This window comes from Lactuca virosa, chromosome 5 (assembly GCF_052849685.1).
Source record: "Lactuca virosa cultivar CGN04683 chromosome 5, Lactuca_virosa_CGN04683_v6, whole genome shotgun sequence".
Taxonomy (NCBI): domain Eukaryota; kingdom Viridiplantae; phylum Streptophyta; class Magnoliopsida; order Asterales; family Asteraceae; genus Lactuca; species Lactuca virosa.
The window spans coordinates 319214003-319358181 of record NC_136430.1 but is presented as its reverse complement, the minus strand read 5'-3'; the positions used below and the strand labels follow the sequence as shown (position 1 = coordinate 319358181).

Sequence of the window (144179 nt, the reverse complement as noted above, 5' to 3'; positions counted from 1 at the left end):
AACGACCTTCGGACAAATAACACCAACTTAATTCCACATCCAAACAAGGAAAAGGAAATCAGATATTTCATTAGTCCTAATCCCTTCAAATCTTATTTATATATTTATCCATATATAAACATGATTTTGGAAATTATAATTTGAAATAGTTTATAAAACCTTTTTCAAAGAATTTAACAGTATTAAAAGAGTTCACATGACTTTAAAGATTTAACATGACTTTAAGTCATTTTGGAAGTATTTGGTAATCCTTAAAGCATAAGGAAATCCTTTGTGTGATTATTATCACATACAATTATTAACACAATTTAGACTGTGTTTAACTTGTATTCCCCCCCCCCTATAAAGCATTTAAAACCATTTAAAAAGGTATATTATAGGGGTATGAACTCACTTGATAAGTGGTGATTTGGGCAGCGTTTCGTTTCTATAGATGATCTTTCTCGAAGAAACCGCGAGTTTTTGATTAAAAACCGGGCTTTATGCGGGCAGCACTTCGACTGGAAAGAGGTCAGCTTCTCGAGAATTCTGGGGCTTCGGGGCTTGCTTCGGGTTTTTGATACGATATCGGGGCTTCGGGGGGTTATAAGGAAGTTTACGGAAGTGAAAGGGGTGAAAAAGGGTGAAATTTGGGTGAAATGGGTGAAAATCCGAGAAGTCTCACACCCTTTATATAGGGTTGTGAGGGTTCAGTCTGAAGAGAGGAGTGGCGAGGGGGAGGAGCGAAGCCAGAAGCAGCCACGCGTCAGAAGGAGAAGCGAAGCCAGAAGCAGTCTCGGATGCGCGTCGGATCAGGAGTGGACCGAACTTCAGTCCAATCAGGAGGTGCCATGAGGAACTTCGGTCCAATCAGCTGTAAACACGTGGAGGACACGGGGAAGCCTTGCATGCGAGGTGATGTGGCCGAAGGGTGTCCATGCGATTTTTCCCGGTTTTCAACATTTTTCGATTTTCGTGCCAAAAACTTGCGAAATTCATAACTTTCGCATACAAGCTCCGTTTTCGACGTTCTTTATATGTACGCGTAGGTAAAGTTATACTCTACGACTTTCGTTTAGACTTTGTTGGCTAATTTTGATTTATTTTTAATATTATTATTTTTAACAGACCGGGACAGGAAATCCGTTAAAAATTCATAACTTCTTCATCCGACGTCCGTTTTCGTCTATCTTTTTACCGTTGTACTACTTTTGACGAGATCTTTGATTCTCATTTAATTTGTGTCGGCTAAATATCAATCGATTTATATTTCGAATTTTTAGCTGTCTACTGCTAAACCGAAACTTAGAAAAATCATAACTTCCTCATACGAAGTCAGCTTTTTACGTTATTTTTATGAAAGTTCTCGGTTTAACATATTCTACAAGTTTCATTTAGATTGTTAAGGCTAAAAAGCCTTTTATCGAAAATTCACTTTTTACATTGAACAGTGTTTTGCCGGTTTTGTCGCGGATCTTCGATTGGTCATAACTTCTTCGTTATAACTCGGATTTCAGTGTTCTTTATATTTTTGGAAACCTTGTTACAATCTCTACCACTTTGTTCATCCCAATTACGATTATTGATCAATTTATTTTTGACCTAAATTTGACTGGTGTTACAACTCTGAACCCTTCTGATGCTGCCACTGCACCTTCACTAACTCTACCCTCTTGTTCCTCAGGTCCTTCGTCTTGCGATCTAGAATCGTCACGGGTCTCTCGATGTAGTTTAGGCTATCGTCAACCTGGATGTACTCCAGGGGTACCACTGCTGAATCATCCAATAAGCACTTCCGCAACTGAGAAACATGGAATGTGTTGTGAATCTGGCTAAGCTCTACTGGAAGATCTAACCAATAAGCAACCCGACCTATCCGGGCCAAAACCCTGAATGGACCAATGAACCTGGGTCCCAACTTGCCCCGCTTCCGAAACCTGATAACACCCTTCCAGGGTGACACTTTCAGGAGGACCATATCGCCCACCTGAAACTCCAAGTCCGAATGCCGCTTGTCGGCGTAACTCTTCTGCCGACTCTGAGCAGTCTGGAGCCTGCTCCAGACTTGCTGAATCTGCTCTGTGGTCTTGAGCACTACCTCCGTACTCCCCATGACTCTCTGTCCGACCTCACCCCAATAGATTGGGGTCCTACACTTCCTCCCGTAAAGCATCTCGAAGAGAGGCCGGTCTATATTGGAGTGATAGCTGTTGTTATATGAAAATGCCGCTAACGGAAGATACGTATCCCAACTGCCACCGAAATCTAACACACATGACCGAAGCATGTCCTTGAGAGTCTGAATGGTTCTCTCGCTCTGTTCGTCCGTCTGAGGGTGGGAAGTGGTGCTGAAATGGAGACGAGTACCCATCTCGTCGTGAAACCGCTTCCAAAATCTGGAAGTAAACCGGACATCTAGGTCTGACACCACTGAGACAGGCACTCCATGACGTGCCACTACCTCTCGCACATAAATCTCGGCCAACTTCTCGGCCGAGATACTCTCCTGGATCGGTATAAAATGAGCGCTCTTGGTCAACCGATCCACAATGACCCATATCGAATCTACCCCACGTGCGGTCCTGGGAAGCTTAGTAATGAAGTCCATAGTGATATCCTCCCATTTCCACACGGGAATGTCTAACGGCTGCATCTTGCCGTGGGGCCTCTGGTGCTCTGCCTTGACCTTCCTGCAGGTCAGACATCTCTCCACATACCAAGCTACGTCCCGCTTCATGCAGGGCCACCAGTAATCGGGTCGAAGATCTCTGTACATGTTCGTCGCCCCAGGGTGGATGGAGAACCAAGACTGTGGGCCTCATCCATCAACACCTGCCATACTCCGCCCCAGTACGGTACCCAGACCCTCCCATGCAGGGTTCACAGTCCTCGACTATCTTAATCAAACGAAGCTACCCAGCCCACAATCCTCTCGCACTTCTGGCGCTCCTCCTTTAGGCCCTCAACCTGCGCCTCCCTAATCTTCTCCAGCAATGGAGTAATCACTGTCATCCTCAGAAAGATATCTCGAATCGAAGTCGCTACCGCCTTGCAGCTCAGGGCGTTGGCCACTACATTGGCCTTGCCCGGGTGATAAAGGATCTCACAGTCGTAATCCTTTACCACGTCTAACCACCGACGCTGCCTCATGTTCAGATTCGGCTGATCCATGAGGTACCTCAAACTCTTGTGGTCCGTGTAGATAGTACACTGGACTCCGTAGAGGTAATGCCGCCAAATCTTGAGGGCGAACACCACCGCCCCCAGTTCCAAATCATGCGTCGGGTAGTTAGCCTCGTGAGACTTCAACTGTCTCGAGGCATAAGCTATCACATGCCCCTGCTGCATCAATACTGCTCCCGTACCTGTGATCGAAGCATCACAGTAGACTAAAAAGTCATCTACTCCCTCTGGCAGGGTGAGAATCGACTCCTCGCACAGTCGCTGCCCGAGCGTCTCAAAGGTTGTCTGCTGCTCAGGACCCCAACGAAACACCACCGACTTCTTGGTCAGTCGGGTAAGCGGAACTGCTATCTTGGAGAAATCCTGGATGAATATCCTATAGTACCCTGCCAATCCCAAGAAGCTCCGAATCTCGTATGGAGACCTCGGGACCTCCCACTGCATCACGGCCTCAATCTTGGCCGGATCTACTAATATACCCTTCTGGTTGACAAGGTGCCCCAGAAACTGCACCTCACGCAACCAGAACTCGCACTTGGATAAATTTGCGAAAAGTCTCTCCCTCCTCAAGGTCTCAAGCACCTCCCTCAGGTGTTCCTCGTGCTGCTCCTCAGTTTTGGAATAAAACAAGATATCATCAATGAATACTATCACAGACCGATCCAACATCGGTCTGCACACGCGGTTCATGAGATCCATGAATGCGGCTGGAGCATTGGCGAGCCCAAACGGCATCACCACAAACTCATAATGACCATAGCGGGTCCTAAAAGCGGTCTTCTGCACATCATCATCTCGGACCCGCATCTGGTGATATCTGGACCGTAGATCAATCTAGGAAAACCAAGATGCTCCCTAAAGCTGGTCGAACAAATCGTATATCCTCGGGAGTGGGTAACGGTTCTTCATCGTTACCTTATTCAGCTCCCGGTAATCAATGCACATACGGTCCGACCCGTCCTTCTTCTTCACAAACAGGATCGGGGCTCCCCATGGTGAACTGCTCGGCCTGATAAAACCCTTGTCTAGCAGCTCCTGCAGCTGCGTAGACAACTCCTACATCTCGGGAGGAGCCAATCGAAATGGTGCCTTGGCTATCGGAGCCGCACCAGGGACCAGGTCAATCCGGAACTCAACCTGTATCTCCGGAGGTATCCCAGGCAAATCCTCCGGGAATACGTCCGAATATTCTCGTACCACTGGTACATCATCGACTGTCATCTTACCCTTATCTCGGGTATCCATAACATACGCGACATATCCTGCACAACCCTGTTGAATGTGACGTCTCGCTCTCGCTGCAGAATAGAAAACTGGTCCGCGCTGTGGCCTCTCGCCCTGAATCACTAACTCTCCCCCACTGAGAGTGCGAACTCTAACCAACTGCTGCTCACAATCTATCACTGCCCCCATTGGGGCTCAACCAGTCTATACCCACTATAACCTTGTTCCCTCGCAGGGGAATATGAACCAAATCCACTGAGAACTGCTCATCAAATAGTCGCAAAGTACATCCTCTATGAACTCTTGTGACCCTAACGGTCCTGTCATCAGCTATCTCGACGTCGAGTGGACAATCCAGCTCCCCTGGATCTCTGCTAAATCGCTTGCTAAGCGCGAGAGACACAAATGATCGGGTAGCCCCCGAATCAAATAATACCATAGCTGAAATGTCGTTCACTAAGAACGACCCTATACAGAAACACATAATCATGAGAAACAAATAATATCAATATAGAGGTAAGAGAAAAATACATACTCATCACCATGTCAGGAGCTGCTCGTGTCTCCTCTGAAGTAAGCTGAAAAGCCCTACTCCGCGCTGTAGGCGCCTCAGCCCGACCCTGATGGCCATCTGTAATCCTCAAGGTGGCAGGAGAAGGTGTTGCCACCTTCCCTGCTGCTGCTAAGCTCAAGCACTTGGACCGCTTGTGTCCCCTCTGATTGCACTGAAAGCAAATCAGGTCTGATGCTGGTGTGGTGGTGGTAGTAGCTGTACAATCTCGACTCATGTGACCCGTTCGACCGCACTTGTAGCAACCCAAACTCCTTGCCTTGCACGCCCCCTCGTGCATCCTGCTGCACTTGCCACAACGATAGTGGCTCTGCTGGCTCCGAGATCTGTGATCTGATACCTTGGGCTTCTTGCCCGAACCTCCTGACTGAACCCCCTCTGGCTTCCTCTTCCTATCCATCTTTAAATCCAACTCTCTCTCTCTCTCTCTCTCTCTCTCTCTCTTTCTCTCTCTCTCTCTCTCTCTCTCACTCACTCTCGAGCCCTTGTTATCATATCTTCCAGCGTCTTACAGCTGGATCGGCTTACAAACTGGCGGATATCACTCCGCAACATCTCATGATATCGAGCCTTTTTCATCTCCTCGTCCGCCACATACTGCGGAACAAGAAGAGCCCACTCCCTAAACTTGGCGGTAATCTCCGCCATAGTCTTCGTAGTCTACTGGAGGTCCTGAAACTCCCTAGCAAGCTGCTGCACCTTAATAACAGGTGCGAACTCGGCTCTGAACCTAGTCGTGAAATCACTCCAGGTCATGGCATCCAATACAGTGTCATCTCCAATGGCTCTCCCGACCTCCTCCCACCAATCTCGTGCCCTGTCCTTTAGAAGACAGGATGCTAATCTGACCTTGTCACCCTCGGGACATTTGCTGGTACGAAACGCATTGGCGACATCTGCCAACCATCTGGTACTCGCAATGGGGTCGCGAGCCCCATGGTAGTCGGGAGCTCCACAAGCTTTGAACTCCCTGAAGGTCAATGTGCGCGTTCCCATCATGGCCGCTATCTCAGTACGGAACGCGCTCAGCTTCTCATCCAGAAGCTCTAAGATACCCTCCTTGACCGACCCAAAAATCATAGGAGTCTGGTCTAGTATGCTGTGTGTGACCTCCGAGGAGATAAAATCCCTGGTTTGCTCATCTAACTGCCCGGCTCCAGAGCCTGAGCCCGATCCCTCTCCTGCACCTGAGCTACCCACTACTGGTCTAGAGCGCAAAACCACCATTCTGAAACACATCATAACAAACATCAGAATACTAATATAACTGGAGGGATCACATATACTACAAGTTCCCTGGTCTTATCTCATCCTTCCTTGATTCGAGTACGGATCCTCTGCTTTCAGTAGTACGGGCCCATACTACCTTCCACATCTATCCGTACTCTCCTCAAGAACTGCCTCGACTCCACCAAGTCCCTTCTACTACTACTACTGCTAATCTCATACTAAACTCTTCCTAGGCTTGCCCTAGAGTAATCACCAACCCACTCTCCTCCATCAGCTGCATAAGAAGCCCTTGCTTTCTTTCCCTAACTAGCTCGCGAATACTATTACATGTTACTCAGACTAGATAATTCTTTGAATGAGAAATCCTACTCTACAATGGTTGGACTCATACAAGAGCTGCTAAATAGAGCTAGACTTAACCTTCTGAAATTATTTAGTCCTTGCAATATGAAACGTAACATATTCGTTTACTACTTAGTAAAAGATAACTAAGACTCCTAAAAGAAAAAAACAAGCAGCATTCGAGCATCGAGTACACATAATCAAGCATCTACTACTCTGGCTATCATACTGACTAATCTGTACTAACATGCAGTTCCCATAAAGCTGAACACATATAACAGGCACATAAGCCATCCTTCCTAGATCCTTAGTCCTAATCTAGCATGCTGTTCTAATCAAACTGATAATCATTGTTGGATAAGGTGTCTAAGTCCATAACTATTTCTGGTATGTACTTGAATCGACCCGGCATGGTCCATTTGGGTTGCATGGCACCATGCAATTGGATAAACTAAAATGAGAGAAATAACACTTATGGTTTATTAATATATTATAAGTTCTAATATATTAATAATATTATTTAATTAGTTTGATCAAGAATTAATTTAGAATTAATTAAGTGATCAAAAGATAACTAATTAAATATATGGGTAGATTATGTAAATCTTCCATATCTTATATAGTGGGCTAAGAGGCTCCATGGATTATCAAGTTGGGTTCCACCCATAGGATGCTCCATGGATGCTCCATGGGAGTTACAAACCCATGGGTCATGGAAATGAAGAGTCATGACACATTAGGGTTTACATGGTGTAACCCTAGATGTGTCAACACTATATAAGAAACCCATTCTCCACCAAAATAAGGTACACACTAAGAAACAAGAGGGCTAGAGCCGATTTTGCAAGTGTAAGATTCTCTCAAAGTTTACTCCTTTGCATTTGGTGTTGTGTGAAGCATTTGAGGCATCACACTTGGGGTGCTAGGCTCACAAGGTTTCAAGGATCATAATCAACAACAAGGTAAGTTATTCTATCTTTCATTCAAGTTAAAAATGTTCCCCATGTATGCTAGATAGGAATATAACCTTGGAATTCAACTTTGCATGATTATTAGACAAACATAGATCCAAGGTTATTAGGGTTGCATGTACACTTAGGAAGTGTTAGAATGCTCAAAACCCATCAGTGGTATCAGAGACTAGGTTTGTTTGTTGTTGTTTTTTTTTTTTTTGTGAAAACAGCTTGAAAAAAAAATCGTTTTTCTGTTTTCTGCTCGTATGAAAGTTTGCACATTTGTTGCTGGAAATGGACTAGAAACATTACCCTAAACTATTTTGATGTTTTAAAGCTTGTTTTAGATGGTGTAATGTTTATGCTAATCCATTTACAATGGCAATTATTAAAATTACAAGTTTTTTTAAGTGTAATTTTTGATTCTTGAAAGTGTTCATATTCATGTTCTTGAACTTATGAAGATTAGATGATCATAGGAATTGTTTGTAATCTTCATGGTAGTTTAATTCATGATCATAATGTGTTTTAATGGAGTCCATAACTTGTCCACAAGTTATGGAAAACCAAAAGTCTCACTTTTATTAAAGCCATTAAAAGAACACAAGAGTTATAAAAATGAAGAGTCTTCATTTTTATTACTCAATTAATTCATAAGTTATAAGAAATGAAAAGTTTTGGAAGTTTACAAAACTTGCCCTCAAGTTTTGGAACATGTAAAGTCTTGATTAAAACTTTAGTTCCAACCCTTAGAATTTTAAAAGTTAAAATTCAACCCTTATACTTTATAATATTATAAGTTACTAATATATATATGTATAACAACAAGTCGTCTTACCGCTAGTACGCCTCATTCACGAAGCCGGTCTATAAGGGGGGTATAAGGTTGTTGCCTATAAAATGGAAACTTAATGGGTGTCCACTCTCACCCACCGCTTCCTTGATCGGTGGAGGGTCGTTAGCCGAACGGGTAAGACAAGGACTTATAAATTCTCATTAAAAGTATGATGAATATTATAAAGTAACTAAATGCTTTTATTAAATTCCCAATCTTAGTTACTTTAGGAAAATGTGAATAAGGTGCTAATCCATGAAATTACACTTTACACTTTGTTTAAGTCGTTGGTGGAGTGTGTGTGGTTAACCGGCACACTAACTTGGACTTAACAAGGTAGGTAAAGGGTGACTTAAGGTTTACCATAGCATCGGTGGAACGTGTGTGGTTTACCGGCACATCGATTGAGTGATAAACCTTGAGGGTACCAAGTGATTTGCATGGTTACTTCACACCTCGTTTTGTGATCCTCGGTATCCCAGTCACAAAACTTGGAGGGCACACTCGAGATTGAAACATGCCTTTGAAAAGTTCATTGAATCTCAAAAGAATCTAGGAATTTCTAAGAACCAATTAAAAACCTAATATTTATATTTCGTTTTTCATGGTGGAAATTTGTGAATCGTCATTCACCTACCTTTCAAATATGTTATAGCTTGGATTACGGCATACCTCTTCTAAGTTATAATACATTGTGATTGGATCCTAGCCTTAATATTACATTTGGGTGTTTTATTAAGGACTCTCTTAATATCTAAACTAATCTTGTTCTCTTCTTTCAGATGTCTTCAAACAATGCTGCTTCTGGCTCTAATCCTAATGGCTCCTTTACCCTTATGAACTTGTGTGGGAAAGTCACTTTTGATGGATCCAACTTCACTGAATGGATCAGAAACATCAGGATGATTACCCGCTACGAGGACAAAGAATATGTCCTTGACAAGGAGCTTAAGGAGATTGATGAGACCACTACAACTCCCCAGGAGATTGCTGACTTCCGGGCACATGAAAGGGATGCTACAAAAGTGGCATGCATCATGTTGGCCACCATGACAGCGGAATTCCAAAAGTCCTATGAGGACTTCTACCCTTTTGAAATACACCAAGATCTGATGGAAATATACCATCAAAGTGCACGACAAGAGAGGTATGAAATCATATGCTCTATGATAACAACCATGATGAAGGACGGGGAATCCGTCACGAGCCACATGCAGAAAATGCAAAGGTATGTGGATCGGTTGCTGAAGCTTAATGTGAACTTCCCTGAGGAGCTTGCAATAGATATCATTTTGCACTCCTTACCATCGTGCTATGATCAATTCCGCATGACATATCACATGAATAAGGAAGAGGTCACACTCAGCAAACTTCAGGGACTCCTCAAGACCGCAGAAACAGGTCTTAAGGGTAAGTCGGTTGTTAACACTCCTACTCCAAACTCCGCCCCGGTTTTGGCAATCAGGAAAGGTAGAGGGAAGAAGAGAAAGAGCTCTACGAAGGGTACCAAGGCTAGGACCCTTGATGGCTCTTCTTCAAGTGGAACCAAGAAAGGTTTTGTCACTCCTTCTTCTGACCCTAAAGAGGCTGAATGCTTCTATTGCCATGAAAAGTCACATTGGAAGCGGAACTGCCCAAAGTACCAGCAAGATGTGAAGGATGGGAAAGTTAAACCCAACCATGCAGGTATTTACACTATCTTATCTAATAACTCACCCCATTCTAACTCTTGGGTCCTTGATACCGGTTGTGGTATTCATATATGTTCTGATTTGCAGGGACTAAGAAGAAGTGAGAATGTGGAGCATGGAAGAATAAACTTAATCATGGGGAATAGGAAAGCTTTACCTGTCACCAAGATTGGAGTTTATACTTTATCGCTAAGTAGTGGGTTTAGTTTAGATTTGAATAAATGTTGTTATTCGCCAGAAATAGCAAGAAATATTATTTCCTTTCATGCATTGTATAAACAAGGTTTCACCTTTTCATTTGATAATGAGGTTGGTTCGATTAATGCTTTCTTTAATAATGTTCTTTATTTTAAAGCATTACCTTGTGATGGTGTGTATGAAACTGTATCTGTGGTTGATAACTTAGGAAATAATGTATTGTGTATTGATTCTGTTAATGATAATAACTTGGATAAAGCATCATTATGGCATTGTCGTCTTGGACATATAAGCAAGAAACGCATAGGCCAACTCCAAAAGGATGGAGTATTGGAGTCATTTGACCTAAAGTCAGATGATAGTTGCGAATCATGCTTACTTGGAAAAATGACAAAGTCACCCTTCATAGGTTCTTGTGAGAGGGGTGAAGGTTTGTTGGATCTTATACACACGGATGTGTGTGGGTCCTTCAAACATGCCACAAGGGATGCTAATCGTTATTATTTGACTTTTACTGATGATTACAGTAGATATGGATATGTCTACTTAATCAAGCATAAGTCAGAGACTTTTGAGAGGTTTAAAGAGTTTAAACAGGAAGTCGAGAATCAATTGGGCAGGAACATTAAGATGCTTCGATCTGATCGAGGTGGTGAGTATCTTAGTTCAGAGCTCCTCGACTATCTTAGGGAATGTGGGATTGTCTCACAATTGACACCTCCCAAGACACCGCAGTTGAATGGTGTAGCTGAGAGGCGTAATCGAACCTTGTTGGATATGGTTCGTTCCATGATGAGTCGAGCTTCGCTACCAATCTCATTTTGGGGGTATGCCTTAGAGACTGCCGCCCATATCCTTAATCTAGTTCCCACAAAGAAAGGTGCCAAAACTCCTCATGAGATGTGGACTGGTAAAGTACCCAAACTATACCACATTAAGATTTGGGGTTGCGAGGCTTTCGTGAGACGCGAGACTCATGATAAGCTCGAACCTCGAAGTGAGAGGTGTATTTTCATCGGCTACCCACAGAAATCCTTTGGTTACCTCTTCTACAGACCTAGTGAGAATGTAGTCTTTGTAGCTAGGAGGGCTTTCTTTCGAGAGAGAGAGAGAGAGTTCATAAGCCAAGGAGACAGTGGGAGGCAAGTTGACCTTGAAGAAATTCAAGAGTCAAGTGGTGAAGGAACTTCAAACCCTAGCACTCAACTTGAGGAGGAAACTCCTGTTGAGCCAATTGACAAGTCTGTACCTCTGAGGCGTTCCACAAGGGTTAGGAATGCACCTGAGCATTACTATGGATTCCATATTACTGCGGAAGGTGATACACTTATCAGTGATGAGACACTGATAGGTCTGGATGAACCTAACAGTTACGCGGAAGCCATGGCAGGCCCTGAGTCGGCCAAGTGGAAAGAGGCAATGGACAGCGAGATACAGTCCATGTATGACAATCAAGTTTGGAACTTGGTTGAGAATGTACCAGGTCGTAAGACTATAGGGTGCAAATGGATCTTCAAGAAGAAGACCGACATGGATGGTAATGTACACACTTATAAGGCACGACTGGTTGCAAAGGGTTTCTCACAAACTCCGGGAGTTGATTATGATGAGACCTTTTCTCCAGTGGCCAAGATTAAGTCTATTAGGGTTCTATTAGCCATAGCTGCATTTCATGACTATGAAATATGGAAAATGGATGTCAAAACCGCTTTCCTTAATGGAAAGTTGGCTGAGGATGTTTACATGAGTCAGCCAGAGGGTTTTGTCAATACAGAGTACCCTAATAAAGTGTGTAAGCTTGAGAAATCCATTTATGGGTTAAAGAAAGCACCTCGCAGATGGAATCTTTGCTTTGATGAGAAAGTCAAAGAATTTGGCTTTTCTAGGAGTGAAGATGAATCTTGTGTATATGTCAAGGCTAGTGGGAGTATAGTTAGCTTTTTGGTATTGTATGTGGATGACATACTACTCATAGGAAATGACATCCCAACTCTGCAGGAAGTTAAGTCCTGGCTTGGGAAGTGTTTCTCTATGAAGGACCTAGGAGAAGCTGCCTATATTCTAGGGATAAGGATCTTGAGAGACCAGAGTAAAAGACTAATTGGACTTAGTCAGAGTACCTACTTGGATAAGGTGCTGAAGAGATTCGGCATGCAGGACTCCAAGAAAGGAGAGTTACCCATCCAGAGTAACGCCAGATTGAGTAAGACACAAAGCCCTAGTACTGAGGCTGAGATAGCAGAAATGAGTCGAATACCTTATGCTTCGGCTGTAGGATCGATCATGTATGCTATGACGTGTACTCGACCTGATGTAGCCTTTGCTTTGAGCATGGTTAGCAGGTATCAGGGGAACCCTGGCAAGGCACACTGGACTGCGGTAAAGAATATCCTCAAGTACCTACGGAGGACTAAGGACTGGGTCCTTACCCTCGGTGGGAGTGAAGACTTGAGAGTTGTAGGGTATAGTGATGCTAGCTTTCAGACTGATAGGGATAATTTCCGCTCTCAGTCAGGCTGGGTCTTTACGTTAAACGGAGGAGCAATTTCTTGGAAGAGTTCCAAGCAAGAGACAGTGGCTGATTCAACTTGCGAATCAGAGTATATAGCAGCTAGCGAGGCAGCAAAGTAGGCGATATAGCTGAAGAACTTCATTGGAGACCTTGGAGTTGTACCAACTATTAAAGAGCCAATGGAAATTTTCTGTGATAGTGAAAGTGCAGTTGCCTTAGCCAAGGAACCAAGGGATCACGGGAGATCCAGACACATCGATAGAAAATACCATTTCATCAGACATCGAATAGAAGAAGGACTCCTCGTGGCAAAGAGGGTATCATCGGATGAGAATCCAGCAGATCCCCTCACGAAGGGACTGACTCGGGTTAAGCATCTCCAGCATGCTCGGAGCATAGGGCTGAAGGATGATATTAGATTTAGTAGTTAGATAACCTTGAAATTTGTAAAGTGTAATTGACATTAGATGATGAATAAAAGGTGTTTTATTTATGAGTAAAGTGTTGCTATCTCTTGTCGATCGTTTACTATATTTCTTTTGCATGTTTTGACTTCCAGAATAATTATGTTTGGTATATCATATTATTCGAACCTCCACAGTCGGTCATATGTCGGAAGTAGGTATGAATCAAGACTGTCATGATTGGTTGCAGAGGTCTAAGTTGTTGGACATGGCTACAACACTCATGAGTGCTCATAAGTTCTAAGCATTGGACTCAACCCACGCTCACTGGAATCACTTCATGGAATTTATCTCGAGTGATCGTGAGACGGTAATATCATATAAGTCTTCAAACCTAGATATATGATTTGTTACTTATGAGTTGGTTATGCATTGATTGTACGAAAACGCATTGGTAACTCGATGTTATAAAACATGCTCTTGTGTATAATTCAATGAGTAGTAGAACAAACATATGAGTCGAAGTTTATCTGTTCCTTCTTGATTAGAAGCTGAGGGCCCCTCGATGATTTTGTTTTGACCTATGTACCGGGCCCGGTCAGAACTAAGTTGATGTGTTCAATTGAGTTCTATGTCAAACAAATCGGAAATCGGGAAACAAACTGCTGGACACAAAGTAAGACACTGTTCCATGTATTTGTCCGGCTGATATCTAGAACAGAGGATTATATGATCACTTATCTTAAATGGCGTATCATCATCTTCTCAGTTCCGAGAGACCTTGAAAGAGCTACGATTGTCGATCGGTTCCTGAACTATTGCAGTTATAGTTATTAGACTTATCCAAGTGGGAGACTGTTGGATAAGGTGTCTAAGTCCATAACTATTTCTGGTATGTACTTGACTCGACCCGGCATGGTCCATTTGGGTTGCATGGCACCATGCAATTGGATAAACTAAAATGAGAGAAATAACACTTATGGTTTATTAATATATTATAAGTTCTAATATATTAATAATATTATTTAATTAGTTTGATCAAGAATTAATTTAGAATTAATTAAGTGATCAAAAGATAACTAATTAAATATATGGGTAGATTATGTAAATCTTCCATATCTTATATAGTGGGCTAAGAGGCTCCATGGATTATCAAGTTGGGTTCCACCCATAGGATGCTCCATGGATGCTCCATGGGAGTTACAAACCCATGGGTCATGGAAATGAAGAGTCATGACACATTAGGGTTTACATGGTGTAACCCTAGATGTGTCAACACTATATAAGAAACCCATTCTCCACCAAAATAAGGTACACACTAAGAAACAAGAGGGCTAGAGCCGATTTTGCAAGTGTAAGATTCTCTCAAAGTTTACTCCTTTGCATTTGGTGTTGTGTGAAGCATTTGAGGCATCACACTTGGGGTGCTAGGCTCACAAGGTTTCAAGGATCATAATCAACAACAAGGTAAGTTATTCTATCTTTCATTCAAGTTAAAAATGTTCCCCATGTATGCTAGATAGGAATATAACCTTGGAATTCAACTTTGCATGATTATTAGACAAACATAGATCCAAGGTTATTAGGGTTGCATGTACACTTAGGAAGTGTTAGAATGCTCAAAACCCATCAATCATAACATAGCATAAACTTGCATGAGTAATTTGGGAGTACTTACTTGAGCTCGGTTGATTGCATGCACCACACCCTTTTCTCTTTTCAAAGTTCTCTTTCTATTTTAAATGATTTTCTTTTGAAAATTTCATACCACTTCCTTATTTTGAGTTTAGACACACTCGAAAGTGTGCCCGAATCCCTCAAACCAAGTCTCTGATACCAACTTGAAACATCCCAAAATACTAGCCGAAAATTTCGTTTTCAAAATCATTTAACAAACATAAATATCGTCGCCATAGTATAAAATCATAAAACATGTATATCAAAATCTCATAAAATCTGTCATCATATCACAAACTTATATAACATATCAGAGTAAACTCCCAGGCTAAGAAAACTATGGTGTGTGCCATGCCATCATCCCGATCCCTTTCCCTTGCTAGCTGAAGTACCTTAAACCAAAACTGAAACTGTAAGCACGAAGCTTAGTGAGCTCCCCCAAACTACCATAAACCATACAAATCACGTATAACAAATAACATAACTCTAGGACTACTCCCAACTGCATCGGGACGAATCCCGACATCGGCTTACCCGGCATCGAACTCCTGTCCGACATCGGGCTCACCCCGGTATCCGACCGCATCAGGCATCGGGCTCACCCCGGGATCGGGCTTGCCCCGGCATCGGGCTTACCCCGACACATACACAACATAACATATATCATAAACATATAATCTGCATCGGGATTGCCCCCGCATCGGACTGAAGCCTGGAACACATAATCATAACATATAAACTAGCATACATCGGGCTTGCCCCGGACATATAACTCATGGCATAATAATTAACATACATCAGGATTTCCCCGGCATCGGGCTTACCCCGGAACACATAACACATAAACATGCATGAATCAAAAACATATCAGGCATACATAACTACTTCTCGGGACCGCCCCGGCATCAGACCGAGGTCCGGAACATATAAAATGCATCGGACTCACCCCGACATACTCTACAACTTAAATGGACCGGAATTGTGGCCGTAGACCCGTTCCTACTGGGAGGGAACTCACCTCGTATGGATGACTGCGAAAAAACTGGGTGAGGGATCCCTATCTGCTGCTCTGGCGACTCTCCGGCTATAATTCCATAATAACACTTAATCAAAAATTGATAATCCTTCTTAGGGTAAAATAACCATTTTACCCCCTGGTCAAAGTCAACGACCTGACCAAAGTCAACCTTCTGAGTTGACTTACTCGCCGAGTCACCCTATGACTCGCCGAGTCCTCATGCTAACTGACATCGCGACTGGTTGAACTGACTCGTCGAGTCGTCCTTAGACTCGCCGAGTCCTAGCGTAATCAGGACAGGGACATATCGACTCTAACTCGCCGAGTCCCTTCGCAGAGTCGTCGAGTTCTTCAACTTTCATGTCTAAGTCCTGTTCCACCCACTGAGTCGCCACTCCACTCACTGGTCCTACTCCAAATCAGAAAAGCAGTTAGGGTTCACGACCCGACTCGCCGAGTCCGAGAACAACTCGTCTAGTCCTCCTTGTGACATATCCATTTAGTCGATTCTAATCCATTTCGATGCTTCGAATACATAGATATGGACTCCCAAGGCTAGCATTACACGTAAAGTTGCTAACTTTACGTTCATGCATGATGATATGGAGCTTAAACACCAAAACATAGCCATAATGAAGGTTAAATGCATAGAATGGGGACATGGTCAAATAAAGGTGACAACTTTGAGCTTCTGGAGCTCGTGAACGTCTAGATCTGAAGTCCTTACATCCCCAAATGCTCACTATTCGAAAATGGACATGGAAATGGCTCAAAAGTGGCAACAAACAAGCTTTCATGAAGATCTAAGTGAAAATAAGCCAATGTATAAGCTTTATACCTTCAAAGTTTCTGAAATGCACTAGAAGCTTCAGATCTACTGCCTCTTCTTGAATCACCAAGGGTTTCCTTCCTTCTCCTAATGGGAACGGGGCGTTACAGTTTGGCTTAGGAGTTTCTGTCTCTCAAGCAGAAGACAGAGTCAGTGACAGAGATTATGAGGATGTTCCATGAGAGGGCGTTGTTCTGCCCTGAGCATGTGTCTACTGAGCAGACATGTGTGATCCGGTATTTGAGCATCTTGAGGAGAGATATATGGGAGTTCGTGGCAAACTCGTCATATCGGACATTGGCTGAGCTGCAGACCAATGTCAGGAGGAGGGAGATTGAGCTAGCGTTTCAGGTTAGAGAGGAGGGAGAGTCTCAGGGTAGAGACAGGAGACCAGTGCAGTCGCAGCCGGCAACGAAGCGGGCTAAGCCCGCTAATTCGAGAGCTGGAGGCCAGAAGGGCAGCACTTGTGGCAAGTGCGGTAGGAGTCATGAGGGATCTTGTCGAGCAGGGATTTGCTACAAATGTGGAAAGGAGGGGCATATGGCGAAGGACTGCCCCAAAGGATTTGCGGTTTGCTTTCATTGCAACCAGACTGGCCACCGGAATGCCGAGTGTCCTCAGCTCACACAGGGATCAGCCCAGGCTTCTTCTCCTATTGCTTTGTGCGTTACTGATGGCCGGTCAGTGAAGGTCGAGGCTCCGACAGCTCGTGGGAGAGCATTCCAGCTAACTGCAGAGGAGGTCCGCGCCGCGCCTGATGTTGTTGCTGGTACGTATCCCCTTATTTATATTACTTTAAGATTTGTTTATTCTTATACTGTGTTGCCTATAGGTATTTTTCTTTTGAGTTCTGTGCCTGCCTTGGTGTTATTTGACTCAGGTGCGAGTCAATATTTCGTGTCCTTATCCTTTAATTGTCACATTAGTGTTAGACACGAGGTGTTAAGTCGACCACTGAGGGTTTCTATAGCCGATGAGCATGTTGTTTTTGCCGCTGATGTATTTCGAGGATGTGTATTAGAGATTTTCGGTGTTGAGTTCCCGATAGATCAGGTGCCGATAGCGATGGGTGATGTATGTGTCATAGTGGGCATGGATTGGTTGAGCTGGTTTGGAGCTGTGATTGACTGTGAGCGTCAGATGGTGACCATACGAGATCCTACTAGGGGAGTACTTACTGTGTATGGCGAGGGGACCAGATCTGGATCAGCTTTCTGCTCTGCCGCCAGGGCGAGGCAGAGTTTACAGCAGGGATGCATGGGTTATTTAGCATATGTGATGGATACGAGAGTTGCTACTGAGAGGATGAGTTTTATATCTGATGTTCTGGTTGTGTGTGAGTTCCCGGATGTTTTCCCCGAGGAATTGCTAGGTGTGCCTCCCGAGAGGCAGGTGGAGTTCCGGATCGATTTGATTTCGGGTGCGGCGCCTATTGCCAAGGAACCTTATCGCCTTGCGCCGCCCGAGATGCAGGAGTTATCCTCGTAGCTCCAGGAGCTGTCGGGGAAGGGTTTTATTAGACCGAGTAGCTCACCATGGGGAGCGCCGATCCTTTTTGTCAAGAAAAAGGATGGTTCACATCGGATGTGCATCGATTACCAAGAGAGTTGAACAAGCTGACGGTCAAGAACCGTTATCCACTACCGACGATCGACGATTTATTCGTTCAGTTGCAGGGGGCGTCTTGATTTTCCAAGATTGATTTGAGATATGGGTATCATTAGATGAGAGTTTGCGAGGAGGATATCCAGAAGACGGCCTTTAGGACTCGTTATGGGCACTACGAGTTTGTGTTGATGTCTTTCGGGCTCACCAACGCACCGGCAGCGTTCATGGACCTCATGAACCACGTGTGCAGGCCCATGTTGGACATGTCGGTGATCGTGTTCATTGACAACATTTTGGTGTACTCGAGGTCTATAGAACAACACGAGGAGCATCTTCGGGAGATTTTTGGAGTATTGAGGATGGAGAGGCTTTATGCCAAAAAATTCTACAAGTGTGATTTTTGGTGACGAGAGGTCCAGTTCTTGGGACACCTCGTTAACCAGAATGAGATTTTGGTCGACCCGACCAAGATAGAGGCAGTCATGCGATGGGAGGTGTCGAGATCCCCATCCGAGATTAGGATTTTTCTGGGCCTGGCAGGCTACTATCGGAGGTTTATCAGAGATTTATCAAAAAATGTCATTCCTCTCACCAGATTGACCAGGAAGGGTGTTACTTTTTTGGGGGGCCCGAGCAGCAGGCTTCATTCGAGACTCTTCGCCAGAGATTGTGCGAAGCTCCAGTGTTAGCCCTTCCTGAGGAAGTAGAGGACTTCGTAGTCTACTGTGATGCATCGATATCAGGGATAGGTGTCGTGTTGATGCAGAGGGGACACGTGATAGCATATGCGTCGAGGCAGCTGAAGCCAAACGAGACGAGATATCCCACCCATGATTTGGAGTTGGGGGCGGTGGTGTTCGCCCTCAAGATTTGGCGCCACTATCTTTATGGTGTTCAGTTTACTATATACACGGACCATAAGAGCCTGAAGTACCGTATGGATCAGCCCAACCTGAATATGAGACAGAGGAGGTGGTTGGTGTTGGATAAGGTGTCTAAGTCCGTAACTATATTTGGTATGTACTTGACCCGACCCGTCATGTTCCATTTGGGTTGCACTTCACCGAAAAAATTTATATGGATAATCTTTTGAGAATAATATAAGTTATGATTTATTAATATATTATAAGTTATAATATATTAATATGAAATCATATTATTTAATTAGTATTGATCAAGAATTAATTTAGAATTAATTTGGTGATCAAAAGGAACTAATTAAATATGGACTCTTATATATATATATATATATATATATATATATATATATATATATATATATATATATATAGAGAGAGAGAGAGAGAGAGAATAGGCCAAGTTCATTTAGGATGGGCTAAGCTTGCATGGATAGTCCATGGAGTTTTTAACCCATGGATCCTATGGAAATGAAAGGTCATGGGTATTCGGGTTTACATGAATGTAACCCTAATCCTCCATATTATATAAAGAGGTGTTTGGCACATGAAATGACACTAGTGTGTGAGTACAAATGGTGGGCCGATTTCTACTTGGTGCACATTATTCTCTCAAGTCTTCCAAGGTGTTTTGGTGATTTGTGATTCCACTTGAGGCATCCACATTATTGGTGCTAGGCTCTCAAGACTCCAACAATCAACTATAAGAGAAGGTATGTTATTCTACTAAAGTTTTATAATACAAGTACCCCATAACATGCTAGTTAGGTTGAGAACCTTGGAATTTAAATTTGCATGAATATTAGAGAAAACATAGATCCAAGGTTTCTAGGGTTGCATGTACACCATAGGAGTGTTAGAATGCTCAAACCCATCAGTGGTATCAGAGACTGGTTTTGTTTTCTTGATATTTGATGCAAACTGCTTGAAAAAGTCGATTTTTCTGCTCACTGAACAGTGAACTCGCCGAGTCCATGGGGGGACTCGACGAGTCCAAGTGTAAATGCATCCTACTCGTCGAGTAGGTTCTTGCACTCGACGAGTAGGAGCCCCTGTGTGCAGAAATTCGAGTTTTGCTGCTGGAAATGGACTTGAATCATTACCCTAAACTATTTTGGACTTGTAAAACCTGTTTTTGATGTGGTAATGATTATCCTAATCCATTTACAATGGTTATTATCAAATTTTCAAGTTTTATATGTGTTTATATGATTCTTGAAATTGTTGATATGAATGTTCATACTTATGAGTTTTAGTAGATCATAGGAATTATTTGCAAATTGTTTGTTAGTGTAATTCTTGATCTTAATGCCTATTAATGGAGTCCATAATTTGTCCTCAAGTTATGGATTACCAAAAGTCACTTCTTTAAATTGTCATTAAAGAGCCATAGGTTACATAAAATGAAGATTCTTCATTTTAATGGACAATTAAACTCATAAGTTATGAAGTTGAAGAGTCTTGAATAGTTTCAAAACTTGCCCTCAAGTCTTGGAATTTGTAAAGTCTCACACACACTTTAATTCCAAACCCTAGAGTTTTAAAAGTTAAAATTCAACCCTTATACTTTATAGTATTATAAGTTAATAATATATATATATATATATATATATATATATATATATATATATATATATATATATATATATATGTGTGTGTGTGTGTGTGTGTGTCTGTGTGTATGTGTGTGTGTGTATAAGATCAAGTCAGTCTTACCGTTAGTAGGCCTCATTCACAAAGTCGTTCTATAAGGGGGGTATAAGGTTGTTGCCTATAAAATGACAGCTTAATGGGTGTCCACTCTCACCCACCGCTTCCTTGACTGGTGGAGGGTCGTTAGCCGAACGGGTAGGGCAAGGACTATAATTCTCATTAAAAGTATATTGATACATATAAAGTAACTAAACTTTTTATAAATTCTCAATCTTAGTTACTTTAGGAAAATGTGAAATTGGTGCTATCCCATGAAATTACACTTTGTACCTTACCAAGTCGTTGGTGGAGCGTGTGTGGGTAACCGACACACTAACATGGACTAGTAAGAGTGGCAAAGGGTGACTTAATATTTATCATAGATCGGTGGAGCGCGTGTGGGTAACCGACACATCGATTAGGTGATAAAGATTAAGGGTACCAAGTTAATTTGCATGGTTATTCACACCTTCTTTGTGATCCTCGGCATCCCAGTCACAAACCTAAGAGGGCGCAATCGAGATTTAAACATGCCACTGAAAAGTTCAATGAATCTCAAAAGATCTAGGAGTTTCAATCCAATTAAAACCTAATAATTTATTTTGTTTTTCATGGTGGAAATTGGTGAATCATCATTCACCTACCTTCAGATATTTCATAGCTTGGATTACGGCATCCCTCTTCCAAGTTATGAAGTATTGTGTTGGGTCCTAGCCTTAATATTACATTTGGGTATCTTATTAAGGATTCTATATCTAATCTAAACTTATCTTTCTTCTTTTCAGATGTCTTCCAACAATGTTGCTTCTGGCTCAAACCCTACCGACTCCTTCTCTCTCATGAACATTTGTGGTAGAGTCATCTTTGATGGTTCGAACTTTAATGATTGGATCAGGAACATCATGATGGTCACACGTTATGAGGACAAGGAATATGTCCTCGACAAGGAGCTGAAGGATATTTGATGAGTCTACTGCTACTCCAGAGGAGATCGGTGACTTTAGGGCACATGAAAGAGATGCCACCAAGGTGGCATGTATCATGTTGGCCATAATGAAAGCTGAACTCCAGAAGTCCTATGAGTACTTTTACCCTTTTGAGATGTACATGGACCTGATGGACCGCTACCATCAAAGTGCTCGTCAAGAGAGGTATGAAATCATCTCTTCCATGATAACAACCCAAATGAATGATGGTGAACCCATCACGGGCCGCATGCAGAAAATGCAAAGGTATGTGGACCGTTTGCTCATGTTGAATGTGAACTTCCCCGAGGAGTTGGCTATTGATATCATACTACACTCCTTACCTTCTTGTTATGATCAATTCCGAATGACATATCACATGAACAAGGAGGAGGTCACACTTAGCAAATTTCAAGGGCTCTTGAAGACCGCTGAAACTGGTCTTAAGGGAAAATCGGTTGTTACAACTCCTACTCCTACCGCCGCCCCTGTTCTGGCAATCGGGCAAAATAGAGGGAAGAAGAGGAAAACCCCTTCGAAGGGTACCAAGGGAAAGTCTCTTGATGGATCCTCTTCAAGTGGAACCAAAGGTGGTTCTGTCACTCCTTCTTCCAACCCAAAGGAAGTTGAATGCTTCTATTGTCATGATAAGGGGCACTGGAAACGAAACTGCCCCAAGTACCTGCAAGATGTTAAGGATGGGAAGGTCAAACCTACCCATGCAGGTATTTACACTATATTGTCTAATAACTCACCACATAATACTTCTTGGGTCCTTGATACAGGTTGTGGTATTCATATATGTTCTGATTTGTAGGGCCTAAGAAGAAGTGAAGATGTGGAGCACGGAAAGATAAATTTGATCATGGGGAATAGGAAAGTTACACATGTCACCAAGATTGGAGTTTATTCTTTGTTGCTAAGTAGTGGGTGATTGTTAGATTTGAATAAGTGTTGTTACTCGTCTGAAATGGCGAGAAATATTATTTCTTTTCACGGTTTGTACAAACAAGGGTTTACTTTTTCATTTGATAATGAATGTGGTGGTATTAATGCTTTTTACAATAATGTTTTTATTTTAAAGCATTATATATGAAACTATGTCGGTTGTAGACAATTTAGAAAATAATGTGTTGTATATCGATTCTTCCACTAGTTGGGATAAGGCATCCTTGTGGCATTGTCGTCTTGGACATGTTAACAAGAAGCGCATAGGCCAACTCCATAAGGCTGGAGTCTTGGAGTCATTTGACTTAAAGTCAGATGATAGTTACGAGTCTTGTTTTCTTGGAAAAATGACAAAATCACCCTTCACTGGTACTTGTGCTAGGGGTGAAGGTTTGTTGGACCTCATACACACTGATGTGTGTGGACCCTTCCGAACCTCCACAAGGGATGCTAACCACTTCTATGTGACTTTCACTGATGATTACAGTAGATATGGTTATGTCTACTTAATCAAGCATAAGTTAGAAACCTTTGAAAAGTTCAAAGAGTTTAAACAGGAAGTGGAGAATCAGCTGGGCAGGAACATTAAGATGCTCCGATCCGATCGAGGAGGAGAATATCTTAGTACAGAGTTCCTTGACTATCTTAAGGAATGTGGAATTGTTTCACAATTGACACCTCCCAGAACACCACAGCTTAATGGTGTGGCTGAGAGGCGTAATCAAACCTTGTTAGACATGGTTCGTTGCATGATGAGTCAAGCTTCGTTACCAATCTCATTCTGGGGGTATGCCTTAGAGACTGCCACCCATATTCTTAATCTAGTCCCTACCAAGAAGGTTGCCAAAACACCTCACGAGATGTGGACTGGGAAAGTTCCTAATTTAGACCACATCAAGATTTGGGGTTGCGAGGCTTTCGTGAGACGTGAAACTCAGGACAAGCTCAAACCTCGTAGTGAGCGGTGTATTTTCATCGGCTACCCACAGAAATCCTTTGGTTACCTCTTCTACAGACCCAGTGAGAATGTGGTCTTTGTGGAAAGGAGAGGGGTCTTGAGAGAGAGAGAGAGAGAGAGAGAGAGAGAGAGAGAATTTATAAGCCAAGGAAACAGTGGGAGGCAAATTGACCTTGAAGAGCTTCAAGAGTCAAGTGGTGAAGGAACCTCAAACCCTAGCGATCAACCTGAGGAGGAAACTCCTGTTGAACCAACTGACGAGTCTGTACCTCTGAGGCGTTCCACTAGAGTTAGGAATGCACCTGAGCATTATTATGGTTTCCATATTACTACGGTAGGTGATACATTTATCAGTGATAGTACGCTGGTAAATTTGGATAAACCTAACAGCTATAGGGAAGCCATGGAAGGCCCCGAGTATGCTAAATGGAAAGAGACTATGGACAGCGAGATACAGTCCATGTATGGCAATCAAGTTTGGAACTTGGTTGACAATGTACCAGGCTGTAAGACAGTCGGGTGCAAATGGATCTTCAAGAAGAAGACCGACATGGATGGGAAGGTGCACACTTATAAGGCGCGACTGGTTGCGAAGGGTTTCACTCAAAATCAGGGAGTTGATTATGATGAAACCTTCTAACCAGTAGCAAAGATTAAGTCTATTAGGATTATGTTAGCCATTGCTGCATTTCATGATTATGAAATATGGCAAATGGATCTCAAAATCGCCTTCCTTAATGGAAAGTTCGCTGAGGATGTTTACATGAGTTAGCAAGAGGGTTTTGTCAGTGCAGAGTACCCTGATAGAGTGTGCAAGCTTGAGAAATCCAATTATGGATTGAAACAAGCATCTCGCAGCTGGAATCTTTGTTTTGATGAGAAAGTCAAAGAGTTTGGTTTTTCGAGAATCGAAGATGAGTCATGTGTATATGTCAGAGTTAGTGGGAGTATAGTTAGCTTTTTGGTACTGTATGTGGATGACATACTACTCATGGGAAATGACATCCCAACTTTTCAGGAGGTTAAGTCCTGGCTTGGGAAGTGTTTCACTATGAAGGACCTTGGAGAAGCTACCTATATCCTAGGGATAAGGATATTGAGAGAAAGGAGTAAGAGACTAATTGGACTTAGTCAAAGCACCTATGTGGACAAAGTGTTGAAAAGGTTCAACATGCATAATTCTAAGAAAGGTGACTTACCGATCCAGCATAAGGCCAAACTGAGCAAGGCTCAGAGCCCGAGTACAGAGGTTGAGATAGCCAAGATGAGTCGACTACCATATGCTTCCGCTGTTGGCTCGATCATGTATGCTATGACTTGTACCCGCCCTGATGTGGCCTTTGCTTTGAGCATGGTCAGCAGATATTAGCGGAATCCTGGTAAGGCTCACTGGACTGCGGTGAATAACATTCTCAAGTACATGCGGAGGATTAAGGACTGGGTCCTTACCCTTGGTGGGAGTGATGACTTGAGAGTAGTGGGGTATAGTGATGCTGGCTTCCAGACTGATAGGGATAATTTCTGCTCTCAGTCGGGTTGGGTCTTTACCGTAAATGGAGGAGCAATTACTTGGAAAAGTTTCAAGCAGGAAACAGTGGCTGATTCAACTTGCGAATCAGAGTACATAGCAGCAAGCGAGGCGGAAAAGGAGGCTATATGTCTAAAGAACTTCATTGGAGACCTTGGAGTTGTACCAGCTATTAAGGAGCCTATGGAGATTTTCTGTGATAACGAGGGTGCAGTTGCCTTAGCTAAGGAACCAAGGGATCACGGGAGATCCAGGCACATCGACAGAAAATAACATTTCATTAGACATCGGATAGAAGAAGGACTCCTCGTGGTGAAGAGGGTATCATCGGATGAGAACCCAACAGATCCCCTCACGAAGGGACTGTGTAGGGCTAAGCATTTGCAGCATGCGAGGAGCATCGAGCTGAAGGATGATATTAGTTTTACAGATTAGATAGTTTTTCTGAAACTTGTAAAATGTAAATTGACATTTGATGATTAAATAAAAGTTGTTGTTTATTTATAAGTAAAGTGTTGCTATCTTGTGTTAATTATTTACTATTGTTTCAATTTTGCATGTTTTGACTTCCAGAATAATTACTTTGTTCAAACTCTCCACAGTCAATCATATGTTGGAAGTAGATATGAATCAAGACTGTCATGAATTAGGTTTGTAGATGTCTAAGGTGCTAGACATAGCAAATGGTTGCTACAACATTCATGAGTGCTCATAAGTTCTGAGTATTGGATTCAACCCACGCTCACTTGTATCACTGCATGGAATTTATCTCGAGTGATCGTGAGACGTTAATATCATATAAGTCTTCAAACCTAGAGATATGAGTTGTTGCCTATGAGTTGGTTGTGCATTGTAACTTGATGTTATAAAACGTACCGTTGTGTATAATTTAACAAGTAGTAGAACAAGCATATGAGTCGAAGTTTATCTTTTCCTTTTAGTCCTTAGAGGATTAAAAGCGATATCTGGGCCCCTCGATGATTTTGTTTTGACCTATGTACCGGGCCCCGTCAGAACCAAATTGATGTGTTCAGTTTAGTTTTATGTCAAACAAATCGGAAATTGGAAAACAAACTACTGGACAATAAGTACAACATTATTCCATGTATTTGTCCGGCTGATATCCAGAATAGAGGATTATATGATCACTTATCCTAAATGCCACTTCATAGTTCAGCAGAGTTTTAAGAGCTACAATTGCTGGTCGGTTCCTGAAGTCATACTATAGTTATCAGACTTATCCAAGTGGGAGACTGTTGGATAAGGTGTCTAAGTCCGTAACTATATTTGGTATGTACTTGACCCGACCCGGCGTGGTCCATTTGGGTTGCACTTCACCAAAACAATTTATATGGATAATCTTTTGAGAATAATATAAGTTATGATTTATAAATATATTATAAGTTATAATATATTAATATGAAATCATATTATTTAATTAGTATTGATCAAGAATTAATTTATAATTAATTTGGTGATCAAAAGGAACTAATTAAATATGGACTCTATATATATATATATATATATATATATATATATATATATATATAGAATGGGACAAGTTCATTTAGGATGGGCTAAGCTTGCATGGATAGTCCATGGAGTTTTTAACCCATGGATCCTATGGAAATGAAAGGTCATGGGTATTAGGGTTTACATGAATGTAACCATAATCCTCCATACTATATAAAGAGGTCTTTGACACATGAAATGGCACTAGTGTGTGAGTACAAAGGGTAGGCCGATTTCTACTTGGTGCACATTATTCTCTCAAGTCTTCCAAGGTGTTTTGGTGATTTGTGATTCCACTTGAGGCATCCACATTATTGGTGCTAGGCTCTCAAGACTCCAAGAAATCAACTACAAGAGAAGGTATGTTATTCTACTAAAGTTTTATAATACAAGTACCCAATAACATGCTAGTTAGGTTGAGAACCTTGGAATTCAAATTTGCATGAATATTAGAGAAAACATAGTTCCAAGGTTTCTAGGGTTGCATGTACACCATAGGACTGTTAGAATGCTCAAAATCCATCAGTTGGATGTAGTGAAAGACTATGACTGTGAGATTTTGTATCACCCTGGCAAAGCTAATGTGGTAGTCGATGCCCTGAGTCGTAGAGCAGTGAGTACTCCGATCTGAGACATGTGCATGAGGATCACGATGATGACACCAGTTTTAGATACTATCCGAGAGGCCCAGGTGGTGGCCATGAGACCAGAAAACCATAAGAGATAGCAGGTGATCGGGCAGATTTCTGAGCTTGAGACGGATAGTTGGGGGCTTATGACCTTCCGTGGGCAGATATGGGTGCCATATACGGGTGGAGCTCGACGTATTTTGATGGAGGAGGCCCATAGGTCGAGATTCTCGATCCATCCGGGGGCCACGAAGATGTATCTGGACTTAAAAAGGGATTATTGGTGGCCCTTTATGAAAAGAGATGTGGCATGGGTAGTCGAGAGATGCTTGACCTGTCGTCAGGTCAAGGCGGAGCACCAGCGTCCTCATGACCAGTTGCAGCCTTTAGAGATTCCCCTGTGGAAGTGGGAACAGATTTCCATGGATTTTATCACCAAATTACCGAGGACCGCGTGAGGTGTCGATGCGATTTGGGTGATTGTAGATCGATTGACGAAGAGTGCTCACTTTCTGGCTATCAGTGAGAGCTCTTCCGTGGAGAAATTGGCCGAGATCTATGTTCGAGAGGTGGTGGCACGGCATAGGGTGCCAACATCGATAGTTTCAGATCGAGATGTGCGTTTCACTTCCATGTTCTGGAAGAAATTTCATGAGGATTTGGGTACCCGGTTACATTTCAGTACCGCATATCACCCACAGACAGACGGTCAGAGCGAGCAGACGATTCAGACGCTAGAGGACATGCTATGCGCATATGTTATGGACTTCGGTGGAAGTTAGGACACTTATTTGCCCTTGGATGAGTTTTCATACAACAACAGCCATCACTCCAGTATCGGTATGCCTCCCTTTGAGCTTTTATACGGGAGGAGGTACCAGACTCCCATCTGTTGGGGAGAGGTAGGGCATAGAGTGATGGGGAGCACTGAGATAGTGTTCCAGACAACATAGCAGATCCAGCAGGTCAGACAGAGGTTATTAACGGCCCAGAGTCGTCAGAAGAGTTATGCAGACCGACGACGTTCAGAGCTAGAGTTCTAGGTCGGGATTTTTTCCTCCTGAAGGTATCCCCGTGGAAAGGGGTGATCCGGTTCAGGAAGCGGGGCAAGCTGGGCCCTAGATACATCGGACCATTCAGAGTACCCGTACGAGTGGATAAGGTAGCTTACCGGCTAGAGCTACCTTCAGAGTTGAGCCAGATTCATAACACCTTCCATGTGTCCCGGCTGAGGAAGTGTGTAGCCGATAAGACGACAGTGGTCCCTTTAGAGGACATTCAGATTGACGATCGCCTGAACTACATTGAGAAGCTGATAGTGATCTTGGATAAGAAGGTGAATATCTTGAGGAATAAAGAGGTTCCTTTGGTTCAGGTTCAGTGGCAACATCGGAAGGGATCCGAGTGGACTTGGGAGCCAGAGTCCGAGATGCGAGAGCAGTACCCAGAGTTGTTTCCAGAGGATGACTTTGAGGGTGAAGTCTAATCCCAGTGGGGGAGAATTGTAACACCCCGAAATAAGGTATGTATCAATAACCCTTACTTTTTATTGAATTGTCAAAGCTAGCCCTTGATTGACAAAAGGTGGAAAATAAGTACGCGGAGCGTACGTCTGTGTACGCTCAACGTACTCATGTGCGTATTATGGACACGGAGGCCACCTAGTACGCTGGGCGTACTAGGCTCAGAGTGAAAACCCTAATTGTGTGGTGTGTCCCTATATAAGGAACATGATGGCCTCATTTCCAGCTACCATTTCCGGTCTTCAACTCCCCACAAAACCCTAATTTATGTTTTCTTAGCTTGAGTGGCCATTTGAAGCTTTTGAGTGATCTTTGTGGGATTCTTTGGTTGAAGAAGGAGCTTTGAAGAGAGTAGAGTTGGAGTCCAAGCTTTGGATCTGAGTTTCCTTGTGGTTGGTGCATCATTTGGAGGTATCAAGTTTTGATTTGTGCATATTGTGGTTCATTTTAGGGTTTATGTCCCAAAGCTTGAAGCTTTATGAGTTTGTTGAACTCCAGAGCATAATACATGTCCCTTTAAGTGTCTCTAGTTGAGTGGACTCATAAAAATGGGATCTTGGACGTCAAGATCTCCCCATGAATGATATATGAGAATTTTTGTGAGTAAAGAGTGAGAGTCTATGAGTTTTAGACTTGCTCAGCCATGCTAAGGCTTAAAGTCACAAACTTTATGGAGTATTAGCCTTTAGTGAGTCCAGATATGAGATTATAGTTATGGTCTTAATGGATTAAGACCAGGAGAGTGGGAAAAAGTAAGTATGGGACGTACGCTGAGCGTACTCCCAGATACGTGCAACGTAGCGTCGAAGTTTCTCGATGCATGCATGGTGAAGTAGTACGCCCAGCGTACGTGCTTGGTAAACTTTTGTTGACTTTTACGGTTTGGTCAAACTGTGGACTTTGGAGGTCATGGAAGGGTAAAATGTTCTTTTATCCTTCAGAGAACTAGTAGAGAGTTTAGCCTAACATCTTTGGGGGTTGTTTATTAATTAGAGTTAATTACGATATATGTTAGGCGGAGGCTAGACCGGTGGTTCGAGTACGAGACATACTTGCTTTACTTACGAGGTGAGTCTTCTCACTATACTTACCTGAATGATAATAAAGTGTGACCAGATGGTCTTATATGCCTATGCTGAGTTATATGGTATTATGCATTTGTCTTTGTGATTCATGATATGTATTATTCTGTGCTTTATTGGTTAGGACCGGAGGGTCCAACCCGAGTTGTGAGACCAGAGGATCCTCACTGAGACACATGGACCGGAGGGTTCTTATAGAGATATAGCCATGAGAGGCTAAGTATTTGCATGTGGTATTTTGGGGAACTCACTGAGCTTCATGCTTACAGTGTTGTGTGATATGTGTTTCAGGTACTTCTTAGGATCGCGGGAAGGCGCCGACTTGATTGTACACATGAGTTGGGTTTATGTTTTTGAGGATTCTGGGATATTATCAAACAATTGTTTACTTGTGTTTTGATAACTTATACATTGTGGTTTTTGAGAAATGTGATTTGGGGTTTTATGTGATTTTAAAAATGAAAATTTTGTTTTGAAAATTTCGAGCGTTACATGAAGCTTATAGACATAATGAGGATTGGAAGGATCCTTAAAGCTAGGAGGTTGATGTATATATACCTCCTCTGTTAAGAAACCATGGAGAAAAGCATTATTGACATATGTTTTCCTTAGATGCCAATCACGTGAGGCAGAAAGAGAAAGAACCAGGCGTATTGTAGCGGGCTTGACAACAGGACTAAATGTGTCCTGGTAATCGATGCCATACTATTGTGTGAAACCTCGAGCAACCAAACGAGCTTTATACTTGTCAATGGAACCATCTGGATTTTGTTTCAGCTTAAACACCCATTTACACCCAACAATATTGACATTCTTGGGTCAGGGAACAAGAGTCCAAGTTCGATTTTTCTTTAGGGCATCGAATTCAGAATTCATTGTTGTTAACCAAGCAGGATATATCATATCCATACGATAAGAGGTAGGGGTAGTAGCTGCAAATGCCCGTTTGGTGGGATCATAACGAACAGTACCATCCGTAAATTTTCGTGGAAACGTCTTACTAGCTTGTCCCCGCGTACGAACACCAACAGGAGAATCATCTAGAGCAGCCATGAGAATCGGAGATATGGCTTCAGTTGGTGTTTGGACTGCTGGCGGTGGCGAGGATGTATCTAGATCTGAAGGAGGTGAGCTGAGTGTCGACGGCACTGTTGGTGATGGATGTGACATGGACTGATCGGACAATGAAGGTGACACTGGTACATCTGTCAAGGAGCGTTGCGACGGAGGGAGACTGGGCAGTAAGTAGGATGCATGTGGTGGTAGTGTATTGAATGGAGGTGGTGTAACTATAGCTACATCACAATCATTAGCTAACAAAAGAGATAAGTCATAATTTCGCATATGATCATTTATAATTGCCGGTTCTATTTAAGGAAAAGAAACGGGATCAGACACTTGAGATGTGACAACAAAATTTTTAGTGGATGAAAAGGGAAAACCCAGCTCATCAAAAATGACATCACATGATTTATAAATTCGACCAGTTGTCCTATCCAAGCACTTGTAACCTTTATGAATGGAGCTGTACCCTAAGAAAACACACATGGTAGATCGAAAACTAAGCTTACGAGTATTATATTTCCGTAAACTTGGCCAACATGCACAACCAAATACACGAAGAAAAGAGTAATCAGGAGTAAGTTTTAAAAGACGTGTAATAGGTGTAGCATTACTAATAGTGGGAGTAGGCATTCGATTTATTAAATAACAAGCCGTCAAGAAAGCTTCATCCCTAAATCGAAGAGGAAGAGACGAGTGTGCCAAAAGGGCTAGGCCTGTTTCGGCTGTATGTCGATGTTTTCGTTCGGCCACTCCGTTTTGTTGAGATGTATGAGGACAGGAAACCGATGAGCTATACCTACTTTTTGAAAATATCGGTGTAGTTTGTGATACTCACCACCCCAATCGGATTGAACACTATGAATTTTTGTGTTTAAGAGGCGTTCAACATGATTTTGGAAATTATAAAAAACTTGTTCAACATCAGACTTGTGTTTGATAAGATAGATCCAAGTGTATCGACTGTAGTCATCCAAAAAACTAATATAATATTTAAAACCTCCACTGGACACTTGAGCAGGTCCCCAAACATCAGTATGAACAAGCTCAAGTGGAAAAGTAGTGACACGAACTAAATTATAATAAGGAAGTTGATGACTCTTAGCACATTGACATGCATCACAGACAACTGTCTCATTATGAAAAGAATGACCTAGCTTATTGGAATTTAAAATTGTCTTGACAACTGTTGTAGTGGGATGACCGAAATGCTGATGCCATTGAGAAGTGGAGACCTTGACACTTGACAGACCATGACGCTGCGGATGATTTCTAGAACGACTGATAGGAATAGGATAGATACCTCATTTTCTTCTACTGAGTAGAAGGATTTTCTTCATGGCAATGTCCTAAACAAAGAAAACATTAGTGTAAATTTCAATAAACACATGATTATCAGAAACAAGTCTTTGAGCAGACAAGAGATGCTTGTTAATATGAGGAACATGTAAAATATTTTTGAGAGCAAGAGGTCTGCTTAAACCGGGAATTATTGAATGACCAATATGTGAAATAGACAAACCTGCACCATTTTCTACTTGGACTTGATCTTTTCCTTGGTAGCGTTCTTGGATGGTGAGACGATCAATATCACTAGTCAAGTGATTAGTTGCTCCGCAATCTAGATACCAACTTGGGTCTGGATTGTGTCTTCCTGTTGTCACATTGTTTCCACTATGATAATCTTCGGACTGATTGGCAGCGTGGTCCTCCACTGTTTCGACCACGGTTATGGCCTCTTCCACGGCTACCTCCTCCTCGATAACTGCCTCGCTGATTGAAGTTATTGTAGCTGTGATGATGTGTATTGTTGTTGATGCTTGATTCTTGATGAGAAACATTGTTTGCGGAAGACGTGAATTCAACTGTGTTTCCTATGGCAGCTTTAGCCTCGTGCGCTATTAAGTTGGAATAAAACTCAGGAAGTGTTACCTTTCGTTCATTGATCAGGACAGTAATGGCAGTAAACAAATCACCATGCCATGGTCCTAATCCTGCCAGCATATACCCAATTACTTCTTCATCGTTCATCGGTTGTCCAATATTTGCCATTGTATCAGCAAATCCGGTCATTTTCTGGTAGTACTCAGCAGCAGTCATGTCCCTTTTTCTTGTTGTTGAGAGCTGAGTGCGAATTTGGATTGAATTTCCGCGATGCTCGACAAAGAACATTGTGTGAAGCGATGTCCACAATTGTTGAGTGGTGCTGGTGCACCGAATAAGTTGGGGGAGAACTTCCTCAGTCATGGAGAACAAGAGACCTTTGATCACAGTCTGGTCCTGAATGACCCATGTTTGATAATAGAGGTTAGGCGATTCTTTTTGGGGTTCTGTTGATTCTCTTCCTGCAGCACTGGGTTCTGCGACCACTGTTTTTGGAGGCGTCGGGGTAGTGCCATCAAGATGGCCAAACAGTTGCACACCTCATAGGATAGGAATCACTTGTGCCTTCCACAGCAAGAAGTTGGTGCGAGACAACTTGCAAGATATGGCGGTAACGATGGTTGATGATTTCACAGATGCAGACATGATGGAGAAATTGGAGAAATACTCTTTGGAAGGAGACCAAAAAGATCCGGAGATTGAGGTAGGGTTTCGGTGCAGAGAGATCGGATGGATCTAGCTCTGATACCAACTTAAATTGTATATTTGGCGTAATTTACCCAGAGGGTTCGGTATCATTATATAATAAGTATTTACAACTAAAGATCCTAATTTTATGGATCTGATAATACAACAATACTTATTTTGTATTTGAACTAAACTAATTATCGTTTCTTATCTTTACAGGGATGGTGTTCACTATAGTGGTTCGTGGCCACATCAACATGAAGGTGTTCGTGATGACCATTACAGATGGTCTTCTAAAAAATCACAAAAATTGCTAAAATGAAGTATACATTTAAACAAAATCATCAATTGTAAAATAGGTGTTTTTCTTTTTCAGAGCTTTTTCATTTTAAGAAAACTATCAAAATCTTTTTTCTTATAGTGGAAGTTTCTTCATCAAAAGCTTATTCGTTGAACTTTTTCAACCATTGTGATGGAACCCATATATATTCAACCAATTATAACTTTCAAACTTGTATAAAAAACAATGTAACAATATAAATAAGTTTGATATGTCATATATGTAAAAACTCTTTTTGGTGTGGGCATAGTTAAATTTTTTGATTGGTGATGTAGCAAGATATGACATCATAAAAACTTTGTGAAAATACTCTTTTATTATAGACACTCTTATATTGCAAAATCATGAGCCACGGTGAAATTAAATTTTTAGCTATCATTTTATCAGTTTTTATTATCAATTTTTGTAAGTGTACTACAAATTTGCTACAAAAGTCGTAATGTTTAATTTTATAAAAAAATAGAAGTTTTGTTAAAGTAATCACTCAAAATTATTTTATCCAACGATATATTATTTACTTATATTGCCGGTTGTGGGAGACAATAAATAACGTAAAACAATACCAGACATCAAATGCGATAAATTATGGTTTGGATTTGTTATCAAATATAAATTTGTCGGGATGGTTTTTTTTTAGCGAGGAAGTTATGTTTAGTAGAGAGTAACACACACACGCGCATATATATATATATATATATATATATATATATATATATATATATATATATATATATATATATCATAGTTCTAAATAACGTAAGGCGTGACTTGGCGGCAATGTCAAGCCTCAAGCTTTTCCGAGCCTTGGTGAGCCACGTCGTTTGTAAGCCGTGACTTAAGGTGGCAATTTTGTATATAATTAATATGTTTATATGTATTTTCAACTATTATTCTATTTTATACACATATATTAGTTAAGGCGGCATTTTGGCAAAGCTTGGCGGCATACACAAGCCTTGGAGTCATGGCGCGCCATGGCGGAGCCATTGCGAGCTTTTTAGAACCTTGATATATATATATATATATATATATATATATATATATATATATATATATATATATATATATATATAGAAGTTCATTTGAGACCAATGTATTTTTGTGAGACAAGATGACCAATTTTGTTCCATTGATCAATTTTGATCATGTGGTCCAGAAAAGGGCTGATTAAGGAAGGTAATTAATTACAAAAACGTGATTAAGGAAAGTGATTAATTGTGAAGGGAAGGATTAGTGTATTTCTAATTTGGAAAAATATGCCCCAACTTACACCCTCCTTAATATTGACAACGTAACATAGAATGATGCTCTCCCTCCTCAATCATAATTGCGTAAGTAGAAGCTGAAATTGAAAGTAAATCTCTAATATTTTTTCATTGTTTGATCAGAGAATGACATCGATTATGAAGTTTAGAAGATGGAATTCAATTTTTTTAGACAATTTGGTTCATTAATCAGTTGTGATTTCAACAATCGGTCAGTAAGTTTTTGTTTTTTCATATATTTACAATTAATCAACAATCGTTTTTAAAATTGTTTCAATCACAAATCGCAAAATACAGAAGGATCAATAAGGATAGATTTTTTACAATTCATCATCAAAATGGAACAATTTCTCTATTACAGAAGGACTATATGCAGGGATTTAATTTCGTCAATTTGATCATCAATTTTCCTATTACAAGAGGTTTGTAAGTAAGGATTTTTTATTTTCACTTCATCAATTTTGCTATTACAGAAATCAATTTTAGTAATTTTTCATCATCTCCAATTGATCATTAATTTAGATCGATATTAAACAGTTTCAAGGTTTGAATTTTACTTTGAGAAAAGTGAATTCAACAACTCATCGTCAGTAGCAATTGATGTGTCATCTGTTTGATAAGGGAAGAATTATATTAAGTAATTATCTGATACACCAACTATTTGATAAAATGCCTAAGAGAAGAATCATAACTTAAGATATAATACCTTTAAACTCTAGACATATGCCTAATTAATTGCTATTTGGTAGCAATTTATGGCTCTGAAGTGTGAACTTTACATATATATGTTGAAGATAAGCACGATAAAGAGCATTGTCACATAATGTCAAGTGATCATGCACCTTCACTAACCTTGAAATGCAAGTAGTTACTTATAAAAATTTTATTTTCCTTTGGTTTGCATCTAAATGATCAAATCATATTTCGGTTGATATAAATGTTATTTTTTTTCATCATATTAAGACAAGTACACCAAATGGTGCATGTTTCAAAGATTGGTGTGAGCATGACAGGGAAATCTCAGACCATGTTCATGCTTAAGCTTGCAACATATTTCCTCATTGTTTTTTTTATTTTGTTTATCTTATTTAATGGTTTATGTTAGTCACTATCCTTCTTGTCAATAGCATGTGAAGTAAAAGATGCATTTCGACCAATTTAGCATGAATCAGAAGAGGTACTTGGCCCTATTTCATCACACTGTTACTACATCACATAGTATATAGTATATTATTTTGATTTGAATAACTTGAAAGCATTACTAATACGTCCTTACATGTTCATAAAATTCCTTTTAGAATATAATTTGGTAAATAGTTATACAATAATAAATATTAACATAATACTTTTTGTAGGTCAAATTAGTGATGATGTTGAAGAACCTCACTTTAGCAATGAACTCATTTTAGCTAATGGTTATTTAGTTTGGATTCCAAATATTCTATATGAAGAGATATATAGTTATTTAATTTGGATTCTGGATATTCTAGATAATACAATGGTCTAAATAGATACAATTCTAGAATATTAATCATACTCTAATTTTTTTAGTTCACAAAAATTGTAATTTATAAGAATACAAGCTCTTAGCATTATGTGTTTCACGGTTAATTTCAAAAGAATGCAAATTATTATGATCAAAACATAATTCAACATATGGTTATTACTTTACATAGTATATTATTCTGATTATAATAATTGAAAACCATTACCTATATGTCATTCCATATTTCTCCTATTTATAATATTGTGTTTAGAATATAATTTGTAAATCATTATACGATGATAATATTAGTTGGGTATTTATTTTTGCAGCTCAAAATAATGGTGTTGAAGAAAAATCTTATTCAAACACTGAATTCACTTCAACTAATGGTTCTTTTGTTTGGATTCCGAATATTCTAGTTTTTTTTTGTTGAAATAATCAACTAGTTTGATTAAATATATGTTATATATTGTGTTGTTACATGTCTAACTTTGTCATATTACACATCTAATATTATTATGTTAGTGTTTAATATTCTAAAATTATTTGTAATATTTTGCTATAATTGTGTAATATACTGAAATTATGTATTGAGGGTACTATAGTTTTGTACAAACAGTTCTTTATAACCGAAATGTTATGGATATACTTTTGTAAATCATAATCCATGTTAAGTTTTAATCACTTTGTAAAAATGTCTTATTTTTATTCAAGTTTGTTTTTTGTTGTTGAAATAATTAACTACTGTTATGATACTAAGTTTTTTTTGGTAATATTATAATTTTAATTTTAAGAGAAGTATTCTATAAACGCTATTTTTACATGTATAATACCCTGTAACACTAATGTTTGTCAATGACAAGATTTGTAAGTTAGAATTTTATTCTATTATTCTATATTCATAATAAATAACATTGTTATACATCACTACTAATGAATATAATTCAAATATGCCAAAGTATTTTACTAGAACATTAGTCTATTAGAATAATTTACATATAACTTTTTGGTTTCCTATATATTATTTTATATATTCTTGTAATACTATAAACTGTAAATTCAAAATATTACATAATGATATTTAGAATAACATCATACACTCTACTATAAACCAATGAGTATTAAAAAAACCTAAATTTAATTACACATCACTATATTAGAATATTCTATTTATAACTTAGAAAATAATAGACCATTGTTCTATTGAAATATTCTACATATAGATTATAAAAACATACAACATATAACATTATTCTAATAGAATAAAATATACTACATATAGATTATGAAACCACACAACATATAACATACATTATTCTATTAGAATATTCTATATGTACATATTGTTTTCATGTAATAAATCAACTTATCCAATCGAAAACCTACAACATTATTCGAAAACATACAACATATAACATTATTGTATTAGAATATTCTACATATACACAATATTTTCATGTAAATAAATTAAGTTATTTAAAAAAACATAGAATATTATTTTATTATATTATCAACATCATACATCATAAACTGCAACATTCTAATGATTTTAAACATCATACACTCTACTTATATAATTTAGATTGACTTATGACGTAAATTCTAAACAACAAAGAAACATCAATTTATGATAACAAACAACACATAACATTATTCTATTATAGTATTATACATATACTTACTATAACAGAAAACATAAATTATTATTCTAATAGAATATTATACGTACAATCTTTAATTTTAAACTCATCTAATATGTGAAAGATATTACTATCATTACATGACATAAACTATAACATTACATGTATTATTCTTTAACATATAACTATTTTCCAACCATAATATTGTTTTATTAAACTTTCACCAATCTTCAAACCTTCAAACCATAACTATTGTTTACCAAACATTCAACCATACATATTGTTCAAATATAGAAAATATAGCCAACATTCAAAGAGAATAATACTCCTAATAATGATTCAACTCTCGCAGATATTTTATCAAGTCGATCAACAATCCTCATTCCATTGCTTCCTTTCTTGCACCATGTTAAGATGCTTTGCTCAATCATATTTTGCAAACTGCATAGATTGTTCAATTAGTGCATATGTAGGTTAGCATTTAGTTTGCCTGCATCATGAAAAGTAAAATCAATGTAATCAAATATTTATCAGAACAAAAAATCCAGAATATACAAACTACATTCAATTGATAACATACATAAAAAATTTGTAACATTATAAGAATAATTAACAATAGACTTTTATCCTAAATTTCTTAGCACAAAAGTAATAACTTAAAAAGTCTAATGAGATCATAAACAACTAGTGTGTATATTAGAACATTTTTGTTGATTTTGAGTTTTCATAATAACTCAAAATCTATAATCATGACAATTTTGAGTTACTTATAGAGTTAACATCTAGATGCAAATATGCTAATGATTTCACATATTCTACATAAATCAAGGTTTAAATGACAGGTTGTATAATATATATTCCATTACATCATGACTTTTAGAGATAAGTTTACAGTAAAATATCTCAATTAGAATACATCGTGGAAGATACACAACGATTTTGACTAAAAACTATATTGTAATCAGAAATAGAGTATTAAAGAATATTCCATAGATGAATACATTAACACAAAATCATACAGAAAGATAAATTCGACGATTACAACACATTAACTCAAAATCACATGCTAAGATAAAATCGTGAAGAGATTATAGTATTATATGTTACCTATAATAACCCTAGATGCAAAATTTGAATTCAATTGTGTTAAGAATAAGCCATTTGCTGGAATAACAACCTTCATTTTCTTTAATTTAAGAATGGTTGATGATCCGAAACTTGATCTGATTTCCGAATCATAATCACAAGCTTGAAAACCCAAATGAGAAGGAATAAGAAATTATGTTAAATCAGAATGCCTAAAATATTTATGTATTAAACCTTATTTTAATGTATGTGTACTACATTATCTAATTAATCAAAAGAATAACAGTAGAACTCAAATTTAACTAATCATATTACTTAGAATATTACATACTTTAAATCAAAATATGACATATAATTTCAGAATATATGGCACTGCTTCATTATTTTGACTAAAACTATACTATAATCAGAACACATAGTTTTATAGAATATTTCATAGGTGGATACATTAAATCAAAATCATTCAGAGAGATAAATTTGACGATTATAACACATTAACTCAAAATCACATGCTAAGATAAAAGAACGAAGAGATAACTCTAGATGTAGAATCTGAATCCAATTATGTAGAATAAGCCATTTGCTAGAATAATAAGCTTCAGTTCTCTTATTTAGGAATGGTTGATGACCCGAAATTTGATATGGTTTCAGAATCAGAATCACAAAGTTGAAAATCCAAATGACAAGGAATAAGAAATTGTGTCAAATCATAATGCCTAGATATTTATGTATTAAACATTATTTCAATGTATGTGTGCTGCATTATCTAATTAATCAACAAAATAACATTAGAACTCAAAACTAATCATAGTACTTAGAATATTCCATATTTTAAATAAGAATATGACACATAAATTTAGAATATATGGCATTGCTTCGTCATTAACCAAGTACTATTACAATACTTCATAAAAAGGTTCAAAACAAAGTTGTTTCCAATAAAACAAGAATGTAAAAGATCAGATATTACACATCATTTAACAAAACGCATACACGCAAATTGTTTCCAACATAATCATAATGTTTAAAGTGTAATGTGACACATAATTTCAGAATACTTCACATTATCTTATAGTGAAAGGTTTAAAGAAAGTAGTTTCTAATAAAAGAACGTCAAAATCTAAAAAGGAAGCAAGATCTGACTCATCAAATCATAATATGTATAATATCAAGTTATCTAGCACAAAATTACTTAACTTTCACCAGACCATCAAACTAATTAAACAAAATAACACCTAAAATCAAATTAAATTTAAAATACATGCATTCTGACTATGATTATGTTGAACCATCGAAAATCAATGATGAATGTGTGATTTCTAGTGTTTTTCACTGCTAAAACTCGAATAAAAGGCTATGTTTTTTCACCAGATCCTCTAATTAATCAATCAAAATAACACCTAAAATCAAATTATATTTTAAAATACCTGCAATCTGAATATGATTCAGTTGAACCATCGATAATTTATGATGAATGTGCGATTTCTAATGTTTTTCGCAGCTAAAACTCGAATAAGATGCTAAGGTTTTCTGAGTACCGATCCATTCGTTTTCTTGACGGTGAGTGTGATTATTAGGGGATTTTGTTGAAAAACTATGGAATAACGATTGATGAATGATTTTGATCGAGAAGAATTTGAAAGGGGAAAAGGATATTAGCGAACTCAAAGAAATTGGGGAGAAGAATGAAGTGAACGGTGAAGTGATCAGATCCAATCTATTTAGTGAAAAGTATAACTCCACCCCTCTGTGTATTTCAATTAAGCATGGACTTCAAGATAATTTCAATTTTGCCACTGGCTCCCATCAGATTTTCTGTTTTAATCTCAACCCTCTTTTTTTTCTTAATCAATGGTCATCAATTGGTCCACTTGTCTCACAAAATTATCTTGTATCACATGAACTCAACCATATATATATATATATATATATATATATATATATATATATATATATATATATATATATATATATGGAAAAGTTCAATAGAGAACCATTATTAATCAAGGAACCAATGAACCAATCCAAAGCGTCGGAATTTAAAGCGATCAACGGCAAAAGGAAGAGTTGTAAATTTTTATAATGGTCGCACATGTACCGGATTATAACAAAACTCACTTCCTTTTTTTCATTTAAAATTTTTTTTAGGCCAAGTTGTTTATCGAAAAAAAAAACCGAATATACCGTTGTTCACGATTTTTCGTCCTCTTTCCATAGAGATCCATGATGATATATAAAAAACGAACTTTTTTTTTCGAAAAAAACTCACTTAATTTTCTTAGTTTTTTCAATATTTAAGTTTATTTTTATCAAAAAAAAACTAATTATACCAAAAATATTAATTTTTTGTACTCTATTAATAAACATCAACACCGACTAAAAAAAAAAAAAAAACCTCGAACAGTACAAATTCACACTGTGAATCTAAACTGTAAATATTTCAATTTTTAACATTCACAATATGAAAAATCTCGAACAGTTCAGATTCACATTGTGCATCTGAATTACTATTATACACACTGTGAATCTGAGAAAGTTCAAAAAAAAAACCTCGATCAGTATAGATTCACACTGTGAATCTAAACTGTAAATATTTCAAATTTTAACATTCACAATGTGAAAAAGCTCCGATCAGTTCAGATTCACACTGTGAATCTGACTTCTTATTATGCACACTGTGAATCTAAGGAGGTTCATAATGTGAATCTGAATAGGTTTACAATATGAATCTGAACAGGTTCACAATATGAATCTAAACTATGAATCTATGTTTAAAAAGTACAAAAAATATGAATTTTGATATATTTATTAATTTTTTTTTCTATAAAAAAATAGACCTTAAATTTTTTTATCAAAGAAAATGAAGTGAGTTTTTTTCGAAAAAAAAAAAGTTCGTTTTTTATATATTATCATGGATCTCTATGGAAAGAGAACGAAAAATCGTGAACAACGGTATATTCGGTTTTTTTTTTCGATAAAAAACATGGCCTAAAAAAAATTTTAAACGAAAAAAAGTGGTGGATTTTTTTGTAAATGGTGGATTTTTTTTGTATAATCCGGTGTGTGTGCGTTCAATGTAAAAGTGTACATCTATTTCCTTGGCCGTTGATCGTTATGATTTCCAACGCTCACGATTGGTTCATTGGTTAATTATGATATCTATTTAACCTCATCATATCATATATATATATATATATATATATATATATATATATATATATATATATATATATATCCAAACGTCCCGTTGTAAATTAAATTATCGAGTTAACTAACAAGAATGATGTCAAACACTTCATAATTATTGTTTGTGATAATCCATTGTAGACATAAGAAAATCTACAATGAATAAATAAAAATAAGTTATGTTACTTAAAATCGTTAGGTTAGAATATCAAATATATATATATATATATATATATATATATATATATACTAGGTTACAACCCGTGGAAACCACGAGTAAAAAATTTATAAAACATTTGTAATTATTATTAAGAAATTTTTGTTTTAGGTATTTTCTCCATTAATAGTTGGTGAAGCTACTTAAAATAACATTATGAAGGCTTAATAGACGTTGTTATTGACTGTTTTAGTTGACTTTGGTGAGGGTAGGAAAAACCAAAAAAATTAAATATGATGACCAATATAGAAAAATTATAGCAAAAGAAGAAAATGACAGACGTAGAAAGTGCAAGGGTGAAAAACGCGGGCTTTGCCCCGGACCATCTATTCTAACTAGAAGGGTATTTTAGTCAATTAATAAATGTGGGCCAATCAATTTTACTTATTTTAAGTAAGTGATTATTACATATTATTGAATTAAATATAATTCAAAAATATCATCTATTCTAACTAGAAGGGTATTTTAGTCAATTAATATAGATTTAATAAAGGAAATTTGCATATTCTAAGGAAATTGCATATTTTAAGGGAAAATAGATTCTATTAAGTTTAAAAATCTGATTGTATGGATGATAATTCTCCTAATTCGTAACATTCTGACGGAATATGTTTATCAATATATTGAAAAATAACAAATATGATTGAACCATACAATAATACACATTCTGACATAATATATATTTTGATTTAATGAACTTCTTAAAGAATAACAAAATTTTGGATACAAATTAAAAAAAAAATTCATTACATTCTTAGAAAAGAAAAAAATTTATATATTATTCTATGAGAATGTTACACTTATTAATAACAAAGAAATACAATATATAAATCATTCTACCAGAATATACTATTACATATATATTTTTTTCATTATATTGTATATTATTCTACTGGAATAATCCATTCTTTTTGGAAGATTGGTGGTCATTGTTCATCTTCATCCCATACAATGTTCATCTTCAAGATTCTATTCAGAATCAGAATTCAAGATTCCATTCCGGTAGAATGTTGTAAGTTTCATATGTACCCTGTTTTGCTTTGATATCTCTCGTTTCTTTCCCAGCCAAGAAAACAAGAACATTCTTGTTCTTGATTTCATGTGTACTTGCAAACGAGAAATACAACCACTCATTGTTATTGCTTAATCTTCTTTCCATGGCAATTTCAAGCAATAATCCTAGGGTTAAATGATCGACCTAACAGTATATCTACACCTCATCCCTCACCATCATCTAACAGTGATGTATCGATTAAGTCATGTATCATAAACTCCATCTGCATAGTGTCACACCCCCGGACCAGAACGGTGGAAACGTCCGGAGGCGGGCGACTTCATTGCGCAGTATCATAACAATTGCATATAAATGAAACATAGCAAATCCAAACATCATACATCAATATAACAAGCTTACATTGTTTTACATCATGTTTATGTTCTTAAACTTTACACAAAAGAGACATCAGTAAGCAAATCCAAAATATAACAAAATAATCTTAAGTCCGCGATCCATAACCTGCTTATTGGTTTCCTGAGAATACAAGTCGTTTGAAAAGCGTCAACATAAAATATGTTTGTGAGTTCATAAGCATTTTTGTATAAAACTTTGATGATAATTTAGAAATCCAGAAAATCCAATATTTTCTTATCAAAATAGTTGTATGTCTTGTTTCAACTCGAGTATAGTTGCATGTGTGTCTTAGTTAGTTGTTTTCGAAATCGTATATAATTGTTTCCTCCAGAAAATCCTATATTTTCTGATGTATAAAATAGTAGCTTTGAAAACCATAACACTTGTGTAGAAAAGTTTCATTTGAACAAACCAAAACATAGTTGTTTGTAAACCAAAAGTGAAATATGTATAAATACATTTCTGATATATTCTAGTGAGTCGTTATAACCATACTAATATGACGGAGTGCCCATTATGACGTTCTTCAGGCGTCGGTTTCTTTTAAGACATTTTTCACCCTAGACTGGCCGGTCTAGCTGTAGCGAACAACGAAGGTGCGGAGTGTCAACCCCGTATAGATCTATACACAAATTCTCGTTCCCCCTCCAGGAGACTCTGGTTATAACTCTTACAGGACTTTAGGCGTACACTATTTATATAAATATATGTACTGTGAAGATTTGTCTGACTAGAATACTAACAGATTTTTGAACAATCGTGAAATCCATTATTTACTAATTAAATAATAGTAGTTGTACTCGTTGACTAGATATTTCGTTTCGTTTCGCTTCGTTTTGTTGCGTTCCGTTTGTTGAAAATAATCCGCTTTGCATATTTATCAATCGACCCAATATTAGAGAAGTCGGCAAAAAGGCTCTTCCCTTTAATATTTACTAAGTGAGACCCTGACAGTGTATCCTTTTCGATTGCAGTTGGTGCATTGGAAGTCCTTGCATGCCCCCATAGTGGTGATAGTTACACTTGTCACACTTGGGATTGGATCCCGCCTATGGCTTTATTGGCGCGGTTGTGGTTGAGGCTGGGGCGGTTGGGGCTGGTGCTGCTGGAGCGGTAGAAGAATGGACCGCTACTGTATGTGGTTTCTTGGATGGCCCTGAATTCTGTCGTCCTTTTTCGCTTGTTCCCCCAGTTCTTCTTGCTCCCTCCTTCTTGTTTGCTCTCTCCCTCGGTTTTTTTGGTGCTTTTCTTATCACTGTGATCATAAAGTTTCTTGGTCGGGCGCTTAGCACTGTCGTAGGTCTCGGGTTTTGAGGAAATCACGTTGCCCTGAATGGGAGGCGTCAACCCCCACATGAATCTCTCGACCTTCTTTACTTCGGATGTAATCATACCAGGACACAGAAGGGATAGTTCGTTAAACCTTGAGATGTACGCGTCAATGTCCGAGTTCTGCACCGTAAGGTTTCATAGTTATTGCTCAAGCTTTTGTACCTCCCCTCGGGGGGCAGTACTCGGCAATTAACATTTCTTTGAGTTCTTCCCAGGACAGAGCGTTTGCAACGGGAAGTGTCATGGCCTCGATATGACTGTTCCACCATGACAGTGTCTGGTCGATGAAAGTGCAGGCCGCGAATTTGACTTTACTCCCTTCCGGACATTCACATACCTCGAACACCGACTCTACCTTCTCGATCCATCGTTTCAAAGCTATGACTCCTCCAGTCCCGTTGAAAGTTCGGGGTCTTGCATTGGAAAAATCCTTGTAGGTACAGGCCTTTACGGGCCCTTGATTCATCCTGTGGTGGGAGCTTCCTGTCCTTTGGCCTTGTCCACCACCATTATTTTCGGCTTGGATGTGGGATAGAGTTGTTGTCAGTACGGCTGAGACTGCCGCTTGGAAGGCCGCAGAGTTCATTTCCAGCGGGGGCGGCGGTGGTGGTGTGTTGTTTTTCCTACGGGTTGATCTCCTCGGCATCTTTCTGTCATGGATCAAAAGGACAATGACTATCCAAAGTATTTTATTTCACGACTTTATAGAATAGTATCAATGATTTGGTTGTATACAAGCAAGTGTGTGCATAAAATTAACATGTAACAATAGAAATAGCGCACATCACAGATAACACACCATAAGGAAACATATATATCCATTTTTCATTGATGTTAATTTCCTGAGTACATGAAAATTTTGCCTTTATAAGGCATACAATTACATGAAGTGCAATAAAATCTAACAGAGTAACGACCCCATGAGTAGTGTAATCACTTACTCATGCCGTCGGTGGTACATAGAGAAATGCACAAAGGAAAACTGATACGACAACAAATAAACAGATACTAGTCGCAACGAGTAGGCCCTGGTGGTGCTGACAATGAGGTAGACGCGCCCTGGAGTTCGGCTAACCTACGCTTGGTGATCCATACACGTTCCTCCAGCGCGGTGTGTCTCTCTTGGTATTCTCTGACCTCAGCTCGTGTAGTGGCAAGATCTTCTATGAGCTGTTCCATTGGGTAGAAGTCCCGCTCTAGGTCTCGCGTGCGAGCATTTGTAACCTGCATAGCCGCCAACATCTGCATTACCCGGTCGGTGGTCACTTGAGCCTCGTCACCGATGTCCCTAATACGTCTAACCATGACAGGGAGTGCGCGATCCGCTGGTCCTCCATGCTGGAGGTTGTAGTAACCTCGGTTCATCCCAAATGGCGGTTGCTGACCCTGGCGTCGGCCCCATCTATCAATATCCTCCGCCCAAGGAGGTGTAGGGACATTGTAGCCAATCTTATGCGGTGGTACTCTTGCCATGTAGGGAGGGTTGATAACTTCAGACTCTACGTCCGATTCCTCATCCTCCTCAACCTCTTCCTCGTCATCTTCCTCAACTTCTTCATCGATGTCCTCTTCTTCAAACTCTATCGGTTCTTCGGGATCCTCCATGGGTTCCTCGGGGTCTTCTTCTGGGTCTTCCTCAATCCAACCCCCATTCCCCTGATTGGGAAAGTAAGGGTCTCCAGGGAGGTGAAAGTCTGCCATGTCGTCTGTGCAAGAATATATAAGTACGAGAAAATAGATAGAATGCGAAAATACTCCTATAGTATTTTAATTATTTTAGGTTTGTTCCTTAAAACTTTTGGGTAACCAGTTGGGAAGCTTTAGACTTGTTGCAACACCACTACCACTCCTGAACACATGTTGGTCATATCTCAGATAAATATTGTTGATCAAGCTATATTTATCCCAGATATGATTACATAACTGCCCAGGTTTGACTGTAGTGTTCAACCTTTAAAATATCTTGTTTTGTTCTTGTTATGATACGGTCCTAGCAAGTATGTATACTTTTAGTCAGAGTGTTTTAGTCTCATTGTATTTATAGTTGTATATCTTGTATGGCTAGATATACTAGTTCACTATAAACAATGCTCCGATACCAATCTGTCACACCCCCGGACCAGAACGGCGGAAATGTCCGGAGGCGGGTGACTTCATTGCGCAGTATCATAACAATTGCATATAAATGAAACATAGCAAATCCAAACATCATACATCAATATAACAAGCTTACATTGTTTTACATCATGTTTAAGCTCTTAAATTTTACACAAAAGAGACATCAGTAAGCAAATCCAAAATATAGCAAAATAATCTTGAGAGCGCGATCCACAACCTGCTTATTGGTTTCCTGAGAATACAAGTTGTTTGAAAAGAGTCAACATAAAATATGTTGGTGATTTCATAAACATTTTTGTATAAAACTTTGATGATAGTTTAGAAATCCATAAAATCAAATATTTTCTTATCAAAATAGTTGTATGTCTTGTTTCAACTCCAGTATAGTTGCATGTGTGTCTTAGTTAGTCATTTTCGAAATCGTATATAATTGTTTCCTCCAGAAAATCCTATATTTTCTGATGTATAAAATAGTAGCTTTGAAAACCATAACACTTGTGTAGAAAAGTTTCATTTGAACAAACTAAAACATAGTTGTTTGTAAACCAAAAGTGAAATCTGTATAAATACATTTTTGATATATTGTAGTGAGTCGTTATAACCATACTAATATGACGGAGTGCCCGTTATGACGTTCTTCAGGCGTCGGTTTCTTTTAAGACATTTGTCACCCTAGACTGGTCGGTCTAGCTGTAGCGAACAGCGAAGGTGCGGGGTGTCAACCCCGTATAGATCTATACACAAATTCTTGTTCCCCCTCCAGGAGACTCTGTTATAACTCTTACAGGACTTTAGGCGTACACTATTTATATAAATATATGCACTGTGAAGATTTTTCTGACTAGAATACTAACAGATTTTTGAATAATTGTGAAATCCATTATTTACTAATTAAATAATAGTAGTTGTACTCGTTGACTAGATATTTCGTTTCGTTTCGCTTCGTTTTGTTACGTTTCGTTTGTTGAAAATAATCCGCTTTGCATATTTATCAATCGACCCAATATTAGAGAAGTCGGAAAAAAGGCTCTTCCTTTTAATATTTACTAAGTGAGACCCCATTTTTCGGAAGGTGTCAAGTTATGATTTGTGTAAACTAGGACTTGTGTGAAGTTATGACAACAGCTTTATGACATGCAAGTTTTTCTGTCATAAAGGCTCTATTTGTAAATTTTCTTGGTGAAATTATTTATTTCAAATATTCATAAATAATCTCTAATAGTTTGCAAAAAGTCACTAATATGACAATAAGTTCCAATTTTTCAAAAGAATTATAGAAACAGTGTCCACATTGATATATTTCAACAACTTTTATATCTAGACAAGAAGCCATAGATAAAGGGGGTATGCTGGACATACTCAAAAATTGGGAGGCTCCTTTTGTAAATAGAATATCCTTTATGTGGTGGTTAAAATATACTCCCAACTTCATGAGGTTTGTAAAATCTCACGTGCATGAAAAGTCATTTTGAAATAATATTATTTTAATGCACCCATTTATCATACAAATACATGCAATTATTCAAGAATTTAGAACAAGAGTTTACTTGCACTCTACCCCCAAAACAATAAAAACTTAGAAAAAAGTGGGGTATGAAGCTCACCTTGGTTTAGTTGTTGGGTGATTTGAAGAGATGTAAGGAGTTTCCAAGTTCCAACACTTGGAAGTTTCTTTGAACTTAGAAATATCCTAAGAATAATTTTTGTGTAAATATAATGAAGCCTTAGGAATATTGTGAAGAATCACTAGCCAAAGAAGATGAACACTTACAAAAATTTAGGAATTTTTCTTGAAGGGATGAAACTTGGAGCTTGAAGGACTTGAGAGCACTCTTAGGAGTTTGCTGGAGATGAAAATGAGAAGTGGGGAAATGGGAGAAGAGGAGTTCACGTATTCTAAGTGGAGGGATAAGGAGTGACTTGACATTTGCTTGGAAGACTGGTGGATAACCTTATTATCTATGGGTAATATGGGTTTTACTAAGATTTGCATGGGAAAATGGAGGATTTGCATCACATCACAAAGTCAAACCTCCTTATCTACTTAGAATCCCTTTAAAATCTTGGGTATTATTTTATATAAATATGTTTAAAATAATCAATTTTGGCATAAAATAGGGGTTTAAGGGGTTTAAGATATGAAAATTACGAGTTTGGAGGAATTTCCGACGTCAAAATGCCTTAAAATGAAGAAAAAGTCTGAAATGGACAAAAATCCAGAGTGGAGTCCGGAGCCTGCGAGGGTCCGAAGCCAAGTCCAAAGTTCCGGAGTCAATCTCAAGGATCCGAAGTCAACAGACGAGTTCCGAAGTGTTTTCTCGGATTCCGAAGACCATGTGAAGTCCGGAGTGAAGCCAGTAGTCCGGACCGAGGTGCGAAGCCGGCCAGGAGGTTTTGAAGCAAAACAGGTCTTCCGGTGCGAGGTTCCGAAGCAAACATGGGCATTCTGGATTCCATCAGAAGCTCCGAAGTAGGGAGAGGGTTCCGGACCAAGAGGGTCCTTTTGGGTTTTCTCCTCCAGTTTTGAGCTGTTTTCGACTGAGGAAGGTACATAGAGAGATTTGGGAGAGATTCCACATACTTGGAGAGATTTGGGAGAGATTACATATTCTTGGAGAGATTTGGGAGAGATTTCACATACTTTGAGAGATTTCATATTCTTGGAGAGATTTGGGAGAGATTTCATATCCTTGGAGAGATTTGGGAGAGATTTCACATACTTGGAGAGATTTCATATTCTTGGAGAGATTTGGGAGAGATTTCACATACTTGGAGAGATTTGGGAGAGATTTCACATACTTGGAGAGATTTGGGAGAGAGATAGATACAGTGGGAGAGATTGAGAGAGACCTTGCCGGGGGCCTTTATTAATGTTTTTCTTCGTAGTGCAAGGTCCTTAGACTTAGTTACATTCTAATTTGAGTGTTATACACCCCCGAAGGGCACGTAATAGTGTTTTATAGAGTTGTTACTTCCCTCAATCTGATTAGGGTTTAGAATTTTGAACATTTGAAACTTTCAAGTGTTACTTTGCATTAAGATTTAGAATCATACATTAGTAAACATAAAGTAATCCCTAACATATTAGCACTAGTTGAGTTGATCAGTTGACCCGTTGACCTTGACTTGACTTTGACTTGACTAGAAGTTTGCCGGTTGTCACACATAGCTCACTAGAGGTCCATCTTCAATTGATCAAAGTTTTGTTTGGCAGGAAAATTATAAATCAAGATATACCTCTGAATACAAATAGTAACGCTGAAACATATTACAACATTTAGTATACCTTTTACATAACCAATCTCCCCTTTTCAATTCAACCTGATCCCGATTGTCTCCTGATAAGTAATGGAGAAATTTGAAAACGATATTATTATTCAAGAGGTGAAGAAGTTTCGCAGAGGATTATTGTCAAACAGGTGGTGTGCTTCAGCTCAGAAGCATCGTAAATTAGAAACCCAATGAAGAACAATGTTATATACCTCACGAGATCAGGCCGATCACGGGCAAAGTTAAGACAAACATATTTCTGGGTGATGATTTTAGGGTTTGACATAGATGCTTAAGCATTTTACCCTGATTCAGAAGGTCGTGATTCAATCCAGAACAATCGGCCGTGAGAGTCGACGACTATGCCTCCGAGACACTCACTGCCACCACAGCAAGGTGGCAGGTAATCGACGATGGCAGCATGGCCGGCGGCCATGGCAGTCGGCGGTGATGGTGATTTGAAGACGAGGACCAAACAAAAAAAAGAGGAGAATGAATGAGGAGAACCATTACATTGGAACCGCAACTACAAGCCAAACACGTCTAGATTGACCTCTCTTTCTCTAGATTAGTACAGTTCCTCGATCACAGCTTCACCTTTCGTCCCTTCCCCCTCGTTGTTCTATGTTGAAGTCGCACCCACCAAAACCGGTTGCAATTTAAAAGTCGACGTCTACGGTAGGGTTTTAAATTAATTTTCCTAAATTAAAGGAAATAATAATTTAATTATTAAATTACCAAAATTAATTAATAGGTAAGATTACAATTTTACCCCTATCTAGGTTTTTGAAATGATTGGCTCACAATTATGCATACAATCACAATAATTAGTTATAATGCCTGAACCTATCTCTTTCTCTCTCTCTCTCTCTCTCTATATATATATATATATATATATATATATATATATATATATATATATATATATTCGGAAATGCATAACTAGATAACCAAATGGTTATTATAGTTTATTCTTATATATCTTTAAATTTTCAAGAGTGCACTCGTAAGGTGTAACCAACATTTGTTATGATTTGCATGATTGAAAATAAAGAACTTCACATCTTATGTATATGATTTTTTCTTCAATGTCACAGTTAAGTAGTATCTATGTATTTTAATTACTGTTATTATGGTATTAATTAATTCCTAATAATATTGTTTTGAAAACCACCTATAATTATAGATTTTGTTAAAAGTGACACTAGTAGTCAGACATATAACATCTACAAATGGATATTGCATCGTCAGATCAATAAACAGAGATATAAACTCTAGGGGTGTGCGCGGTGCGGTTTGTTGCATAAATATAAATACAAGACACAAACAAATAGGCCTTTAGCTTAGGCTAACCATGTTTGGTTTTCCTTTGGACCAAATTTAATGAGTCTCACCATGGATATTAAATTTGTGTCTAAACCATTATAGTAATAATCGTGAATGTTCATATATATATATATATATATATATATATATATATATATATATATATATATATATATATATATATATATATATATATATACTACCAAATCACAAAGGCCTTATGAATAGTAAAGTTTCTATTGTTCAAAATTTTACCATAAAATTTTCATGAGTTTGCCACTTTTGGTCCCTCTTCCAAATAGAAACAACAAACGAGAAGAAACACCAAAATATGTAAACATGAAAAAAAAATCGGACTGCCACGAACTGCGGATCGCCTTTTAGTTTTAGATAAAACCCTCTTTTTAATCTTAAAGCATTGTTAATGGTAGATTTTTATATAGCATGTTTACTATTTAAAATGTTTTTTAGTAAGATTTTTATTATCGAAGAATAAGTTTAGATTAACCATTAGAGATGATATTACTTTTACATATATTTATACAATATGTTTCTATAATTTATTATTTACATAATTTTTTTTCATAATTTGTTTTTACAACTTAATTTTTTTATTTCATGTCATTGAGTTACAAAAGTGCAGTTGTAAAAATAAATTGTAAAACAAGTAAAAAATAAGGTTGTAAAATCGTATTGTGAAATAACTGAAGTCGTAAAAATGAATTGTGAAAAAATATATAAAACAAAGTAAAAAAACGAAGCTGTAAACATGAATTTTTAGAAAGAAAAAATATAAAATAAAGTTGTAAAAATTGTGATATATATATATATATATATATATATATATATATATATATATATATATATATATATATATATATACTAGTTTATAACCCGTGGGAACCACAATTATAAAATTAATTAAAATTTTATAATAAAAATTTATAATTATTAATCAATTATTTTAAATAAGTCATTTTAAATAAATTATTAATTAAGAGATATATCAAAATTTTAAAGTTATTATAATTTCAAATTTAACATATAATTAAAAAATGTAAATTTGAATTTTGAAATAAGTTGCCTAATGTATCTACATGACACATGGCATAATATTAATGATGAGTTGTATTAGAGTGACACTTGGCAAAGAGAGATTAAAACTATTAATTTATTAGAATAGAGAAGATATATATATATATATATATATATATATATATATATAGAGAGAGAGAGAGAGAGAGAGACAGACAGACAGAGGGAGAGAGAGGGAGAAAAAAAGTAGGTTCAAGTATTCTAACGAAATATTGTATGGATGCAAGATTGATTGTGAGCCAATCAAAATTTCAAAAAAAAAATTAAATAAATAAATAATGATAAATTAGTAATATTACAACTATATTAATTAATATCCCAAATTAACTTATGATAACCCTTTATTTCAGGGATCAGTTTCTTATTAACCTTATTAAAATCCGCCTCCAAAACCAACGCCCGGTGAACTAAAATCGACCTCTTTCTTCCTTTACGACAATGGCGGTGGCTCAATTTGTTCATGGAAATCCCCAAAAATGACCTAATTCAACAATCATCTACTGTTAGCGTCTACTCAGTCAATTGACTCTGCTATTGAATATGCCGCGTCTTCTTCCTCGACTAAGAAATTTGCCGCCAATTGCGACAGATATCGTCCGAGAATTCGCCGGAGATTGCCTGATTCTTTGTTTACTCGGTCTGCATTGTCATTTAACAACTCTTTAGTTGGTCCTTCAAGTTCGATCTTAGTATTGCCTTGCCCTAGAAATTGGTTTTCTAACCCAAGTGATTCTTCCAATCGTGGTAATCTACTTCACTTTGTAAATTATTTTTGAATTAGCTATGTTGTAATGTATCTGTCAACAAGCGTATATTGTTTCTCGCATTACCACAAGGAACCAAGGAAATTGTTAACAGAGAAATTCAAGCTTTTGGGCACTGTTGCCACTCTAATCGGGAATAGAAATGATGAAATGATTCAGGAATTAGGATTAAGATAACGGATCTCTATAATTCAACTAATTTCATGGATTTGAAGTATCACTAACTTATAAGCGTCTTCTTTGTCATTCCTTTTTCAGATAACATAAAGACGAGGTATCCTGCAATGGGTTTTAAAGGTCATATTGTGTACAGTAGAACATTCCCAGGGGTGGAAAAAGTTGCAGATGAGCTCTTAAAGTTTGTTGAACTCAATAAAAAAGATGAAGGTCGTGCTATTATTGGATTTGACGTTGAACAGAGACCATCTTTCAAGAAAGGTTCCTATAATCATATCATAACTCAATATCCTTCTTATAACTTTTCGCATATTTTTAATTTTTTGAATCATGAAGGTGTAAAACAAGGGAAGGATGCAGTTCTACAGATATGTGCAGATGATGCAAGTTGTCATGTAATGCATATTATTCATTCTGGATTCCCTGAAAGTTTAAAGTCTCTTCTTAGGGATTCTAAATTTGTGAATGTATGTTAATGTTGTAACTTGTAAACCCGAATTGTTGAATCTAATCAGATTTTTATGAACAGGTGTGAGTGGGAATTGTTGGTGATGCTCATAAGGTTTTCAATGATCATAATGTGAGGGTAATTCTCCCAGAATTGAATCTTGAATTCAATTATGTCGTAATGGAATATCGAATTCCGATTCTATCGGAATGGAATCTCGATATTTCCTCTATGATTTGTGATTTTTGGTTATGAGTTTTGGTGCAATTCACAAGTCTGCAGATTTGTACAAAGGACTTTAGTTTTTTCTTTTTCATTTGGTAATGAATTATTCTTTTAGAATGGATTGAAGAAGGAATCAAGGATTGATCATACAAGAGAAAAACTAAGAATTGAGTTCAATAACAAGTTACATTGAAGAAGATTAAGTGTAAACAAGTCGATTATTTGGACCATTGAAGAAGATTAAGTGTATTTATTCAATAATTGTATATTTGAGAATGCTATTCTTAATAATTTTATTCATTTTGATGACATTCTGTTAGAATATGTATAATTATATTAAAATGTATCATTCTGTAAGAATATTTATGAATTTGTATTTAAGTTCGGATGTGTATGAATATATTAGGATGTTTTTTTATGCAATTTCAGGTTCAAGGATTTTATTATTTTTTATTAATATTCTAATAGAATAACATTTAACACAACAATATCATAGAACATCATTCTAATAGAATAACATTATGACATAATTAGAATTGAATTAATTAAAAAAATCAGAATTTAAAATAAGATAATCAAATATCCCTTAAAATCCGAAAATTTTCCTTTTTAAATTTGTGTTTCCTAATTTGAAAGTAATGGAAATGAACTAAAATGATTGGTCAATAATCATTCCTTACATCCACACAATAATTAGTTAGAATACAATAACCTAAGCATATATATATATATATATATATATATATATATATATATATATATATATATATATATATATATATATATAAATAACAAAATAATTAATGAAGCTGCAAAAACTAATAATAAAATATAAAGGATATATTAGTAAAAAAAAAAAAAAAACCTTTAAAATGTGGTCTCTTGTAATAAGAACCAAATTAACTCACAAAATCAAATGTAATGTTCTTTTAAATCTTAAATAAAATTTATTTACTAAATGAACATTGCTTAATATTAACATTAACCATATTTTTATTTATTTAAATATTAATGATAATGTTTTTTTATCGGAAATATAAATATTTTTAAAATATGATAAATTACATGAAGGAGATTTATAAATATTTAATATAGATAAATATGTATTAGTAGGAACCCAAAACACATTCCGGAGAGAAATCATAAGAATGAACTCTATGTTTTAAAAACAATGGTTTACCCCAAATCAAAAAATCTATCAGGATGATCTTGCGAAGAACTACTACGAAACTCATAATAATCATTTCCCCACACATATCTAATAGAAAACACATTTAGACGTTATAAGGTTGTCTACTCAATAAAAAGAAAGTTAATAGAATTCCCATCACATAACTTTCTCACCCAAGTTCTCTCCAACTTGCCTGAGTCCTTTGATATTCAAAGATAAAAAAAAATGCATTGACATCCATTAGCTTCAATGTTTCATAATAACTTAGTAAATGTTGGACTCATACCCTTGTATAGAGTACCATGCATGCCGCTTGCGAATGTATTATTGCAATTTATTATTACAATAAACGCATGGCATGAATCAACTCATAAAACAACTTTGCACAACATAATTTTTTTTCATAGGTAAGCATTCCATAAATATTTCGGTTATTTAAGCTTCATAATTTTAGTTTTTTAAAATTTATATATTAATTCATATGATAAGATACGTTGCTTACTAACCAGATCTTCCAGCAATATTAAAATCATATCATTACGTTTTCCGAAACTAGTATACATTTTCCTTAAAAAAAGAATGCTCAAATTCAAAACAATAATGTTAAAGTAACTTATAATTTATGTATTGAAAATTGTACATATTAGCTACAACCACATTTGGTAGTAATTATGCTTCCTTTTGAGGCCTCTTCAAATTTCCTCATTTTGACTTCATTAAGAACCTTTGAAGTCCACTCACGAAAATAAGTAGAGTTGTATCCAATTCTACCATTCTTATAGATGGACATACAACGTCGATCATCATCAGGATAGGGACAATGTTTGCCATCTGTGTCCCGCCATGACCCTTCATATTTCATCCCGGACCAACTAGCTATCCATTTGTAGACAAATTGACCGACACCGGCTAATTTGAGCCAACCCTTTGGGTAAAACTCCATGACACTACTGTTTCTATCCATTAAGAAGATATTAGTCAGCTGTGCACCATGTGGAGAAACTAATATGTCCGTTAATCCCATCAATTTTACCTGTATTATTCGTTCAGAATCAAAGGTTGGATATTTTGTACATATTTTTATTAAATATCTAGAGATAATTATAAAATAACCATTTGACTTTGAGAATCTAATACAGTTATCCAAATTTTCTATTTCTAAAATCTAAACATACATATTTCAGATTTGAATTTATGGTTACTTTATTTCGATTAATACGAAAATGTGAGATCGTTTACGCTAAGTTAAAAATCATTTTGTCAATTTCGTATTTATCCCGATATTTATGAGTAATAAATACAAGTTAAAGTGCTTCTTGATAGTTGATACAGTTATCTATGACATGTGTTGACATTTGTAACAGTTTAGAATAAAGAATTGGGGTTTTTCTTAAAACGAGATAGTTCAGTGGATGAAGATTGCCGGGTTGGGTCCGTGCTTCATTAACGAACCCCTTTTGAAGTAAGCTAAATTTTTTTAAATTAAAATAACGACTGGTAAATTGTATTATTCCTTCAAATACAATCAAAGGTACATTTAGAATATTTATTTTACATTACTAATTATATATTTGAATTATTAGATTTTTTTGAACGATGAAAATATATTAAGACAAATCTAGTAAGGCGGTAAAGAAACGTAGAGTTACATAATAATACAAGAATAAGAAAGTGAAGAGCACCAAACATACCAATTTAACAGTTAAATTTGAATCTATATTTAATTCAATTATAAAAACTTAGATGAAAAGAAAAAGCCAACATATATGCGCTGGATAATCTTTTGCCGTTCAAAAACAGATAAGTAAAAATATCTAATAATCGCGAACTAGCTTACATATTACAGTATCTTTTCTTATATATCATTTTGAACTTTTACCCAACTACGTTTTTCCTAAAATATTATAACAAAGATGTATTAACTTTTGTTAAAGAATGAGAATATGTAATCTTTTTTATAACAATTAACAAATCATAATATTAATCAAAGTTATTTATTTATTATTTAAACTTTTAACTAGACAAATAGCAATTATTTTTAACGCCTAACACATGCACACTTATTATCTACTCGGATACTCTTAAAACTACTCGTTTTGTTCACAACTGGACATGAACGTCCCTTAACCATTTGAGGAGTGAGTGACATCTTTCTACCACACATGATATCGTTAATCTACAAGCCATCTGGTATAAATAATAACCTTATATTAAAATACAACATGGATGGTATAATACAATATATAAAGACTTATCTAAAGATAAATTTCCAAATATAACAAAAATACACATCCTAGTTACCAAAAAAGAGGGTTTGCAAAAATTACCCATGAGTCTGCAAAGATCCTCTGCAGACTCGACTTTCGTACTGCATATTCGGGCTAACAATCCACAGTACTCAGCACTTTCTGTAATATGCTCTTGTATGCTCTCTGTGGACTAATGGTATCTTCGGCGATAAATTTTGATAAATCGTTTATTTTATCCAGAAAAACTTTTTTGTTTATGGAATGGAGATTTGTGTAGGTTGCGATGAAAATAGATTTGTGTTTGGATTTACTGTTTTCATTTTTTATTAGATATGATAGATAAAAATGTAAAACTACAATATTTATCTATCTATTGATTTGTTAATTTTTCAATAAATATAAAACCACAACATAAGTATAAGTAAATTACATAAATAGTCCATATGATTTGGTTAGAATTACATGTTGATCTAGCATTTGAAAAGTTGATAGATCATATCTATATGGTTTCAAGAAAATTTATGGTTTTAGTTCTTGATCTATTTAAAAATAAACTACTTTAACCATTTTTTTTTTTTCTTTTTGTTACTTATTAATTTTAATTTTGATAGAAACCTATGAGATGCTCACACATCCAACTCCGACATGGTTTCAAGAAAAGTTATGGTTGGATCTATCTAAAAATAAACTATTTTAACCTTTGTTTTATATATTTTTGTTACTTATTAATTTTGATAGAAACTTATGAAATGCTCACACATCCAACTCCAATGTTGTGTATGTGTTAAAATAGTTGCTTTTTTTTTTACTTTACATTCACACTAGTGCCATAATCCATATCACCTCCCAATGTTATAATAATCGGTATTTTAGTTGAACCGGTCAGATGAATGATTTTTGGTTCGATCATCGGTTCAGTCGGTTTAACCGCCTGTGTATATCTGAAAGTGGTGTATGTTGGCATTCAATTTATGTACATTAAAGACAACCTATTCAATTTTCTTTGGAAATGACTGTTCTTTTAATCCGTTAAGTGAAACCCAACTATTAAGTGTAAGGCTAATAAAAATGTTCAAAATGTTTATTATCGGTTCTATCACACCGGTTCAAATCGGTATTTAAAAAAATCGTCTGGTTTGATCCGATCTAGAAATTGACATAAAATCAGTCGTTGTTGAACCAATCTCGTCCCTGATTTTCGGTCCGACCGGTTCAACCGACCGGATCGAACCAGTTTTTAAAACATCGGCACCTCCTCTCTCCACCTATTTCCTCTCACCGACAGCCTAAATCCAATAGCTCTTTATGGAAATTGGATGAGAATTGGATAGGATGAGGTGGGCCATTTTTTTGTTTATAGAATTTAAAAGACAAAACTGCAAATTTAGTCCCTGTGGTATTCAAAAAACTTTGGATGGGGTCCAAAAACTTTCCCACTTGCATGGAAGGTCCAAAATCAAAACATTTCCTTGATTTTGGTCCAAAAAATCTTGAAAAGACGATTATGCCCTTTTCATTTTCTTTTTTGTATTTTTTTTATATTTTCTTTAATAATTTATTAATCAAAAATTAAAAATGAAAGAATTGGGCCCACCCCCACCTCTCTCTCTCTCTCTCTCTCTCTCTCTCTCTCTCTCTCTCTCTCTCTCTCTCTCTCTCTCTCTCTCTCTCTCTCCAGATCTTTTATGAATGGATGAATGAAAGGGCTGTTGATTTCTGAAGATAATCATTATTTTGAATAAACTTCTCGATTTAAGCATATACTGAAGAGGTTTAAAGTTAGGTCTTCGATTTTAACAGAGGGAGAAAGGGATGAAAGGGTGTTCGTCTTCACCAAAAGGATCTCCAGATCCTCAGTCGAAACATGATGCCGCTGACCTTCTTGTTTTTGTTTATGCTTCAAGTTGTCGATAAAGGTTTTCGTTCAAGATCTGGATTAAGAATCAATCGCTGGAAACACTAGCAATCAACCACCGCAGCCATTCCGACGAACGCTAGGTTTCAAACGATGATGTCGTCGGATCTATCTCTAACCCTAATCAAAATCCGTCTCCACAACCGAGATCTGAAGACGAAACGAGATCTAAAGGCAAAATATCGATTTCTAGAGTGTATGTGTCTGTTCGTGTTTGAAGGCAAAAATCGATTTCTTTCCCCTGAATTCTGGCATTTGTCTATTAGCTATGAGATGAACATAAGATCTTCATCTTCATATTTCCCCTGATTTCTTCATCTTCATCTAGTTCCCAAATATTCATCTTGTTCAGCCTTGTCTGTATGTGTATGAATAAGGAAGATAGAGAAAAAGAAAAGAGAGAGAGAAAGTGAGAGAGTGTATGAATCTGGTTCAAACATTCATCAGATGGTAGTGATGATATTCCATTTTTCTGAAAATCAGAATGATGAAGATGGGTTTTGTGGAGAGAGAGAGAGAGAGAGAGAGAGAGAGAGAGAGAGAGAGAATGGGGATGGTGGGTAGGGTGGGGGATAATTTTTTTCTTTTTTCTTTATTTTTTAATTAGAATACTATTACAATAATTATAAAAAATACAAAAAAGAAAATAAAAGGGCATAATCGTCTTTTCAAATTTTTTTGGACCAAAATCACGGAAATATTTTGATTTTGGACCTTCAATGCAAGTGGAAAAGTTTTTGGACCCCATCCAAAGTTTTTTGAATACCACAGGGACTAAATTTGCAGTTTTGTCAATTTAAAATCATAAACTAAGTGAAAAAAAGATATTAAAAATGGAAGACTAGTTTTTATATTAAGAATTTATATATATATATATTTTGAACCATAAGGATGCTCTTTATCATTTTCTTTATAGGTTGGATCAAGTATATGGTACTATCAAATCATATGGGCCATTTATGATATATTTATATAGTATTAGTTATATTCGTTAGGAATTATAAATTAATTGTTAATGTGTAAATGGATTATAAAAATGTTGTTATTTCAATGATATGAGCAATAATTACCAAAGCTGATGGACGATAATTACAAAAAATAATGTGATATAACTAAAATATTAAGCTATGTAGTGTGGTGCTTACGCACCATGCGATATGCTAACGTTGAGTGTTATAACTTGTGAATATCATCCCTACCTTGTATTATGCATGAGTGGTCTTATGGATTGTGGAGCGACTTACATCTTCCCTCTTTAATTGTTTTATATTTTCTGTTTATATAATTATTATTTTTAAATTAAATAATTAAGAGTGTTTTGGATGATAGAGTATTAGAATCATGTAGAAAGGTATTTGGCTATGTGGTCATCTCTGCCCTATGACTTTGTGGCTATCCATAAGTACTTTTATGTTATTTCCTAACCTTGGTGAGGATTATGTAGATATGTGTTTAGCTATGTGGCTATCTCCTAACAATCCTATCATGCACTATGTACAACCTTATATTCATTACACTAAGGCCATCCCCAATGGGGATTTAATTGTGAATTTAATGGGGAAAAAGGGAGTTTAATACATAAACTCACCATTGTGGGTGGAGTTCAATGAAGTGGGGTTTAATCCCCACTGAACGCCGGTATGCAATTTTTTTTTAACCATTTCACCCAAGGTTGTCAAGATCGGGATCCTACCTATGATCGTTTTTGGGTTTGCAAGATCGGGATCGAGATCCTAAGATCCCACAAAATAGAATATAATTTTAATTTATAATATTTAATCATGAAAAATGTTTCAAACATTTAATTTTTCGTTCAAAAGTTATAAAAACTTCAAAATATTAGTCATAAGTCACAATAAAAAATGATAAATTGTTGATTGGTAAAGGGTAAAAGACATAAAATGGTAAAAAAAATTTCATTTGCAAAAAAAAAAAAAAAAAAAAAAAAAAAAAATCAAGGGAAGGTAGGATCGGATCGGATCTCGATCCTACGATCCTACATACGATCTTACGATCCTACCTGCGATCCTACACCAAATACAACCCTTTTACGATCCGGATCGTTTTTCATACCTAGGATCGTACGATCCTACGATCAGGATCGCGATTTTGACAACCATGATTTCACCAATAAAACTTTGTATTTAAATAATTACATGTATATACACAATGTATATGTCATTATTTTCTTATTTATAATATTTGTAATTTACTTTATGTTATATTGAATAATTTAAATCATCAAGGTAATTTATATTATAATATTCTAAACAAAAAAATATTTCAATCTTAAAAATATTTTAAAACAATAACATATACAACAATCATTAATTAATAATTTACAATTTGTAACTTTTAATTTCTAATTAATGTAGTATTATAGTTTTACAATATTGTTTATAAAAAGATATAATTAAATGTTGATGTGGAAATTCATTAAAATCTTAAGAGTTTAATGAAGTGTAGAGTTTAATGGATAAAATGATATAGTTAGTGGAATGCTGATGTCCCGATCCATTAAACTCTTAAGAGTTCAATGCACCGGAGATGGCTTAAGCTATAATGTTATATAATGCTGACATGTCATATATTTTTGCCAACGTATCTTTTGTTTTAAAATTTCGAATTGTATTTCTCGCCAACATAAAAATTCACATGTAATCGATAATCAATTTTTTGAAGGTTAAAATAGACATTTTATACTAACCTGTTCACAGATGGTAAGATTACTGGAATACGCCACCCTGAAACGGCAGTTCTCCACCTTCTCACACTCCCTTTCAAAAATCTCCACCACCGCCGTCTCATTTCTGAATGATCTCGGCCCCGTTCTCATCAATAACGTCAACCCAATGTCGCCGTCGGTACGATCCACTTCAGCACCACACATCATCCTCGCCTTGCATCGAATCAGATCATAAACCTCCATCCTCCTCTCCCTCGACATCCCTCCTTCGTTATGCCTCATCACCACCGCCTCCTCATAACAAAACGTCGATTGCTCATGGCCGCCGTCATCGAACTTCTCAATGTTCATTGCCCCACCGAACGTCGCCTCCATAAGCGTATTCAACCACGGGCTCATTCCAGTTCGAACCTCACCCCAGTGGTATAAAATCCACCGATTGGGCAGTGCGCACTGGTTTTTTAAATGCCACGCAACGAACGGGAAAAGGGATGATAATCCGTGCCAGATGTTACTGAAATCGTAGTGGTTGTAGGATACGAACGTCCGGCCGGTGACGAGGGTGGCGTTTTTGGGTAGGAATCCAGGGTACGCTAGTGCATAGTAGTTCCATGATCCGTCGTGATTGTCGTGACCCTTGATGCAGAGAATCCGGCCATCGGATGACTTTGAAGGGAATTGTTGGTATTGAACTTCACCTTCTTCATGTGTGTCGTAGAGGGAGCTCATGAACCATGTGTGGCCCACGAGAGCAGCGTTCGCAAACCGGAGGTCTTTCAATGGAAGGAAAGTAATGGATTCTCGAAGCTTATCGCCCATGGATTCGAGATCTGGAGCGCATGATGAAGGAGAATCGTCGTTGGTTGTCAGTTTTTCTTGCCAGTTATGGAGGAAGGAGAGGGAATTAGGTGAAGATGGTAATGGAGTTTGGAGGATTTGAATGTGGAAGACGACAAAAAGGGTAACGCAGATTGAGCAAAGGTAGACGGAGAGTTTTGGAGAGAAGAAAGATGAGCGGCTGGTGACGACGGCGGTGGCGCGTGGTGACTGTTTGTGGTGGTATGGCATTTCTAAATTTGGGGTGGTGGAATTTTGGTGAGGAGAGGACACTGCGGTCATTGTATGGAGATTGAGTATGAGTTTGCTATTAGAATTTAAGGCAATTGAAAAATATTAATAAAATAATTTCATTCACAATGGATTGCAAAAGAAGTGTATTTGTATATAAAGAAGAGAAATAGAAGTGTTTTAATGCTATCAACTTGTTAAAAAAATCATTTTTATATTTATAATTTATAGTTAAAAAATGTTTTGAAATATTATTTATTTTTTTAATTTTTTTAATAATCGTGCTCATTGTGGTTTTTGAGTAGTTTTTGACCAACAAGTTGTTGGGTTTTCAGGCATGAAAGCATGATACAAGAAATAAAAATATAACAAAATGTGGGAAAAGGTACAATTCCATTACCATATCAAGCCACCCTCATAATTTCCACACCTTTACCGCTTTACGTATGATGATTCGAATGGTTAACTAATATATGTTGAATTCTATAGATATATTTAAATTAATACTAGTATATTATAATGCATTTTTTTATGCCGTTCAAAAATAAAAATAAAAATAAAAAGTTTTTAATTTTAAATCAAAACAAAAATCTAGTGTTAAAATAAAATTAGTTATAACATTGTTTGAGATACAAAAGTACAGTTCGAAACAGAGACGATGAAGATACCTTCGGAATTTGATTTATTGAATATATAATATATTACATGTAAAAAGTATATCATATATTGCAAAGATTTTTCACTCTTATATGGATATATTGAAAATAAAATCCAAAATATGTACATGCATTAATTATAAGTGAGGGTTGTAAATTACTTGTGAAGGGTTGGCATAACGTATGCAAGAACTCTCGCAATTTTAGGATTCTTTTTTAAGTTGAAGCAAGCTAATTAAAAAAGGATCCAAATCTCTATAAATTAAATATTCTTTTTTGTTCGTTAAGAGTATACGGCGTGGGTCACAACGAGAAACGAATTGGCTGAGTTGTTGGCACACGAAAACGGCGTCACGACGCGGGGAACACCGCCCCCCAACTCGTTGAAGCTCGTTATGTTGCATCTTGTGGTAACGAGGACAAGATAAAACAAGAAAGATGATTGGCTATCTCCTTCATCAACCAATCAAATAATTTTCTCTATTTTCTTACTCTACCTCTTAACATGATATAACATGTGGAACACCATTTCCCCCTTGGTGTTATGGATGAGGTGGCACCAATTTGGTGTTACATTCAGTTGCCCACACCCAATGTTCTAATAACTCTTTTAGTTGACTAAATATATAATAAAAGAACAGGTTGTATAAGTAAAATATAAAAGATGGTAACTAATTATGTATTTTTAAATACGATGCATATAGGATCCGAAATACAGTCCTCATCGACTCATGGTTGATCTTCGGGGATGAATATGATATGGGAAAGAAATAAAGGAAATACTTGTTAATTTTTTGGAAAGAAAATATGGACTATGTAGTGTAAATATATGTGGAGCCATAAGATTGTCTCTTCAAAAGAGCTATTGTGAAGAGAAGGAGAACTTCAACATATATAGCCACTTATAAGACCGTGTTGCAACGATGTGAGATACACTAACATTTCCTTTTAGAGCCGGAGGCTCAATGAGGATAGATAGGGATGTGTTGAACCATGGGCCACGTGGGGTGCAGGACACAGACTCTGATACCATGTAAATATATGTGGAGCCCAAAATTGTCTCTCCAAAAGAGTCATTGTGGAGAGAAGGGAACTCAAACATATATAGTCACTTATAAGACCATGTTGCACGATGTGGGATACACTAACACTCCCTTTAGAGCCGGAGGCTCAATGAAGATAAATAGGGATGTGCTGAACCACGGGGGTTGTAACATCCCCATTTTCACGGCCAGAAAAGACCGATTTTGTTTATGCTTTGTTTAAAAATCAGAGTAACATTTTAAATAAAAGTGTTGCGGAATTTGTTCCCAAAAAAAACATGATAAATGTGTTATGAAAGCATTTCCGAAGAAATGTATTTTTATTCCTTTTAAAACCTTGGGATGTCATTGTCAATACAGAAACATAACCATAAACAGAACTTACATTCATTTACACTAGTGATCTACATCTCTTTTAAATCTCTTAGTGTAAAGTGGCTTCATATCGACACCTGTGATACAAATAAGCCTGAGTGGGTCAGGTTGGGAAACCTGGTGAGTACATAGGATTTTCAACCCACAATAATATAATTATTATGTTTAAACATCAAACAATCAGTCCAATTACCCATCCCCATTATATTCCTTACTCTTAAGAATCTACCCTAAGAGTCATCTATCTTGCATTCGTTTATTCCGAAGTCCCTTGCTTCCAGGGTTATAAGACATGCACTAAGTCCATAGCTGCCAATGCTCATTCGTAAAGCACTAAATCCATAGCTGCTAAAATTCATTCATCGGGTACTAAATCCATAGCTACCAGTGTTCATCTAATAGGTACTAAGTCCATAGCTACCCATGTTTATCTATCAGGTACTAAGTCCATATCTACCAACGTTTATCTATCAGGTACTAAGTCCATAGCTACCAACGTTTATCTAACAGGTACTAAGTCCATAGCTACCAACGTTTATTCAATAGGCACTAAGTCCATAGATACCGATGTTATTTGTTAGGCACTAAGTCTATAGCTGCCAATGTTCACTCATATCATCTTTCACCTCTCATCGTTCATCTACCCATGTTTTCCCCAACATATTCGTAGATATAAAATACATATACAGTTTAAATTATTTAAAACATGTATAAAATCGTTCATCCAGCATAGATAACAAGAATACAGATAATATGCACACATAGCACGTAATTTATATAAAATACTTCATATCTATGTGTAAGATGAAAGTAACTATGCACTCACTTGATAAGGTGGTGACTCGGTACTCGGACAGCGCTTCGTTTACTTTAAAATAATTTCCTTCGACGATACCTAGTATTATTACCACTAGATTTTAGTCTAATATTTACCGTGACTAATTATTAGTCTTATTATTATTATATAAGCGTTTAAACAATATTTTCCAACCACTATGTACAGACAGGGGCCAGACATAAAACACCGGAGAGCAGGATCATTTTGGCATATAGCACTTTTGAAATCCAACAACTCAGGCGGCCCTTCAAACCGGATTCCCCGTACCACGAGTGGTTAAAAAGATATTATAACGACACTTATATAACCCATAATAATAGCTCAAATAATTATTGTAAGGTCCTAATAACATTACTATATTTAAATAAAAGCTATATTAAAAATTAGGTAGACGTATCTTACCTACGAGGGGGTTTGGCTAGAAGCTGTGCTATGCAGGGGCAGAACTTCCGAGCCGAAAGCTCTTCTTCTCGGAGTCGTCGAGCGCTCCGGGGCTTTCTTCTAGCGCTAGGGGAGTTTTGTTTTGGATGCCACATCGATCTTGGTTTTCTAAACCGAGTAACTCCCGTTGTAGCTTTTATCATAGCCAGACTCAATTTGCTATAGCCACTAGGTTCGGAATAACATTCATCTTCTTAGTCATTACCGCAACAATGATAACGATGAATGTGAACAAAACAAATTCAATTACTAGTGCTTTGGTAACCTTTTGACTTTTCCTAATCCAAGTGTGATACCTGTGCTTCCGGTAGTATAGGCCTCTACTACCTTTCACATCTACTCATACTCATCCCAAGTATTGTCTCATAGTTCACCAAGTCACCACACAAGAAAATCATATAACAACTCAATACATCGAGTATGTACAATAACCAAGGATTATATTACTTCTTGAAAATGATTACATGATTTATTTATACTATATGTGTATTACATCAGGCCACATAAGCTAATACTACTCATTCATCTCATTCTTTCAAGTACTCCTGACAAGCAGCACCGAATTCTTGCCCTCTTTTTTCTTCATCAAGTATCATGTGGTACGCTCTTGCCTTTGCCTTTGGTGGCACATTCGGCCTTGTTGATTTGTTTTTCTTTGGACAATTCTTCGAGATATACCCATTACCTACACATTTGTAACACTTCTTGTCATCGAATATACAATCTCTGGAATAGTGACCAAATCTTCTGCATTTGTAGTAGGTCACCTCCCCATCGTATCTCCCAAAGTGCTTCTTCTTGCACTTATAAAACCACCTTGGTTCAAAATTTCCCCTAGATTTTTTTTCGTTTGGGCCAGTCTTTGAAAATCTACTCTTCTTGTTGAAATTTAGGATTCCTTCACTCTTCCACTTTTTGTTAACTTCAGTCTTGTCGGCGTCTCTTGCTTTGATCATGCTTTCCACAGACCTTACAGCCCAGACTTCTTCTTCGAAAATAGAAGCCTACTTAACAGGAATAGTGTACTCCCATGGTAGTCCCTTAGAGTACATATCCATTTTTGTAAGCTCGTTGGGCACAAGGTGCAAGGCGAAGTACATTTTGTATGTGAAAGCATTGGTGTATTCCTCAACTGACACGATGCCCTTCTTTAGTGTCAGAAGTTGGTTCTCCAGCTCTAGCATGTTTTGGGCTAAGCAGTACTTGCGCTTGAAGTGAACTAAGAATTATATCCATGTCAGGTTTAGTGGATCGTTAGGGCTTAAAATCTTTCCTAACATATTACACTAGCGAACAACCCCGCCTCTGAATTTTCGCACCGCGTAAGTGGTCTGTAACTTGCCTTTGCAACCACAAGTTATGAAAGCCAACTCCATCTCAGAAATCCAATCCATAACTTCGATCAGACCTTCCTTTCCACTAAAATTCGATGGTTTGCAAGTCGTAAATTCCTTGTAATTGCATACATTCCTTTCAATCTACATTTCAGGGTCATTCCTCTTAACCACTTGGGGTTCCATACGACTCACTGCCCTACTAGGAGTCATCACCTATCATTTTCTGGTATATTTCCATCGTTAAAGACATCTCCTAATATTCGTCACCTGTCATCACAATTTATATTTTCATTGCTAATGTATTTTCCTAGTGTTCATCGCCTAATCATCGCATTGAATATACGGTTCTTACATCACCTGAAATTGTAATTCGTTGGTAGAGTGCATCGTATGAATACACGGTTCCTACATCGCCTAAACTTGTAATTCGTTGGTAGAGTACATCGCATGAATACACGGTTCTTACATCGCTTGAACTCGTAAATTCATCACTTACAGGTTGTAAACATGTCGGTGTTCCACTGGACTATTTAGATTAGTGTGTGGTTGTCATCTATACTCTGGTAGATGACTACATCGCAATTATCGCAAGTAAGGGTCAGGGCATCTCCTAATCATTTTCCATTTCTCATCTCCCATCTCTCATCACCTATCACTACCATATATATACATATATATATATATATATATATATATATATATATATATATATATATATATGAAAATACTTGTATAATAAATCGAGTAAAATCATATCATATGAGTTCATCAACACATATTGCAAATAATAGGCTCACATAGGATTTAATTATCTGAATACTTCATATCTATGTGTAAGATGAAAGTAACTATGCACTTACTTGTTAAAGTGGATGATTGAAAAGTAGGGCAGCGATTCACTTCGGTACTTGGATTTTACTTGTGATGCGATCTTGGTTCATATTACTAAGTCTTAGTTTTATAAGTTTGGCGACTAATGATAGTCTAGATTCCTCAAGAATCCCAATTTCTACATCAAGATCTATCAAGTAAGGAAAAACTAGGTATGATCATATCAGATGTAGGGTCCGTTTGGTATACATAGTATACTGTTTGGAAATCCTACTTTAAACACCTGACTAAATCCAGCCTAGACATCATCCCCGTAAGTAGATCAATCAATATAATGACGTTGGAATCACCGATAAATCATAATTATAGGCTCATAATAACGACTATGACTACAATTAAAATTAACACTTGAATAAAATAAGTGTAGCTTAAATTACAAAGTATTCTGATGAAAACCAGGGATTATGTGGGCAGAACTCTGATCCGGGAGCTTCTATTCGCCATCTATCTAACACCGCAAGGCTTGGCTAAAGGGGTCGAGAACTTCTAGAGTAAAAGGGTGTAAAGATACGAGAGGAAATCCAAAGGTTTACGGGTGAGGGATGTGAAGAATGAGGCTGAAATCGAAGGAAGATATTAGTCAAAATCTGAGTGCACGCTGCGCATACGGTCGGATGTGAACACGTGTCGTTCTCTGCGTGGTGCCATGTGTCACATTTTTGGTGGAGTGTCAGTGCGCTCTACGCAAGCTGTTTGTGCGCGCGGGCACACGGGAAGAATTTGTTTTTTTTTTAGAAATTTTATATCTTCTTCATACGAACTCCGTTTTCGAAGGGTTTTATATCCACACGTAGTTATCGATGTGATTTACAACTTTCATTTAGACTCCGTCTGCTAAATTTGACTTTATTTTTATTGTTTTTTTATTAACATGCTTATACTCCATTATTGACTGTCTTTATATCAACAAATAAGTAATGACGATATCTTCAACTCTCATTTAGATTTTTTCGTAACAATGACCAATTTCAGTTTCGGTTTCTGAGTCGTATAGTGCTACGCTGAAATGTTAGAAAAATCATAACTTCATCTCACGAAGTCAGATTTAGGAATTTTTTATATAGACGGAATCCTTGTCACATATACTATAACGTTGGTTAAGATTATTTATCCTAAATAATCTTCGATCAGAAAGTCAATTTTAACACTTGTAATATTCAATTTGACTAGACAGAATCTGTGGGTGTTACAAGAGCAGCTGAGGACCAAGAGGGTGAGATATCGGGCTTATTGGGATCGACCAATGAGGCAAAGGGATCGGAAGAGAGCGACTCGTGAGGAGTCTGCTCTACAAGAGTCAAGTCGTCAAGAGGGTTTTCGGGTATAGAAGTATCCGACATGGAGGAGGTTTTATCGAGGTTGGGAGATGTTAGAAGTGCATGCTCGATAAACGAGTAGGAAGGAGAGTTGTTGGGGGCCATGGACCCAAAAGGAAACACAGTCTCGTCAAAAATCACGTGTCTAGAAATGATAATTTGTTTTTTATGAAGGTTTAGACATTGATATCCTTTATGGTTTGAGGTATATCCAAGAAAAATACAGGGAGTAGAACGCGGGAAAATTTTATGGGGAGTGACGGTATGAGGAAAACAAAGGCAACCGAAAACACACAAATTATCATAAGTGGGAGTTTTGGTGTATAACTTTTGAAATGGAGTGTCATTTTTTATGTTGGTGGTTGGAAGGATATTTAGGAGATGTTCAGCCATTAAAAGGGCTTCAACCCAATATTCAAGAGGAAGACGAGCTTGAAGAAGAAGGGTACGAACAATATTGTTGATGGTGCGTAAGATGCGTTCAGATTTACCCTTTTTTTAGGATATGTGAGGACAAGAAAAACACATGTGAATGCCATTTGTATCACAAAGTTGTTGGAATTGTTTGTTATGATATTCACCACCATTGTCGCATTATATGGTTTTAATGTCGATGTGAAATTGGTTAAGAACAATGGCACGAAAATGGACAAATTTAAAGAAGACCTCATCTTTGACCCGTAAAGGGTACACCCATAGGTAATGCGAATAATCATAAAAAAATATGACATAATATTTTATCCCACTAATACTAGTGACCGGGGAAGTCCAAACATCAGAATGAACAAGCTCAAAAGGAGAAAAAGTAATGGAATTAGATAAAGTAAAAGGTAATTTGACATGTTTGCCCATTTGAAAAGATTCACACAAGTTTGACAATTTATTATTGGAACATGAAATAAAATGACTATCAATTAATTTATTAGTAGAAAGTATACATGCGTTTGAATGAAGGTGTGAGGTGGCCACATTATCCATATACCATCCCGTGTTGCCCGGATCCGAAAAGGACATTGTATTGAACATTTAGGGCAAAGTACTGGGCTAATCAAACCCAAATTGTTGTTGTTGGGCTGTGTTGGGTTGGGGTTATCGCATTAGGTGGCCCAAAAAATAATGGGCTTGATTGGTAGCACTTTTGACACCGGGTGAAGCATGTTAGGCCGATGAATTTGGACTGGGCAAAAGACCACGATAGTGGTGTTGGGACGTCACAACAGTAGGATCGAGGTGGTACCACCCATACGCCTGACCAGGTGAGTTTTGCAGGGGACCGGTAAGTTGGTTGTCCACTGTCGGAGCAAAGATCATCGGAACAGCCTCCTCTGCCCTGATTCCGGCCACCACTATTGTTGCCACGTGAAGAATTTCCCCCATGAGAGGAGTATTGGAACGTGTCATCTGTTGCTAACACGTGAGGAGAAGAAGAATGATCAGTGTGAGAAGTCATATAGTTCTTGTTGTGATCATGCATGAGTTCTTGTTCTTCCACAGCAAGCATAAAGCGAGCCTTCATGAATGATGGAAACGACTCAGTGTGACAGGTGGTAATGGCGATGTACGAGAACTTGGAGGACAAGCCACTGAGTAGATGAGACAGCAAGTTTCGATCAGTTACCGAGGCTCCAAGGTTCTCAAGTTAATCATCAATCTTCTTGATACGAGCACATTACGTGGAAACCGAAGAATCCCCCATGGTGATGTTGCGAAGTTCAGTCTCCAATTGATGTGCTCGGGATTCTTTGTTGTCACGAAACAATGTTTCCAGGCTATTTCAAAGACCATAGTATGCCACCTTTTTCTTTAATACCATTTCTAGAAGAGATGTGGAAAGGGTGCTATAAATCCATGACTTGACAATGGAGTCATGGCGAGTCCATTAAGAAGAAGATGAAGCTTTTCCATTAGGAGGTTTGAGATGTTGATCGTGACCAAACCCAATACAGTGGGTTTCGAATAGTTCTTGCCATATATCATAGTTCATTTGATCAAGATCCAAGACCAAAGGAACATCAAGCTTAATGTTAATGGAAGAGGAAGGTTTTTTAGTGGGTATTTGATCATCAGTGCCCATCGAGAAAGAGAAGAAGAATCGGAAAAAGACAAGATGACGATGAGAAAAGGTAGCAGGACGACAAGGTAGGGTTAGGATACCTAGTCTTCTGATACCATGCTTATTGGATATTTTCTCATGAACCATACTTTCATTCAGTCAAATATAAATAATACACAAGAGTAATAACGGACGACTACATGGCCGAATACATGATGGGCTATGCTAAAGAATATAGACCACACTAAATGACTAAAACTAATACAACATAATAATACAAATATACATAGTCTAACACTACTCACTATATTTGATAGTGACGAGTTTGTAATGAACGTTCAATAGTTGAGAGAGTCGTGCTACCCAACCCTAGTACGTTCAATGTAGTACGTTGTTTGAGTGTTTGAGTGATATTTCTTTTGAACATCATGCCACTCCAGGTTTAAAATTATCAGATTCGGATTTGGGGTAACTTCATTTTAAAATACCTTCATAGAGTGGGTGTTGTCGTGGTATTATTTGTAAGGCAATCTTTTGGTTCAATAGTATGTTAATGTGACGATCTACAAATCAAGTTTTCTCAGGACTGATAAATTAAAAAGAAATATCAATTTAATTTAAAATTAGCATGGGCCTGGGTGTCATGACTTATCTAGTTATTATATTATAGGGTGGGATATACTTCTCTCCCGATGCCATGATTGATTGTCAAAAGCCGACATAAATATTGGATTTGGATCCTACTAAATCAAAACTAAACTCGTATTAAAAAAAAAATCCAAAATAAGCAAAGGACGAACTAAAATAGGTTTTCGATTACGAGTTTGAACCGGGAAAGAGCTGCAAATATATTTCCACCGGCACAATTGGAGAAAACGGTTGACTTTTGTATTGAAGTAAATGTTGACTTTGACTACAAAATTGGATAAAAATAATTTCAGAAGTGGGATTTGAACCCACGCTCTCTTTCGAAGACCAGAACTTGAGTCTGGCGCCTTAGACCACTCGGCCATCCTGACGTTTTTGTTTGTTTCCCTGATACATATCAAATATACTTTACTTGATACATATGAGATGTTGGAAACCACAATTAACTGCTACAAAAATAATAGAAAACTTAAATAGCAAAAGTTATTCAAATACAAAAAAATGTAACTTGATAACGTCGTGAAATCTTTGAATAATAATATAAGCTTCGTAGCAAAGAAATGTGAAAATACTCAAATTTAGAGGGAACCAGAAAACTTAATCATAGTCTTTGGATCAAATTTATCTAACAAACGCAATTTGCTGGAGACAATTATTTTTTAAACAACTGTAACTGTCCAATCTCGGCTATTGATTATTTTCAACTAATTAAGTTTATTAATTCACTAAAAAATTGAGTTCTCTAATCATATTTTTATTATTTATATACTGAACACTTGTAACAATATTTTTATCAATAGAACTTCCTTTTACATGCGGCCGTGCATCTAAAAGTCACGAACAATGAAAATACAAGTTCTTTGGTATAAACTTATCTTATTTTTTTGAACGACTTAATTTTTATATATAGAAAACTCACACTAGCAAGAAGCTAGGGAAAAAAAAAAAAACAATTACAAAAACAAAGAGCTAGTTGGGTTTTTTAACCAAGAAATGCAAAATCATATTTGTTTTTATAACCAAACCACAAGAACAAGAATTGTTTAGGGTTTAGGGTTGAGATCCCATTTTTTTTAAAGTGGATTAGGATTGACGTTACTGTCAATACGACAAAATTATAATTTTATCTCACAAAAAGGCTCAACAAGATTGGAAATATGTTTGTTCTTGATCTCTTATATATACAAAAACATGAATATCTTTCTTATCTTTAAAATCCAAAATATATGTACAAATCTTTGTCGGTGTTTTGTGGGCATCGAAGTAGGCCCCACGTTCTAATTAAACAATACTTATAATTTTTATCCCGCATAAAAACGTGAACTGTCTAGCCATCATAAAGGGTTTTGCTAACGATCTTTCATCTTTATAAAAAGATGTGAATACTCTCCTTGATAGTTGATCTTACAATCAAGAACAACCATCGAAAGTTAATCTAGTCCTGTCCAATTCTTTCCCCCAACCAAACGCCATGAGTATGTATGCATACCAAAAAACAAAATACAAAATTTATGCAATAAAAACAATAGCATAAATACAAATCAGGGTGTGTTGCAACATCGACCACTCACTAACATTGACATCACATGGGACACACATACACTTATTAATTCTTCATACACGAACCTGGTCCAAACAAGTTTTCCTGTATAGTTTGTTGCTTTGTTGCATTTCCACATACTCCTTGTACTTCATCGGAACAAATGTTGCTGGACACCTTTCTTCATCCACCAACTCGTAAGCCGGCCTCACTGCTGTATCTGGCGACGGCCCATGTGCTACAGCCACTGATATCCTTGTGAAAGCATTATTTACAACCGCACGATGCTCCACACTTTTGTACCTCCCATTACTAAAAATCTACACACCCAAAAAAACATTATCAACAGATACTTAGGCACGTTTGTTACAAAAGACATGACATAAATAGGTTTTGTTGTGTTTGGGTGCACAAACTTCAATAAAAATAGCATTTTTTTGGCCCTGCCAAAAAATGGGATGTTCTCTTACTCTCAATATGTCAAATCTGATATAAAAGATGTGAATACCTTCATTATTTTCATAATTGAAAATAATCCTAGAAAAATCGTGGAGTCCAGTCTTGTCACATGTAATAAAAAATACTTAGGTACCTCAAGGTGATCTGCAGTATTGACTAGAAACGAGCCGGGAAGAGTATTGTTCACATTGACCCATTGACCATTGTGCTTAATTTGAAGTCCGCCTATGCCATTTTCTATGAGGAATGTAAGGAGGCCGTGATCCGAATGAGGTGGCAACCCTATTGCAAGATCGGGTTGTGGGCAAGGGGGGTAAAGATTGACAATACATATCTGTAAACTCGATTCCAGTTTCAAAGCTTTTTCTATGCAAGAGTGGTCGAGTCCTAGACTCATTGATATCCCACTAAGTAACCCTCTTGCTACTTCTCTAGTTCTTTTTGTGTACTCGAATAGAACATCACTGCAACACAAGAATCATATCAAAGTTATTACATTTAACCTCAAAAGGTAATGGCGTAATGCCAAAACCATGTTTCTTTTTCCCCTGTTTGGATAAAATATTTTCTATACAAATGATTTACAAAAATTATTTAAGAAGATGACGACACAATTGAAAAAAATGAATGGAAAGAATAGACCGAGTCAAAATTTTAAATAAATGATGCCGTCTAAAACATGATATATATCTCTTTTTTTCTGAATGAACCGTGTGAATGGAATTTGATTTATTTTCACGATTGTATTTTGTTGACCAAATTAACACACTCACGATAAGATGAGTTGGAAACGAATTTGATTAACACCCTTCAATAACAATAGAATACTGAAACCTTTTGACAAGAAACAAATATATAGTTTTAGCATGAAGGGATATCAATGGAACTTAAAAGAATGAAACTGGTTACCTGAACCCCAGGGGCTTGTTCGGTGAGTGAAACTCCGGGTGTACAATAAGCTTGAGAAAATCTCTCCAGCAAAAAAACTTTTCCTTCTTAGTATTGAAGCTTGTTCCATATCTGATTGGATCACGAACATCCTTTTCCTCAAAATCTTTCTTTTCTTCATCTGTCAGTTCAAAAAATTCATCCGATTTTTCTATAACCATGTTCATCAAAGTCTCGGGAACGCCATGATTAATCACCTAAACAATTTAAAACCATCAAAAAGAGCTTAAGAACAATCTGCAGCCATATTTTAAGCGACTGAGTTCAAGATAGATAGCAAGAACCTGAAAAAATCCCCATTCAGTGCAGGCTTTATCAAGGTCTTGGATAACTTGACACCGTAGGGTAGGATCAGGGGACGTGAGCAATGAAAAATCAATGACAGGGATCGAATCTTGAGGATCTGAAGCAGGGTACTCGTTAGAGTTTGTGGAGTAGGCGTAGATAGAAGGGATGGACTTGAGATCAGAAGATTCGGTTAATCTTTTAACGGAGTTCATCTTCAAATGCTCAACATATATAAGTTATACACACTGTAAACCGGCATATATATTTATACACACAGAAAATACATACAATAATATCATAAGACCAATCAATGAAGCATGCATGCATGAACATTGGTTGCCACATGTGATGGTCGTCTTCATATCGGCCCACACTAAATATCTACCGGACTATCCCTGCTAGCTGTCTAACCGTCTGCCCATATTGACTACCTTTTTAGCGGTACAAATTATGTTGGTGATTTTATATCATCAATATTATTTAAGTATAATAGGATTAAATTTGTTGACCAAAAGTGATCTTGTTGAATATTGAACAAGTTAGGATGGTGTAGGAGTGCACACTTGTTCAAGTTTTTCAAGATTCAAAGTACATTGTTATTTAGGGGCGAAGCCCCTAAACGAACGGGGGGTCCCCTGGCTATATTAAAAAATGCATCAAAAATCCAATTTTAGAAAGTTGACCCTTTTTTCCCTGAGATCCGTTTAATGACAGGTTTGGTAGTTTTATGACAGTTTGTAACTGTCTATTGACAGTTTTCAGACAGGAATCATATATCCGTTTTTGGTCATTTTTCTGGTACATCTTGAAGAACATTTTCACATACATTCTCAGATTTCATTCTCTGAATTTCATCCAATTGAGTGTTCGATCTGTACCATCGAAATATTTCAATTTAATAGTGAATCACGACTTTCAGAGAATCCAAGCAATCTATTCATTCCCTAATTTCTAACAAATTACAAAATAACTACCTTTTTTGACATTAGTGCACGAAGGATCATTTTCGCAAGTGGTCAAATTGCAAGATCCTACATAGTTGCAAAATATGCTTTTCAGAGAAAAATGCGAAGATTTTTATTAGGTTTTGCAATTTTGGAGACGAGAAACACCCGTAAGTCAACAAGGTGGGATTTCATAGTTAATTCACCAAACTCATATTCCATTACATCTTTTATTTGAAATATACTAGTCATTTTTTAAAAATGTGTGTTAACTCATCCAATAAAAACAGGCAAAGGTAAAAGAGTAGCAAGGTCCTATAGGCATGCGGTCCTACAGTGGGGCAGCTGCCCCTACAACAACAAAAAAATAATAATTAAAATATAGGTTTTTTTCAAAAAAAATATTATATTTTAACCCTTCAAAATTATATATTTTGCCTCTTCAAAATATTTGACCCCCATGAAAAGTTATATAAAAAATAAAAAAAGAATAAAATAACAATATGAATTATTCGAAAATTCAAGATGACTATAAAGGCTTATAAGAACCCTTTATAAGGGTGGTGCTAAATTTGGCGGGTACGGTCAAATTTAGAAAACTGAATTGACAATTAATTCTAAAAATTAACCTTCTAAATAAGAAAGGGAATTTCAGAAAATTAAAGAAAACGGATATCATGTCATTAACACAAAATAAAATAACAATATGAATTATTCGAAAATTAAGGAAACATATATTTTGTCATGAAAACAGAATATATCATGTTTTAAGATTGCCCCTTTTGGCCCCGTTTGTCTTTCTCCCACTAAACGCTTCTGCCAGATCATCTATGTGCTCCGCATCATTCCCCCTCACTTGAGAGGAACTCGGGCTCGAGTTCTTGGGATAGATAGGTTCCTCTTGTGGGTAATACTTGTAAATATCGGAGAAGTTGAAAATTTTAGAGATGGACATTGAATTTGGAAGATCGACAACGTAGGCGTTATCATTAATCTTCTGTAAAACTTTGTAGGGACCATACTTTCATTGGCCCAACTTACTATAAGTGCCCACCAGGAAGCGCTCTTTTCGAAGGTATACCATCACCTCATCTCCCACCTCAAATAACTTGGGATGCCAACGTTTGTCAGCAGCTACTTTGTACTTAGCATTAGATTGAGCAATCTTCTCTCTCACCTCTTCATGAGTCTTCTACATGTCTTATATAATTTTATTAGTTTTATCGTCATTTTTCCCTGGCAGCTTAACCAAATCCATCACCTGTCATTAGGGATGAAAGTGGGTCCAAACCCGGACCGTTGGACCCGGACCCAGAAAACCCGAAACCCGGAATTGACGGATTATAAGACCCGATAACCGGACCGGTATACGGGAACCGGTTCCGGTTCGGTTCCGGGTATCGGAGCGGGTAAAGTGGGTATGGAACCGGTTGGAACCGGAATTTGAACATTGGAACCGGAATAAGAAAACTTCCAAAAATACCCCTGCTCGTATTTGCAGTTTCTGCAACGTTACATTATTACTTCTTAAAAATCGTTCAGAATCTTGATTGAGTATTGAATATGTATAAACTTGTAATTTGTTAATATGCAAAATCAAAGTAAAACAAGAAACATAAATATTGGGCATCTTTAATAAGATTCACGATGGTGGATACGAGAAGAGTAATTCTAAAGGAATTGCTGTTTGTTTCTTGGCTTCAATAGTATATTATATTCCAAGGCCTCAAATTAAGAATAATTCATAATAATCTCTTTGTTCTTTAAAGTTAAAATAAAAGGTATCATAAGTTCCAAAAATACCCCTGCTGGGATCTGTTTCTCTGAGAAAGCTAAATTCTATTTGATGCTTTTATTTGCTTTTATTTCCATTTTTAAAAACATCTTTAAACCAACTAACCAAGCAATGATCTTGATACTCCAGGTCTCCACCCACAACAACCAGTTTGAAACTACAACTTGTAATGGGTAATCACAGCTGGGCAAAAGAACAAGCCATGACCAATATGCAAATTTCACCAAGTGGATTCTCTGCCTTTCAGGGTAATAACGAGACCATATGATCAACTCTGTTCCACCTACAAACTTCCACAACCAGATATAAATTGCTTTCACAACAATTAGCATGTAACTGACTTAGACATAAAGAAACCCAACAATAGGTTGTAAGTGTAAACCTCACATAGACCAAACGTGTAGCTTATGGCCTTGTATCACTTGCACACACAATTATGGAATACAAACAACCAACTCCAAATTTATTCCATACCAAGAAATCCATCTGTATAACATTAGTGGTAACACATACACACACGAAAAGAATTGAGTCCACACCAAGACCCAATCCCATTCCAATGAGACATGAAATAATAAAAACCAGAGATCTCTATTGCTAAAAATTCCCATATGCGCGCAGCCAAACCCCAGGGAGAAATCAAACACACACCGGAGCAGTAGAGAAATTCAACACCTAGGTAGCCAACAAGATTTTCATGATGAATAAACTTAATTTTGAAAAGACAATTCATCTTAATGGATTTATGGACTGGAGCTTAAAACTCCAGCGTCTGGTATTTAATTCGGGTTCGGTTCTTTTTTTCGAATCCGGTTCTCAAACCCGTTGGACCCATACTCGGAATACCCGGAACCCGGACAAGGCCAATTTTTAGAACCGGGAACCAGACCGTTTAAGAATTTTCCGGTTATACCGGTTCCGGTTCCCGTGCGATTCCGATTTCGGTCCGGTTTTCCGGTTCTATAGCTCATCCCTACCTATCATGGGGGTGTTTTGTAGACCGCAACAGATGGTGACAACCCAGTCAAGCTAAGAATAGCACTGTTGTAAGCAAATTTGGCTTGTGCTAAGGCTACATCCCACATCTTAATTTCTTTTATGCCCACATAAACATCGAATCATGTTGCCCAAAGTACGGTTGACAACTTTAGTCTGCCCATCAGAATGTGGGTGGGCAGTACTACTAAAGTTTAGTTTTGTTCCGAAACACCCTGTGTAGACAGACAACCTCCTGAAAGAAGAGTTTGGCCACATAGACAGCATCAGATGTCTTCTTAGAGGGTATGAAATGGGCCATCTTTGAGAATCGGTCTACAACCACGAACATTGAATCTACCCCTCTTTGGGTTCGAGGAAGGCCTAAAATAAAGTCCATAGAAATATCCTCCCATGGTCTAGAAGGAATTGGTAGGGGCATATAAAGGCCTGTGTTTTGAGCCTTTCCTTTTCCTTCTTGGCAAGCCATACACCATTGGACAAAGCTTCCCATATCTCGTTTCAATTATGGCAAAAAATTACCTCTCTTCCACTGCAACAATTATCTTATATCTTCCAATATGTCCTCCTGCATGTAAGTCTTTGATTACTTTGTCTCTGAGGGAAGTTCTAGGAAGACACAAACGATTCCATTTGAATAAATATATCCTTCTAGAATAAGAAGGTCGCCCCTGTGTTGCTTTGTGTCGATTTCCTCCCATATCGCTTTAAAAATGTCATCAGTTTCATACAACTCCTTTAGTGTTTCAAACCCAACTACTTTGTTGCTGATGGTGACAAGAAGGGTTGTTCTTCTACTAAGCGCATCTGCTACTCTGTTGGAAGCTTCAGATTTGTGCTTGATGACGTAATTGAATTTTTCAAGAAAGCTTGCCCACCTTGCATGGACCTTGTTCAAGTGCTTTTAAGTCTAGAAGTATTTGAGAGCTTGATAATCTGAATAAACCACAAACTGTCGTTGGATCAAGTAGTGTTCCGAACGCCGCATGGCTTGAACTACAACATACAATTCTTCTTCATAGGTGGACCATTTATTACGCGCTTCATTGAGTTTCTCGCTATGGTAGGCAACACGTTTGCCTTCTTGGGATACCACTGCTCCAATACCAATTCCACAAGCATCCCATTCAAGTTCAAGAACTTTGTCAAAGTCAGGCAATGAGAACTTCTCCTTGATGAGCTTGAAGCTTCAATCTGCTTCATCCGTCCACTTAAATTGTCCCTTCCTTATACAGTTTGTGATTGGGGCCACAATGCCACTAAAGTTCCTGACAAATCTCCTGTAAAAGGTGGCCAAACCATGATAAATTTGGACCTTTGTGATGGTCTTTGGGGAGAGCCAATAACGAATAGCTTTGACTTTATCGTCATCCACATGAATGCCTTTAGAACTTACAATATAGCCAAGAAAAAGAAGTATGTCAGTTAAAAACATACACTTTTTCAAGTTGGCATACAAATCATTATCTTGTAAGGTGCTGAATATGGTACGCAGATGCTCCATGTGTTCCTTCTCCTTGTGGCTATAAATAAGGATGTCATCAAAATAGACAACCATAAATTTTCCCATGAAGGGTCACAATACTTGGGTCATCAGTCGCACGAAAGTGGTCGGAGCATTTGACAAGCTGAAAGGCATTACCAATCATTCATACAAACCATCCTTAGTTTTAAAGACTGTCTTCCATTCGTCCCCATGCCTGATCCGAATTTGGTGATACCTACTTCTCAAGTCTATTTTGGAGAATATCCTGGCACCTGAAAGTTGGTATAGAAGATCATCTAGACGGGGTATGGGAAAACGATACATGATAGTAATTTTATTGATTGCACGACTATCCATACACATTATCTAACTTCCATCCTTCTTTGGGGTTAGGAGGGCAGTTACTGCACAAGGACTGATGCTTTCTTAGATATGCCCCTTGCTCAAGAGCTCATTTACCTCCTCTCATGAAATTTCAAATTCTTTAGGGCTCATCCAATAGTGAGGTAGGTTTGGAAGACTGGCACCAGGTACTAGATCGATTTGGTGTTGGATGTTTCACAGTGGTGGCAACCTATCATGGGTGTCTTCTATAAGAAGTATGGAAAACATCATTGTGACACCCTAAAATTTAATGATTTTAAAAGCTATGGTTGTTATAAATTTCACGACATTTAATCATGAATCACAAAATATGGTTTAACAAAAACCCTTATTATATAAACAAATTCAAAACGTTTGGGGTGACAATTTTACATTTCAACAACTATATTAAAAGTTATTAAATGTTTTGTCTCACTTCGATGACTTACAAAGTCACTTATAGTTCCTGCTCTTGAACCTGAGACACATGGATATTTAGGGGTTGTTTCATAGTTGTTAACTAAGTTACAACTAAATAGGTTAGAAGTTGAATTAGTTAGAGGTTTGGACCGGGTTAGAAGCAAAACATAGCACCAAACATGTGGACTGAGGACTGAATCCAAGGGAGGGGCTGATTAGAAGCAAAATGAAGAACAAACTGGTTCAGTGTAACATTTCAAATTCCAAAATAATTTTTTTTCATTTTTTTTTAAAGATAGAATAAACAACCATTTTTATAAAGTTACATTCAAGTCAAACCATGTTCATAAACCATAATTTAAAATAAGATTTATAAGGAAAACAATGTGGAATCTCGAATCATAAAATCGTTGATGTGTGTGTGTACAATCTCACCTTAGCAATCCGATAAGTACCTGAAAAACCTTTGAATCCATAATTATAAACCAAACCTTAGTGAGTTCCCCAAAATACCCCATATAACAATACACATACAATGCATGCACACATGAGCCTACAATCTTACCGGACTACCTCACAAGGCGTACAATAAACCTGGACCCCTCTCTTGAGCCTACAACATATAGTTGGACCGCTCCCTTGGGCCTACAGTTTGACTGGATCGCCTCGTAAGGCCTACAATACACCTGGACCGCCTAGGTATCTTGGCCTACATCACGTAGAAGGACTCATTGGAGAAGAGTTGTGTTGCTTAAAGCTTGTGTATCCTAGATTATTTTTCCTTGATCTATCTTCTAAAGGTAAAAACTCTCAAACTTGATGATTCATTTGTTAGATCTTGCTTGTGAGTGGGTTTTTGTGCTTTTTGGTCCCATGAGTTGATTCTTGAGAGTATATGCTACTCCAGAAGTTTTGGGTTGCTTATTTTGATGTTTTAAAGGTCCCTTGTTCATAAAGTTTGTATCTTGATGGTTGTGGACCAACCATGCATGGTTTGTTGATCTCTTGGTCAAGCTAGTAGAATTGATTTAGGTTTTGGGTTTCTTGGAGCCATGCAAAGGCATCAAGTTGATGACTTTTTTATTAAGACACCCATTAGAACTAGATCTGAGCCTTGGGTGTAAAGTCTTAAAGTATTAAGCACTTTTAAGAAAGTCCTTGGTCATTTTGTTATGTTAAGAAGCTTAGGTTTGGTGTTGGGCTCTATTAAGTCATTCTAGGTCATAAAGTTAGGAACTTTATGACCCTAGACATTAATTACGCTTGAACTTGAGGATTTGGTCTTTTTCTCTTAAAGGAATAAGACCTAAAAATGGAGTTAAGGTTAGAGCACCATACGCCGAGCGTATTGAGGTGGTATGCAGGGCGTACGTACCAAGGTGCCTTAATGGGCCTTTTTGGGTCTTGGAACTTTTGGGGTTTTGAGCATGAATTGTTGGGTCAGATGTGGGAAGGGTAAAATAGTCTTTTACCCATTGATATGATAGAGTATGAATTGGACTTTGGACTATCGAAATTTCCTTAATTATTGATTAGGGATAATTTGGATATGTTCAGTGTGAAGAGCCCAGAAGCAACACCGAGTGTGATTTGTTATCTACAGACTGAGGTGAGTTTCCTTCTCTATACACGTGGGTCGAAGGCACCAATACCGGCCCACTAGGTTATGTTTGTAGGATGATAATTGTTTTTGTGATAATTTCCTGTTATGCATGTATATGCTTGTTGTCTCTATGACTCTTACTGTTATGATTATATGCAAGCTGTAGGGGTGAAATAGATTCGATACCGGTTGAAAGAGACCTAAGGGGTTGAAACATACCAACTACCAGTTGAAAGAGACTGAAGGGGTTGAAATATACCCAGTACCGGTTGAAAGAGACCGAAGGGGTTGAAATAGACCCAATACCGGTTGAAAGAGACGAAGGGGGCGAAATAGACCCATTTATGTTTTTACTGTTATGTATGTATGGTATGGGGTATTTTGGGGAAGCTTACTAAGCTTTGTACTTACAGTTTTCAGTTTATGTTGTAGGTACTTCTAGCTCAAAAGGGAAGGGCCCGACTTGATCGCACCGCAACCGCCCATGTTTTCCGCATTATGTGATTTTGGGATTTTTTTACTCTGATGTTATTTCACTATGATATACTTTCGGTTGTTTTGACATGTTTATTGGATGTTTTGAAAAGAATTAAAAAAAAATATTTTGTCTGAGATTTTGGGATGTTACGCGTTGGTATCAGAGCCTTGGTTTGAAGGATTCGGGCATACTGTCGGGTGTCTGAACTCAAACCGAGGATTTTGTAGATTTTTCATAAAAAGAAACTTTTTATTAAGGGATTTTAATAAAAAAAGGGGTGCGATGCGTGCAATCAGCCGAACTCAAGTAAGTAATTCCCAAAATACCCATACATGTTTTATGTTTGATGTTCAATATGAGTATATAAGAATTTCATGCAAGATTAGGCTAAGGATCTGCTCAGAATTCCATGATAAGCTACTAGGAGACATGCCTTTATATGTCTGTTGAATGAGCCTTTGGAACTGCATGCTAGTATGTATTCAGATGTTGGATAGAATGGCCTGATTAGGTTATGCTCTGTTTTGGATAACTCGATGTTAGAATGTTGCTTGCTTTGTGTTTTCAGAGACCTCCATTAATATCAGCTAACTATTAAGTGAATACGTTAGGTTAAATGTTGCAGGGATTAGATAATTTTAGAAGGTTAGGTTTAACTTTATTATGCAACTCTTGTTTGAGTCCAATCGTTATACTTTGAGACCTTGCAGTCGAAGAATTTTCTATTGTCTGTGGAATGCAATTGTATTCGTAAGCTAGTTAGAAGGTATTATAGGGAGTCTCTTCTGCAACTGATGGCGGAGAGGGGTATGAAGGGAATCATGGGAAAGCCTAGGAGGAATGTTGCAATGTGCTGGGTGTGAGCATTTTCGGAAGAGAAATCCTAGAAGGAGAATCTAGGAAGGTTAGTAGTGTGTCCTCGGTTGAGGGCGGGTATTCGTGATTGGATCGGATGGATGTGGACAGGAGTAGTTACTTAGAGGATCCGAGATGGTTCTTGGGGAAAGTATGGATAGGTGTGGAAGGTAGTATTGGGCCCGTACTACTTAAAGCACAGGATCCGTACTCGACTCGAGGATAATTTAGGGGATTCTAAGGAACCGGTTAAGGGACGATGGCATGATTCGGCACCATGATTTGTTGTAGTGTGTTTTTGTCTTTATCGGTTTCACGGTTATGGTCGTTCATGCTAAGGATGGTCTGGTGATTGTTTGGGCTTTAGTGGCCATGTTAGTTTGGGTTTGAATGATGCAGACCTAGGTGAGTCAGTTGATTATGAGGTCTTGAGGTCCTTGCTTGTGGAGGTGTCATTTGAGTCACGGGACTCAAGAAGGAAGCGATTATGATGATATGTTCGAGTAGTGCAACCAGGGGCTAAGTGATTGGCAGACGGATTGGGATGCCACTATCATCGATAGGGGTTATGTACTTCTAGCTTTCTGCGTTTAAAGGAAATAGAGAGTAGACATGTGATTTTCAAAGTTGGGATGTAGTCCCGACATGAGTCTAGAAGATTGTGGTTTTCTTTGTCGACAGGTATGACAGTGTAGGAATGCATAAAAGGATTTTTTTGGTATGGTTGCCTTGAGATGGGATCAGGGGTCTGCTTTCTTTGAATTTAGTTAGGTCAGGTACTAGTTCATTATTTCAGGTGATCAAAGGAAGTGAATCAGGAGCGACAACTTTTGTTGTCTCTGGTGTATCCTAACTAAGAGAATGATGCTTCTCATATTTATGAGTAATGCTGCGAATAATGATTTGTTGGGGAATTATTGGCGAGGTGTGTGGTAGTCCATTTTTTATATATAAAGAGTCGGAGCTATGAATAGACCTTCATAATTATTGCTTGGGCATCTGCAGGGGATTCTTGATGTTGAAAGCGGTTATGATTGGGAGGTTTCCGAGGTCTCCATATGAGTTTCGGGATATCTTTGAGTTGCTTGGTCTTCATCTGGAGGAGCATCTTGCGTTGTTTTATACATTCCGAGAGTCATGGAGGGTATGTATTTGGTTGAGTAGGTTTGAGTATTGATTTTTTGCAACGTCAGTTGGTGGTAGTTCGAACCCTAAGTGGGGGAGAACTAAGTATTTTGCTTGGAGGATCATCGATCTATTAGAGTACATGGTATCAAAAGGATGGAGGCGTAGGGATCTATGGTATGTAGATGAGAGGCTTTGGTTCAGGATTTGGTCAATACATGGGTGCAGAGCAAGTTGCTATCAGATGTGTGTGTCCAGGAATGCAAGAGTCGTCTTCACGACCAGAAGCTGTGGACAAGGAGCTCGTTTTAGACATTGGATTCCTTTTGGGAACTCCGATGATTATGTCATGAGGCGTTTGGGTCGCTCAGGTTGAGTATCGGTTGTTGAGGGATTTGTCAACTCGTTGCATAAATTGCTATCCATAATCTAGGTTGGGCAGTTATTGATCGGTGAATCAGTCTTAGAGTTTCGTATGTTTAGTTTCGCATGGATTTTGTTCAGTGGTGTATTGGGTCATTGGATTAATTGTCAATGCATTCTCGATCGTTGGTCATTTCGGTCATTGTCAATAGCGGAAGTTCTTCGAAAGTTTCGAGTTGTATCAGTTGGAGTTCAATGGATGCGTCAATCTATCATCAAGTTATGTATGTTTTATATTTTTGGTTTCTGATTATGTTACCCTTAATTGTTGGTTGGGGAAGTATTATTCATAGCAGCCTCGAGTTTGGCAGATGTCTTTGGTTAGTGGAAGTTTGGATGTTGGAGCAGCATTGTATAGTTTTCCATGTATGACTTTGATCTACGTAGAATCTAATTTTGGCATGTTGTGTCGGTAGGATTGATTCAACTAAAGTTTTGGCAGCATTTACAGATCACCTTGGAAGTCTTCTCGAGCTTGTTATGTATTGGTGGAATCTGTTCAGTTTCAATCAAGGTGTGGGATCTGGTTCCGTTCGTTCATGAGGATGTTTCTGATAACGGATGAGGATCTCCATTTCATTAGATCTAATGGCACTTCATCCTTTGGGTAAGGTTGTGAGGAAGAAGGAATGCAGTAGATCTAGGGATGGTTTTGTGTTCCCCTTTGAGGATGTATATTGTGGTATCTCATCAAATATGGTTATGAGGAGGTGTTTATGGACTGAGTAAGATAGCATGAGAACATCTGGTCCGAATTCATTGGTACGGTTCTAAATTGGTTAGTAGCCCTTGAGTTGGAGCAAGAGTAGAACCGCCTATCTCATTCCTTGGTTGTGTGCGACCATGTTTTCGTCTGACTTTGCATTGGTAGAAGCCTGTGTTGTTCAAGGAATTGTATGTTATAGAAGGGTTTGGCTCGTAATGTGTTTAGATAGTGATTGAGAGGGGTGTTGATTGGGTTCCTGCAAGTTGGTGGGTTGATGGTTAAGTACCTTTAGGCCCCTATGGTGCTGGTCGTGATTCTTCTGGTCAATGGTGGAATTATGACAAGATCGGCTTAGTACCGTGAGCTTATCATTCTAGTGGTTAGATGGTGTCACGATGTGTCATGAACTAGGGGTTGTATGACTCACATTGGTGGAACCCGATAGTCATTTCATTGAGACTCTTGGGTCTCGAATCGTTAGCTTTATTGGCATGGTTGGGTGTTAGTGTATTTTTTAGATTTGGGAGACTCAATGACCAACTGTTTTGGATCATGTGTGCCGCAAGAGTTTGTTGGGAATATTAGTGGTGAATTGGAAGTATCTTGTTGGATGGTTGTATTATAAAACCCATTTATTGGTGGGTTGTTTATTAGGAATTTGGATACCAATGTTGGGTATTGGTTCTGAACTTCGGGTCATGAAGTTTAAGGTAAAAGTCTCGAATGATTTATCAGGTGGATGTATACCTGAGCTGATGCGGAATTTGGATGCAACGTGAGATTCTTGGATTGACCATCATTATGCTCGTGGGGGCAGTGGGTTGGTGATGACTTGTTAGGAATTCAAGTGTATATTTAAGGTTTTGGGGACAATTTCCAGACTTTGGGTTGGTTGAAATTCATGATCGATATATTCTAAGTATTCCTTCTGCATGGTTGAGTGGTGTTCCTAGTCAGGAATTAGGGGCGGGTACGTCAAATGAATGAACAACAGTCTTATGGAATAATTTATGGGGTTTTAAATTAATGGGTTTCAAGCTTCAAGAAGTTTCCCGCTTTGAGTGGCTGACGTTGTGATTTGAGGTCTTCCAGTTGGGAAGAGTAAGGTAGTTGTTTCAGTTCTCAAGAAGAGCAATTGGGTTTCTTTCATTGGATGAGGGCAGAGTGTTAAGGTTCATTTTTTCATAGGGATAAGTGTTTTATGCTACAATGGGGTTTGGACGACAGGATTAGAGGACGTTCGTCTGATTGGGATGAATATTCAGTCTTAAACATAATTCAGGAAGTGCTGGTAAGATCGATTAGGATGGCAGAGGATGTAGTAAGGTATGATTTAGATGATGAACATCTAATTTAAGTGGAGGAGAGTTGTAACACTCTGTTTTAATTCGTTTCTTAATTCGGGGTCGTGACCCGAAGATTAGTTTTTATAAGGCTTCGGTCTTGGGCAAAGAGAGGTTTAGACCCATTTGGATGTGGGTAATGTAGATTTTGTGATCCAAGAGTTCAGTTTTTGATTTGGAGCACAAGGGTATATTGGTAAAGTAATGGTTCAAACCTTTTAATGAATTTAAGGATTTTAGTTCGATGTTTTTTAAGTCAAAAGTAAATAGATAGGGTTGTAGATCTTCTCAACACTTTTCCGTGGATATAAGGATCGTCGAAAACGGAGTTGGAACGAAGAAGTTAAGCCCATTTGAAGTTATGAGGATTTTGGGCTAAGTCGGGAACGCTGGGTGTACAAGGAATGTACGTTGGGCGTTCATGACTGGTTGATTGCGAAGGTTCCTTCAGGAACGTTGGGCGTTCCATATGAACGTTGAGCGTTCGCGACCTATACTTAAACCCTAATTTTGGGTCTTGGACCCTATTTAGGGCCTTAACTTATTTCCAAACCTCCTTACCTTCACCCTCCACCCTCTTATGTTGTTTCCTCAAAACCCTAGCCTCATATGAAAGATTATTGAGCTTTTGAGTGATTTTGGTGGGTTTTTGGTGCATTTGGAAGAAAAAAAAAACTCATTGGAGAAGAGTTGGATTGCTTAGATGTAACATCCCAAAAATTCAGAGAAAATTTTCATTTTTAAATTCATTCCAATCTTACGGTAATCATGTCAAAACAATCGAGAGTATATCATAGTAAAATATTATCAGAGTACAAAATCCCAAAATCACATGATGTGGAAAAACATAGGTGGATGTGGTGCGATCAGGTCGGGTCCTTCCCCTTCGAGCTGGAAGTACCTAAAACATAAACTGAAAACCCATTACTACAAAAATACCCTTTAATGACACACATTGCGTGTCGTAAAACGCACAGATGACATGCAAATGCGTGTCAAGGAAGGCCATGTCATAAAGAAAGACGACACGCTTTTGCGCGTCGTAAATTTATGACGCACGTTTACAACGCGCAATGCGTGTCAAGGAAGGCCCTGTCATAAAGAAAGACGAAACATATTTACGTGTCGTAAACTTACGATGCGTATTTACGACTCACATTGCGTATCATTAAAGCCCCTATCATAAATGAAGATGACACATATTTGTGTGTCATAAATTTCAACAACCATTTACAATACGCATTTACGACACACATTTAAGAATAATAAGAAAACAATTCATTTCATACGATAAATGTATTAACATTTAAACTGAATCACATTCAATAATCTCATTATACAAAATGTATACAAATAATCTCTCTAAATTTGACCAGAAAGAATAATCAATAACTAATGGAACATTAGAAGGGATTAAGATACATGAATCAACTTTCACCAAATCAAGAAGCACCATCACATCATCCTCCAACATGATCAGTGTGAAAACATGACCTAGATTGTCAACCATCATGAAAAAAACCCACAAGTTATGAGAAAAAATGAAAAAAAAAACTGATACTTACCAAGTGTTGTCTTCTGTATTGATATTAAACCGCTTAATGATACCAATTGATCTAAAAAAACACATAAATCTTTAAAAAACACATTTTACAGACAAGGAGGGTATACCCGTATTTTTAGGCCAATTAATTGAATTTATATATCACATGGCCAAAATTGAAAAGGAAAATCATGTTTGCCTCATTTATGTTTTTGTACTTCATAATGAGTACAGAATATTAATCTTGAGAATAGTAACATTAATTCACTTCATTTCTTAAGAGTATAGAAGCAAACTCCTCTCATACTTAAGAATAATGTTTGGCCTCATTTATGTTTTTGTACTTCATAAGATTAAGTTCTTAATGTGAAAAGTGAAACTTACATAATTAAGATCAAAGTATGCAAAAAAGTAGAGGGTAAGTAAAAGGGTTAATCTCAAAAAAGTGAAGAAATTTTTCAACACATTTATCTCCCCTTAGTATTTTTCATAGTATTATTATCTTTTTTTTCCACTTAGATTTCATAAGAATTATGATTTTTTTTTTAATTTTCTTATATATAAAAACACAAAAGATAATAACATTATATGAATTTCTATAAAAGGCACAGAAAAACTGAAAACATTAGATTAGTAATCTATTTACCTATCTTACAAAATGCCACAAAAAATATTGAACTATTAATTAACTTTTACTTTATGGACTCTAAATCCAAGGTTTTTCCAACACAAAAAGTGAAAATTCAACAAAGGAAAAAGTACTACAGTTTTGTAAATTTTCATCTAGCCTCTGTACATTCGTGTTCAGACATAATCTAATAATCAAACTCCACATTCCATAACAAAGCAATAACCATATTATCTTCTCGGTAGTTTGGAGTTTAAAGTTCTAGATAAACAAAAAGTCCTAGTTTACTTTGTATCCCTCATTTGGAAAAGGAAAACCAAGAAGACAAGAATCATATATATAAGGTAACTAAGCTTTTGACTTACTAATAAAAGGCTAGAAACCAAGAAGAAAACAAGGAGGACCACTTGAGGGATGAACAACTTCTAGTTGAGGCGATGAGGTTGTGACAACGTGACTGTGAACAAGTAAAAGAAGACAACTCTCAAATTTTTGTTATAATTTTGGCCATCTACAATCAACCATAAATCCATGTTTTTACTTTATATTTTTCCTTATCTATCTTTTCAGAATTGGGTTGTTTTTTTTATATTGTTTTTTAATTTAATCTCAAACAAAAGGTGTCTGAGCCCATAAACAAAGGGTGTCCATCTCAAAACTATTATACAATTTATATATCTTTTTTCAGAGTAAAGGGTATCCATTGACACCCTTTGAATGCATATGAATTCGCCTTTGGTTACAACATTTTATAAATTTTCTGCAAAAGTTTTTCATTATTTAAATGAAATTGGTTTATTACCTTGTAGGCAGTGTATACACTACATTGTATCTTTATGGGCTTTCAAGAGTAACTGCAATATCACCTGATTTGTATAATGACTTTCCTGAGAGCGTGTAGAACAACTATGGGGATTGAAGTTAAAAAAAATTATGATTTTCAATACATAAATAAGCTTAAGGGGATTAAAGTTAAACACATTATGAGAGCATGTAAAAAGTCACCTCTTTGACAGTTTTGTCCTTCTGTTATAAACAAGCAAGGATCGACTTCATCCCACAAGGACCTGTTCTTTCTTCCTTTTTTATTCTCCCACAAAATCTTCTACCAATATGCTCACGGATGTCTTCAATCTTGTACAAATCCAATCAAAATCAACGTTAAATTGAAAATACTAACCAATTTCTCTATCGATTAAGAAAAAACAAGTGATTATTCACTTGAAATTGGTGCATACCCAAATCACAATAAAGATTAAAATGAAAAACCATGTTTAGAGAGAGAGAAAGGGCAATCTTCAAGAAAAAGAAGTGTATTACTGTGTAAAAAGGAAATCTTCAAGTAAATATCATATTCTTACCATGATATGGTCACGATGACATAGACGTCAAATGAAAAGAGGAAAACCAACAGAAACACCAACCATCTTCTTCATTAAGGGACCCCTTTTCCTCATACATGAGATTTCCCACATGGTCCTCGGAACCACCGTCATTGCACAATCAAAGTATGAACGGTGGGTAAACAAGAGTGCAGAATCGTCATGCCTATAGATTGAGAAAAGAGGGTTCACTGTAATCCGGGAAGGATTTATGGTTGTAAGGAAGTATTATAATAAGGAGGAGAGAGTGGTGGAGAGAGAGTGGATTCTGGAAACCTAATCACTTTCAACCTACACATAAAAAAAACCAGTGATTATTTCATGGATTCTTTATCTTCTTCAAAGGATGTTAGAGAGAGGAAAAAGATACGTGTGTGAGAACGAAATGGACGAGGAGAGAGAAGCGGTGGTGGGTCTGGGTTGTCATCTTCAATTTGTGAAACGGTTCCATGTGTTGTTTCATCAGACACAACAGTGTTGATGTCGATGTCATCAGATGCACTCCGGACTCTTAGAGCTGATGGGGTTCGATGCTGGTGGTGGCAGCTTAGGGCTTGCAAAGAGAAAGAGAGAGAGTGCAGAGGTAGAGGAAGACGGGATGCTTCAAAAGGATTGACAGCCTCACAATTCTATTAGGGTTTTTTGGTAGAGGATTTTAGAAGGAGAAGAAGGAGATGCGATCAGGCGGGGTGTTTAATTTTTTGGGATTTCATTTCCCCCCAAAGGCTATTAAAAAAAATAGAGAACGCGCCTTCCCAAAAAAAATATAAAACGAAACCTTTACACGACACACTTTATGATAGGTGTACTCCGTGTTTTCTTTTACACTAATTTTAGGGCACGGAAAAATGCGTGTCCTCTATCCTTCAAATTTTAGAAAACTGACATTATTTTTACGACACGCAAAAAATGTGCATCTTAAATCCGTGTGTGTCATTGTTTGCGTGTCATTCAAAGGGTTGTTTTACAGTAATGACTGTAAGCACAAAGCTTAGTGAGTTCCCCCAAAAAACCCCATACGATACATATAACAGTCAAAAACATATTGGGTCTATTTCATCCCCTTCGGTATCTTTCAACCAGTATTAGGTCTATTTCACCCCTTTTGGTATTTTTCAACCGGTATTGGGTCTATTTCACCCCCTTCGGTATCTTTCAACCGGTATTGGGTTTATTTCACCCCTTCGGTATCTTTTAACCGGTATCGGGTCTATTTCATCCCCTTCGATATCTTTCAACCGGTATCGAGTCTATTTCACCCTACCTCTACATATATAATCACAACAATAAAAGACTCAGAGACATCAATCAGGTACAGGGACAACATGTAATTGTCATGAAGACAATCATCATACTACAAACATAATCTAGTGGGCCGGAATTGGTGCCTACGACCCACGTCTACAATGAAGGAAACTCACCTCAGACTGAAGATATTAAATCACACTCGAGCTGCTGACTCGTGAAATCCTCTCACTCTAAATCACAAGTAATAAAACCCTAATTAAAAATTATGTCAATAATCCAACCCGATAGTGCAAACCCTAAAAAGGTTGCTTAACCCTTCCCTTATTAGGCCTAACCCACCAAGGCCCAAAAACCATTAGCCCCAAGCCCAGAAGATAGTATATATCCAAAATAGGCCTAAGATCAAGAAGGCCATCACCGAAAAGCTTGTGGCCCAAGTCCCTAAGTCCAAAATGACACAAGGCTTAAAACGCCCAAATCCTCTTTGGTGAGTATACTCAGCGTACCACCAGTATGCCCGACATACTCACAAGCCTTGCATCGTCGGGACATTATGAGCGTACGCGCATCGTACGTCTAGGTACGCCCGGCGTATGCTGCAGCTAGCCAAAATCTCTTTTCAAGGTCTTAATCAGTTAAGACCTAACGTCCAATTTTAGATCTAAGCTTATTAGAGCGTATTAAGCCATAAAGTTGCAAACTTTATGCTTTTTCATGTCTTAAAAGGGTCAAATCTTGGACTTTATCATACTAACTTCATGAAACAACCTTTAACCTTTGGATGGTTAAACTTAATCCATCAAGACACCATTTTTATGCTCAAGGGACATCAAAAACACTAGGATCTAACATTATTTTATTCTAGAGTAGCTTATACTCTCAAGAACCACCTTAAGGACCATAATATGAAGAACATAAGCCCTAAACTAAAACTAACACATGGAGTCATCAAGGTAGGAGATTTTTACCTCTAATAAGCTAGAAATTGTGAGAAACCTCTGGATCTACAAGCTCTTTCTTGTCCAATGCTTCTCCAAAAATCTTCTTCTTCTTCACTAAGAACCACACACACAAAACACACACATAAGCTCAATATTTTGGGAAAATGGATTAGGGTTTCGATATATGGCTCAAGAGGTAAAGGAGGCTGATAAAGTGAAAGAGGTGAAGGACTTAATGTGTTTAAATAGGGTGAAAACCCTAAAAATTAGGGTTTACCCCTGGCTCGCGTACGCCTTGAGTACATATGGGTACGCTCATCGTACGTAGGGGACACCCCCCTCATGCAGCCACTAGAGTATGCCCGACATACCATGTGTACGCCCAGCGTACTCGAACCCAAGGGTCCAAATGCAGGAAATAGTGGCTAAGGGCTTTACCTGACAAATCAAGTGTTACATTAGCGCTTGTGGATCCTATCTTAGTTTTCCTTGATCTATCTTCTGAAGGTAAAAAGTCTCAAACTTGATGGTTCATTTGTTAGATCGTGCTTGTGAGTGGGGTTTTGTGCTTTTTGGTCCCATTAGTTGATTCTTGAGAGTATATGCTACTCTATAAGTTTTGGGTTGCTTATTTTAATGTCTTAAAGGTCCGTTATTCATAAAGTTTGTATCTTGATGGTTATAGACAAACGATGCATGGGTTGTTGATATCTTGGTTATGCTAGTAGACTAGATTTGGGTTTTGGGTTTGTTGGAGCCATGAAAAGGCATCAAGTTGATGAGTTTATTGATTAAGACACCCATCAGAATTAGATCTGAGCCTTAGGTGTAAAGTCTTAAAGTATTAAGCACTTTTAAGAAAGTCCTTGGTAATTTTGTTATGTTAAGAAGCTTAGGTTTGGAGTTGGGCTCCATTAAGTCATGTTAGGTCATAAAGTCAAGAACTTTATGACTCTAGACATTCATTAGGCTTGAACTTGAGGATTTGGTCTTTTGGTCTTAAAGGAATAAGATCTAAAAATGGAGTTAAGGTTTGAGCACCGTACGCCGGGCGTATTGAGGTGGTACGCAGGGCGTACGCACCGAGGTACCTTAATGGTCCTTTTGGGGCCTTGGAACTTTTGGGGTTTTGGGTCATGAGTTGTTGGGTCAGATGTGGGAAGGGTAAAATAGTCTTTTACCCATTGATATGATAGAGTATGAATTGGACTTTGGACTATGGAAATTTCCTTAATTATTGATTAGGTATAATTTGGATGTGTTCAGTGTGAAGAGCCAGGAAGTTGGACCGAGTGTGATTTGTTATCTTCAGACTGAGGTGAGTTTCCTTCACTATACTCATGGGTCGAAGGCACCAATGTCGGCCCACTAGGTTATGTTTGTAGGATGATATTTGTCTTCGTGACAATTTCTTGTTATGCTTGTATATGCTTGTTGTCTCTGTGACTCTTACTGTTATTATTATATGCTAGTTGTAGGGGGTGAAATAGACCCGATACCGGTTGAAAGAGACCGAAGGGGTTGAAATATACCCATTACCGGTTGAAAGAAACCGAAGGGGTTGAAATATACCCAATACCGGTTGAAATAGACCGAACGGGGTGAAATAGACCCAATACTGGTTGAAAGAGGCCGAAGGGGTTGAAATATACCTAGTACCGGTTGAAAGAGACCGAAGGGGGCGAAATAGACTCAATTATGTTTTGACTGTTATGTATGTATGGTGTGGGGTATTTTAGGGGAGTTCACTAAGCTTTGTGCTTACGGTTTTCAGTTTATGTTTCAGGTACTTCTAGCTCAAAAGGGAAGTGCCCGACTTGATCGCACCGCAACCACCCATGTTTTCCGCATTATGTGATTTTGAGATTTTGTACTCTGATGTTATTCCACTATCATACACTTTCGGTTGTTTTGACATGTTTATTGGATATTTTGAAATGAATTAAAAATAAAAATTTTATCTGAAATTTTGGGATGTTACAAAAAGAGCAAATATAGTTCCAACTACATAAAGAAGGAAACTATAGTGTCGACTACAAATAAAAGGTGAGGCCATTTAAAGTCAAAGGAGCATTTCAACTCACCATCAAAGAAGCAAAGGAAAGAAACACATGATGACGTTTTAGGTACCTTATTTATCCGGTTATTACGCGCACATACACGGGCGGATCTACTATGGTGTCAGTAGTGTGACCATCAACACCTGGTTTTTGCGGAAGCAGTGCAAAAATTTCGAATGTGTTTTTCTTTTTTCTACTATAAAATATGTCACCTGCAACACCTACTACATATCGACAATACCTACTACGAAATCCTATGTTCAACCATGTGGGCATATATTATTACTCTTTTGTATCACATGAAGTTAGAAATAAATTGCCATGCCTTTATTGTGGTTAGATGGTGCCTATATTATACAAATTGCAAATGGAGATTTTGTTACGGTACGCCATATTGTATAAAGATTATGTATTGAAAATTTACGAAAATACCAGTTGAGGGGTTGAGTAGGGGTTGAAGTTGAGGGGTTGAGTGCGTCATCTGGTATTTAGTTGAGGGTCCATCTAGCTAGTATTTAAAAACCTTGACCTAAGCATATATACATAACTCATTGACAAACATCAACAATGCAATACTAGATGAACATTAATATGACACAAGATATCACACAAGACGCATATACATTTTTCCTCATACCCGCACACAGTCCAAACAAGTTTTTCCAACAATTTGGTTGCCTTGTTGCATTTCTAGATATTCCTTATATTTCATCGGAACAAACGATGCGGGACACCTTTCTTCGTCTACCAACTCATAAGCCGGCCTCACCACCGTATCCAACGACGGCCCATTCGCTACAACTACCGATATCCTCGTGGCCACATTATTTACAATCGCACGATGCTCCACACTCTTGTACTTCCCATTACTAAAAATCTGCAAGCAAAAAACACACATAAGAGACATGACATGATATAATAGGTTTTGTTGTGTGTGGCATGCATTGGATAGACATCAAGATCAATTTCAATAGAATTTTTTTTTAGACCCGCCCAATAAGGTTAGGACATATACTAGCTCTCAATCTCTCGGTTGCGCAAAAGATATGAATGCGCTTCCTAGTCCTCATCATCACAAATAACCATAGAAAGTTCGTTCAGTCCTGTTTAACAAACACAATGTTATGTACCTCAAGGTGGTCGGCAGTATTGACGAGAAACGAGCCAGGAAAGGTATCATTCACATTGACCCATTTGCCATTGTGTTTGATTTGAAGTCCGCCTACACCATTGTTGATGAGGAGCGTCAAGAGGCCATGATCCGAATGAGGGGGCAACCCTATTGCAAGTTCAGGCTGTGGGCAAGGGGGGTAAAGATTTACAACAAATATTTGTAAACCGGATTCCAATTTCAAAGTATTTTCTATGCAAGATTGGTCGAGTCCTAAGCTCATTGATATCCCGTTAAGTAACCCTCTTACTATTTCTCTGGTTCTTTTGGAGTACTCCAACATAATCTCACTGCAACACATATTGACGCCTTTGATTTTCAATTTCAAACTTATAAACTCTGAAATTCAAACTTGATAAGGAATTTGTTAAAAATCCAGAACTAACAACTTTTTTTTATGATGATATTTCATGATTAAATTCAGTGCACATGTCAATTACTTCCACCGAACCTCAAGAATTCATATCATATTTAATATACCTGACCTCAAAAAGTAGGTGATGTTTCTTTAGAACTTTAAGTTATATAATAATGTTTCCTTTTTTACTTAATGAAAAGTCAGGGAAACGAGTCCCCACTAATTGCTCTACCCTCATTTATTTATTTTTCTTTGAAAAAAGTGTCCACTTATATTTTTAAATATTTTCTAAACATCATCTTTTAAAACAATTTTAAACTTCTCTTAAAAGAAAAGAAAAGAAAAACAGAATCTCAAAGCCTCTTTTACTATAAGACATCGAGTTGTACATCTACAATCCAGAGAAAACACTTTTTTTTTCTTCAAGAATACAATTACAAAGAAAAAGGTAACAACCTTTAGACTCGAACCCACAACCACTTGGTTCAAAAATACTTGACATGTATCAATTGAAGGGGTCCCCTTTAGATTTTTGTAATTATATCATAGAACTTTTACCCTCAAAAGCAAAATGGTAATCAATTCGTATATTTTGTCCTCTTTACAAATTTTGTGGCTCCACTATTACCCAAAGTCAATAGGTTTCTAAAGCAGCCTAATACAAATCGCTTGAGTGTAGTTTGTTGACCAAAAATAGATAACCAAACACACACAATCTTGATAAGAATTGGTTGGCAATGAAAGCAACCCTTTTGTTTTTTTCACATTGAAAGGACCATATTTACTCCAAGAGGTTGTTCAATAAAAGAGTTTGACCTTATGTCAATTGTCCAAAATACCCTTTCAATAACCTTTGTACAAGAATATGAACACTGAAACTTACCTGAAACCTACAGGTTTGTTGGGAGAGTGAAATTCCGGGTGTACAATAACTTTCAGAAAATCCCTCCAGCAAAAAACCTTATCTTTCTTAGAGTTAAAGCTTGTTCCATATCTAATTGGATCAAGAACATCCTTTTCTTCAAAATCTTTCTTCTCTTCGTCTGTCAAATTGAAAAATTCATTCGATTTTTCAACAACCATGTTCATCAAATCTTCGGGAACCCCATGATTAATCACCTAAACAATTCAAAATCATTAAAAACAGATTAAAATTACTCTGCATGCAGCCATAGTTGAAGTGACCAAATTCACGATTTATAACAACTTAACAAGTACCTGAAAAAAGCCCCAATCTTTGCATGCGTCACCTAGCTCCTGGATAACTTGCAAACGTAAGGAAGGATCCGGGGATGTGAGTAGGGAAAAATCAATGGTGGGGATTGAATCTTGAGAGTTTGAAACAGGGGATTCATTAGGGTTTGTGGTGTAGGCGTAGATTGATGGGATGGAGTTGAGGTCAGGTGATTCTGATAATCTTTTAACAAAGTTCATCTTGAAATGAACAACACGAGTTATATAAACATAAACTAGCATATTTATACACACATAAAGGCCATACATACGAAAATATCATGACGAAGGTTTGCCACATGTGATGATTATCTTCACATAAACCATATGTCATGTCTTTAGAAAGCAACAAGCTTTTATCTTGTCATCATCAGAGAGAAAAGCCAAAATTGAATCGAGAAACTGATAATTGTCATATAAGAAAGCAAGTAGAATCCAATAATTACTTGATAACAGCAAAACTGTGCATTTATGATTTTGTGTTTCTCGTTTCTTGAAAGAAATCAAGATTATACAACCATCCTTTTTGTAGGATTTTTAAATGAAAGAAAAAGTAAAAGAAAAGCGCCCATGAAGACTCTCATCCAGATATCGATATCAGAAACTTAAAGAAATTAGGGTTCTTTGTCCTGCTGGTATGAGTTGAGGAATCATGAAATCAGGGCTGATTTGAAGATCATTTGATCTTCCGTTTGAAGAACTACCCTCTGATTTTCTTCCGTGGAGCGATTGTTTGCTGTTTGTTCGACTTTAATCAATTCGAATCCCAAATCACCATTGACGGATTGAATTTGAACTTCATGGCGATCGGAGTAATAATTATTACGTACATCAGAACTAATCCTACAGGCTGCATAATCATCCAAAGAAACTGACCTTCTCATGATCAAGAAATCACTAGTTCCACTTCCACCGATCATTTCTCCCTTTTCTTCTTCATCTACAACCCCGGTTCTCAATTCAGAACTCTCACGATCTACTTCACTTTGTCTTTCTTCTCCATTAACTTCTTCTGGAATCGAAATCGCCAATTGGGTTTCTTCGGTGCGACTCGAATCATCCAGGTTTTGGTCCGAAGAAGAATTTGGTGTGTTCTTCACAATTCCGGCTCGACACAAAGGGCAATTTGTGTGTGATCTGAGCCATGTATCAATACAAGATATGTGGAAAGCATGATTACATTTGGGTAATAATCTAAGCGTCTCATCTTCTTGAAATTCGCTCAAACAAACAGAGCAATTCGTATCTTCGATGAGGCCGTCGGTTTTACTGTATTTCACGACAGTAATAGCACTGATCACGGATGGTTGAAGACCAATAGTTCTGATGTACCATATAGGGTGATCAAGTACATCGTGATCAAGAAATTCACCATGGGTTTCTTGATTCTCCGGTGATGGCGGCGGCGAGCGGCGGCGTCTTGACCGATACCAGACGGTGTAGAATTTGTAGAGGGTGTAAAGAAGGAACAGAGAGAAGGTGACAACAAGAATTACAAGGGAGATCTTGAGGGGGAGACTAAGTGGTGAGTGGTGATGTTTTGGGGGTGTTGTACTGAGGATAAAACCGCCGGTGGGCAACGGCGGTGGCGATTGTGGTGGCAGAGATGAGTCACTGATGTTACACAAGTACGGACAGATGGAAGCGCATTTGGCTACGCAACCGCCGGTGGGGTTTTGCAGTGAAACACAGTGGATTGAGCAGAATTCGGCTTCGGTGGCGTTGGCTGGTTCTTCCAGTATTTCCCGGTGGAAATTGTAAGCCGCCATGGGAGAAAGATCAAACTCGTGGTGGCGTTGCAGAATGAAGATGGGGAGAAGATGCTCATTCGGTTCGATGAATTTGCATGAGAAAATTGGTTGTGATTCTTCAGACTTTCAGGGATTGGATTTGATCTAAATCATTCTTTAGAAACAATTTACGTGTAATATAGATTTGCCGATGGTTTCAAGATAAATTATTCTTAAGTCAACATTCAAAAACCTCACACATTTATGTTTGAATTAAAATAGATTTTGTAATAGCCAATATTAACAAATCCTCTACCATTAATAAATGTAAAATTTAATTCACAATAATTTATTCTCATGCCTTGGAAAAAAGATTATATTAGTTTTCTGTATAGACTTACATTATATTTATATTTTTTTATGTATAATAAAAATTAATATTTTTTCAAGATTAATTAAAAAAATATATTTAAAGGGTAGGTGCTTGCTTAAAAATGGAAAACACATATGAAGTTAGTTGAACAAGATCCTTTTGACTTTTTCGTTTAAATAAAGTATTAAAAGCATATGATAAGGGATTTGACTAGGCAACGTGATGCAACTTATTTTATCTTACATATAAAATCTTTATATTATAAAAATTATTGAAACTGCAATGATTTTTGGGACTTCTTTTACATAATAATCTAAAAAAAGTCGCAAAAATTCATTAAAATAACACTCACAGTCATCATAACATGTACAATTACAACTCAAAAGCAACAAGACTAACATGTATTACTACCATAAGTATTTGAAATCTAACATTAACACTGAATTCACTATACGAGATATTGCTTACAACTCATATTCCTATAATCCTTTATATTTTGCATTAGTGATGTTAATATTGTCGATTCATTTTAAGTAATTAAAATTATATAAATGTCAAAAGTTTAAAATATAACCTGATACAAGTCACGTACATGTATACACATGCGAGATTGGGATGGGTGTCAGATCAGATGCCCCCACTCAATTTTGATACTTGATATTAAACAAAAATATATGTTATTTTAATGTATAATTTGAGAAGAAAATTACAGAAATGATTCTCGTGATTTACAAGAAACCAAAATTTTAGCCCAAGTTAACATTTTTGTTATATGACACTGCTCATGTTTTCAATTTTTGTATCATTGCTCTCTAATGCATATATATCTTTTATGTTTTTTTATTAATTTTAAATACTATACATTAAATTAGAGGATCCACCAAACTCATGACAACTCACCTTATGCCCCACTCCCCCACCCCCCTCTTCTCCTTTCTTCCCGAGTCTCCACCATAATCTTCACACCTTCATATCCCATTGCCTCCTTATACCCTGCCATAAAGCACGTCTGTAGTTTTAGTGACGAAAAAGAATTGCTATATCAGCCAACATACAAATAAGAAGGGGAGATGAACCTAAAAAGCTATGTCATTTCACGATCAAGTTGCTGGAGAAATAATAGGGAAACCATGGAGGCCATGAACAATGTTGGATTATATTTCTAGTGAGGTTGCTTTCACAAAGGAGATGATGTTAGCATAAATACATAAACCATAGACCAAAAACATATTATCGAATCACCAAGAAACAAAATATACCTAATTCTATTTTAAGACTATCGCCTTCTTGATGCAAATTTCGATGACAGGCTAGATACGATATATGATGATCTTCCTCAACAAAACACTTTAATTTTCATTCAAACGATCTTTGATGATGGAGATCAAGAATATAATTAAAGTCGACATTTACCAATTTATATCTAAAGGGTTTATAGTTTTTATTAAACTCTAATAATGATTATAATTTAATAACATTCAGTAACTCTTTGTAATATTATAATTATATAATGCCCACTTAATAGAATATTAATTTTTATTAATACTAATTACTAACAATAGTATTCTAAATCATTAACAATCTCCCTCTTTGATATTATACTAGATTATGACCCGCGTAAAACACGGAGAACATATAAAAATATACATATAAAGGTATAAAAAAGTTGGCACTATACAAAAATAAAGTAACAGAAACAGATTTAGTATTATTGGTAACATTGAAATGTCTGAAAAAAAAAACAATGAAACACCTGAATATCTATAATCGTTGAAGGATCCCTTTGTAAACACAACTTTTTGTTTTATTAGTTGGACGACCTTCCTCGTCATATATGAGTACTTTCAATCCTTTTTCACTTGTGACACGAGAAACAAAAAACATATAACTGACAATGAGTGAAGACGAGCCTACGCAAGTATAATCCAACATTTGATAATTATTGTCATTGACTTTTGTTAATGACCATAACAAATTAACAACTATGGGGAATTGCCTCCGCTAAAAACGGAATGAGATTCTTTTATTAGACGGAGTTAACTTCATGCAAGGTATATAAGTAGTCTCGTTGAAGAATCTAGCATATATGATTCAGGCTTCAATGACGTGTCTTCCAATCCTAACAATATGTAACCTAGTGCCATTGCATAGTCCTTTGGTTTGTTCGATATTACGAAGTAACATGACTGGAACACCTATTTTTAGTGTAAGTTTATGATTGGAAATTCTAGACACCTTAAAACCATTCAACACAACTGAAGAGTAGATTGATTTCTCAAAAAAATCTGGTAACTCTATCTCACATAAAGAGTTTGAACTCATATATGTTTTACCTTCATCTTTCATCAATCCTAAAATGTAGTCATTGGTAGCATCAAATTCTTCATTTGTAGGTACCAAAATAGCTTTATCTTGAAAATATGTTGGATCATCAAGATGGTTTTCAAATGATGGATAAATGGTGGATACAATTGAATGAATATGGTCACCTGTAGAGCGAACAACAACGTCTTCTGGAAATTCAACTTCAACTTCACCATCATTAGGGCCACTAGTATTACATTCACTAATTTTAAGAATCCACTCATCAAATGCTTTTGTCTCATTCAAATCATTATTTAGGCAACAAAACTAAAGCCTCATGTTTACGGTTAAACGTCAAACTTTACATTCACGCCATAATTCAACAGGGAAAGCTAAACAATTTACGATATACCTAAATAATCAAATGCATATCAACTCGATAACATTAATTGAAAATGTTCAAGGTTTAACATTGGAAGTTTTATGTACAATTTAGGAATTGATTCTTGATTTACTACAGTTCAAAGTTCATTGTCTGTTTTGGATGATTACTCAAATTACATTGCTAATCTCAGTGGGGGTCACTAATATGGTTGATGGTCTGATCTTGGTCGATGTGATGTGTTCTTCTCAATTATGAAATCAATGTGGATAGTCCGCAGACCATGTGCTGAGTAACACCTAAGTGAAGCATTTGAACACATTTAGAACAACATAAATCCGTTAACTTGCATGGGATAGTTGGGTAGGGCCAATCAACTATTACAGGAAGACCTTATTACAGTAACTTAAGAACATTAGGTTCTGAATATGCATCATTGTTTTGTATATTGATCACATTCTTTCTGGTAAAAAAATCCTTCAAATGTTTCCTGGTAATGATCATTAGAAAGTACAAAACATGTCAAATAACATTTTAGCTTCATCACATCTCGAAGTTATTTCATATGCTATTTTGAGAGCATCTAAATGGTGTGTAAGCTACTAAAATGAATAAAGATTTTGAATAAATTGGGTTAGTCAAAACTGGGTTTTTCTTTTTCTTGTTCGTGTTGTCATATCAGGATTTTATCCTTTTCCAAAAAGATTTCTCCATATATGTTCATCAAGGTAGGCATTCAAGGAATCTACCTGCAGTTAAAGAATTCCAAAAAAAAAAGTTATTTTTTAAAAGTATGATGTTATTAATGAATATTTTTGCAAAGTTCAACACTATTAATGAAATTCGCTTCCAGAACATTGTCCTACAAATGAGCTTTAATATTGGAAAACATGAAACGTTTCAATATCATCTAAAAATATTCCAAAATAATATTTTTTTAAAGTACAGTGTTGTTAATGAACTTTTTTTTTGCAAATTTCAACACTAAAAACTAATTTTTCCTAGAAAATTGTCATATTAATGACCTACTAATTAACATTTAAATTTATATATTACATAAATGGTTCACTTGTGAACAAAAATACATAAATGATCCATATTTGAAATGTTTTTTTTTTACATAAATAGTCTATATGCGAAAGAAAATGAAAATGTACTTTCCATTAACAAAATGTTTTCAAAAAAATCCTATTAATGAGCTCTAATGTACATAAAAATAAAACTTTTCTAGATTAGCCAAAAAAATACGAAAAAATCCTTTTTTGAAACTACGATGCTTTTAATGAACTTTTTTGCAAAGTTTAATGCTACTAATGAATATTTTTTTTCCAGAAGACAATCATTTAAATGATCTTCAATATACAAAAAATATAACTTTCCATATCAACTAAAAATAATCCAAAAAAAGTCATTTTTTAAGAGTACGATGCTATATATGAACTTTTATTTTCAAAGTTCAATACTAAAAACAATTTTTTCCAGAAAAGGTCCTAATATAAGGTTAAAAGAGCATACTGTAAAATACTTATCGATCTATATGAGCAAGAATTAAACATTTCCATCAATACCCAAAAAGGCATATAAATCATGCCTCATTCTGTAAATAATTCCAACGCCCCACAATGTGGAATCCTCTATGTGGCAGCATTCCAGAACTCAAACCACATTGGATAATCAATATGAAGAGAAGCTGCAATAAAAAATAATAATTGTCACCATCTTATACAAATATTATAGATTATTGGGGTGTTAGATAGCGTAATAACTTGCCAACAAAAAAAATATCAACACCTTGTAGACATCACCTGTACAACATTTAATAAATATACAAAAAAACATTATAAAAAATAAACTATGGTTATGATATCTCTTCTAGGATATATATGATTATTGAAATTAATGCCAACAAAAATCTTCAATATTTAAGTGGCTCTAAATACAACTACCCTCCAGTTTTAGGGCCCTTGACTTCACCCCACTCCCAAGCAGAAACGGTCCCTCAAATACTTTAAAAAAACCTGAAAGATTAAAATATACACACAAAAAGATGAAAAGGGTAAAATGAACTTTCAAATATAACAACAATATTTTATAGACAATACTACAAACAAGCTAGAAACATGCAAATAGAGACGAAAGAACATCATAATTAGATTAACACCATACACTCATTTAGTCTTATCTTTCTTCTTCCCTTATAGGAGTTTATAAAACATTTTCTATTGTATGATGGATTTCTGAATTACTTTTTTGAGATATGTGAGGTTGCAAAGAATGGAACAACAAAGAAATGGAATGGATAGGTAATCGTAAAAGCAATATAATAAAATAAGTAATTCCATTCCAGAAACATGTTTGTGAGGCATGGAATGGAACAATGAAAATTTCATACGATTTTTATGTTATATATTGCAATTTAAATTATAAAGATAATCCTTCACATATATTTGTTTAGTTATTATTATGTAATTAAAAATGGTTTATATTGCAACTTTTATACAAATATCTTCTCTTATTGCTGAGAAAACCTTGATACTCACAACGTTACCAACCCTATTTTCAAGAGTGTAGGGTGTACCCAATTATCCTTGAGAAAGTAAAGTCAATAAGAAGATCCAAACCAGTTAAACGAAAGAATAAGGTTGTGCAAGGTTCTTACTATGCTTCTCGGCATGCCCAGACAACACAAGTTAACCAAAAAAACCCCTGCTAATTGACCAAAATTAATCAATCCCAAACATTTTCCAATAAGATTTATCGATGTAATCTGTTTACATGGTATACTAAAACTTTGTCTTTTCTTTGCTATTGAGCCTAAAAGATGTTTTTTTATAATATTAAAAAAGGATAAGTGAATAACTTATTTTGAGAGCCCAATTTGTATTTTTAAAGATGATTTTTACAATAAATCAAAACACATATCACTACTGGGTTTTGCTGAGTTGTAGAATATGTGGATCACTCAATGGTATAAGGGTTTAAATTTCATCTCCAAATCCAGGAAGGATCGAATGGGTAAAGCATTATAGATGTTGACTCGAGTATATCTTCCATTCACGACCTGGTAAGCCACAAAAAAATCATTGACTAAACGAATATACAAAAATGTAAAAATAAAAAAGAAAATCGACATATACAAATTCACTACCTAGTGGACATATCTTCCAAATCGAAATAATGGATGAGAGGTAGCGGTGCTGCTGTGTCCATCATTTTTCTCTCCAGATATCTATAACTTAAAAAATCAAAATCAACAATACAAATCATAAGAACAAAAATCAAAGCAAATTCAGAAAATGTAACAATTATGGATTTAAACTCAAATCGAAAGGTTTTATAGATTGGAACTTCATAGTTGAAACAGAATAAAAGAAACATAATCTAAAACGTACCCAAAATCGATATAAACTACGACCAAATTAAATTAGAATCCAGAGAAATTTATCTCTATATTATTCCTCCTTCTTTCATGATGATCGAACACAAGACTAATCTACACAGATTGAAGCCCACATATATTCTATTTCTTCTTTCCCTATTTTCCGCCCCTCTACAAAACTTAGGTTAGATAAATTATGTAAAGAAAAAAGGGAGAGGGGGTAGGGGTAGTGGTAATGAGGGATGGGTCGGAGCATTTTTTCATTTTATTTTTTGTGAGATTTAATTGTCATTAATAGAATTTCTAATTTAATTCATTTTATTTTTGGTGAGATTTAATTGTTATTAATAAAATTCTTAATTTAATTCATTTTATTTTTGGTGAGATTTAATTGTCATCAATAAACTTCCTAATTTAAAATGTAATATATGTTTTATAAAATTTGTGGACAAAAATAAAATGGTTGACAAAGATGATGTCAGCAAATAATCCAATGGTGAAAAATATAGGATTAAAATGCAATCAATGACCCTGAGTTCTTCAATTTAGAAGTAAAGGTTCTCTTTTAATAATATTTAGAGATGCTTGAAAATATATTACATACTCTTACGTGAAACGACAATTTTGGATAATTAACAAGTCGTTGTCTTCACCTCCTTCCGCTTTCACCTCTGCCCTAAATCGAAGCACCCACCAAGGAAGCAACAACAATGTTGTTAGGGTATTTGGTAGGTGATGGTGGCCTAACTTCGACGGAGTTGAGAGAGGGAGAGACATGAGAGAATCTTGGTGTTATTAAGCGAGACTTAATAGAAAGAGAATGATAGTTTCTTGGATCTAATTTGAAAGAAACAGAAAGAGATATCATGTAAGAAAATGGACGGGGAGGCTGATGGGTTCAATGGGAAGGACCTACACATATTAAAAAATTTCTTTTTAATAACTTAAAATTAAACAAAATAATAAATAAGGGTATATTGGTCATTTTAAGTCTGTCAAAGACGAACGATGCAATAAAATTAAACCATAGAGACGATCTGAGTTAAAAAAATGGTTAGGGACCAAACATAAAAATTACCCCAAACCATAGGTAACTTCATGTAATTTACTACAATAATAAATAAAAATAGATAAACTCAGTCTAAAACAAGTAGATATTATGGTAACTTCAAGGTAGAATGTAGGGTGGTTGTAAGGTAAACACATCATTGTAACACCCTGTTTATCTAATAAATAAATAAATTAATGATTATATAATAGCCCTAAAAATCAATAATTATATAGCAAGGTGTTAGGTTTCGGGAGCCAAAAGTTGCAATTTTAGAAGTCGGAGATTAAAAGTGTAAGTTCTGGACCCCGTTTGTAAATAATTATGAAGACAAGGGCTCTGTGGTAATTATTGGGACTTAATTTGAAAGAAAAAGAGAAGAGAGGGTTGAAAATGTCATAATTAAGATATTGGGGGCTGTTTGGTAAATTTTATACTTAAGGTGTAAAGGATTTTAATGTTGAGGGTTTAAATGGTAATTATCGGATTTAATTTGAGGAAGATTTCCAAAGCTAGGGTCGAAAGGGTAAATATTGGATTGCTCTTGAAACAAAAAGGGAAGGGAGGGGTTATTTTTGCCATTATGGCAAACTCATAAATGGAGCCGGGTATATAGCTTCCTCATCGATCAAACCCTAACCCTAAACCCCCTCCCTTATGTGCAGCCGTCACCCTCCAACCTTGTTTCTCCCGATTTCTTCCAGCCGTCGCAGCCCTCTAGCTACAGTCGTTACCTAGCTTCCGGAGAGAACAAGTCGACATCCAAGTTGCCGCCTTGCTGCAGCCGCTGTGGTCAATTCCTACGAGAAGGATGAAAAGAAACCACCGCCACCACCGTGAGGTGGTGGCTGTTATCGCAAATTTCGCCGCTGTGCCACCCCATTAAAGACGAAGACCTCCATTGATGTCGTGGCAGCGAGAGATCGAAAGAAACCTACCCTGGGGCATCGTCGTCGCCATTTCCGGTGGAACCGCCACACTCCTCCGCCGCTGCTGCTTCACTCCGCCTTTCCCTTCTCCCTCAGATCATCGAAACGCCGCCAGCCATCACCGTCGCGCCGCCGCTGCAGCTGTTTCTATGGTTATTTCGTTGTGCCACCGTCTGCCGCCCTCCGGGATTCCTCCATCAAGCTGCCGCCACGAGCCACCGCCGGCCACCGCAAGGGTGGTTGCGTGTGTGCGTTTATTCTAGTGTAGTGTGTGTGCGCGTTTATTTCGATATTTTCTTTGTAAATTGTAAAATGGAATAATGGAAAGAAATTGAAAACCACCACCTTAGGGTGGTGGCTGCCGCCACCGGCCGCCGTGTCGGGTGGCGGTGTTCTTGCCTCGTTGAGTATGATTCATTTAGGGTGCTTGAAACCCTAATGGGCCTTGTAAGCCCTAATGGGCCCAATCAAGCCTAATGGGTTTAGTGAAAACCCTAATGGGTCTAATGGACCCTAATTGACCTAAGGAAAACCCTAATGGGCTTAATGATATTTTAGTGGGCCTAATAGGCCCAATAAAGTCATAATTGACCTAAAAGCCCAACAAATTGATAAATGGGCTAGTATTTGGGTTGGAAAACCTTAATACCAATAAAACCCTAATTTTGAGAATTTATCGGGACACACACGGGAATTATTTGATAACTTGAAATATTAAATAATAATCATTGGCAAAAATTAATCTAAGCAATATTGGACTTAATGGATTAAGTCCTTGGTGGATTAAGTCCTTAATGGGTTAAGTAGGAAACTTAACCCTAATCATCATTTTATGTGAAACCCTAATTTCAATTGGGCCTTAAGTTGGGCCTTTCTATTGGGCTTTGATGATTGGGATAATAATGGGCCATCCAAGAACAAGCAAATGGGCTAAAACAATTTAATGGGCCTAGGGTAAAGCCCATGTAAGGGATTCGGCCCAATTTGGAAAATTGGGCCATAGATGGGCCATAGTTTGGGCCTTAATAATTATATGATGTTGGGCCTTAGAATAAGACCATGTATAGGCCTGGGCCTAATTTAGAAAATTGGGCCATTTGTTGGGCTTTGATTACTAATTGACTTTGGGCCTATGGATTGGGCCTTGGGCTTGAATAAGCCAAGCTTGGGGGAATGTAGTGATTATCCAAAGCATGGAATTATGGTTATGTATTGGGACCCAATTATTAATTTGGTGTTATTTTGATGTTCACAGCTCGGGAACCTGTCATCCAGCAGCTAGAGTTGTGTCTACGGGACTTCAACAGTGTGAGGTGAGTTACGTTCGAGTAGGAGTGGGTCTACGGCCACAATGTCGGCCCACTAGTAGGAGTTGTATGTTAGATAATTGCCTTTGTGATAATTATCTACGTTTGCTACTACCTGTTATGTTTATATGCTAGCATGATATGATGATTATGTGATAGTGGTAGTAGGGGGTGAAATAGTCCCCAGTTATCGGTCAACAGGACCGAAGGGGTAGGCCAGCACCCAGATATGCTAGGAGGTATGTGATTTATGTGTTTATGCTATGCTTTTATGTGGTAGTGGTAGGGTTTGAATGGTCATCGGTTACCGGTTGAATGATACCGAAGGGGAGGCAAGCTCCCGGTTACCGGTTGAAAGATACCGAAGGGGTAGGTTGGACACCCAGATATGCCTAACATGAGGTAGGTTGAGGACCCCGGTATGCTCAGCAGGGTAGGTCGGGCATCCAGATATGCCTGATAATATATGATTGTATGGTATGTGGTATGATGGGGGAACTCACTAATCTTCGTGCTGACGGTTTTCAGTTTTGGTTTCAGGTACTTCGTTTTCAAAGGAAAGGAGTCGGCTCGATCGCAGCGCATCACACTATGTTTTCCGCACATGAGATCCTTGGGATTACACTCTGATATTATTTTATGATAACATGTTTTGATTACTGACACTTTGGTTTTGACATGAGATGTTACTATGGATGTTTTCTTATACTGTTGGTTTTATAATAATCTAATAAAAATGAAATTTTTGGTCTTGAATTTTGGGATGTTACAAGTTGGTATCAGAGCCTTGGTTTGAGGGATTCGAGCATACTCTCGGGTGTGTCTGAACTCAAACTAAGGACTTGGTATGAAAATTTTCAAAAGTAAAATCATTTTATGAAAAGAAGTTTGAAAAGAATTTGAAAGAGAAAAGAACTTTGAAAAGAACAAAGTGTGTGATGCGTGCAATCAGCCGAGCTCAAGTAAGTTTTCCCCAAGATACCCATACATGTTATGATATGTTATGTTATGATATGATTATGAGAACTGCATGCTAGATTAGGGCTAAGGATCTAGGAAGGATGCCTTATATGCCTATTGTATGTGCTTGTAGACTTGCATGCTAGTACTGATCAGTCAGTGATAGGATAGCTTGTTTAGGTTATGCCTGATTGTATGAGCCTTTGAACTGCATGTACAGATTCCTGATTAGAGGATAGAATGATTTGATTGGAATATGATGGTTAGAGTTTCCATTGTCTGAATGCTGCTTGCTTTGTGCTTTGTGGGACTTTTAGTAATGTGAGCTAACTATTAAGTGAATATGCTAAGTCACATGTGGCACAGGCTGGATAATCTCAGAGTGATAGATTTGACCCTATTGCGCAACTCTTGTTTGAGTCCAACCGTTCTAGGGATGGGGGTCTTTTACTCGAATGATTATCTGATCTCTGTTGCATGTGGCTATATTCACGAGGTAGCTAGTTGACATTACTGGGAATCTTTCAGCAGCTGAGGACTGGGTGAGTTCGGGAACCTAGGAAAGCCTAGGATATGTTTCAGTGGGTTAGAAGCGAGGTTTAGTGAGACTTGGGTGTATCAGATTGAGGAAGTGACTTGGAGGATCCGAGAGGATTGCTGAGGAAAGTATGGATAGGCGTGGAAGGTAGTATTGGGCCCGTACTACTAAAAGCACAGGATCCATACTCGAATCGGTGAGAGTCTTGGAGAATCCGAGAAGCTTCGGGGAGAAGTTTGTGACCCAGTTTGGGGACAGAGGATGTTCCAGTGTTGCAGCTTAGACATTGGCAAGTGAGCTAGCGAGCGTGACAGGGTGTTAGACCCTGAAGGATATGAATTCCAAGAGTTTGTAGATACGAGATCGATTTGGAGCACTTTGAGAAGATAGGTTCGTACTAGGTGAGTATAGTAGAGGGTCCCGGGAAGAGACCCATGACTTCTGATCATCGGGTGAAAGGCCAGCAGGCCCGGAGTCAGTGCAGCACGTACAGGAGAGTGCACAAGGGAGTTTGTCGCTCCAAGGATTTAGGCTACTACAGGGTAGCGGGATTGGTCATGTCAGCAGAAGGTGATCAATATTCCTCCATATGGTGCGGGTATGTCATCTTTTATTGCTACTAGATGGATGTTGGGGATACATATCACTTTGGGATTGTGAGTGAGTTTGGATAAGTCAGATCTCGGGGCGGTTTTCTGCTAGTGTCTGGGTTATCAAAGATCATATATGTCGTCCTGCATGTCGAAAGGTCCTTGATGAACCCACAGAAGGACGCATCTTGCGGAGTGGGTTCTGCGTGTACCGTTATCGTTTCGGATCTTTGTTGGGATCTGTGCGGGAGTATTATTTAGAGGATACTCGGTCAGGAGTAGAGCGATAGTTCTCCAGTGAATTCAGCGTTCAGTGATTCTATCATGGTTCAGGTATGATGGAAAATGTCTATGGATGAACTTCGAAGTTCAAGGCAATACCGTTGCTAGGGGAGGACTGGTGGCATGAAGATAGTGGAGTCAGTTGCGAGTGTTAGACGCATGGGTGTTCGGTCGTTGGATGTTCAAGAGAATTGCATTTCTCGTGTGGGCTATGTTCGGTTAGAATTTAGTGGTGCTGCAAAATTGGAAGTGGGAACGAGGATTCGTCAGCCAGAGTGAAGATTAAGGCCTCCGGTTGTCACCATGGGAGGTGGATTGAGGTGTCAGACTGGATCAGATTTCAAGGGTACTCATCAAGATTTTCGAGGATGGGAGATCTCAAGGTTTAATCGATGATTAAACGCTAGCATTGGCAGGCACAGGTTGTCATCAGTGGGCTATTAGAAAGCGAGAAGGATTGGGAATCCTTCAATTCTCATTTACTATGAAGACTTAGTCGAATCTAAGTGGGGGAGAGACTTTTTATAAAGTTCTCCAACTGTGAGTTCTGGTTGCGCGAGGTACAATCTCTTGGGCACCTTGTCAACCAGAAGGGTATTCTGGTCGATCCGGCCAAGGTAGAGGCCTTGATGCAATGGGAGATTCCGAGGTCTCCAACCGAGATTCGGAGTTTCCTGGGTCTAGCGGGATACTACCGGAGAGTTATGCGGGACTTCTCCGAGATTGCGGTTCCTTTGACCCGATTGACCAAGAAGTCGGTGGCCTTTCGTTGAGGGCCTGAGCAGCAGGCAACCTTCGAGACTCTCAGACAACAGATTTCAGGAACCAAGTTAGAGCTCTAGTTAGGACTCAAGTTCAGTTGTATGTTAGGTCGAGTGTGTGTTCGACTGGTATGGAAAGTGTTGTAAGACTGTGGGGGTAGCCGTAACATTCACTAGCGATCAGATAGTATTGGAAGTGTTGTAAGACTGCGGGGGTGCCCATAGCATTCACGAGGTTGGCAGATAATGTTAGCGTGTTGTAAGTCTGCGGGTGTAGCCGTAACATTCACTAGGTTAGCAGATAGTGCTTGAGTGATGTAAGTATGTGAGTGTAGCCGCAGCCTTCACTTGGTTGGCAGATAGCATGAGCGCGTTATTAGGACGCGAAATGAACAGAAGTACGCACCAGTTCGGGTGCAACATTGAGGATATGGAAATCCACAGATTGGATTTCAGATTTACCCAGAAGGATTAGATCAGGTTGAGCCAGTGATACGATTGTAGGAGTGCCACTACAGTTATGGGATCAGGGAAGCAATGGACCGTATAAGATTACTTGTGATATAAGGCTACCATCGGTTAAGTGGCAAACACTTTTAGCCTTGGATTTGGTGACGTCAGGATTCGACGCATGGACCCGATCGGTTGGATCAGGAGGTTGTTAGAACCATATTGGCATGATAATTAGTGGCAACATACTGCCTCAGGCAGTTCAGTGTTCGGGCAGTGTTAGTATTCGTGTTTACGTTGCGAGTACGCACAGGATAGCTAGATGAGTTGGAGAGTGACAAATCACTCGCAGCGGGGTTAGCTGAGCCTTGGCTAAGTTTAATTAATCTGCAGGAATAATTAGGTCTGTGACCCTGAATTATAATGGGAACCTCGAGTTATTGCAAGTTGAGTAGCCGGTTGAAGGATAGAGTGGACTGGGTCCAAAGATAATGATTCAGTATGAGTGGTCTGTTAGGAAATCAGACCGTCCCAAGACAGCAGATTTCAGACGGAGTAGATGTGAACTAGTTGCGAGGAATTCGTTCACCTGCAAATTTTAGGGCCTTGCGAAGATTGGACACAGCTACCCTGAGAAGGCTAGGGTGTGACTAGGATGGTGACCATGTTACTAGAGTGGTTGGGTGTGTAAGGAAGGATAAGGAATGATTTCGAGGGCGAAATCTAATTTAAGTGGGGGAGAGTTGTAACACCCTGTTTATTTAATAAATAAATAAATTAATGATTATATAATAGCCCTAAAAATCAATAATTATATAGCAAGGTGTTGGGTTTCGGGAGCCAAAGGTTGCAATTTTAGAAGTCGGAGATTAAAAGTGTAAGTTCTGGACCCCGTTTATAAATAATTTTGAAGACAAGGGCTCCGTGGTAATTATTGGGACTTAATTTGAAAGAAAAAGACTAGAGAGGGTTGAAAATATCATAATTAAGATATTGGGGGTTGTTTGGTAAATTTTGTACCTACGGTGTAAAGATTTTAATGTTGAGGGTTTAAATGGTAATTATCGAATTTAATTTGAAGAAGATTTCCAAAGCTAGGGTCGAAAGGGTAAATATTGGATTGCTCCTCAAACAAAAAGGGAAGGGAGGGGTTGTTTTTGCCATTATGGCAAACTCATAAATGGAGCCGGGTATATAGCTTCCTCATCGATCAAACCCTAATCCTAAACCCCCTCCCTTATGTGCAGCTGTCACCCTCCAACCTTGTGCCTCCCGATTTCTTCCACCCGTCGCAGCCCTCTAGCCACCGTGAAGCCACCGTCGTTACCTAGCTTCCGGAGAGAACAAGTCGACGTCCAAGTTTCCGCCTCACTGCTTCCGTTGTGGTCAATTCCGACGAGAAGGACGAAAAGAAACCACCGCCACCACCGTGAGGTGGTGGCTGTTATCGCAAATTCCACCGCTGTGCCACCCCATTAAAGACGGAGACCTCCATTGACGTCGTGGCAGCAAGAGATCGAAAGAAACCTACCCTGGGGCATCGTCGTCGCCATTTCCGGTGGAACCGCCACCCTCCTCCGTCGCTGCTGCTTCACTCCGCCTTTCCCTTCTCCCTCAGATCATCGAAACGCCGCCAGCCATCGCCGTCGCGCCACCGCTGCAGTTGTTTCTATGGTTATTTCGTTGTGCCACCGTCTGCCGCCCTCTGGATTCCTCCATCAAGCTGCCTCCACGAGCCACCGCCGGCCACCGCAAGGGTGGTTGCGTGTGTGCGTTTATTCTAGTGTACTGTGTGTGCGTTTATTTCGATATTTTCTTTGTAAATTGTAAAATGGAATAATGGAAAGAAATTGAAAACCACCACCTTAGGGTGATGGCTGCCGCCTCCTGCCGCCACCGGCCGCCGTGTCGGGTGGCGGTGTGCTTGCCTCGTTAAGTTTGATTCGTTTGGGGTGCTTGAAACCCTAATGGGCCTTGTAAGCCCTAATGGGCCTAATGAAGCCTAATGGGCTTAGTGAAAACCCTAATGGGTCTAATAGACCCTAATTGACCTAAGCAAAACCCTAATGGGCTTAATGATATTCTAGTGGGCCTAATAGGCCCAATAAAGGCCTAATTGACCTAAAAGCCCAACAAATTGATAAATGGGCTAGTATTTGGGTTGGAAAACCCTAATGCCAATAAAACCCTAATTTTGAGAATTTATCGGGACACACACGAGAATTATTTGATAACTTGAAATATTAAATAATAATCATTGGCAAAAATTAATCTAAGCAATATTGGACTTAATGGATTAAGTCCTTAGTGGATTAAGTCCTTAATGGGTTAAGTAGGAAACTTAACCCTAATCATCATTTTATGTGAAACCCTAATTTCAATTTCTGACCCTGTTAGAAATTCAGACATTTTAAAAATTCAGATCTTAAAAATTCAGATCCTACCAAACAGCCCGTAACGCACACATATAAGATATATGTATATATAATGATTCTTTAATATAACATAATTTCTTAAAAATCTCCATATATACATATAAAAGTTTGTTTTTAATAAATAATCAAGTCTTATATTATTATCTAATTAATCCATCGTATATGAAGCAATTAGTTTGATTAATATTATTTTACAACGTATAAAAGTTAATCACCGATTGCTAACGCCGTAAAATGTATCTGAACAATTATTGTCGAAAAATGGGTGTAACAAAAATACCGTTTCACTACTTGGATTCACTTTTGACTGTATCTAGACCAAATACATCATATAATTTGAGGTTTTAGGTTCGTTACAACTTTCGTTAAAATTATTTATCATAAGTAATCTTTTTATTTTTAACGTTTATTTTATCGGTTCAATGATAAATTTTATAATAAAATTTTCTACAAATATTATATAGTCATAATATTTGTTTACATAACGTGCATATATTAAATAGATATTTATATAGCCGGTAGCGCATATGACGAATAATTATCCTATTCGAGGATTTTAATTATTCAATAAAAAAATATTTATTATTATTATTATTCTTTTAATGTCTAGCCTAACTTACGGGCGTTACAATTCTCCCCCAGTTAGGATGATTTCGTCCCCGAAATCACAAACTCAGTGAATATATGCGATCCCCGCAAGTTGCTTTCAGTTTTTTTCCAAGTCCTTGACATCAAAACCGAAGTCGAGTTGTCTTTCGCACTTTTACCTCAATGGTTGGTTCTCCTCACTTGGGTCTGAACTCCCATTTGTTGCTACTCACACCCGATCAAAGCCCTAATTGGCTCTGCGTCTTTGATTTGTAGTTTCTTTCTTGTTGGAATAAATTGTTGATTGTCATATCAATGACCTTAACATTCCCAACGTAGTATCACTGCTTGAGCCCACAATGTGTGATCTTCTTGCATAATGTGAACACAGATTGATAAAGATCACACCTAGCATGTAGTTTTATAAGGATGTATACGTATACAAAGTAGTATAAGATGGTGTTACTAACATATTAGAAATTATTAGCAACAACGACAGTTGTTGAACTCAATATTATCCCCACCTCTTCTCTAGGGCGATTAATCTTATCGCGTTCCGACTGATCCACTTGACCATATCTGAAGTATTTAGACACAAACGCACAACAATCATCCTTATGCTTCTTTTCACCCTCTCTTTAAAAATCACAACTCATATGACTTGTTAAACAAACTCTTGGACTTCTTAGTTGATGGCGGTGCTCAAACTTGCACCCGATCTTCATTCTCTATTGGACCTTCTATCCTAATCTCCGAGTTAAAAACTCGATTCTCATTTCAGACTCCTACTCCTTTTTAAATTTGGGTCACAAACTTAACCCAAGATATTCTAATGACCTTCGATTTCATAATGCAAAAGACACACAACGAACAAGACTCTTGTCTCTATTAGTCAAATACTATCACAGAAGAAACCTTCCTTCATGTTTTAATGTGATATAATATCTTCATAGCAGGTAGCATTTCTAGCTAATGCTTGCTTAATCCTTCAACGAAGGCTGTTATACTTCTATCGACTACCTCGACCATCTCCTTCTTCAATCTCCCGACTGAAGTTTGGTCACTACACATGACGTGGTTCTCTGAACCAATCAACTCACTTCGCAGATTTATATTAATCGGACTCGATTCGTTATGACCACCAGGGTCTGAACGAAAATCATCTTCCTAGTCATCACCATAGCGTAGGTAATGGTGGAAACATAAAAATTCAAGGTCAACTACTAGTTCCTTAGTAACCTTGTGACTATTCCTGATCCAAGTGTGAGTCTTGTGCTTCGAGTAGTATATGCATCTACTACCTTTCACACCTACTCATACTCGTCCCAAGAATTGTCTCGCAGTCCCTAAGTCACCATACAAAAAAAATCACAAAGTACTTATCACACATGAATGTGTTCAAACAAGCACGCACACAATTTCTCCTAGACTCAACTAGGGATTTCACGTCTCTATCAAATACATCTTCGATTTCCTAGACTCGTCTTCTAGGATCCTTCTCACACATATGCTCAATATAGCATATTCTAATACTTTTCCTAGGTCGACAAGAATTTCACTTCCAAATTCTTCATATAAATTCTTTCTCGGGTAGTGTCCCCTCTGCGAGGCATACTATACCAGAATTTACTCTAGCAGTGTGGAGACAAACGGTCTCCAACTAGCTGCATCATCTTCTAACTCATGCAAGTTTCCATGCATATCATTCTTCCATGACATCATCATTAATCTTAGAAGGTCTGCTTTTCATCTGTATATCTTTCATGTCTACTTCATAAGAGTCAATCCTAGGAAGTCTGCATTTTAGCTGTATCTCAACATGTTCTACTAGCTTCAAATTCGTTCTCTGTCGTTCATGACAACAACATCTCTTATGGTCTAATACTATGGGTGTATTGCTTCTTCAACTAAGTATTCTACCTTACTTAGACAAGTAAGTCACTGAGCCTTTCACAACCAAATGACTCATTTTACCACCCTAATCATGTATGTTAAAGTCATCTTAACACACCACGAAACATCATAAGGATGAGATAGAAATCGATTGTCACTCTGTATATTTAAATACTAAGTCCGAGCATCCTGTATAGGGTACAAATCAGCTCTTACCACACCACTCGAACTGCATACTACATCACAACGTTAGACAAGGTATTGGTCTATTGAGTCTGAAAAGTATGTTAGACTTTCCTTTAATCTTCATTGAATTCTCCTAAATCTTGCACAATATCAATTTCGATATTGTCGAAGTATTCATCACCATCTCTAGTTCTTCTGAATCTGTAAGCCATCATCGCTTCAATCTAGTCGGTGGTGGAATTGCCAAGCGGTGGGACAACTTCATGGACTACACCATAGTTTTATCATCCCGCCAGTTGAAAGTGTACTCCACGTGTACAATACTTCTCCAATGTTACTATCATCAGATGTACTCTAAAGGTACGATACCACTCTATAGCTATTAATACACTATTTACGGCATCACTTGATAGGTATTATTTTACGATATCACTCGATTGGTTTATTTACAAAGTTATCGATGTCAACTATCGTAAGTCTCCTTATCACTTCAAAAAGCTACATGTCAGTTCTAATACAATACTTAAACGTTTAGAATTTTGAACACATAAAATTTCTTCTTCCAAACCAAGGTCGGCAACAAACCTTAAACTTCCTAAAGTAATAGCAATATAGGTAAGAAACCTAAAGCATGCTATGTTATTTATCATTTAGCACATATTAGCATATAAGACATATTTCCTAAATTATGCTAGTGCACACTATAGCAAGTAAGGTATTCAACCTAAAGCATGCTATAAAACGATTCTATTAGCACATAATATTAATTAAGGCATATACCCTCAAATATTTTAGTGCTTGTGTCTTTTTAATATTAATTTAGGTATTCAACCTAAAGTATACTAGACACACACCTCACCATCATCACTTAGAAATCTAAGTTTAAGTCTAGAAATCCTCACAATTCGTAGTTCGCTTAAATTAATGCTCTGATATCAACTGTGACATTCCTAATTTTCAGAACCGAAAAAAATTTCTTTACGCTTTAAAAATCATAATATCTTTTATTGCGGAAATTCCCAGTATATTAAAACAATTTGAGTACAAAATATTGTCTCAAAATAATACAACTCTAGGGATGTCATAACTGATACACAACATATATTACAGTGTAAAGACCTAGCGGTCCTGAACTCTATTGCATGTCTTCTCTCAGCATTGTACTCGAGTCTTCAGTAGTCTTACACTGCTAACGATGCATATAAATTGAGTGGGCCAGGTTGGGAAACCTGGTGAGATACATAGGGTTTTCAATCCCACAATGTGATAATAATGTATATCTCAAACCTGCAAAACCACTATTATCATTAACATAGATATATCATATCTCAAAAACAATCTAACTCATCCCGTCGATCCCCACATACTGATCCTATACAATGATCTTACGAGATCTAGCCTAAATGATCAATATGAACAACAAACTGACGACACTGCTTCGGAAATTTTCCTGGCAGCAAACGAGGATCAATAAAGACATCAAATGAGGGGAATGAAATAAGTTTCACCATAAACCTCCGTTTGTAAAAACCACAAGACAGTTAAGTCAGGGGTAGTTATCTAGATAATTGTGCCTAGCAGTGGTCTGACACCATGAGGTATTTTACCCCCAGACTCACCCTATTTGGCAATACAACATCAGACATACCTGGTAGTGGTCTATTACTGACACACTTTATTAGGCAGTCTACGAAGTTCCCTCAATTACTTCGTGAAAGGAAACGCTGACACATGAAGCTCGTCCGATCACTTCATAAAAGAAATGATGACTCCAAAGCTCTTCAAAATAAAAGTATGGGGAAATACTAATAGAGTACTCCTGTACGCTCCCGTAACCGACACACAATAGTGTCAAAAAAAGACTTTGTACATGATAGTACTTCTGGCACATTATAGTACCCGAGTATGAGTAGGACTCGTACCCCAGAACATAATAATATCCCGACACAAGTAGCAGCTGAGACACAGAGCTTTGAAAAAGACTTCGTACATAAAATGTACTTCTGTACGTAAGACGTACTCTACCGATCATCAATCTCAGCACACACGTACTCTTAATAAGAGGCTACCCAATGTCCAAACTTAATTGAACTAAACATCCATTTTTAAGTCTTATCCCATCACTAGGAAAAACTACAATGCTTATACTCAATTTTCAATACCAACTCCGTTTAGGCAACGCTAACTAGTGTATACTTAACACAAAGTTTAAGGTATTAATTTACTTTTTTTAGAAATAATACTTCTATTATTATTATTATCACGTAATAATATCATATATATACATCTTAACACATATAGAACCATAACTGGTTCGCACATCGTATATCATCAAATATATATCTAACATATATTTCAGGCAATAAACATATAATTGACATATAAACTTTCAAGAAATATTTAATATTTTAATTAATATTTGTATTAAAATCATGTTAATGAAAGTAACTATGCACTCACTTGACTAGTTAGTGAAGACTAACTATTATCGTGGCTCCAACCTTAACACTACTTGCCAACTTATTAACTTGCCGAAACCTTATCTCGTTTTAACTGTGATACGCGCCGACATGCCGACCAATGAGATTTTTTTTATTCTTAAAATTTTTAGAATATTTATATTTTTTCTATCATTTGAAGAGTGTTTTCTTGAGTAATAAACTCGTAAGACCAAACCATCTATTTATACTCTTATATGAAGCTCACGACAAAACAAGATTTTCTTATTGATTAAGAAGTAATAGATACACATGAAAGTACCAGTGACTAGTACATACTGATCCTAATAAATACGTGTCATACTAAAAAACATACACAACATTCCAGCCAATTAAACACGACCACCAATTCATCTAATTCTTTAATGGATTAATTGGATATATTATCCAATCACCACACACACTAACGCACACATATAAGATATAAGATATATGTATATATAATGATTCTTTAATATAACATAATTTCTTAAAACTCTCCATATATATTTGTTTTTAATAAATAATCAGTCTTATATTATTATCTAATTAATCCATCGTATATGAAGCAATTAGTTTGATTAATATTATTTTACAACATATAAAAGTTAATCACCGATTGTTAACGCCGCAAAATATATCTGAACAATTATTGTCGAAAAATGGGTGTCACAAAAATACCGTTTCACTACTTGGATTCACTTTTGACTGTATCTAGACCAAATACATCATATAATTTGAGGTTTTAGGTTCGTTACAACTTTCGTTAAAATTATTTATCATAAGTAATCTTTTTATTTTTAACATTTATTTTATCGGTTAATGATAAATTTTATAATAAAATTTTCTACAAATATTATATATTCATAATATTTGTTTACATAACGTGCATATATTAAATAGATATTTATATAGCCGGTAACGCATATGACGAATAATTATCCTATTCGAGGATTTTAATTATTCAATAAAAAGAATATTTATTATTATTATTCTTTTAATGTCTAGCCTAACTTGCGGGCGTTACAAGCAACAACATCCTAAACTACATAAAAATCCACTCCCACACCAAATAATTGAGATTTTGTCATATTTAATTTCAACCCAGAAACCACATAAAACTATTGGATAAGCCGAGAAATACCATCAACTTGATTAGATGCCTAATCTGAGAGAGAAACAACATCATTTGTATACAACAAATGAGAGAGGCGGAAATCCATATAATCCACATGAACACCTCGAAAATAATTATTGGCTACATCATATTCAATCATAACATATAACCCCTCCATGGCGAGAATAAAAAGGAAATGAGATAGCGGATCACTCTGTCTAAGACACCGCTCTAAGGAGAATTCTTTAGTCGGACTCATGTTAACTAAGATCGACACTCTGGCAGACGATAGACATGAACGAATCCCTCTCCAAAACCAAGAGCATCCATAACATTGTCAACATATTCCCAAGTCAATATATCATATGCTTTTTCAAAATCTACTTTGAAAATTAAGAGTTTCGGTCTCTTCTTTTTGTACCGGTCTATAAGTTCACTCAACATTAGAGGACCATCAAGAATCTGTCTTTCTTTGACAAATGTTATTTGAACCTCAGAAACCAACCCACTCACTATTTTTGCCAAAAAAGTAGCTAAGATCTTAGCTATGATTTTATACTGAACACCAATAAGTGAGATCGGTCTAAAATAAGTAGCTAAAAGTGGGTTCTTAACCTTCAGAATTAAGGTTATAAATGACCCGTTACACCCGTGAGGAATTATCCCTATGGAAAAGAGTTCCAACACATATACCACTATATCATCCTGTAAAAGTGACCAATATCAGTTTATAAAGTTAAACGAGAACTCATATGGCCCTGGCACTTTATCACCACCACACATCCATATTGCCTCTTTAATTTCATCAACAGACACACCCCTTCCAACATACAACGATCCATTTCACACAATGAACCAAACCGTGGAATAAAAGCCGTTGGAACTATATCCTAATTATAAGCAAACTTGGATTTAAAAAAGTTTAGAAAGACTTTGTTTAACACCAATATGATCTATACACCATACTCTATCCATCATGATACCCTGGATAGCTTGTTGTCTTCTTCTTTGCTTCAACATCCTGTGAAAAAATTTTGAGTTCTTATCCCAATCCATGTCCTAATTCACTGTAGTTTTTTGAGTGAAATCAAGCGCTTCATGATGCTTAATATCTTGTAATTTTTTAAGTAATATAATTCTTTGACGTATCTCCTCCTATGTGGAAACAGTATCATCAATTTTTTTTATCAAGAACATCTAAATCAATAACAATGGAAACCTTTTTTCCTTTCTCTTGATCACGAAGATCTTTATTCCTCCCTTTCAAAACCGTTTTTAATTCTTTCATTTTATTCTTGAATGCAATACTCTTTTTGTCATATTGATTAACAACCACAGAATACCAAACATTTTTTACTACATCATCAAACGATCTACCATATTCCATGAATGAAATACACAAAAAGGGGTTGGGCCGTTGTCAGCCTTCACCCTATGAAGTAGAATGGGATTATGGACAGACCATCTCCTCTCTAACACCACAACTGTCATGTCTGGAAATAAATCAAGCAAGTCCTAAGAGACTAAAAACCTAGCAAGCTTATACATTTTAGTACCCATTTATTCATCCATGTGAATCTTCTAGCTCCAAGGTGTATCTCTAATAGCTCCATATCATGGATAAACCGGTTAAAAATACTCGAACCCTGTTGAGAGAACACTAAGTCAAATTGTTCATCCTCAACCCGAACTTCATTGAAATCGCCAAACAACAGATAACAACCACCATGCTCGGCCATAAAAACCGAAATCTCCCTCCATAATTTAACTTTTACCGCTAGCTCCTATGGTGCATATATGTTAATCACAAAACATGTAACATCACTATTAAACCAATGGACCTCCACAATAACAAAGTGATCTGAGAAAAAAATGTTATCTTTAAAGAAAATAGATGGGTCCTAAACCAAAACAATACCATCCGAGTGACCACACGTTGTACTACAAGCAAACTCAAAATTAAAGTTTCCCCACATGGGCCTAATTTTAAAAAGTTCAACCCTCGTCATGATAGTCTCTTGAACACCATGAAATGACACTCCGTGCTGAAAACACAACCCTTTGATCCATCTCCTTGCATTAATGGACATAATATTCATCGATTAATGCCCAACACACCTACTCTCTCTCTCTCTCTCTCTCTCAAGGCTCAACTTACAAACTCCCATATAATAACCCATAACTCCACCATTTTCAATAAGAGATCATTAACAATAAGTAATCCATGATCTACCCTAGATTTTTCTCTTTTCCTTGACCTAGGAAAGATGGTATAACATTTAGCAATCGAACCTATACCATTCATTCCACCTTGGTTCTCAGATAGAAGCCCCAAATCATTAACTTTCATTTCCACCTCGAAGTTTATGTCTTTATCTTTTCTTTTATGCATATAAGTACTAGTAAAAACACCATTGGTAACAGCCGTTTCATCATCATCAACTTGCACCCCCTTTTGTTGTTCACCCTTTTGTTGTTCAGTAGTGTTTTCCACATCTGTAATATGACCATCACTCTTATCATCTAGCATGCTATTAGAAATAATCTTCAAGTCATTAGAGAGCATGACAACCTTAGGAACTTGTAAGTCACTTGTTCCATTTTTTTCCATCACTTGAACATCATCAGTAAGAGAAACATGAATTATAGAGTGTAGAGGTCCTTGGTTTCTCTAACTCGTAATTCGTTTGGTGTCAAAATAGTAGTCGCTCCAAGTTATATTTTCATGTTTTTAAGAGTAGTTATCTTATGTGAGTCACTAAATTGCAAGTAGAATATGACATTGATAGGAATGTGAATATATATTGTAAAAACAAGTTAGCGGTGTGTCACTCTAATAACAACAATAGCTCAATGAAGTCAAATGTTTATTGACATTATGTTTTTAGTTGTTAATGAAAGAACTACGATAGGCATATATATATATATATATATATATATATATATATATATATATATATATATATATATATATTATACCTTATAAAGCATATTTAGTCAAATGTTGAATTTTAAGTTGTACAAACCTTATTGCAATATTTACAATCGTTTTATGCATCACAGACTTATCCGGTCAAGAAGTCAAAAAGTCAAGGAAAATTTCAAATTCCTTAATTACGGATGGATAGGGAGAATAATTCAACAATTCACAAAATTTTCTTGCGTTCTTCTCTTATCCCATATCATCGAGCATGTATTTATGCATAATTTAAGGAGTTAATTGTTACATATAAACTTGAATGCTAATTATTTCAGCCCTATCTCCTTAATTTCGTTAAATGATGAACACACGCTCTCTCATATTTACTCTTCAAAAACGGATGATGTCGCCCCAGTCATATCCGTCATCTGTTAACGCAATCACCATCGCCACTCTCCTCCTCCTCTCTTCCCTGACCGGTGACCTCCACCAACACTTATGCGCATCGCCGCTTTTCCTCTGCGCCAAGAACGCAACTGTCATTGTACTTTTACTCTCCATCAAGAACCACCACCCTGATTTCAGTACCTTATCTCTTGAATCTCACCTTCTTCCCCATCGGAAGAACATAAAATTGGGTTCTTCATCTGGAAATCTAACTGCAAAATTCGACCCCCACCACATTTCTCTGCCTCCTATTCTATTTTGAAATCTCTCTCACACTCTCTCTCTGTCACACACTCTCTCTGTCACACACTCTCTCTTTCCCCCTAATTTGTTTCCTATAAACCCTAACTACAAAATCTGACAGCCACCACCAACCACCACTTTTGCACTACTGCTTAACTGACTGCCTTCATCCACCACGACGACGACGATCATTCGCCACGATTGACCAACGTCGCCATCCTACTGGACATGCTCCCGCCATTCATACCACCAACCACAAGGTGAAGATGAAACGTTCAAGGGAATATACTAATTTGATGATTGACCATTTTATAAGTTTTTTCCCAAAACAATGCAAATCTAGGTTGTTTGTACCAAGAAATGTACAAAATACTTTTCTTTTCGAAATACTTTTTGTCGTTCTTTTTCTTTCTGTGACGTTTCTACACGCTTAATTACTTCCGCATTGACTGATTATATGGTGCAGCAAAACAATAGCACATCAAAAGTCATGTCTATGGGTACTATGCTCCCAACATGTGTTCTGGTGCTCTTATTTAGGTACGTTGATTTGGGTTTTCCTCTTCTTTTTCCTCCCATGACACTTTTGTTCGTCAATTAATTGACACGCATGTGATGGTTTTATTTGGTTTTCGAATCTATGGTAAAGTCGGCACCCGAGAGTTCTATGGTTTCGGCGAGGTCACACAAGTTGTTGATGCATTCTCCTCTACCATCTTTCAGTTGTATCTGAATTGAAATCCTCTTGTGATACATTAAACTTCATCTCTTCACTCATGTTTTTTTTTTTGTTGAAATATCTTCTCTATTGGTCATAGAGAAGCAAAAAGTGGCCAATATGTCAATTGATTATGTTGAAGGATCTAGCTAGGTATAAAACGTCATATCTCTACATAATTATTTTTGATTTTCGGTTTTTTGATTAATCGATAGCTATTATTATGTTCTAAAAAAGATTGCCTATATTTTCTTTGAGTGCAACAAATGGTGATATCAGTTCAATTACGCAAAAAAACCTCCACATTTCATTGATCCTTAATCTTCTAATCCCTCTAAACATACTTGAGTTCATCAATATCTGATATAGGCCTGATTGGTGGTGGCAAGTCAACTATTTTGGATTGATTTATGATTATGTTGAGAGTGCAAATTTGTGGTGCTTCAAAATATAACCATCTTTGATAAAAATGGTTTAAAATACGAAAAATGCAACTGGGCTCTTGATTTTTTTTATCTTTGTAAATAATCTACTCTTTTGAATCTTTGTATAATGCATTAAGGATTAATGTATGTAATTCTGTCACATGTTTTTGCAAATATGAGTGTTACACTAGATGGAGTCAACAAATCCAACCATGTATGCTTTCATTCTAATTTGACATTTGCTTGTGAATGACTTACATTTCTCATTTTTAATCTTTATAGAACAATATGTTTTTTTGATAAGTTTTTTTTTTTGAGATTTTTGCTTTCAACCTCTTAAACTTGAAGTGAATCCTGATGCTGCTAGAGAACTTATAGAATACTTAGGTGATTTAGCATCAAGTTTCATCTCACTCTTTTTATATATATTGTAACATCCATAAAATTCATGAAAAATTTAAACTTTTAAAACCAATCCACAAATCATCATTTTTTATAATTTAGTTTTCAAAACATGTTTAACATCAAAGTTTTCCCAAAATCATAAATCAAACATGAGGAGGTGCACGATCACGCCTTCGCATTCCCGTGGTCATCTGAGGTACCTGAAACATAACCCAAAACTGTAAGCCCAAAGCTTAGTGAATTTCCCCCAAAGTACCATCACAACACATAATCATAATAATAATAACAAACAACATGCATACAAAGCCTTCAGTCTAACTGGAGCGCCCCAATGGCATACAGTCTATCTGGTACGCTTATAGAACCTTCAGCATGACTCGTACACCTCACTGGGCCTTTAGCATGTCTGGAACATTCTCCGGGCCTTCGGCCTGATTGGTACGCCCTACCGGCTTGCAGTCTATCCGGGACGCCCTGGGTCTCTTGGCCTTGAGCACATAGCAGGACCGCCTCATCCCAACATACCATCAAATATCAGCATATACCATATCAAACCCTAGCTAGCATATACAGACAGTCATACAGATCTAACAGATCATTAAGCATAACATCATCCTATATACCAGGACACAGATCTAACAGATCACTACAACATACAAGCATGCGATAAACCAGGATAACAATCCAAAGGGGCCGACCTTGGTGCCTTCGACCCAAAAGTACAGTGAGGAAACTCACCTCGCAAAATGAAGAGAACTAATGAGGCCCGACTCCGTATCTCAGATCTCTAAATGATACCATATTTCCACCAAATGACCAATTCCATTAAAATCCAAAAATAGCCAAAATACCCTCAAGGTCAAACTTGTTCAAACTTGGTCAAAGTCAACTGGTCAACCCACTGATTCAACCGAGTCAACACAGCCGAGTCAACTCAACCGAGTCAACACAACAAAGGCTGACCCATGAGAGTACGCGGGGAGTAGCCCGGAGGTACGCTTAGTGTACGCGAAGCCTCGAAGAAGACCACCATTGGGGTGGTTGACCGAGTACGCGGGGCGTACTCCTATGTACGTGGGGCCTAACCTCGCAACCCTAAAAACTTCATTAAGTGCTTAATGGCTTAAGCACTCAAGCCCATACTTCAGATCTAAGGTCCAAAAGCACCCTAGAATCATAAGGTTTCCAACTTTATGACTTTACAAGTCCACAAAGTTCTCAACACAAGGTCTTAATCCATTAAGACCTTCTACAAGATGCATGAAACAATTCTAGCAATTGGGACCTCATTTTTATGGATTAGGACCCTTCCTAGGGTCTGGAAGGACAACTCAAAACGACCATAACCAACTATGCACAATATGGGATCTTTGGGAGAAGAAAAACAACATAAAACACCCCAAAAATGGGATCTAACAACCAAGACATCAAGGTATAGACTTTATACCTTCTGGAGCTTCTCAAGAAGGCTAAGATCTCAGATCCACAAGCTTGCTTCCACTTCAAGGCTTCTTGATGCAACTTCTTCTTTCTTTAACACACCAAAAACACACTCTTGAGCTCAAAACACACACTAAGGGGCTACGGTTTGCAGAAATGTCTCAAAGGATGTGGAGGCTGAAAAGGTGGGGAGAAATGAGCCATAACGTTGCTTAAATACCACCCAAACCCTAAAAATTAGGGTTTCCTCCTAACATTAGTACGCCCAGCATACATAAGTGTACGCCCAACGTACTAGGGTGCACCCTAGTACACTCATCGTACACACTTGTACGCTTGGCGTACTCCTCTTGGACTTAGGGACCAATTTGACATATAATAAACTTAAAGGGGTAAACTTAGAAGTACCTGAACATCGGGATGTTACAATTCTCCCCCACTTGAACTAGATTTCGTCCTCGAAGTCTACTGCGGTGAACAAATTTGGATAATGCTCCCGCATCTCAGCCTCCGACTCCCAGGTCCACTCGGAGCCCCTCTGGCACTGCCATCGTACCTTTACCAAAGGTACTTCCTTGTACGCAAAACCTTCACCTTTCTTTCCAGGATAGGCACCGGCCTGTCACCATAGTTCAGACGTTCATCAACCTGAATATCATCCAAGGAAACCACTGCATCCTCATCCAATACGCACTTTCGCAGCTGCGAAACGTGGAAAGTGTTGTGAATCTGACTGAGCTCCTCAGGAAGATCTAATATGTAAGCAACCTTGCCAACCTTGGAAATTTCTCGAAAAGGCCCAATATATCGGGGGCCCAACTTCCCTATCTTCCTGAAGAGTATCACACTTTTCCAAGGTGAGACCTTCAATAATACCATGTCGCCGACCTGAAACTCCAACTCGGATTGACGTCGGTCGGCATAGCTCTTCCACCGACTCTGAGCGGTCTGCAGTCTCTGCTTAATCTGCTGAATCAGCTCTATGGTCTGAAGGACCACTTCGGTCCGTCCCATAGCCTGTGACCAACTTCGCCCCAACAAATCGGGGTACAACATCTCCGCCCATATAAGAGCTCGAAAGTTGGAGCACCAATGCTGTAGTGAAAACTGTTGTTGTAGGAAAACTACGCAAGAGGTAGGTAGGAGTCCCAGCTCCCACCAAAATCGATAACATAGGCCCGCAACATATCCTACAGGGTCTGTAACGTCTGCTCACTCTGGTCGTCGGTCTGCGGATGATAAGCAATGCCGAAATGCAACCTCGTGCCTAGTTCCTCAAGGAACTTCTGCCAAAAACGGGAGGTGAACCGAACATCACGGTCAGAAACAATGGAGATCGGAACCCCATGGCGAGCAACGATCTTGCGGACATACACATCGGCCAGCTTATTGTCCGAAGAACTCTCCCGAATCGCCAAAAAGTGGGCACTCTTGGTCAATCGATCCACGATGACCCAGATAGAATTAAAACCCTTTGCCGTCTTCGGCAATTTGGTGATAAAATCCATCGAAATCTCCTCCCATTTCCACATGGGAACCTGCAGAGACTGCAACTTGCCATGCGGCCTGTGATGCTCACCATTGACCATCCTGCAGGTCATTCATCTCTCCACATACTAGGCTATCTTACTCTTCATACACGACCACTAATAGCTCAATCTCAAATCCTGGTACATCTTGGTGGCCCCCGGATGAATAGAAAAATGAGACTTATGAGCCTCCTCTAGCACAATCTCTCTGACCCCACCATATATCGGAACCCAGACCCGTCCACATCGGGTCAACAACCCACAACTCTCTGAGACAAATCTGCCAATCTTACCCTTGATCCTCTAGCATAATCTGTTTGACCCCACCATACATCGGAACCCATACCCGTCCACATTGGGTCAACAACCCACGACTATCTGAGACAAATCTGCCAATCTTACCCCTGATCCTCTCTGTCTTCCAATTATTTTCCCGACCACCCTCGACCTGAGACTCCCTGATCAATCCCCAAAGCGGGGAATCCACTGATATCCTCATACACATCTCCTTATCCGAAGATCCCGCCGACTTGCGGCTCAAAGCATCCGCCACCACATTCGCTTTACCCGGATGGTAAAGGGTCTCGCAGTCATAATCCTTGACTACGTCCAGCCACCAGCTCTGCCTCATGTTCAGGTTCGGATGGTCCATAATATGCCTCAGACTCTTGTGATCCTTGTAGATAGTACAACGGAACCCATACAGATAGTGTCTCCAAATCTTGAGGGTAAAAACCACTGCCCCTAACTCCATATCATGGTTGGATATCGCGTCTCGTGCGGCTTCATCTGCCGCGAAGCATAAGCAATCACTCGTCCTCTCTGCATGAGGACTGCCCCCAAAGCTGTGATGGATGCATCACATAATACCACAAAGTCCTCAATTCCCTCCGGGAGGGTCAATATAGGGGCCTCACATAATCTCTGCCGAAGAGTCTCAAATGTTGACTGCTGCTCAGGGTCCCATCGGAAATCCACCCCCTTCCTCGTCAGGCGAGTGAGGGGCACCACAATCTTGGAGAAATCCTGAATAAGTCTCCAATAGTACCCTGCCAAACCCAAGAAACTCCTGATATTTGAGGGAGATTTCGGAACCTCCCACTGCATCACATCCTTGATCTTGGCCGGATCGACCAAAATCCTATCCTGGTTAACGATGTGCCCACGGAACTGAACCTCTCGTAACCAAAACTCGCACTTCGAGAACTTAGCATAAATCCTTTGTCGCCTCAAAACCCCCAGAAGCTCGCGAAGATGCTCCTCATGTTGCTCACTGGTCTTGGAGTACACCAAGATATCATCAATAAACATAATAACGGAACGATCGATCATCGGCCTGCATACCCTATTCATCAAATCCATAAACACGCGGGCACATTGGTGAGCCCAAATGGCATCACTACGAACTCGTAATGCCCATAACGAGTCCAGAACGCGGTCTTCTCCATGTCCTCCTCTCTCACTCTAACCTGATGATACCCAAACCTCAGATCTATCTTGGAGAACCAAGGTACACCCTACAACTGATCGAAGAGGTCATCAATCTGCGGAAGGGGATAATGGTTCTTCACCGTTAAATTGTTCAACTCCCAGTAATCAATGCACATCCGGTGTGAACCATCCTTCTTCTTGACGAACAGTATCAGCGCTCCCCATGGAGAATTGCTCGGCCTGATGAACTGCTTGCCTAGCTATTCCTACAGTTGGGATGATAACTCCTGCATCTCAGGCGGTGCCAAATGGTATGGCGCCTTGGCAATCGGGGCCGCACCTGGCACAAGGTCGATCCTGAACTCGACCTGCCTCTCGGGAGGTACACCGGGCAACTCCTCCATGAATACATATGCAAACTCCCTGACAACCGGGACCTATGAAACCAAAATCCGATCCCCAACAAACGTATCTACCATATAAGCCAAGTAGCCCGCACATCCATGCTGAATATACTGACGAGCCCTGGCCGCCGAACAAAACCATGAGCCCATCCTAGCGCCCTCTCCATAGATAACCAGTTCTCCCCCACTTGGGGTACGAACTATCACTCACTGGCCCTCACAATCAATCATGGCACCAAACCGGCTCAGCCAATCCATACCCACAATCATGCAAACATCCCCCATGGGAATAGGGATCAGATCGATCGGATAAGGCACCTCGAAGATCTCCAATACACAACCCTGATACACTGATGACGCATAAACCCCGTGTTCATTGGCAATAGAAACCTGCAACGAACACTTTAACTCCCCATTAGGAGTATCAAACTCTCTGTTACATCCCAATTTTCACAACCAAAAATTTTCATTTTAAATATAATACTTATAAAATCATTTACTTGAAAACAACATCATCATCGTTTCAAGTCATCATAACATAATCAAATGTCTCAAAATCATAACAGAAAGTAGTAATAACGTCAGAGTACAAATCCCATGAATCTCAAAATGCGAAAATCATGTGTATGCGATGCGCTGCTACCGTGCCGACTCCTTCCCCTTCGCTGAAGAGGTACCTGAAACAGAACTGAAAACTGTAAGCACAAAGCTTAGTGAGTTCCCCCATCATACCACATACCATACAATAACATATCTAGCCACGCATATCTGGGTGTCGGCCTCCCCTTCGGTCTATTTCAACTGGATAGTTGCCTAGCATATCTGGGTGTTGGCCTCCAATCAGCATCCATAACACCACCTAGGATAAAATGACCATTTTACCCCTTGGTCCGATTGGAAAATTCATAAGTCCCAATTCTAGCTTATTAAGCCCAGCCCTCTTATGGCCTAACAAGGACTCCCTAAGGGCCCACTAATTGCCCAATTTCTGAACTGGGCCTTAACCCCCAAATGGGCCCAAAAAGTTCCAAGTCCTAATAGTATAATAATTCCAAAGGGGTCCAATCATGGCCCAATAGGCCCAATACTCTAATTCCAGATTCCCAAGTCCAAACTTATACTTCACAGTGGGCCACGGGGCCCAAAAGTCTAGGCCCATTTTCTTAAGGCCCTAAAGGCCAAAACATTCATTCTGCATGCGTACACGCGGCGTAGTTGGCACATACGCTCAGTGTATGATGGCCTTGACCAGAACGGGGAGTTGACCCAGTACGCGCGGCGTACCAGGGAGTACGCCCAGCGTACTGGCCAGCTTCTTTGGGACTTCATTCATGACTTAATCCGTTAAGTCCTTACGTCCAAAATGCAGATCCAGGTCCTTTAAGACATCCTAAACCATAAAGTCACAAACTTTATGTGTTTTCATGCATGGTTGGGGTCAAAACATGATTTTGGTCCTTTTAACAAACTTTAAGACCCACCAACACTTGCATGGTTGTGGCTTAACCACCAAGGTCCGATTTTTATGACTCTTAGTGCCTCTAAGAGCCCAAAAGGATAGCTATTATGGTATGGAATTATTAAGATGCAAGAAGCCTCAACAATAGAGTCCATAAGTGACCTTAAACACCCCCATAAACAAATCTAAGAATATAATGGCCAAGGTTGGAACTTGATACCTCAAATAAGTCAGAAATGGTGCTAATCTTCTAGATCTACAAGCTCTTGGTGGATCCTTGCTCCTTATTCAAGTTCCTTTCTCTTCCAAGGCACCAAAACTACACCGAATTACTCTCAAATGGCATCCAAATCACAAGGATACACAAAAGTAGGCTAGGGTTTTCGTGGAGACTGTATAAGGGTGAAGGGAGGCTGAACAAATAAGGGTAATGTTCTTTATATAGTACGCTGGGCGTACTCCTGGTACGTTGGACGTATGTGCTTGGCCTCTGCGCTTCCTACTCACGAGTACGTTGGGCGTACATGGCAATGTACGCCCCCCATACGCTGTTTCTTCAGCCCACTAGCAAGGCCCAAAGGTCAAAGCCGAAACCAAACCACTCCACACTTCAATTAGGATGATTAATAATAATACCTGGAAAATCCCGGATGCTACAAATCTCCCCCACTTGAATTAGACTTCGTCCTCGAAGTCTGTTGTCGTTGCTGAAAATAACTCGGGGTAGTGCTCTCTCATCTCATCCTCTGGCTCCCAAGTCCATTCCGAGCCTTTGCGGTGCTACCACCGCACCTTCACCAGCTCTACTTCCTTGTTCCTCAGGGCCTTCGTTTTCCTATCTAGAATGGCTATCGGTCGCTCGATGTAGTTCAGACTATCATCCACCTGAATATCCTCGAGAGGTACCACTGTAGAGTCGTCTACCAAACATTTCCGCAGCTGGGAGACATGAAAGGTGCTATGAATCTGACTAAGCTCGGCTGGAAGATCCAGCCTATACGCCACCTTGCCTACCCGGGCAACAACCCTGAAAGGACCGATATACGTGGGGCCTAACTTGCCCCGTTTCCTGAACCGGATGACACCTTTCCAAGGTGACACCTTCAGGAGGACCATATCCCCGACCTGGAATTCCAGGTCCGAACGACGCTTGTCGGTATAACTTTTCTGCCGACTCTGAGTAGTCTGAAGCCTGCTCCTGACCTGTTGGATCTTCTCCGTAGTCTTGAGTACCACTTCGGTACTCCCCATGACTCTCTGCCCTACCTCACCCCAGCAAATCGGGGTCCTGCACTTCCTCCCGTATAACATCTCGAAGGGAGGACGATCGATACTCGCGTGGTAGCTGTTGTTGTAGGTGAACTCGGCTAATGGAAGGTAGGTATCCCAGCTACCACCGAAGTCTAAAACGCATGCCCGCAACATATCCTCCAGAGTCTGGATGGTCCGCTCGCTCTGACCATCCGTCTGCGGGTGAAAAGCGGTGCTAAAGTGCAGACGAGTACCCAAGTCGTCGTGGAATTTCTTCCAGAATATGGAAGTGAACCGCACATCTCTGTCAGAAATCACAGAGATTGGCACCCCGTGTCGGGCTACAACCTCTCGAATATAAATATCGGCCAGCGTCTCGGCCGAAATGCTCTCCTGGATCGGTGTGAAATAGGCACTCTTTGTCAACCAATCCACGATGACCCATATGGAATCCACTCCCCGCGCGGTCCTGGGAAGTTTAGTGATGAAATCCATGGTAATATCTTCCCATTTCCACATGGGAATATCTAGCAGCTGCATCTTGCCGTGTGGCCTCTGGTGCTCGGCCTTGACCTTCCTGCAGGTCAAGCACTGCTCTACATACCATGCTACATCCCGCTTCATTCAGGCCCACCAGTAATCAGGGCGAAGATCCCTATACATCTTCGTCGCCCCGGGATGAATAGAAAACATGGATTTGTGCGCCTCCTCCATCAGAACCTGGCGCACACCTCCATGATACGGGACCCACACCCTTCGGTGTAGAGTCAATAACCCACGGCTATCATATTCGAATGAGGAAACCTGTCCCACAATACGCTCGCTCTTCCGATGTTCCTCCTTCATAGCCTCCTGCTGGGCCTCTCGGATCTGCTCCAGAAGCGGAGTCACCACTGTCATCCGCAAGCAAACATCTCTGATCGGGGCAGCCTTGCGGCTAAGAGCATCGACCACCACATTGGCCTTCCCCGGGTGGTAGAGGATCTCACAATCGTAATCCTTCACCACATCTAGCCACCGACGCTGCCTCATGTTCAGATTCGACTGGTCCATGAGGTACCTCAGACTCTTATGATCCGTATAAATGGTACAACGGACCCCATAGAGGTAGTTGTTGGGTTTTAGTATACTACAACATCCTATGGTGCACATACAACCCTAGATACCTTAGATCTATGTTTTCTCTATTATACATGCAAATATGAAGCTTCCAAGATATTACCTTATACTAGCATACAAATATCATATACTTGGGTAATAAAATAGATATAATACATACCTTTTTTTTATGTAACTTGTCTTCATGAAGCTTGAGTGCCTAGTGCCCCAAGTGTGACACCTCAAATGGTTCACACAACACCATGAACACTTGGAATAACCTTGAGAATAAGGATACTTTGGTTCTCTCTAGTGAAATCGGCCTTGCCCTTTTGTGTACACACACTAGTTCCCATTTCACCAACCAAGGACATCTTTATATAGTGTGGAGATTAGGGTTAAACCCTAATACCCATGACCTTTCATTTCATATGATCCATGGGTTAAACACTCCATGGACTATCCATGAAAGCTTAGCCCAACCTAAATGAACTTGGCCCATCACACATATATATATATATATATATATATATATCTAAGAGTCCATATTTAATTAGTACCTTTTAATCACTTAATTAATTATAAATTAATTCTTTATCAATACTAGTTAAATAATATGATTATATATTAATATATTAGAACTTATAATATATTAATATAAATCACTAATATCCTTTTTTTCCTCATCTTGTCTATCCAATTGTCCCGATGCCATGCAACCCAAATGGACCATGCCGGGTCGGGTCAAGTACATACCAAATATAGTTATGGACTTAGACATTAATCCAACAGTCTCCCACTTGGATAAGTCTAAAACTATTATTGAGTATAACTTCAAAACCCGACTAGCAATCGTAGCTCTCAAAAGCTTCTGTCGAACTCTGACGTGTTAACTGAACTCTGACCTTGTCAATGACTTGTCCATTAGATAAGGGATCATATATTCCTCCATTCTAGATATCATATGGACTGAGACATGGATTATAATCATTCTCTCTGTCCATTTGTTGTTTCCCGATTTTTGATTTATGATGACTGACTGATTGAACAAATCAAATCAGTCCTGGCTTGGCCAAGCACTCACATGTGTCATCGCTAAATCATCGAGGGGCCCACAGATATCGCTTTTATCCCGAAGGTAAAAGGAATGGATAAACTTCGACTCATATGGCTTGTTCTACTACTTGTTGAATCATTCACAAAGGCACGTTTTATAACATCGAGTTACCAAATGCGTTTTCGTGCAATCAATGTATAACCAACTCATAGTAACAACTCATATCTCTAGGTTTGAAGAATATAAGATATTATCGTCTCATGATCACCCGTGATAAAATCCATGAGGTGATTCAAATGAGCGCGGGTTGAATCCAATACTCAGAACTTATGAGCACTCATGAGTGTTGTAGCACCACTTTGTCCACCAACTTGGACCTCTACAAACCAACCCATGACAGTCTTGATTCATATCTACTTCCAACATATGACCGACTGTGGATGGTTTGAATAACTTAATCATTCAGGAAGAGCGACTTAGTTATTCTGGAAGTCAAAACATGCAAAGTGAAACACAAGAATAAATGAATCAAATATGGTATCAAACCCTATGAATATAAATAAACACTTTTATTTATCACCATACTGATTACTCATTATTCATTGTTTCGGTTTTATCAACTTTATACTTGAATTAAAAACACTAGTTGTCCCATGCTCCAAGCATGCACACTATGTTTTTCTTAAACAATAGCTTTGCCATACACCAAGTATGCACTCTATGTTTGTCTATGATCCTTACTTTGTGAAATAAACCAATTGAACATAATTTCAATGATTCTAATTTCACACTCCCAAATCCTTATCGAAAAATGTGAGAATTTCAAATTCCTATCATTTATCGAAATCTGTTTAGATTTTAAACTTATATGCACTGACCCTCCTGTAATGAATATGTACAAAGTCACAAAAACTTGTCAACAGTCATTATAAGGTATTCCAATGGAGATCAAATCCATGGAAACTAAGTCTCATATTCAAAGTACATTGGTTTGGACATGCTTCTTGCATTAAGTTTTCTAATCTTACACAGATAACTTCCACCTATGGAGACAACTCCATATTCTCATTTTGACTATCACTTCTGAATAAGAGATGCCTCTTTTCAGAATATGTCAATATGGTCCTTCCAAAATTAGCACTATACTTCCAACTGTCCCTGAGCAACCAATCTTTGGTAAACCTCCGATTGTCCTCGACAATTGCTTAATCATTTTAGTCATATCCAATTCTAGACCTTTTCCCTTCTTAATGCCTCTGGGCATTTGGAAAAATTTAGAAATGACAAATATTATAGCACATGCAATCGATCCTGTACCCAAAGCAAATGGTACACGATTCATGATGTCTCACATAAAGACATGATTCTAGACCAGTCTTTTGCTACAATATTTTTATTTGCCATGTTTTCAAAATTTGACTATGAAGAGGGATGCCGTAATCATAATCGAATTTTGAGAACGCAATATATAGAATTTCCTTAAGTTGAACCAATCCAACATGAAATTCATATATATATTCTTGACTAAAGATGATTAAGGTCTCAATCTAAGCCTTTAGAACTGAAATGAAGTATATCCTCTCCCTTAATTATAGCAAAACAACTTTTTCAATCCCTGCAGCCTCACAAATTGAAACTTTTGTTTTCTATAATTAACATTGCTAACTTGCAACACTAACAATAATTATCATGCTCCCACTAACATGATGATTATTAGCATAACACTTATGCCCCCACTAGCTTTGACATGTACTCAGAAATCAGCTGGACTTCTAGAAATCAATACTTTATTGACTTTCTTACCAAAGTTCAGATTTCTGATACGAGATGCTTTGATAAAACTTTATCAAAATCATACACCTTTCCTTAGATAACATGCATGTGTGTCTAAACAATTTCAGAACTATGAAAAGGGATGCTGTAATCATAGTCTCAATTGTTTAGACCTTTTGCCATCTGCTTCAAATCTACTTGGTGGAAGTGTTTCCTCACCATCATTTTCATGAATCAGAGAGAAACCTTATGACCCTTAGATTTTATGGTGTATGTGTTCTTATCCATGTGAATCGTCAAAACCATAGTCACAAGACAAGGATAATGACAAATCCAAACTCATATGGACTGAACTTATGCAATCTTAACTTCTTGCCACCTGGCAGTACAGGGCCTGCCATTGCTTCCAAGTTGTTATGCAACCAATTGAGAACTTTCAGAACTCCTATGCAAAGCCAACTTTAACTGGAATGGGCACAGAATATGTCAACACGATAGGTTATAAACCTCAAGTCGTGTGCTAGTGAAGAACCTCAGGTTTTATTCTTGAATAGTTCTTGAAATTCTTTTTAGGATCTTTAAGACTCCCACTATCCTCTTGACATATAAGACTATATTGCCAAATATTCAAGAGATAGTGCGGATTCTTTATCAAGACAAACACTTCACATAATTGGCCTTAGTTGGTCTTTGTTTTATCCAAAACATCACAACTTACCAATTTCAAATGTACAAGAGTATGACACTTTTACTCTTACATTTGACAAGTGTTTTAAACCTTTCTTTAAGATACGTCACTCAAGTTACAATCTTGGAGTATGACTCTAAGAATTGTTTTGGAACGAAGTATGACTCATCTTCCTGATCTAACTATTTCAACAATTCATGACTCCTCTTCTTAGTCATAAGAATGCACTAAGATGACCTTTAGAGGACTAATTGTGATATGATTTCTAAATCATTAAGATGATCACAAACATGATACTAAAGTACTCTCCCATCTTTTCAGATTTGAGAAACTTTTATCTTTCTGCCTAATTTGATTCTTCCCATTCGTTCTGCCATACATTGAGACATTTTTCCAATGTTTCAGAATTATACTTAAACTTGTAAGTATAACCATATTTACTAAACTTTAGTAAATCAAATAGTCTTAACGAGCTTTGTGGTGGACATGACCAGTGCACAAGAATGTGTACTCGATCCCTTTAGTCCTTCACCTGACTCACACATCCATGTGAACAAGTAATTAGTCTTGATTTTCCAATGCTTGAAAGTTCTCATTCATCATACTATTCAACTTGCATGATTCCAAGTTTCGGTCCAATTGAAACTTGGGTGATGAGGAACTTTCCTGATTTGGTAAATTTAGACACTACCACAAATGAAAGAATCAAATCCATTTTCCAATATTGCTGTCAGTGGAATCATATAAGCAACAATTTTCCACAAATGCCATTGTAAGGATACTTCAAATAAATAAAATTAAACAATTTTCTTTTATTTTAAAACTTTGCGGAAAAACTTATCCTTACAATCCACATGGAAAATTGTTGTTATCTATTCCTTAGCAATATATCATAACTTCTTAAGCAACTGCTCAAAATTCTAATGCGATCGAAATCCACCTTCGCGATCAGAATCAACATATACTTCCTTTAAGATTTCTCTCTATTCTTTGATTCTTAAAACATCAACATGTGACCCAGTCACATCATGTAATGAGGATCTCAGAATACAACTTAACAGAGTTAGATAATGGGCTCTACCTGATGTAGAGTCAAACTTATTGACTTTAACATCCTTAGGTAAATTTGGCAGCTTTGCAATCAATGCCCCTTCCTTTGGCAAAATAAACATATGGACCCTTTGGTAATGGGACTATCTCAGACTTAGCCTTTCTCTTTACCATTTGGTCAACCGGGTTGACTATGGCCAATCCCTTTCCATTGGGAAGAGAATGCTTTTTCTGTATTTCCAGTGTCACCATTGTCACTGTCCATAAAGTTTTTGGGAAGTTGATCTTCTAATCAAATTTGCTTTACTATCGTTCCAAATCATTGCTGATTTAGCAGCACCAAGCAAATAGATATGATCATTAAGGTTCATGTAATAGTCTGTTTCATAGTAGTCCCAAAGGAACTCACTATGTGACTTAGAAAGTGATTGAACATCCAACTTTCTCAAGACTTTGACACCCAACTCTCCCGGCTTGTCAATATGTGACTTCATCTCTAAGATGTGATCACACATAGACCTTGCTTGCCATTAGGGCTTGAGTGACCTTGAACTTGTGGGTTAGGGAGAATAATTGGAGGAGGTGGAGGAAGAGAAGTATGACTTCCATGAGCCAAACTCGGGAAGTCATATTCATTAGGAAAGCTTGGTTTGGGAAGATCATTGTTGTCTAAACCAGACATCAACAATGGGAGAAATTCACGTAAAGTTGATTTAAGTCCTTAATATAACACCCAATATGATATATTAAGGCTAGGACCCAACAAACTATTTTATAACTTGGAAGAGGGATGCCGTAATCCAAGCTATAAAATATTTGAAGGTAGGTGAATGACGATTCACCAATTTCCACCAAGATAAACGAAATGTATTATTAGGTTTTAATTGGTTTTGAAACTCCTAGATTCTTTTGAGATTCATTGAACTTTTCAATGGCATGTTTCAATCTCGAGTGTGCCCTTCAGGTTTTGTGAGTGGGATGCCGATGATCACAAAACAAGGTGTGAAGTAACCATGCAAATATACTTGGTACCCTTAATATTTACCCCTCAATCGATGTGCCGGTTAACCACACACGCTCCAACGATACTATGATAAACATTAAGTTACCCTTTGCCTACCTTGTTAAGTCCAGGTTAGTGTGCCGGTTAACCACACACGCTCCACTAACAGCTTAAACAAAGTGCAAAGTGTAATTTCATGGATTAGCACCTTATTCACATTTTCCTAAGTAACTAAGATTGGGAATTTATAAGTGTTTAGTTACTTAGTATTTATCATTATACTTATAATGAAGGGAGAATTATAGTCCTTGTCCTACCTGTTCGGCTAACGACCCTCCACCGGTCAAGGAAGCGGTGAGTGAGAGTGGACACCCATTAAACTGCTATTTTATAGGCAGTAACCTTATACCCCCCTTATAGACCGGCTTCGTGAATGAGGCCTACTAATGGTAAGACGACTTGCTCTTATACATATAATATATTAAACTTTTAATATTATAATAGTATAAGGGTGTATTTTAGACATTTAAAATACTTGGTGGTTTAATCTATTAATTAAACTAGACTTTTAATTTAATTAAACTCAAACCATATATTTATGGATTAATAATACTCTTTTAATTAAACGCTTTAATTAACTATTAATAAAGTCCATAAGAGTTAATTTGAACTATTCAACAAAACATCATAATTCCAATTATTAAACTCAAAATTAAAACCATTTAATTAATTGTTTAAGTTATGAACCCAAGAGTTTTAGAATTCAATTCTTTTTTTCATAAAAAACTTTTCTCAAATTCCAAAACTTGAGGGCAAGTTTTGTAATTCTTGAAAACCTTTGGATTCCATAACTTATGGAATTAATGGTGTTTTATGATGAAACTTTCCATGTTCCATAACTTAAGAACAAGTTGTGGAATTCTTTAAAACATTAACACCAAATTTTGTAACTCCATAAAAACTTTGAATCAAATTTTTTTTTTAAAAAAAACTTTCATATCCATAACTTATGGAAGTTTCAAAAACCCTTAAGATCACAACTTTAAAAAAAACTTTTGA

The 144179-nt window shown here is 37.6% G+C and overlaps 4 protein-coding genes, 3 long non-coding RNA genes and 1 other non-coding gene across 11 annotated transcripts; all 8 read right to left on the bottom strand.

Annotated features, from left to right (window-relative positions):
* Nucleotides 1-56748: 56748 nt before the first annotated feature.
* On the bottom strand, nt 56749-64229 carry LOC145112807 (uncharacterized). Of its 2 annotated transcripts, none has more exons than XM_079048925.1 (2): nt 63070-64229; nt 56749-57231 (listed from the first exon to the last, which is right to left on the bottom strand). In XM_079048925.1, exons 1-2 carry the CDS (start codon nt 64165-64167, stop codon nt 56842-56844), a joined length of 1488 nt encoding a protein of 495 aa, XP_078905051.1. In that variant the 5' UTR covers nt 64168-64229; the 3' UTR covers nt 56749-56841. The 2 variants fall into 2 exon arrangements, with proteins under 2 accessions (XP_078905051.1, XP_078905053.1); XM_079048927.1 differs by lacking the exon at nt 56749-57231 and adding an exon at nt 58247-58385.
* Nucleotides 64230-74001: 9772 nt separating this feature from the next.
* TRNAL-CAA (transfer RNA leucine (anticodon CAA)) lies at nt 74002-74085 on the bottom strand. The gene has a single exon. It is a non-coding gene; the product is annotated as a tRNA-Leu (tRNA).
* Nucleotides 74086-75200: 1115 nt separating this feature from the next.
* On the bottom strand, nt 75201-77286 carry LOC145113096 (2-oxoglutarate-dependent dioxygenase 19-like). Its single transcript, XM_079049196.1, has 4 exons — nt 76946-77286; nt 76623-76858; nt 75847-76177; nt 75201-75574 (listed from the first exon to the last, which is right to left on the bottom strand). Exons 1-4 carry the CDS (start codon nt 77159-77161, stop codon nt 75329-75331), a joined length of 1029 nt encoding a protein of 342 aa, XP_078905322.1. The 5' UTR covers nt 77162-77286; the 3' UTR covers nt 75201-75328.
* Nucleotides 77287-90785: 13499 nt separating this feature from the next.
* On the bottom strand, nt 90786-93725 carry LOC145116521 (uncharacterized). 3 transcript variants are annotated; one of them, XR_013712144.1, is made up of 7 exons: nt 93410-93725; nt 93019-93330; nt 92663-92791; nt 92460-92563; nt 92023-92114; nt 91052-91102; nt 90786-90980 (listed from the first exon to the last, which is right to left on the bottom strand). It is a non-coding gene; the product is annotated as an uncharacterized LOC145116521 (long non-coding RNA). The 3 variants fall into 3 exon arrangements; XR_013712142.1 differs by having other exon boundaries at nt 90786-91102; XR_013712143.1 differs by lacking the exon at nt 91052-91102.
* A 4114-nt stretch (nt 93726-97839) lies between these two features.
* Nucleotides 97840-100460, bottom strand: LOC145115261 (2-oxoglutarate-dependent dioxygenase 19-like). The gene is made up of 4 exons (XM_079051516.1): nt 100036-100460; nt 99701-99936; nt 98419-98749; nt 97840-98165 (listed from the first exon to the last, which is right to left on the bottom strand). The coding sequence occupies exons 1-4, from the start codon at nt 100318-100320 to the stop codon at nt 97920-97922; spliced, it is 1098 nt and encodes a 365-aa protein (XP_078907642.1). The 5' UTR covers nt 100321-100460; the 3' UTR covers nt 97840-97919.
* A 32-nt stretch (nt 100461-100492) lies between these two features.
* LOC145115260 (uncharacterized) lies at nt 100493-102042 on the bottom strand. Its single transcript, XM_079051515.1, has one exon. The coding sequence runs from the start codon at nt 101817-101819 to the stop codon at nt 100701-100703; it is 1119 nt and encodes a 372-aa protein (XP_078907641.1). The 5' UTR covers nt 101820-102042; the 3' UTR covers nt 100493-100700.
* Nucleotides 102043-103025: 983 nt separating this feature from the next.
* On the bottom strand, nt 103026-103523 carry LOC145115282 (uncharacterized). The gene is made up of 3 exons (XR_013711492.1): nt 103413-103523; nt 103230-103327; nt 103026-103146 (listed from the first exon to the last, which is right to left on the bottom strand). It is a non-coding gene; the product is annotated as an uncharacterized LOC145115282 (long non-coding RNA).
* Nucleotides 103524-107377: 3854 nt separating this feature from the next.
* LOC145117204 (uncharacterized) lies at nt 107378-122822 on the bottom strand. Its single transcript, XR_013712558.1, has 3 exons — nt 122646-122822; nt 107988-108074; nt 107378-107900 (listed from the first exon to the last, which is right to left on the bottom strand). It is a non-coding gene; the product is annotated as an uncharacterized LOC145117204 (long non-coding RNA).
* Between the last annotated feature and the right edge of the window lie 21357 nt (nt 122823-144179).

Excerpts from the sequence above, each read along its gene's own strand:
- LOC145115260 (XM_079051515.1), bottom strand. The coding sequence starts at position 101,819 with ATGGCGGCTTACAATTTCCACCGGGAAATACTGGAAGAACCAGCCAAC.
- LOC145115261 (XM_079051516.1), bottom strand. The coding sequence starts at position 100,320 with ATGTATGGCCTTTATGTGTGTATAAATATGCTAGTTTATGTTTATATA. Across the intron at positions 99,937-100,035 it reads AAGATTGGGGCTTTTTTCAG|GTGATTAATCATGGGGTTCC; the intron begins GTACTTGTTAAG and ends TGAATTGTTTAG. Across the intron at positions 98,166-98,418 it reads ATACTGCCGACCACCTTGAG|ATTTTTAGTAATGGGAAGTA; the intron begins GTACATAACATT and ends TTTTGCTTGCAG.
- LOC145113096 (XM_079049196.1), bottom strand. The coding sequence starts at position 77,161 with ATGAACTCCGTTAAAAGATTAACCGAATCTTCTGATCTCAAGTCCATC. Across the intron at positions 76,859-76,945 it reads CTGAATGGGGATTTTTTCAG|GTGATTAATCATGGCGTTCC; the intron begins GTTCTTGCTATC and ends TAAATTGTTTAG. Across the intron at positions 76,178-76,622 it reads AACAAGCCCCTGGGGTTCAG|TGATGTTCTATTCGAGTACA; the intron begins GTAACCAGTTTC and ends CTTGTGTTGCAG.
- LOC145112807 (XM_079048925.1), bottom strand. The coding sequence starts at position 64,167 with ATGACCGCAGTGTCCTCTCCTCACCAAAATTCCACCACCCCAAATTTA. Across the intron at positions 57,232-63,069 it reads ATCTTACCATCTGTGAACAG|GTAAAATTGATGGGATTAAC; the intron begins GTTAGTATAAAA and ends CGAATAATACAG.